Source organism: Acomys minous (assembly GCF_964271855.1).
Source record: "Acomys minous genome assembly, chromosome: 19".
NCBI lineage: Eukaryota > Metazoa > Chordata > Mammalia > Rodentia > Muridae > Acomys > Acomys minous.
Genome location: NC_140499.1, coordinates 60,466,369 through 60,595,337, shown reverse-complemented (window position 1 = coordinate 60,595,337; position 128,969 = coordinate 60,466,369). Strand labels below are relative to the sequence as shown.

The following is a 128,969-nucleotide window of genomic DNA, read 5'->3' as shown; positions in this document are numbered from 1 at the left end:
CAGTGCTTGACAGTGAGGAAGATAATGTTGCATACAAACTTATCTGGCTGGGGAAAAAAAAAAGTGGAGCTGGGCATTGTGGTACTGATTTCCCACCACTCAGGAGGCGGAGACAGGAAGGTTGCATAGAGGTTTTTTTGTTGTTTTGTTTGTTTGTCTGTCTTAGTTGTTTTGAGACAGGGTCTCTCTATGTAGTACTGGCTGTCCTAGAGCTTGCTGTGTAGACTACACTGGTGTTGAAATTACACCTGGCCCTTAAAGGTTTATTTTATGTATGTGCGCATGTGTGGCTGCACGTGCATGTGTATGCGTGCATGTATGCGTGCATATGTGTTTGTGTGTGTACACTGTATGCCAGTCAGAAGAGGGTATCTAATCCCCTGGAGCTGGAGTTACAATCAGGGAAGGCACTGGCCTGGGCGACAGAGTGAGATTGTGTCTCAAACCGAAACAAACAAACAAACAAAATGGGAAAAGAAGGTGATGAAATAGTCATTAAGAGAGTACAGGCCATGGAGCTAGAGAGGTGGCTCACCAGGTAAGAGCACTGGCTGCTCTTCCAGAGGACCAGGGTTCAATTCCCAGCACCTACATGGCAGCTCACAACTGTCAGTAACTCCAGTTAGGAGGGATATAACACCATCTCTTCCTCCCCCACACACATGTGTTAAGTTTAGGGAGAGGCTGGCCTTGGAGAGGGAGAAAAGGATGCCAGGTACAAAAGACCCTTGCAGAGGAGCAGGGTAAAACGGACCGTGGCTCCTCTCATGTTCAGAGTAAGGAGGGTTTGGTTGGTGTGGTGGTGACTGAAAGGACTGGGGAACCTTGCCTGCTGTTGATATTTGAAACCACTAAACTAAGCTGGACTCAGCCTGTGTTCCAAAACCGTAGAGTTTTTAAGATTTAAGTAAATATTTAGGAAGGTTCTCCGCACCTCTTCCCTACCCTTAAAAAAGACAAAACAGCCGGGCGTGGTGGCGCACGCCTTTAATCTCAGCACTTGGGGAGAGGCAGAGGCAGGTGGACCTCTGCAAGATTAAGGCCAGCCTGGTCTACAAAGCGAGTCTGATTTATTTCTTCATTTCTTTCTTCACCGAATACGCGCCATCCGAGTCACCGCTGTATGTAAGATGATGTTCTCCACACTCAGCATCACTAAACACAACACGCGTTGATTGACAAGAGTCAATCAAGCTTCCGCGGTCCAATGGTGGACCCGATTCAGTGGTTTAAACGACAACAAAGGGCCACTGAGACGGCTCAGCAGGTAACAGCATTTGCCCTCAAGCCTGATGGATGACCCGAGTTCAATCTCTTGCACTGACTCCCACAAGCTGTCCCCTGATCTCCACAAATCCGCCGCACATACAATAAGTAAATACATGTAATTTTTCCCCATAATTTAAAAAAGAATAGCCCCCACCTAACCTAAAACCTAAAGACATGTTAAACATAAAAGCTTTGTGTTCCTGCTGGGGTGGGGTATGGTTGAGGCCCAGGCAGGTGAAAGGCAGAGGCTGCAGAAGGCAGCAACATGGCCTGAAATGAGAAGGACAAGAGACAGAGTCCTACCTGAGAAAAACTTCAGACACTTTACCGCTTTACTTAATATGGTTTGAGCCTTGAGTTGGGCTTGGTGGCACACCTGTGTGAGTGCCGGCATGCATGTAGAGGTCAGGGGACAGCTTTTGAGGGTCTTCTGTCACCTTCTACTTAGCTGGGGCCAGTTGTTGTTTCAGTGTGGTCCAGGTCCACTGGCCTGTGAGCTTCCAGATGCTTTTCCTGTCTCCATTACCCACATGCTATAGATTGCTGGCATTACAGATGTACACCCCCACATCTGGCTTTTCCCCAGGACCCAAGGCAAGCGCTTTTACAGGCTAAGCCATCTCCCTAAAGCCCCGTAACAAACCAGAGGCTAACAGGGTGCTCCTTAGAGACAAATGGCTGTTTAATTTTTGTCCTGCCTTGTTTTGGCATATAATGTGAGCCACCATGTGGTTGCTGGGAATTGAACTCAGGACCTCTGGAAGAACAGACAGTGCCCTTAATCTCTGAGCCATCTTTCCAGCCCGACACATAATGTGTATGTGTGGCAGCATTCTGTTTGGACAGTGGCATAGTGGCTGCTGGCTTGGATGAGATTAAAGTCTGGGGGTTCAGCTGGTTGGTGGTGGTACCTTTAATCCCAGCACTCAGGAGGCAGAGGTAGGTGGATCTCTGAGTTCCAGGCCAGGCTGGTCTACAGAGCTAGTTCCAAGATAGCCAAAGCTGCACAGAGAAAACTTGTCTTGGAAAAACCTAAAAAACAAAAACAAAAAACCTGGGGGTTCATCCATCTGGGACATGGGAAGAGATGAGCTCTCTGGCATAGCCGGTTTGCTCTCTCAGGGGAGAGGGCGGGGGTAAAAAGGAACCGCCCTGCAGGTCTCAGCACAGGTATTGCTTCCTCGGGCCAGAGTCCGTGGTTAGGAGTGGCTCTCCATCGGAGCACTTTGCACTATGATGTGCCTGTTTGCATCCTCGGATAGACTCTGCCCTGGGCACCCCAAGGTCTAAGGCAGGGGCTGGCACATAGTAAGTACTTCACCGTGTGTTTGTTGAATGAACGGAAGTTCTTCCTTTGCTTAAATCTGCGTAAGAACTGTGTATAGCTAGCATGTTACTATGCACCGGTAACCCCAGCACCTGAGAAGCTGAGGCAGGAGACTTGCCTCCAGCTTGAGGCCAGCTTAGACTACCTGGTGACGCCCCGTCTCAAAACAAACAAACAAACATACATCCAGGTGTGATGTCACAGGCATGCAAGCGTACAGCTGGAGGAGTAGAGGTAAGAGGATACTAAATGTAAGGCCACCCTTCATGAAATAGCAAGTTTGAAGCCAGCTGGAGCTACATAAGACCTTGTCTCAAAAACAAACAAACAAAAACAAAACAAAACAAAAAAAAAGAGTAGAAACAGGGAAGCACGTTTCCTGAAAATACCTTTCCGAGGCCTCCAAGGCTCCCAGCCCTAGTGTCAGCACAGGGACGGAATCTACCCTGCACCTATTTCTTTCCTTGAGCCTCAGAGTGCTGAAACTGGTAACCCATTTACCGTCCTTGCTTAGCCAATCAGATTTAAAATAATCACCAAAATGCCAGCCATCTGTGTGAATTATTTGGAGTCCTTGTAGGAGATGTTACTATTCTCACCAACTAGGAAACGGGAGCTCGGAGAGCACTTGATCATCTTGCCTGAGGTCATTCGGTATAGAAACAAAAAAGGACGGAAGAGAAGGAGGGAGGGAGGTGGGGAGAGGCAGGAGGCGGGAGGCAGGGTGCCTGTAGGATTGCAGCTTTACTGAGGGTTTTGTTTTTTTGGTCCCCTAAGCACACTAGAGATGCTCTATGACACTAACGGGGACAACAGCTCCTAGGACCGTGAACCAAGGCAGCAGGGAGAGGAAGGAGGTGCCCCCTGACTCCCCCACAGCCCACCTCCATCCCCTGTGGAGAGCACCCTGGAGCAACACTGAGTTACTCAGTGACCTCAGACACTTGGTTCTCCAGGGACAACCTGCACAGGCCGGGCCAGGGCAGGCAGGAGACAGCAACTCTTGTTGGTCCTTTAAATGCTTGGCTGGTCAAGACTGGAAGCCAGAGATGGAAAATCAAAGATTAGGCAGACCTCAAGAGGAGAGAGAAAGGAGACTGGAGGTACAGATGTCCTTCAGAGGCCTGCAGCTGAGAAAGGAGTGAGGGTCGAAGCCCATCACTTGACAGGATCATGGGGGGGGTGGGGCAGGGAAGGGACGACTAAGGCCCAGACCTCAGCAGGTGATCTTCCTAGGAAGCAGACTGGCAGGGCAGTCACAGGGAAGGCCTTCGGGGTCTTGCTCTATTGGACTAGAAAGAATGCCAGCTGGTGCCTGTCACATGTGGTTAATACATTAAGGTCACACCTCACAAGAGAGTGAATGTCTCATGTGCTGACCATATGCTGGCCCGGCTCTCCTGCCCTTCCAAGGAACTTCTGAGGCCTTCTCCTGACTTAGCGACTGAAGAGCTAACATCTGCTAGGCCGGGGCCTCCAGGACCCAAGCCTGTTATATCCTTGTACTGGGAATGCCTGGTTACAAGCCCAGGATCTAGTCCAGCATAGACGCTACATGAATATTTATTGAATGAATGAATGAATGAATGAATGAGGAAGAGAAAAGGGGGAAGTCAGGCCCTGGAGGAATTTGAGATGAAGGGAGGCATCCTTAAGACAGAGGAGGTTGGCATCAGACCAGAGCTCTCTCTTCCCTGCTCTCTGCTTCTGAAGGCACAGAAGGACGTTCCCTCCTGCCCAGAGCCTCTCTAGACCTGCTGGAACAACCCAAGCAAGTGCTGACCCCAAGCAGAGCCCAGGAGGCACCCCCTGAGACAGGAGACAGCCTGGGAGAGGGTCCCAGAGATGCTGAGCCATTATGTAAAGGCTGTCTATCAGGTTATCTTGCTGGTCCCAGGAGGAACCTGAAATTAACCTTCCTGCTGGCTGAGGAGTGATGGAAAGTCTCTGGATGGGGCCCGTATTTACCACCTGGGAGCTGTGCCACCAGAGGCTGGACTGTGGTCCTTCGTGTGCCTGGCTGCACCCAGGTGGTAGAAACAGCGGTTTCTGAGAGCGGCCATCTGGTTTACCTCCACAGCCAGGCAAAGGGAGTTCTCAAGGAGAGTCTGATTCCTGTTAGCCAGGACCCAAGGGATTCCATCCTTCAGGGAAGGCGAATTGGGGCAGGACAGGCAGAGAGATTCTACCGTTGAGGCTCCAGAAGGCTGGTTGGTCTTCCCAGCCTGGAGAACCCTGTCTTACCTCCACTCTCCAGCTGTGCTTTTCAGTAGGGGAAAAGTCGAATAGCCCTTACTTTTTCAGTCTCTTATCCTAACTTTGGAGGGACCTAGTAGGGCCTTTAAGGGATATCAGTTTCCTGGGTGCCACTCTCTAACACCTGGTTTAAGAGGGCGAGTCGCTTTTCTCCTGTCACCACCCTTCTGGCAGCTGAGGCACGGATGGGGAAGCTTACACATCACCTAAGCCTCAGCAAGACCATGGGAAACAGGACCTGACCTGCGGGGCTGCCTAGTCCTTGCCAGCTTCGAGCAGCGGGGTGGGGCTGCCGTAGGAGTAGCACGGCCTCCGGGTGGGCGGGGCTTCACCTGTGCTGCTGCTGCTGCTGCTGGGGCTGCTGGAGTCATCTTAGCCAGCACAGCCCTGCTGGAGCCCAGGACAGCACAGCCACGTCCATGGCCCGTGCTCCCCGCCACCGGCGCCTGGTCCTGCCGCTGCTGTGCCTGCTCTTCCAGGGCGCCACCGCCCTCCTCTTTGCGGTCTTTGTCCGCTACAACGGCGAAACCGACGCTGCCCTGTGGCACTGGAGCAACCACAGTAATGTGGACAACGAGTTTTACTTTCGCTACCCAAGTGAGTGCGGGTGAGGGCGTGGGAAGCATGAGACTCCAAGTCCCCGGGTGTGTAGGGAAAAGGCGTTTGAATGACGTGGGTACTCCTCTCGTCGAGATGACGGCCAGGGCTTTAAAGTAGCCCCCTTTCTCTAGTGTCCCTCTGTTCCAGGCAGTGCTGGGGATGGCATGTGACTCACGCTGAGGAGAGGTAAGGCTCAGTCAGGGTCACACAGTAAGGGGAGCTGGGGTTCCAATGCAGTTTGTAAGTAGGCCCAGTGTCAGCCACTGTCTCACCTTCTATTGGGGGCTAATTTGGCTTTGTCTAGGCGTCCAGCTTGACCACAGGAAAAAGAATACTGCTAGGACTCCCAGCTAGGTTGCTAGGGAAGGTGATGGAGAAGTTAGGTGTGAAACTCCCCCATGTGCGGGCATCTAAGATTGGGTTCAGCCCTCGTGTTCAAGGGTCTGAGAGTCAAGGCCAGCATGAGGAGGGCTGGGGGCCTGGGGGAGTGCTTGGCAGGGCACAATTTAAGGTGGCTGTGGTGTGCCCATTACCATGCACGGATGGATGGATAGGACTTGCACACTACAGACTCCTTGACTATTGACCATTTACCTCCTGACAAGGCTCTGGATGGGGAGGCAAGCCCCAGATGAAAACCGCGCGTCTCCCTCAAGGTTGTAACTGAGGCACTGGACATCTGAGACCAAGCATACCGTCCCTCCCACTAATGCCCTGGTCAACCTCTTCTAATCCCAGTTCCCCACCCAAGGAACAGGAAGAAGCTAGGTGTGGTGGCTCATTCCTATAATCTCAGGTGCGTGAGGCAGGAGGATCTGGAGTTCAAAGCCAGCCTTGGCTACACAGTGAGTTCGAGACTATCTTGAGCTACACAAAACCCTGTCTCAAACCAACAAACAAATAAACAGAAACAGACTCCAAAAAGGAATAAGGGGAAAAAAAAAGTCTCAGTTTGAAGGACATACAAATAAAACAACAAGACGATTAGCACCCACTCTCTACAACTGAGCTGGTGGCACGCTGTCACCACCTCACCCTGTCCTGGTCCCAGCACTGGGGACATAGCGGGCTGAGGGAGATTTTGGACTGTGGCAGGAAACATCTGACCCCCAACCAACCACAGGACCCCCTTCCTTCGCCACAGCTATAGCAGAAGGCAGTGCTCAGGCCACGGAAGCTAGGGTCAAAACCAAAGCCCTAAAGCTGGCCATAGGCTACTGGCCATTAACAGTCCATAGAGGCTGGGAGCTGAGAGGAGCTGAGGCAGAGAAGTGAAGGCGGTGAGCTTCAGTTCCCTGTCTAAGTGGGTCAGGAACAGCCGCTCTTAGGGCTCCAACCTTGCCGGTTAGTTCCAAAGCCTGCAACCCTGCCTCTTACAGCTGGGGCAGTGCTGGGCTCTTCTTCCCAAGAGGGCAGGGTAGCAAGGACCAAGGCTGAAATACTGCCTCCCTACCCTGGTGTCCTATCTCTGTGGACTCTGACCCTGCTGTTTGGGGAAAGCTAGGCAGGAGGGAGACGTGAGGTTCCTAAAGTCTGGGGCTTTGATGAGCCGGGTCCTCTCACCTGTTCCTGTGTCCAGAGGAAAGGGTCAAGGCCAGAGGGCTGGTGAAAAAAAACCACCCTTTGATCCGGAAGATGAAAGAGGTTTATGGTGAGTAGTGACTGGCCAAGGCCGCAGGCACGGTTGCCGTAAGGGGGTTGTCTGTCGATGGTGACTATCTACCCCGGATAGATAAGACAGGATGGGCCCTCGGATTCTTGGTCCACCTCTCTAGATCAGGCGTAGGGCGAGAGCCAGGAAGGTCACTCACCTACCCAGGGTCACATGGCAGGTTACAAAAAAACAAAACAAAACAAAAGTGGGGCTAGAACCAGGCCTCCTGGCTCCCCTTCTAGAAGCTTCCTCACATTATCCAGGCTTTCTCACAGTGTAACCCAGGTTAGTCTCACACCTACCATCTTCCTGCCTCAGTTTCCCAAGTACTGGGCAACACAGGTGTGAACCACCGTGCCCGCCCACAAAGCCTCTTATTTTACAAAGCAAGTGATGTAAAGTAGAAGAGGGGAAAGAGCCACAGAGCAGCACAATGAGAGAAAGGGTTCTGGAAAAAATAAATAAATAAAGGAGTCCTCTGCAGAGGCCTGACTCGGAGTGGGGACTTGTCCTACAGAGAACCAGAGAGGAGGCTGGACTGAGGCCTGCCATGGGAGGGTTCGGCCTGTCCCCCGGAAGCTGGGGTGGGTGGCAGCTCTCACTCCCCTCCTCCCCATGACTTATATCCTCCCTTTCAGAGGAAGTACCTGAGGTTTAGAGAAGTCTCAGGTCATGTGTCCCAGGTCACAGGGTCAGCCACATTGGATGCCAAAATGGCAGCCCTAACCATGGGCTTGCCCAAATCGTGCCCTGTCAGGGGGAAGCTGGAGAGGGAAGGAAGGCAGTGGTGGCCCCCAGAGGCCTTTGTTTGTTCGTTTGTCCTGTCCTTTGTTTTTTTCCCTGAGACAGGGTGTCATATAGTTCAGGGTGGCCTCAAACTCATTATGTAGTCAAGTCTGGCCTTGACCTTCTCATCCTCCTGCCTCTACCTCTTGCATGGCGGAATTACAAGTGTGTGCCGCCATGCCTGGCTGGGATTGAGTTTTCAGTGCAAACAGGAGCATTTCAAACAAGCTCAGAGCAGTTGGGAGACGTTGCTGCATGAGTGGCCTTTGAGGCGCGCCCCCCGGCCCTCGCTGGTTTCTTGCTGACCTTGAACAAGAACGGAAAGAGTGCCTCTTCCTTGTTCGAACGAGGCAGAAAGGCAGCCGGAGATGCCTGAAGGACCGTAGGCTATCCCCATGCGGCATTGCCCTCCTTTAATCCCAGCACTTGGGAGGCAGAGGCAGAGCTCAGCCTGGTCTGCAGTGCGAGTTCCAGGACAGCCCCAACTACATAGTGAGACCCTGTCTCAAAACAAACAACAAAGCAAAACTGCAGGGTCCACCTGAGTTCTAAGTGCGCCTCTCCTCTCTGTTGTGCATATGGGGATGGAAGCCAGAGGCCTCTCCTGACCCCAACTTGTGGAGCCCCCAAAGAACGAAAACTTTTTAGCTTCTCCCTGGGCTCCTATTTGTACCCCAAAGTTCAGTAGTAGCTTTCAGCTTGCTGTGCCTCTAGAGGGAGCTCAAACAACACAAAACATGGGCTAGAATCTGCCTCTTCCTATGAGAAAGTCAAAGTCAGCCACGGTAAAAATGTCTGCAAGTTGAATATCGTTATGGAAATCCTTAGAGCCAGAAGTGTTTTGGTTTGGGGCGTATTTACGTACATGTAACGAAATATCTTCAGGATGGAACTCATGTCTAGACAAGCAACCCACAGGTCTCCCACGCGCCGTTATGACTACAAACAGCCTGAAGGTGATTGCGTGCAGCGCGTTGAAGTGAGCCTGTGTTTTGAGTAAAGCCCATCAGATGAGGCCCTGGGTGGGTATAGAATTGTCCACTCCGGTATCACACTGATGCTTGAAAACTTTCTGCTTCTGGAGCAAGCTGAGGTTGCCAGTGTGGATAGGGAACTTGCAGAAGGAAAGACAAGCAGAGAAACCAAGTGCGACATCTGAAGTGAGAGTCTCGGGAGTGTAGATGCTGAACACCTGAAACTTTACGACAGCTCTGAGCTCCCAAGTGGCCAAGGAAAAAGGTCCGTATGAAAGAGTTCGGCAGTAGCTTCCCCCGGGCAGGCTCTGATTCTCCACCCATCTGACTCCACCCGTGAGAGCAGGAACTGACTTCCTGGGTGGCAGCTGTACTCCAGGAGCCCTGTCCGCAGATGTTTGGCACATCTGTTGCTTGCAGGTGGGAGACAGACATCTCAAGGGAAGTGACATTCCTCAGGCCTAGAGAAGAGAAAGTTCTCATGTGGAACATGAAAGGAGAATGAAAGTGTGGTGCTCCAATGAAAATGTGGTGCTCCAATGAAAGTGTGGTGCTCCAATGAAAATGTGGTGCTCCAATGAAAGTGTGGTGCTCCAATGAAAGTGTGGTGCTCCAATGAAAGTGTGGTACTCCAATGAAAGTGTGCTGCTCCAATGAAAGTGTGCTGCTCCTATGAAAGTGTGGTACTCCTTGTCCCCAGATATTTACAGGGAAGGGCAGTCTTACAAGCTTTCTACTGGTGGATTTTGTGTTTGGTTGTTCATATTTGTTTTGTTTTGTCTGTCTGTTTGAGACAGTCTCATTATGTATCCATGGCTGTCCTGAAACAAACTATGTAGAACAGGCTGAGCCTTGAACTCACAGAGATCTGCCTGCCTCTGCCTCCCTGAGTGCCGAGATTACAGGTGTGCTCCACCACCGCCCAGCTTATTCTTGAGTTTTTGGAGACAGGTTCTTACTCTCTTGGCTGGCCTTGAACTCAGGGCGCTCCTTCTTTGGTACCTCTCCAGTGCACAGGCACCGGGCATCAATGCAAACCATCCACCTTGTTTGAAGAAGGAACTCTCCTGTTTCTTTGGCTGTGCTGCTGCTGCAGGCCAGCTGGATTGAGCTTCTAAGCAATTCTCTCGTCTCCTCCTCCACCTCCCTGAGGAGTGCCGGCCTTATAGATTTAACTACCGTATCAGGCCTTTTACGTGGGTTCTGTGACCATCAGGCTGGCGTGTGTGGCTAACGCTTTTGCTTTCTATCCATCTCCCAATGGTCCTATATAACTAATTACTCAACAAATAATTTGCTTAAATCTTATTTTCAAAATAACTATATTATTCATACTGGCGTTTTATGCAGAAAGCAAACAGGAAAGGTCTCAGGTCTTCCAGTCTATAGGCCCCACTGCTACTCTCCATAGTTCAAGTAAAACTGTCCACACGTGGTCCCCACACTGTGAGCTCAGCACTTGAGCATTTGAGGCAGGAGGCCCAGCATCTGACTCTGTCTCAACAGAGCAAGTATGATGTTAACATAAAAAAATTCAGTGTGTAGGTGAGAGGCAAACGGAAAGGCAGTCCTTTCTGTTAGCATCTAGCAGCCCTGCTAGCCTGCCTATAGGTTGCTTAGCAACCTCTGATGTCATCACTTGCGGTGGCCAGATGTGCACTAGATATTTAAAAAAGACTCTCTCTCTCTCTCTCTCTCTCTCTCTCTCTCTCTCTCTCTCTCTCTCTCTCTCTCTCTCACACACACACAGTCTCTTTGGCTTTCTCTCTGTCCCCCTGGGGTACCCCTCCTTTTTTCTCTCCCCACACTTCTACAATAAACTTCTCCATATCAGATCTATTGTGCCTCTTTCTGTTATATTTTAATGATTACACCCTCTCCTGAAGGCACCAAATGACACGCAGGTCATTGCAGGGGGGGGCCACTGCACTGAGCTGTACAGCACCAGCAGTCTTGCCCCAGCCCTTCAGTTCCTTTGGAGGGGGTTGTTAATCCCTGTTAACAATTCAAAGCCATTTCCTTAATTATTTTTCTTTTAAAATCTCAAAACAGGTGGGTGTAGACTTTGAAAGAAGAGAGATGGAAGTCTGATGAGACATTCTGGGGCTGGGGGATGGCTCCGTAGGTAAAGTGCTTGCTGAGTTCAGGTCCTCAGCACCCGAGTGGAAGTCAGGCATAGCAAGGCTCATTCATGACCTCAGAACTGAGAGCGGAGAGGGACAGACCCAGGGCTAGCTGGCTGTCCCCTCTGGTCATGTTGGTGAGGTCCAGGTTCACCGAGGGAGCCTGTGTATAAGACGGAGCGTGGTGAAGGAAAACACACCTACCTCTATCTATACGCACACATGTACCCGTGTGCGCGCACACACAAACACACGAGAACGTGCACACAATGCATGGGAGGGAGAGAGGGAAGGTAGAAATCACCCAACGTCTACCTCTGCCCTCTTACACACATACACACCTGTGCACACACTGTACGCAGAGGGAGACCGGGGCGGGGTGGGGGTGGGGTGCGGAGGGGGGCGGGGTGGGACTTTCCAGAAGAAGGGCAGAGAACCTTGTGCGTAGAGGAGACAGGGGTGTGGCGGAAGAGAGAACTGGCTTAACTTCGTACTCAGGTGAGCAGATGTGTCAGGTAGAAGGTGAGCCGATGCAACAGCAAGAAACCCTAGTTCCTCTTTTGGGGGGGGGTGGGGGGTGGAGGGGGGGGAGAACACAGCAAGGTTGGCCTGGGCCTGCTGCACCACTCTGGGTGTTTTGTTCCATCCGCTCAGGGGTGGGAGGCCTGGGGAATTCTACAAGCAAGGTACTGCTTCAAGGCAGTCCTGGCTAGGGGGAGCCGGATGCTTGGTGGGCGTGACCAGATCACACCTCCCTCCTCTGCCTCCCCTGTCCCTGCCCTGCTCCCCTACAGGCTTCCAGGATGTGCACGCCATGATCTTCGTGGGCTTTGGCTTCCTCATGGTCTTCCTGCAGCGCTACGGCTACAGCAGCGTGGGCTTTACCTTCCTCGTGGCCGCCTTCACCCTGCAGTGGGCCACACTGGTCCAGGGCTTCCTCCACTCGTTCCATGGTGGCCACATCCACGTCGGTGTGGAGAGGTGGGCAGTAGTAAACTCCTGTCTCCCCCAAAGACCCTACTCTCCGAAGGGTACCAGCTCAAGCCCTGACCCCTGCTTTGCCCCATAACCACCTTCTCCAGGCCGCTGTCTGTCCTCACTGTCTGACCTGTGTGCCCGCCACACTCACATACTCTCCAATCAGGGCCTCTGAAGCCAGTGAACGGCTCCTCCTGCCTGCTGCATCTTCAACCTAGTGTGTTTAGCCATCACTTCACGGGGCTTCCTCCCTCTTCTCCAAGGGTGGGTGGCACTCATCTGATACCCAGGGAGAGGTACCCTAGGGCTAGCTCTCCTCACCTTACCCTGAGTGCCCCCCCACCGCACCCCTCTGCTTGATGGGGCCCCGGGAGCCATTTTGGAACCCCTTTCCTGTCCTTCCGCTCCTCCTACCCTGCAGCTTGATCAATGCTGACTTTTGTGCGGGCGCTGTGCTCATCTCCTTCGGGGCTGTTCTGGGCAAGATTGGGCCAGCCCAGCTGCTGCTAATGGCCTTATTGGAGGCAGTGCTGTTTAGTGTCAACGAGTTTATATTACTCAGTCTCCTGGAGGTAAGTCTGGCCAGGCTAGGAGTGAGGCCTGGGTGTCGGTCCAGCTCTGAGATGGGGGTGGGGTGGGGGTGGGGCAGGGCGGGGGCTGCCTCACCACCTCTATCCTTCTCCCCAGGTGAGAGATGCTGGAGGGTCCATGACCATACACACATTTGGGGCCTACTTCGGGCTGTTCCTTTCACGGGTCCTCTACAAGTCCCAGCTGGAGAAGAGCAAGCAACTCCAGAGCTCTGTCTACCACTCTGACCTCTTTGCCATGATTGGTAAGGCCTGCTGATGTGAAGTGGCACTGAGCTTTACCTTAGGAAGTTCTCCTGGCACTGCCAGCCATCCTTAGGGGCCTGAGGGGCCTGAGATCCACGCTCATCATGGCCCCTAACTTATGACTCAGTGTTGGGGTGCATATGCCCATACCAGGCCCTGGGGCCTTTCCAAATCCATCTCAGTCCTATTTGAAACCTTCCTGGGCTACGCAGTTCACGTGTGTGGAGCCAGGCCTCCTCGCCCTGCACAGTCCCTAATCATCTTCCTGTGCCCCGGCTAGCTCTGGCCACTATGCTTGAGTTGACTTCCTTAGCCTAAGGACCAACCCCCACCCCCTGCAACCAGCCCTCCCCCAAAAAAGTCCTGTCAGACAAAGAAGCCAGGGCCCTGGATCACCCCAGGCAACAGTAGGGCCTGTTTCCTCCAGGTTCCCACCTCTGCTGTCCTCTGTCCTCTCTACCCTCACGGCCTGCCATCTGGAGCCCCGTGCTTCTTACGGGGTGTTGAATAGGACCTTTAGTCCCCACTCTTGCCTAAGCAAGGCTGGATGGATGGCTTGATTTTTCTTACCTACTTTAGGCTCACTGCGAAACAACTGACCCCCTCCTTGGCCGTAGCAGCCCCTCCTGTATGACGTCTCTAGGTGGGGGGAGGGAGGGGGAAGCCTGAGAATGGGGCACAGCACACTGAGAAGGCCCTCGTCTTGAGGCAGCATTAGGACTTGAAACCAAAGCGAAGGGTACAGGTTACACACACAGGCTCTTGCCCACTCTACAAAGTCCTAGTCTCTCCTTTCCCCTCTGAGATTAGTTGGTAAGACTTAAAGCAAGGCCTGGTGGTGGTGGCGTGCGCCTTTAATTTCATCATTAGGGAGGCAGAGGCAGCTGGATCTCTGAGTTCAAGGCCAGCCGGGTCTACAGAGTGAGTTCCAGGACAGCCAGGGCTACACAGAAAAACCCTGTCTCAAAAAACCAAAAAAACAAAAACAAAAACAAAAACAAAACCAAAAAACAAAAAACAAAAAATGAACACACACACACACACACACACACACACACACACACACACACACACACACACACACTTGAAATAGGGATCTGCTTTTTGCCCTAGTGCCGAGCAGGTGCCCCGTCCCCAGCCCAGGTTTGGTGAACAGGCTCCTGAGGTCTATAGGGACACCTTCTCCAGGATGTAGTTGAATTGCTACAGCGCCCACCACCCCCACGGTATATCAGTGCCCACATCTGCTGTCCTATAACAGCCTCTCCCCTTCCCGCAACCCCCCTGCACCTCCTCGCACCCCTTCCCCGCACCCCCAGACAGGGTCTCTCTGGACTTGCTTTGTAGACCTGTCTGGCCTGGAACTCACAGCGATCCACCTGCCTCTGCCTCCCGAGTACTGGGATTAAAAGCGTGCGCCCCCGCCCCCTTCTTGAGCAGTCAGGCCGGGATTAAAGGCGTGCGCCCCCCGCCCCCTTCTTGAGCAGTCAGGCCTGCTGAGCCCTGACGCAAGCATTTATAGGCATCATAGACTCTCACCACAGGAAGACACTGTTTTATCAGTTCCAGGGACTGGTGAGGAAGCAGATCAGTAAGACCCCAATCTGCAGTGCAGCGCCCCCTGGTGACAGATGCTCACTTCGGCTACCCACTGTTTAGGGACCATCTTCCTGTGGATTTTCTGGCCCAGCTTCAACTCTGCGCCCACGGCGCTGGGGGACGGGCAGCATCGGACCGCACTCAACACGTACTACTCGCTCACTGCAAGCACCCTCAGCACCTTCGCCCTGTCAGCCCTTGTCAGTGGGGACGGACGGCTAGACATGGTATGGGGAGACGTCTAAGAGCCTACATGGGGGTCCCCAGGGGCAAGCTCTGAACCTCCATCTGCAATCAGGGGAGTGGTGTCAGAGCAGGGCGGGAGAGAAAATTAAAGCTGGAGAGTTGGTGGCGAGACGACTGAAGGAAAGAAACAATAGACGCCACGGTTGTGAGTGGGGCTAGGATGGGTGTGATGACCTAATAAGATACTTTGCCCTTTTTTTTTTTTTGTCCCCTTAGGTCCACGTCCAAAATGCAGCACTGGCTGGAGGTGTTGTGGTCGGGACATCAAGTGAAATGATGCTGACACCCTTCGGGGCTCTGGCAGCTGGCTTCCTGGCTGGGACTGTCTCCACGTTGGGGTATAAGTTCTTTACGGTATGGTTGCTTCTCAGGACCTGGGTAAAACGTGAGAGGGAAGGAGCCTGGACCGGGGACACAGGCTTCCCAGCCCTTCTGCGACTTCCCCACCAGGTCCTGGGTAGGGATAGGTGGATTCCCGAGCTTGTTATCTATCCTGTCTTCCAGCCTGTCCTTGAATCCAGATTCAAAATGCAAGACACGTGTGGTGTCCACAACCTCCACGGAATGCCAGGCATACTGGGGGGTATCCTGGGAGTCCTGGTGGCTGCGCTGGCCACCCATGAAGTTTACGGAGATGGGTGAGTCCTCCCTAAGCCACCCCCTTCTCCTCTGGGAGCCAAAGGGGAAAAAAAAGGTCCCTCATCTGTTCTCATCCATCCATCCATCCATCCATCCATCCATCCATCCATTTGGCCACTCACCCAACCATCTGGTGAGAGCGGAGGACCTGCCCAGGCCTGGCCTCTCGGTGGTCAGTGCCGCGGATGGTCACTAAGAAAACAATTTTAAGAGCGTCAAGCGTTCTTTCAGGACCAGTAAAAGATAGTGACCTTTGGGATCTATGGGTCACACTGTGAGCTAGGAGTAGAGCAGGCAAAAGGGACCTTGGATTGGGTTCTGAAAGGTACGTGCGTGGGGTTGGCTGGCTTAGGAGAGGAGGCTGCTTGAGGTGAAGTCTGGCTGAGCAAAGACTCAGCTGAGAGACACGGGGGATCCCTGGACAGCCTCTCTGACTGCCCATGGGCTGAGTGCCACAGTGACCAACCCTGGCTCTGGCCGTTCCTTACCCATCTTTCCCTGTCTGGTCTCCCGTCAGCCTGCAGAATGTATTTCCACTCATGGCCGAGGGCCAGCGCAGCGCCACGTCTCAGGCCATGTATCAGCTCTTCGGAATGTTTGTCACACTGGTGCTTGCCTCTGTGGGTGGCAGCCTTGGAGGTGAGTGGCTTTAGCTGGGCAGGGTGTCAGGTGAGAGCTCCGAGGAAGGGCCCAGGAGGAGGGGCAAAGGGTACCGTGTCTTTCATGCAGGCTCACTTCTGCCACGGTCCTTTCAGAACACCTGTCTGTGCCAGCGAGGTGGGCAGCACGACCTCTAAGTGGGGAGGTCTGGTGTGAGACTGCGCCCTCCCCATGGAAGGAAGGGTTATGTGCTGACTTTCTTGTGCTGCTCTCTTGTGCCACTAGAGGGCACTCCAACCCCAGCTGCCAGTTCAGCCACCACCTCTGGGCAGTAGCAAACTTAGATCATCCTGGACAGGACCACAAAGCCTTCTGCAGAAGCTATCTGCTTACCCGGCCCTTGGTGGGGCAGCCCCTCCTGATATCTGGCTTTAAGAACAAAACCTGATGCTGTAACACCGCCGTCCCCCCTCAACATTCTCCTGAAAATTTTATTCTCTACGGTTGGTCTAGTTCCCCAGGTCATGTTTTACGCAGTAAAGATCCCCTGGGTCCCTCCACTGTGGGAGTCCACAAAATGATCAGCAATTAGCCAGGCACACCTTTAATCGCTTTTAATCCCAGTATTCGGGAGACAGAGGCAGGCCAATCATTGTGAGTTCGAGGCCAGCCTGGTCTACAAAGTGAGTCTAGGACAGCCAAGGTTACACAGAGAAGCCCTGTCTCGGAAAAACAAACAAACAAACACGCAAACAAATAAACAAGACCAGGAACTATGCTTTGCGATAGAATCATAATAAGGCTTCAAACAGCTTTTGCCAGCTGGTTTCTTTGTGGGTCACTTGGGGTGGAGCCTCCTTGCAGGGCAGAAAGGTGACACTCCAACAGCCCTTGGCATAGGCTTGGGTCGGTGTTGGCCTCAAGCTTACCTAACCTGTGGTCCTAGGTAGCAACCTCCTGCCTGGGTAGGGACAGAGGAAACTTACACATTTTTCCCGATGGCCACCAGGGCTGCTGCTGAGGCTGCCCTTTCTGGACTCCCCTCCAGACTCCCAGTGCTTTGAGGACCGGATTTACTGGGAGGTATGGCTTCCTGACCCTCCCTCTCCGCTACCTTGCCTTACCTCTGGCCTACCACTTGCCTTCTCCCTTGTCTGTGGGCTCCTTCTCAGGCCTCCTGGAACTTTCCTTCTCCCCTCCCTGCCTTGCAGGTCCCCGGAGAAGAGGAGGCCGAGGTCCAGATGCCTCTGAGGGCCGAGGAGCCAGACACCCAGGCCTAACTACTGTCTGCGTGACCCTGTCTTCAAAAGAGATGAAGGCTCCCGCCAGGCGTGACACTGTCTTCTAGGAAGACATCGTCTTCTGCTAAGAGCTCTTCCTCTGCTCACTCTTGTTCCTGCTGAGCAAGGAAGTCCGGAGCCAGAAGGAGCCTGCCGCCCCTAGGCAGATCCCCATTAGCTTACACCTGTGGCTGCGAAATCCCAAAGCCAGCCCCAAGCCACTGATACCCGGTTCGGTTCCAGTAACACCTGGACCAGGCCCGCTCTGGGTGGTAAGCTGGGCGATAAATAGCACCATCACCTAGCCTGGTGGTGGTGGCGCACACCTTTAATCCCAGCACTCAGGAGGCAGAGGCAGGTGGGTGACTGTGAGTTCGAGGCCAGCCTGGTCTACAAAGTGAGTCCAGGACAGGCAAAGCTACACAGAGAAACCCTGTCTCGGAAAAAAAACAAAAAACAAAAAACAAAAAAACCACAAAAACAAAAACCACTTTCTGTTTGTGCCTCTTCCCTTTGACTCCTGAGGCCACAGTCTTGTGGCAATCAAAGGCCTTAGTGTTGACAAACCTTTCTCAGGTCCACAAAAGGCCAAAGCCCTGCATCCTATTGAGTATGCCCCAACTGGTTCCATCCTCTCCAGGGGAGGGCCATTATTATCCACAAAGTCGGTGTCTATTTTAGCCATCTGATGCTGCCCCCTTCCTGGTCCTTCCTTAACCGCTGCTGCCCTGACCCTCAGCTGGCGGCTCTCTACTGCTGAGCAGCGTACAAAGAGACTCAAGAAGGGCATGATAAGGAGTGGTCTGCCACTGAACCTTAGCCGCTGGAGGCAGTTGTCACCTGATGCCAGTTCACGGGAATGGTTCTGGGCCCGCGCATGAGAAAGGCAGCGGGGCTCCTGTTGCTCTGAATCGCTTGGCCACAAGAGGGCGCTCTAAAACCAGACAAAGATGCCAACTTCAAGCCTCACCCAGGTCCTTCTTGCTGCATCAACGTTGGTCCTCTGGCACTTGTGCTCTAAGCCGTCCAGAGCGCCACCACGTATACATGTTAGGTGATGCCAGCAACTTCATATCTAATCCTCCTCACAGAGACTTCATCCCTTCAGCAGGTGGGAGCCCCCTTCCCAACGAGGGAGGGACTGGGACCACCCCCTTCCTTCCCTCACTTGATCTGCCAGGGGGCTTCCTGGCCCTTCAGAGCTAGGAACCCAAAGAGGAAGTACACGTCTGGCCCCAGCTCTCAGAGAAAAGCAAAGCTGCCCAGTGTGTTCCGGGGCTCCCTGGTACAGCTGGAGGTGGCGGTGGGACAAGCTCTCTAGGGAGCTGTCCTATTGTTCCCCTCAGCCTTCTCCCCTCCGTAGTTCCTTGCCCATTGCTGCCTGGGTCAGGTGGCCTGGAGGATCCCAGGATGGAAGCAGAAGGCTCCCAGTCACTGGGGGGAAAAAAGGTGGCGCTGGGGGAGGGGGTCTTCCAAGACTGGGAGAAACCATCTCAATCCAGGAGGCTTCCTGGCCAAGGGACGTTTGAGCCGTTTTCCCCATACAGCAATTGCTCAGTCAGCTTCCAGTGGGCAAAAGACTGCTGGTCCCAGGATGGTCTGAGTTCTAAGCTCATCACTGCCACAAAACCCCTGTGTACACAATGACAAGGACTCCACCACCGGCCCAGCGCCCTGGTCCGATGCTTTAGCTTAAGCCTTTAAAACCACAACTTTGGGTTTTCTTCTGTCTCTCTCTCTCTCTCTCTCTCTCTCTCTCTCTCTCTCTCTCTCTCTCATTTTTTTTTTTTTTCAGACAGTTTCTCTGTGTAACAGCCCTGGCTGTGCTGGCCTCAAACTCACAGAGATCCACCTGCCTCTGCCTCCCGAGTGAGTGCTGGGGTTAAAAGCGTGCTCCACCGTGCCCTGCTACAACTTTGGTTTTTCACTGTGTATGTTTTCTTTCTCCTATTTGCTTTAAACACAGGGGCACATGGTGGGTCCTGCGCGAGTGTTCCTTCTCACCCGCTGTAGATTCATTCCAGTGAGGGTTTGAAAAGGCAGGAAAGTCCGGTCTCTCTGGAGCCCTTTCCTCTTGCCAGGAGCCCCAACCTCATCGTCACTGATCGACCTCGTGGTGGCCTATCTATTCAGGATGGGTCAACAGAGTGACAGTGAGGAAGTCAAGGGGGGGATGCCAAGGACAGGAGCATGTCATCCCTCAGGACAATGAGGCCTCTGCTTCTCAGGCCCAGCCCCTCTGATCAGTGTACTATCACTCTCAATGAAGGACAAGGGTACCCTCGCCTGCTCATGAACTCTGTCCAGCCCTAGTGCCTGAGCCTTGGGAACAAGGATGGATCCTCACCTCCTGCCTGCTTCTGGAAACTGGATTGAGGCGTTGCAGAGAGTCCCTCATTGAGGAACGCCCCTATTCTGGCTTGGCACACTCTGTGTGCACTCACAGCAAGGACATGTCCAAGGACACCAAGAAGGAGGCCTGGACCTTAGGGTGCTCTAGCAGCTGCCCTCTTTGGTGTCCGGTGGGAAGCTACCTGGCCCGCAGGGACCTGGGACAGGCCCGTCGAATTGGAATTCGCGTCACGGCGCGGGGCGCTCCTTGGAAGAATTAGACACGGCGCGGCATCCGAGGTGCGGCCCCGGTGGCCGCCGTCGCCCTCCCTCCCCCGGCGGCTTTGTCTGGCGCGCTGCGCCCACCGCCCGGCGCCCCCTTGCGCAGCCAACAAAGCGGGCTACTGTCCCCGGGCCGTATGCAAATGCTCCAGGCGGCCAGCGCCCCGCCGCCGGCTTCCAGCTTGAAAGGGTCGGCCGGGCAGGGGGCGGCCGCGTTCCCGGGATAGAGCACCATTGTCTGTGCGGTCCTTGGCGAGGGGACCTGCACCGGCTTCGGGAGCTTCGTCTTTGGGGGGTCAAATCGAATAGGCTCGCAATGCCCCTCCTCCCCGACCCCCCACGCAAGCCTCCGTGGGCAGCTCAGACGTCTGAGCCACAGTGGCTGGGGTTCAAACCAGCAGCCATCGGTTCTCATTGCTAGCCCCACTTAACCCACCTCTGCCCTCCTTTCCCACACATCACGTTGGTCCAAGGGGAGTCTGGGGCCAGTTCTCTTTCCGTACTCAAGGTGAGCTCAAAGCACAGCAAGTTACAAGGCTAGACGCCCCGTTGGAGCTTCTGTGATAGGGGAGCCCCCCCCCCCCCCGAAATGCTCAGGCCGAAATGCTCAGGCCCTTTAGCCGGCCTTTTTTTTTTTTTTTTTTTTTTTTTTTGCTGGAGGACCGATCAGCTAAGGCAAAATTTAGATAAACTCCAGTGACACTGGAGGTGGGAGAAGGGAGCCTGCAGCCCTCCACCCAAGGCCAAGAGGGATATTCAGCCCAGGGGACATCCTTAGTGAGCAGCTAGAACGCACCGCATTGGGCGGTATAGCCCCTACCTACCTCCCGGGCTGCAGACTCAGGCTCAAGATTGCTGATGCAGGCAGGGCCAGAGTCCACCTTTCTTTTAAAAAGCTCCTACCAAAGACTTACTCAGGTGAGAGCCACTGAGCTAAGGGGCAATTTGGAGAGAGTCCTCGGCTTCTCAAGTATAAACACTTCAAGATATGTTAATAGCATCAGGCAGAGTTAATCAGAATAACCCCAACGTGAAAAGTGTCCCAGGTGTGTCGGCTTGTACCTTTGATCCCAGCATTTGGGAGGTAGAGGCAGGTGGATCTCTGTGAGTTCGGGGACAGCCTGGTCTTCATAGTGAGTTTTGGGTAACACCCCACCCCAAAAAAAAGAGAGAAAGAAAGGAAAGAAGAAAGGAAGGAAGAAAAGTGTGTCAGGTGTGGTGGCAGATAACTGCAATCTCAGCACTTGAGGTGTTGAGGCTAGGCCAGTCTAGACAACAAAGCATGTTTCAGGGCAATGTGGGATTCTATCAAATGAAAAAGAGGAGCATCTGGGATTTCTACAGCACTGAGTAGACAAGCCCTGGTCCCTACTGAGGAGAGAGGGAGAAGGTGCTGGTCTCCCAGGAAATCTGGGGGTGGGGGTGGGGGAAGCATCCTCAGTTACTACTGGACTCAGACTGTTCCTTCCTACACTGCCTGTTTCTGGGGTAGCATTTCCGGCACTCCAGAATGGGTGGAAAGTTGGCCAGGGGACCAGGGGTAGAGGCTGTAGCATTTCCCGGTGTCAGTGAGTGGGGCAGGCAGAGAGCTGCACTCTAGTGCCTTGGAAAACCAGTCCCCCTGTACAGATCTCTGGCCAAACTCAACCTGCTCCAAAGTTAGCCCAGTGGAGGCTGCTCTGAGGCCCCTCAGCAGCTACCTCTGGAAGAAGCTCAAAAGCACAGAGGAAAAGGTCCCCCAGGGACCTGACAGACAGGTGCTTCCCAGAGGCCCCATGGTGCACACAGCCCCAGAGGAACTACCAGGTGGTTTCTAAGGCCCCTTGCCCTGCAGCCTCCCCCCCCCACCCCCCCAGTCTGCAGTTCCAGGGCTTTCTGGGCAGGACCCAAGGAGGCCCCTCTTGGCGCTGAGGCTGAGGGGAAACAGCCTTTGTTGTGCAGCTCCCCCTTGGACCCTGAAGTTTCACTTTCCCACCCAGCTTTGCCTAGAGAAGCGCACCCTCCCCAGCCCGGCCTCAGCACCCCCTCCTTCCCTGCTCAGCACCATCCATCTCCGTCTCCCCAGAGCAAGGAATGTGGCTCAGGACACTGCGGGATTTGTTCCCAATTCCCCTTCTAGTTCATTTCACCCGAGCTTTTTACAAACTGTGGCCTCCGTCCCGTGGCCGCCGCTGTCTGGGTTTTGGTTCTAAAGGAGCAGACAGAGGCCCCTCCTCCCCACAATTCCTCAAGCTTTGCTTTGCCCCCAACACCACAGAGGAGGCTGCATCAGGGCAGGTCAGGGAACCCTGGGGGTGGGGGCAGGGTGCCTCAGACCTCAGCCCTACGCAGACACCCAGCACTATGGTGATGTCTGCCTATGTTATGACCCAGGCTATGTCCTGTCCTTTCTGTTCACACTAACCCAAGCCCAGCGCTTCCTTCGGCAGCCACGGGCCTCAGCGGTGCTGAAGCAGCCCACTGCTAGTGTACCACCTGTTACCCTATTGGCCAGGGGCTGAGCACGGGGCACTGCCCACCTGGTGTCCTACGCCTGCTCTTTCCAGGATTGCCCAGGGCCTCCTTCAGGCCTTGCTAGCTGAAGGTTGGCAGGTACAGTCTTAGAAAGCATTTAAGCACTTTCCTTAGAAGTGGAAGGGACAAGCTGTATTTCCAGAAGCCTCTCCCAACCCTCATCCCAGGAAGGGGGTCCGCAGAGGTCAGTGTGTGGATCTTTCTTCCCTAGGATAGCCAGGGGGTGAGCGCGCTGTACATGGAGACTCTGATTTAGAGGGGCCTTGGGTGTGTATCCTAATGTCCCCCACTGATCTTGGCGACTCTAACGCTCTGTGCTACCTACTCTGGAGTCCTCATGCTGGCTTTCTTCCCTGGGAGACACATGTTTGTATTTCAACAGTGGATTTTCAGCCCCTGGCCTAGGAAACTATCTCAGATTGTAATGGACTTGGTGACACCCCGACAGCTGCCTGTTACCTGATGACCACCAAGCCCCCACGATGCGGCTGGAGGAGGTGTGTAGAAAGGAGACTTCCAAGGGGCCATCCTTCCTGTCCCCAAAATGCAGGAGGCCTGCCTGCTCTGCACTCCTCCTCCTGTGCATTTGCACATCCCCTTCACCTTCATGCGAAGTGGCTTGCACTGCTGCACTGCTGCACTGTGCTGGGCCAGGACTCACTGCCGACAGACAGTGGCTTTTCCTGCAGGGCCTTCCTTGACCTCCAGCCTCTGGCTAGCGCGGGAAAGAGTAGTGGAGCCCTCTGGCTTGAGTGATGGGGCAGAGAGGCTGCCTGCCCTCAGCTGGAACCCAAGGGCGTGGGAGAGGCCTGCTACACAGGGCTGAGCCCTTGCGGGGGGCGGGGGGGGGGCGGGGGTCTCTGGAAGCTCCCAGTGGGCCTGTCTGGGTTTCCCTGAGGGACCCCTAGGCCTCTGCACCTCTTTGCCCCGCCCCCCCCACCCCCACCCCCCACTTCCCTGAGGAGCTTCAGGGCAGTGCAGGGGAGCCTGCCCACACCTGCTCGCCCCAATCTTCTGGCCAACTGAACATAACTAGAGGATCTTGATTTCTTGCAGCTTTGAGGAGAGGATCCACCCGAGGGCCTCCGTCTCCTTCCAACCCAGGGAAAAAAAGTCCTGAAAACAAACTCCTGCAAGAATCTTCAAGGAGGAACGACCTGTTAGAAGGCCTTTAATCCTATAATCCCTGTCAAATGGGCCTTGAGACGCTAATGACTTTCGTAATTATTCCCTCCTATTTTCCCATAGCCATGAGGGCTTCTCTCTGAGGACTTTTGAGCAGAGAAAAAATTCTGAGTGGAGTGTGTGGAATGAATGGTTCCCCCCACCCCACCCCCTACCACATCAGCTCTGAGGCTCCAAGTGGCTGGAGAGTGGGGGGAAGGGCCAGGAATGCCCCAGCTGGGGTGTTAGGCTTCTCATGGCTGACAACCCGGGGTATAAGGCACAGTGGCGGTGGCGGGGGTTTAGGACAATGAGGCAGTTGGGGTCTGCTCAAGAGAGCCAGGTGTGGGACCGGGGTTCCCTCAACGTGAATGGCCCATTATCCTATCAGAGGACAGGAGTTGAGGGTCTTTTTGTGTCCTTCCTCCCTATAATCACCCTGGGAGGAGGTGATGGTGAGGAGTGTCTTTAATGCTTCCTTAGAGAACAGCCCGCTATTCAGGCCTTTGGCCTTTCTTGTTTCCAGCAACCTAGGATTCAGGGGTCTCTTTAAGTGGGGGCTGAAGAGCAGCAGACATGGCCAAGATCTTGGCTTAGCCACACCCCCCCCCCTTCAGTGTGGCCTTCTTTGGAAGACAGAACACTTTCCCAGCTACCTACCAACTTAACCTGGGCACCCAGGGGCCTCCTCTCACCTTTTCAGTCATAGTTCCTAATGGGGTGGCATGGGGTGGGGGTGGGGGTCAGCTCTACCTGGGAGCTGACGCTTGACTCTAGCCTTGGTCTGCTTTAAAGCAACACTCTCCTAACAACCTCCCTGTGGTGGGATAAGGCAGCAGCCCTGCCTTCTAGAGCAACAGGGTGGAGGGCCTGAGCCTCCAAACACCAAGGAAGGCATTTACATCGCCTTTGTCCTGTTCCTTCACCCCAAATCGCTGCCCAGTCCCCTTCCTGAGATCACTTGGGCTTTGTTGTAATCACACCTCCATGAAAGGAGAGAGACCTAGGGATGTGCTTGGAAAGCAGAGGCAGGAAGAGGGGTACAAAGGCGGCTGTGGGCGCTAGCCAGCCGATAAGTGGGTACATGGAGGTACCCGCACTATTCTGGTTTTCTTGTGACTCACCAAAAGTTTCCTCAAGAAAAAGCTAGATAAAATCCAACTTCCCTTAGGTATCTCGCTTTAAACTACAGCTCTCCAGCCGGCCCTCCCCGGCCCTGCCCTCCTCTCCCCTGCACTGTTTTCATCTGGTGTTCACTGCCTGTGTCATTTTGATCATAAGTCAGAGGTCACGGGGTCTGGTGGCACAATCCTGTACAAGCCACTACCCACCCACCCCCACACCTGCCACTCTGGGGGATTAGGGAGGCCTGGCTGACCTGCTGACTGAAGGCTCTTGCAGAATTGCTTCTGAGCAGGGAAGGGGCTGCGAGTCCTTCACATTCTTGGCCTGTGGGCTCCATAAGCACTTGCCTGCCCCTGCCCCCTGCAAGCTGGAGGGCCCTTCTCCATGATTCTGTCTGGGCTGGGCCCCTAAGTGTCCCATTTTGCATCACTTCTCACTCTGTCAGGCATCCACAGCCAGGGTGTGGGGTGGGGGCGCTGGGTGTGAGGGTTGATGCCACAAGGCTTCTTTATTCTCTGCAAGAGTGATGGAGGGCAGATCCTGGCCTGGGTCAGCACGCTGTGTAGGGTTGCTCCTGCTTAATACTAATCATAAGAGCCACCATTTGTGTGAGTCCTCAGTTCCCGCCCTGCACCGGATCAAATGATTCACAGACATTAGCTTAGTTTGTTCTAGGAGCGCTGAGAAAAATGTACCGTTTCTGCTCCCATTTTTCAGGTGAGAAAGGTAAGGCGACCTCCCAGGGCGACTCTTTGTCTTCAGCTCAGCTGCGTAGACAGAGGAAGGGAAGACTGCGGTGTGTCTTGAATGGAGGTTCAGAAGTGGGGGGGGGTGGCACAGCAGCTTACTGTCCCTGTCCCGGGGCAGCAAGCTTCCTTCTACAAGGCTTACTCCCCGCTCCCCAGGTAGGGGCTCACACACCCCTCTATCTGTTGTCTGCCCCTTAGGCTGGTACTGGGTGCTTCTTCAGAGACTCGCCTGCCTGGGGAGAATCTGGGTGCCCACCCACAGTGCCTACTAGAGAGGTTGGCGTGGGGGCCGGGCCTGAAAACTCACAGGAAGATGTGGGAAGGTCTGTCATCAGGGCTGAGGCCTAGGACGAGGCAGGCGCAAGGTGATGAAGGGGGGAGGGGCGGGAAGAGAAAGGCTAGAAACACTCAGGTTCCTGCCTCTCCGCCCCCCCCCCAAAGCCAGAACAATAATGAGGTGTATTCCTCTTCTCTTCCTCCTCCTTTTTTTTTTTTTTTTGTAGGAGAGCAAGTGTAAGTTTATTAAGGAAAAGCGAGAACTGAGCACGGGAGGGGCTCTGAAAGAAGAGGCCCTTACTGGACCTCACTGGTTCCTTTCAAATCTGAGGGGTCTCTGTCTGACGCCCTGACCTTCACAGCTAAACTCTAACTTTCCTTTCAAAAAAAAGTTTTTATTTTTTGTGTACTTATCTTGAGTCAGGGTCTCACTATGTAGCCTTGGGTGGCCTGGAAATTCCTAGATAAACCAGACTGGTGTCCGACTCACAGAGCTCTGCCTGCCTCTGCTTCCTGAGTGCTGGGATTAAAGGTGTGCACAACCAACCCCAGACCACTTTCCTTAATCTTAAAAAACAAAAACAAAATGTATTTTAAATTAAACTGAAGCTGGAGTGTAGCTCACTGTTAGAACACTGGACTGCCATGCTTAAGACACAGGGTTCCATCCCCGGGACAAAAGAACAACAACAACAACAACAACAACAACAAAAACCATATATATTCCCGATTGATCAACATTTCACGTGGAGCAGATGAGAACACTATGCTCCCGATTCTCACAGAGCCCCCAGAGCTCCTGCTCACAGCCTCTTAGTTATAAAAGTAAGCGGTCACCCCATGATCAAGCTACCCACGTGTGACCTGGACACGTGGGAAGTGGTCACTAGTGCTCAACTCTCAGGCAGAGACCCCAGCAGGCAGAGAGAAGACTCCAGATGAGTCACCGGAGCAGCGGCGTCACAAGCTTGTTAGTGGGCAGGAGATGACGGCCCCATCTCCACCTCTGTGTGTGCAGAGGTCTTCAGGACTCAAGTGTCCTTTTGGTGTGTGGAACAGAGGGGGCATGGAGACTGGCTGAGGCGGACTCCCACAGCCGCGCTCTGCTCTCTCGGCACCGAGAAGAGGATTTGACTAGCTGTCCCTTCCTAGGAAGAAGGAAGGCTCGGAAAGGGGCCAGCCCTGGTCAGAAAGACCCCTGGTATCTACTTGGCTAGCGGGTTGGGCTGGGTTTGGGGTAGGGGGTCCTCTCAGTCTTGAATATGTGTTTGGGAGACTTGGATAAACCGATAAGGCTTAGAGCAATGCTGACACCGAGCACGCGCCCAGTCAATGCTGCAGGTACAAAGAACTCTCCCCTGTCTCACTACATACTTGGTGGGGACCTAGACTCCCGCACAGCCTTGCCTCCCATTGGGCTCCCATAGGCACAAGGTGTGTGTGTGTGGGGGATGCTCGAGTCTCTTCAAGTGGGGAAACAGACCCTCCTGACTGGCCCCTCGCTTCTGCACCTTCTCACTCACCTCTCTTGAAACGCCCCCCCCCCCCCCACTCATTACAGCCGGGGCCCTAGCTTACACCCTGCTAAAGGCAGCAAGCAATTAGATCGTTAGCACGTTAGCACCAGGGCCCCCAGCCCACCTGCTCCAGTCCGGTCACTTTGTTTCGACTCTAATCCCTTAATCTCCACGGCAGGCTGGCTCTGGGTTTTTGCCCTGCCGAAGAACCCCTTCCCTCTTTCTCTTTCCCCAATTAGGGGCCCCTCTCCGCAGAAAGCCCTTCTCAGCTAAAGCCCTGCAAGAATTAAGGTGCTGTGCTGTCTCTGGTCCTGAAACGGATCCCAGTAACCATTTTAGTCCACCTAGAAGTCTTTCTACAGGAGAAGCGGCCAGCCTGTGACCTCCTGACTCCGGCACAATAGTTAGGATGTCTATCCTTTGTCCCTTCTTGTCCCAGTTTCTCTGAGTTCTCTGGAACTCTCTTTCCTTGGCCTTTTCCATAATGATTTCTATTTTCCTTTCACCTCACCCACACTGCCTGGGCCAGGAGCTATCAAGACCTGTCTGTCATAGTGGAACTTAGTCCAGAGTTCCGATTGCATAGATACCTCCTAATAGTGGCCCCATACTGACCCCTGTGGCCTTCAGCCACAGAAAAGTCAGCAGACGTTCCATGGCTTTTTTTTTTTTTTTTTTTTTTTTTTTGTCCCTGGAGTTGCAAGCAGAGCAGAGTTGGGTGGAGGGTCAAGGTGACCCAGTGTATATCCCTGTCAGAAGGTTTCCTGGGAAAGGCCCGTTACTAACCAGCTTACACATGCCTTGTTTGTCTCCAGATTCACAGTCAGTGCTGGAGGCTCCCAGTGCCCCGGGGCAGGAGTGCCTTCTCTAAGATGGGTGGGCTGAGGTTGGGCAGAGCCGGGCACCGATGCCCAGCTGCTGTCCGGCGTTCCCACAGCTCTGGTGCCAGTGTGTGAATGAGGAGGTACCGGGAGGGTGTAGGAGGTGGCACTCCCCACCATCTTTTGGCTGGGATTACAGCCAAAACCCTGAGGCTCCAGGAAGTGCTGGAACTGGGGGAGCAGCCACGAGGGTAGGTGGGGGGTTGGCTGGCACCTCCCAGGAAGGAGAGAGAGTCCAGAGGGTCTGGCATGGGCCAAGCCTCCTGCAGGCTGAATGGATCACAAGGGCCCTCTCTTCCCCAGGGCCTCTCCACAAAGGCCTTGGCTCCACTGTTGAATGGAAGGGGGTGGAAAAGGGAACTGGGGGGGGGGCGGGGGCACCAGAGGAAAAGCGAGGTTGTTCCCAAAGACCTCTGCACTCCTAGGAGAAGGGCCTTCAGCTCAAGCCCAGCTTGGCTTGGATCTGATGAATGAAGGGGCAACTTTCTTACCAGCCCCGGGTGTTCCCTCTCGGTGTCCCTGCCCCTACCCACTGACAGAAGTTTTCAGGACCACACAGGAGTGACCACTCCACTCTGGCCCCCGTGGCCGAGGAAGCTTCTATGTGGCTGCAAATCAGTGACAAGGGACCTACTACTTGTGAGCTGTGTAGCCTGCAGGAGCCCCTTGGCTTCTCCAGGCCTGTCTGCCAAGGGCCTGAGGCCATCATTGGGATCCAGTGACCTGTGGGAGACTAAGGTGAGACCTGGCCAGCATAGCTGCTGTCCAAGGTCTTTTTCCTCTGCAGGCCAGTGTGCCCCGCAGAGCTTTCTGCCAGTGTGTGAATTTTGAGCATGGGGTGTTCTCTCACAGTACCAAGGGAGGATGGCTTTTGTCTTACCTTTCCAGGAAGCTCTCTCTATTCTCTTTCACCTCTAATTCCTTCCCAAACTGACTGTTTTTCTTTGGTCAGTCCTTCCTGAAGTCTAACCTTTTTTTTTTTTTGGTACATTGCCCCTCCCCAGGGGCTGGCCTCTTTCCCAAGCTACCCTGCAGCTGGTACCCAAGGGGAAAGGGAGGGGGTGGCAGGCTCTATGGTAACCCTGAGAAGAGAATGCCTTCTCTTCTCATCTGCATATAGACAGACTCATCTGCATACAGACAGACTCATCTGCATATACTCAGTGGGACTCTGAGAGCGGATACTTAAGTGAGTGGCTGCCTGGCTCCTCCCACGTCAGTCAGTCGTGGTGGAATCCCTGTTCAGGGAGGAACTCCTCACTGTCCTCTCGCCCTCCTGACCCCAGTCTGGGTCTGGCTAGGTCTTTCAGTTACTAAAAGGCAGTTACTCTTTAGTTACCTCTTGTCTCTGCTTGCTGCCATCCCAACCCCTTTCCTGGTCTGTGCTGAGCCCAGCACACCCCACCCCACCCAATCCTCTACAGAGCTCATGAGCTCCCTAGGGAGCTGCTGGTGCAGGCACAGGATTGACTCAGCAGTGGCCACTTGTCGCCCCTAGGCCCCTGAAGACTAGTGCTCCAGCCTTCTGCTAAGGGGAGGGGACAGCTAGCTTAGCTTTCCCTTGCCCATACAGGGGCCACAGTGGGTCCCTCTCAAGGACGGCCTTGGACTGAGGCCCTGCAATGAAGGCTAGGACACTCACAAGCAATATTTAGGCCTGATGAACTCCTTAAACAGACCAGTAGCACCCATAGCCCTAGTCAGATCCCAGGCCCTAATCCTCACAGGGGACCCTAAGTGGGGCTTTCCTGACCCTGTGGCTGGTCCTCTCGCTCCACAGTCTCAGTTCCTTTGTAAACTGAGGGCACTCTTGGTTTTACTGAACCATGCATAGCCGGGGCATGCGAAACAGACTCTTTGCCCTCAGCTGGTTGAGGTTAAGATAACTCTGGCACATCATCTTCCGACAGCGTCAGGGGTGTGTGTGTGTGTGTGTGTGTGTGTGTGTGTGTGTGTGTGTGTCAGTGCAAGCCTGCTGGTGGAGGAGCGCTGCAGTGCTGGGTGCAGCGGTATGGAAGCACAGAGTGGGCACAGAGCTTAGCCTCCTGTGGATTGTCCCTGGGAGGGTGTGGGGCGAGCGGCAGCCTCTTGAGAGGGAAGGCAGATGGTTGGGGACACCCTTTATATTACTTGTGGTGTTAGAATCATGCCATGTGTAAGAGTATATATGTATTTTCCCTTTGTTTAGACAAATGCTGGGATTCAAACTGAAGTTTTAGGGAGGGATTGTGTTCAGACAGGAAGGACTCCAGGGGTCTTGAAGGGTAAAGTCTGGGCTCTTCTTGGGCTCCCAGCAACGCTTTCAGGAGCACACTAGCTGTGAGTGTTGTAAAAAGGGAAATGAGACACCGAGCACGGTCCCTTGCTGTGGCCCCGCACCTGCTGCCTTGAGCTCTGTGTCAGGTCCTGTGGCTGGGTAGTCTTGCCTACTGCCTGATGAGATAGCCCTATTTACTTCCTTCCGCGTCAGAGAGGATAGAGACAGAATGGGAGTGTGGAGCCTACAGGACAGGGCTGTTCCTCCTCTCTGGACTCTCAGGCTAGGACACCATTTCCGAGAAAGAGCTTTTGCTGAAGGAGGCAATAACCTCTGCCCCTTGACTAAAGAGCAGCCCCACTCTGCTTCTTGCCTGGTGCCCCCCCCCCCCCCCCCGGCTGGGAGAGGAACACATTGCTCTGGTGGTCTTGGAAACCCCCCCCAAATCAATGGAGTTCTCATGAAGCTGGAGGCTAGCAGAAAGGGTGGGGAGCAGCACACTGTCCTCACACCGTTCCAGGCCTGCAGGGCCTGGTGTGGCCATGTTGTTCTGCAGTGTTGCTGTGTTATGGAGAACCCAGCCCACCCCAGCCCCTGCCCAGCACAACCATAGACAACTACTGCTGTTCAATATGCAATACTCTTTATTGGTGATGGGGTGCGTCTCAGGGACCCAGCCGAGAGGCAACACCAGAAATAGATAGACCAGGCTGGACAGGTTGCTGGAAGTGACCAGGCAAGCAAGGCCTCACTCCATAGTTCTGGGAAGAAGCTGCCAGGCTGCACCTCTGCCTCTGTCCACTTCTGCTTGCGGGGGCCAGCCCATTGGCAATCCAGCGGGGGGGGGGGGATGCTCTGCCCGGCAGGAGAGCACAGGGTGAGGTCAGGTCTTCTCTTTGGTCTGCAAAGAGAAAGTGTCAAGAGTGGGGGGAAAGGCCTGTTATCCTTGGTTGTCCAGACCAAAGGCAGGGGCATTGCTCTGAGTTCTAGGTCAGCCTGAACTACACAACAGGATCCCATGTCAAGTCTCTCTCTCTCTCTCTCTCTCTCTCTGATATACAGTCAAACACATGAACATTTACACTCACAACACACACACACACACACACACACACACACACACACGAATAAAAGTGTTCTTTGAATGGAGACCTCAGTTAGGAGTGGACAGAGGAAAAGCGACCTGCGACCTGGAAAGTGTGTCAGCAGACAAGGAGGCAAGCCTCCGCATCTCCTGTAGGCCATCCCAGAGCATGGAGGCCAGGGAGCCCAGGATCTGTGGCCAGAGCCCAGGAGACTTTGCTATAAAGGCAGAAGTGCAGTGCGCTAGGGAGCATTTGGTTCTGCAGCTGGCTGGCCTCTCCTCCTGCCTTCCACCCCTGGCTTCCCTGGGAGACCCCCTGTGCCTCCCCTGTGGATCTGGGCCTCTGGGCTCTGGCCCTGAGGCGCTGTGCTGGGAACCTGAGCTGCAGGAAATCAGCTTTTGTGGGGAAGAGAGCTGTGTGGAGCACAGCACGCTTTGCAGCCTAGTACTCTGGGGCTCCAGGATAGGATCACTTGGGTTTCAGCCCAGGGCAAGTCAACTGAGATGAAAGCCATGCAGTAGCCAAGTCAAGGCCAGTGCTAAGAAGCACAGGTGGCCATGGCCTGCAGCTTGAGAAGCCTTCACAGAGTCTCTTGCCCACCTTCTCCTTAGCCTTAACTTCTAACAAGAGAACTCCCGAAAGAGGAGGGGATCGCAGGCACATCTAGGTGCCACCCAACTGTACTTACTGTCACCTTCTTATGCCTGGCCTCTCCTCAGCTTCTCTTGCCCCACTTTTGCCAGGCCTTAAACCTTGACCTTGACTGGAGAAGTCTGCATTTGCATCGCTCTGCTGAAAGGTCCCATCCCCCCCTAAGATTAAGGATTGCATTTATAAACATGGGGGTCCTCCTGTAGGCCCCAGTATTGCTTAGCTCCCTCCACATTCCCTTGTCCGTCTCCCAGTCTGTCAGGTAGCCCCACTCCCAGGCTGACTGACCCCGGACAGATCCACAGGAGAGACCAGTGGCGTGTAGCAGGGCCTGATGTGACTCGGGGGGCGTCTACCCTGGCTGGGGAGGAGCGCTCCATATGACAAGGCCAGTCAGGATCTCCTAGCAACAGTCAAGTGGCAGGGGGCTGGGAAGAGGGGTGGAAACAATGATACCATAAATTACCTGGCCCCTCCCACCCAGCCCCCTCATAAGCAGGGTCTTCCCCCTTCCACCTGCTTCTCAACCAGCTGGCTCTCCGCGCAGCACCATGCACCCACCCTTCCAACAAGGCAGCCATTCCTCACCTTCTGTTGCTTGATAGAAGAAACCGGAGCTCTCGGGGGACCAGTTGGAGCCTTCCCAGGAGTCCTAAGGCGCCACCAACCAGCCCGGGGAATGGCGCCTCTGTAGCAGACTCATTCTGCCTCCTCTGTGTCTATAGGGAGCAAGGAAAGGATGTGTGAAAACATTTGGGGACACTGAATGGAGGCCTCATGTCTTTACATTTTTTTTTTTAAATTGCATTGTGTGTGTGTGTGTGTGTGTGTGTGTGTGTGTGTGTGTGTGTGTGCAGACCGTGGTAGTGCCTGTGTGGAGGTCAGAGGATGACTTATGGAAATCAGTTCTCTCCTTCCACATATGGGTTGAGGATATCAGCTTAGGTTGCCAGGCTTAGTGGCCAGTGTCTCCACCCATTGAGCCATCTCACCATCCCAGAAGCCTGTTTTGTTTGTTTGTTTGTTTGTTGGTTGGTTGGTTGGTTGGTTGGTTTTGAGACAAGGTTTCTCTGTGTTAGCCCTATCCACCCTGGAACTCACTCTGTAGACCAGGCTGACCTAAAACTCACAGAGATTCTACTGCCTCTGTCTCCCAAGTGCTGGGATTAAAGGTGTGCACCCCAGCTGCCACCACCACGCAGCTCAAATCCCAAGTCTTTCAGGGGCATTTAAACAAGTTAACTGCATCTCAGTTTCCATTTCCCAACGTCTAGGGACAGGCCTTGCTTTAAACCAGTTAAAGCTCGGTGGTAGTTCCTGTCTCCCCTCTCACCTCATCCATGACAAGCTAAGAGCTGGTATGACAGCAACGGAGATCTTGACTAGGTGTCTGGGGAAGGCTCCGAAGACAAACTGTGGGACCTCCTGACTGGAGTGAGAAAAGGTCTGTTATAGAAGCAGGAAGCAGGGCCTGCTCCCCTCTCCTGCCCCCACCTTCACCCCAGTGGGGCTGGAGATTGATCCAACACATGTTAGGCAAGCGCCCTATCACTGAGCTACAGCCCCAACCCAGGAATAAGACTTCAACTTCTTGAATTTCACTAATTTTTTCTTAGACACACTGAGTTGGTCCAGCATAGGCCAGAGCTGGATCTAGTGGCCTATTTTGGCCATTGCCATTTTTGTTTGTTTGTTTGTTTTTCTTTCTTTTTTTTTTTGGTTTTTCAACACAGGGTTTCTCTGTGTAGCCTTGGCTGTCCTGGACTAACTTTGTAGACCAGGCTGGCCTTGAACTCACAGTGATCTGCCTGCCTCTGCCTCCTGAGTGCTGGGATTAAAGGTGTGCGCCACCACCGTCTGACTGTTTCTTTCTTTCTTTTTTTAATATTTATTTATTATGTATATAGTATTCTGCCTATGTGCCTGCACACTGGAAGAAGGTACCAGATCACATTACAGATGGTTGTGAGCCACCATGTGGTTGCTGGGAATTGAACTCAGGACCTTCAGAAGAACAGCCAGCGCTCTTGACCTCTGAGCCATCTCTCCAGCCCCATGTTTGTTTGTTTCTTTGAGATGAAGTCTTACATTATAGCCTAGGATGTTCTGGAACTCATAATATAGCCCAGGCAGGCCTCAAAATCATAGCAATTCTTCTGCCTCAGTATCCCGAGTGCTGAGATTACAAGCGTGTGCCACCACGTACAGTCTATGTGGTACTCGTGTGGAAGCCAGTGTCTTATGCGTGCTAGACCAGCACTCTACCAACTGAGCTACACCCTTAGTCCTGGTCGTGATCATTAATTCATTTGGTTTGGTTTGATTTGAGACTGGGTCTCACTATGGAGCCTTGGCTGGCCTGAAAGTTGCTATATGTAGACCAGGCTGGCCTCGAACTCACCATTCTTCTTGCGTAGCCTTGCAGGTTCTGAGGTTACAGGTGTAAGGCGCTGTGTCCGGCTCACCTGGCCACGTGCAAAAACCAGATACTGATATGAATTTTTTGTTGTCGTTTTCTAGACGGGGTTTTTCTGTGTAGCCCTGGCTCTCCTGGAACTCTCTCTCTCTGTAGACCAGGGTGGCCTGGAACTCACAGAGATCCTCCTGCCTCTGCCTCCCAAGTGCCAGGATTAAAAAGTGCGTATCACCACTGCCCAGCTCTGATATGAAAATTTAAGGATCTCCAGGAGCCCCACAGGAAAACTCAGAGAGAAGGTAGTGCCTGGAGTACAAAATGGCAGCCAATTGCCATAGCAACAGCAGAAGGAGTCTGGTTGGCTGTGGGGGCAGAGCTGGTATGCCAGCTGGTGCCAGATGGACAGCCCAGCAGAGACACCGTGCTGAGGCTCTCTTCCATATGCCCACTTCAGCCTGGGCCTGCCCTCCAGTCTTGGTGCCCTGAAGCTGCTGGTGGGGGGCTAATGCCAGTGTCATTCCTCCCCTGACCCTTGCTTGCTCAACAAGGGACAACTATGTCAAGACAAAAGATCCACCTCCCCCCTTCATTGCTGAAAGTCTCCCTGGACTATGGGCCCAGGGATTCCAATAGATCCAAAAAGCAGCTCACTGTTGACCATGCCAAGGGCCAGATAATCAGAGCCTGGACGGCTGTGAGGCAGGGGTTGTACACTTCAGGGAGATTCCACAGTGCCTGGCTTATGCTGCTCTGGAGAACAAGGAGAGGCCTGAAGGAAGGAATAGGGAAGGAAGCAATCTGGGAAAGAACCTTGTAGCAGACTAGAACACTAGCAGCAACATGATGTCACCCTTTAAGGACCTCAGACCCGAGACCCAGACAGCTCTGGTCACTAGTCAGGCATCTAGGGTAACTCTACTCTCCCCAGCTGGCATCCCAAGGCTCAGGCTTCCGGGAAACTGTCCTTGCAGTTCTACCCACTTCCACTTACTGCGTCCCCTCAGCGTTCAGCACGGAACACTGGACATTGATATACTACCCTGCGGGGCTGGAAAAGTTAGGACCCAAAAGCATTAATGACCTGCCTGCCCATTCCTCCAGCTAGCAAGTGAAGGGAGCCAGACTCTTATCCTGTGGTCTGTCCAAGCCTGACCCTGTCTCTTGTTGTCCTTCCTGCAGACTGAGCCTTGACCTTCAGTCATGCCACTGTTTGAAGTGTCCCAAACCCAAAGAGCGATTAGAAGGGCCAGGTTGGCAGCAAGGGCCTGAAGATGAGGGAGATGGTTTCTTTTCACTGCTGAAAAGCAGGGAGGGACCTGGAAGTGGGGCCAGGAAAGAACTTATGCCAAGGAAGACAAAATGATGGAGACAGTGAAAGTGCCTGAGACTCCTTTTTGCCTCTGGTCAGTGCTGTTTTTCCATCTTCCCAATACAGTCTTCACTGTAAGAAGTCCCTTGTGATAGTCCCTGTGGGGCCCAGTGGGACTAGGCCCAAAGCCTGGGAAGGCATGTGCGGGCTGGAAAGGCTCAGGAGGCACAGCTAGAAGAATGGGAGGGGGCGGGGGCAGGGCTAGCTTCTTGCTCCTGCTGCAGACCTGCTGGAAGCCTGAGGCCACCTCCAGCTCTATCCCGAGTGCCCTGAAGGCCCTAGGAGCTAAGTCCCCTCACCTGACAGCCACTGCCAAGGCCACTTACAATGCAGCCTTTGTGTAAAGACTGGCATCTTGCTGACACTGCAGCCTGGGGACCAGCAGCACTTTCTCTTTTCCCTACCCCATTTGCTCTCATGGAATCCCCTCAGACTAAGCCCTGGACCCCTCTCCCCACTCTCATTACCCCTTTACTTCCTCCAGGAAGTGCTGAGTAGAACTTCCTCCTTGTCTGCATGTCCCCGCGCTGGCACTTGTTGGCCTTGTAGTCCTTGACTTCCTAATTCTCTCTGTTTTTAATGTGAGACCTCTGAAAACAGCAGATTGTATGCATGTAAACCTCACAGGCATTATGCACCACCTCCCGGCCAGGTGCTATGACCTAGCATCTCTGAGCCCACGGATGACTTCCTTGAACCCCTACCATTAAGCCAGCTTCCCTGTTTCAGCATCTAAGGCTCCACTTCTTTGAGGGACAGGCAAGTACCCAAATATACGATGCTCTTTATTTCTACCTTGGTACTCCCCACCATCTACCTTCCCAAAGTCTTGACTACTTTGTCTTGCTGCTTTCCTCCAGGGAGCCCTTGGGCTTTGTTACAGGAAAACCGCTGGCCTGGGGTGGGTTGTGTCTGCTTTTCCACTAGACCGTCCCCTCTGCAGGGCCAGGGGAGTCTCCTCCAGCCATACCTGCCATGAACTAGGCATTTAAAGAGCCTGCAAGGAGTCAACGTGGAGGCGTAATGGAAAGAAAAGCTTGGACACAACAGCTGGCACAAGGAGGGAATGGCAGGGTTTGGTGAGACTGATCTGGATACAGGGAAAGCCCAGACAGTGCTCAAGATTTGAACCTGGGGCTGGAGAGGTGGCTCAGGGGTTAAGAGCATACGTTGCTCCTCCAGAGGACCCAGGTTCAGGTCTCAGCACCTACATGCCAGCTCACAACCACCTGTAACCCCCGTTTTGGGGGCTTCAGTGATTTCTTCGGACTCCCATGGGCACCAGGCATGCATGTGCTCCACATACAAAGATGAAATAAAATATTACATAAAATAAAATAAATCCAACAAACTAAGAATTAAAAATGGGAACCCAAGGGCCTACAAGCTTAGAGGAAAGAAAACAAGAGGGTGTCCCAACTCACACCAGTGAGCATCTCAGCTCCCTAGGAAGGACCTCCTCCTGAGCACTGCCACCCCAGAGGGTGGAAGGCTAGAAGAACAGGCCCCTTCCCAGTGTTCTCTGTAGCATGGCCTGGGGCATGTCACTACTCCAGGCTCCAGGCTCTGATCTGGGAGACAATGACAGGACATTGGGCAGTGGATAAGGTATAACTCTGTGGGTTTTTTTTTTTTCAAGACAGGGTTTCTCTGTGTAGCCTTGGCTGTCTTGGAACTCACTTTGTAGACCAGACTGGCCTCGAACTCACAGAGATCTTCCTGCCTCTGCCGCCCAAGTGCTGGGATTAAAGCCATGCCATCATTGCTTTGGAAGAGACTAGGTGCTGCTGGTGGTGGTGCAAGCCTTTAATCTCAGCACTTAAGAGGCAGAGGCAGAGGCAGGTGGATCTCTGAGTTCAAGGCCAGCCTGGTCTACAGAGTGTGTTACAGGACAGTCAGGGCTACACAGAGAAACCTGTTTTGAAACAAAATTATAAACAACAACAGAGAGAGAGAGAGAGAGAGAGAGAGAGAGAGAGAGAGAGAGAGAGAGAGAAGAAAACAAGTGAGTTCCGATCAGTGGATGGCTGAAGTAAAAAAGTGACTAGTGACTAAGAGGGAGACATCAAAAGGCTGACACTTCTGTGTGGAGCTCGCTGACCCATAGGCCCAACAAGTTACTTAAGCTAAAACACAAGAAGCAAGGCCAATGCAGAGGTTGGGAAGATTAAATTGGCATGACATTATCCACAAAGGGCAAGGAAAGCTGCTGGCCCAGTTGAGAGTTGAATGGTCTTAAAGAGGAGACAGTTTCACACAAGTTGTGAAGATACTGGCCAGCCGGGCTGAAAGCTATACTGCTAGTCTCCGGTGGCTTTCCACAGCCCAGAAGCCCTCCACCGGAAGGATGATCCTGCCCGCCACACCCCTCTCCTTCTGGTCCTTCCAACCTTGATTCTCCTGCACCTTTGGTGTTACCCATAGTCTTGAGTCCTCCGAGGTGTGTACCCAGGGATGAGGCTTCTCTACCACCCTGCTAGGATGCTGAAGCCCACAGCTCTTCTGGGAACAGCACTCCCCACCTCTCCTCCTCCTCTCTTTCTCCCTTTCTAATTTCGCTGATAGTGATATTCATGTCTGTTCTGGACCAGCCGGGAACCTGTGGTGTCGTTCTCCTTCATGTCCACCTCCCAGGCTGACTTGTGGCCCACAGTGCTCAGAGTCGGCCATTTTATACTCGCCAGCTACCTAAGATGGCGGCTTCCCTCTTCCTATGTTTCCATTCCCACAGCCTACCCGGCTTTCTTTCTGAAGCCCAATTCCAACAAGGTGCCCCCCCCCCAACGCCCCGACTGAGGAGCCAAGGCCGGAGGAAGCAAGACAAAAAAAAAAAAAAAAAAAAAAAAGACAGAAAAGGAAGTCCCTTGGCATCTCTCTTTGGCATTTGAGTCCAGCTCAGGGAGGGAGGGCAAAAGGGAAGAAAGAGAGGAGTATGAGTTTTTATTTCTACCCTCTTCCTGCCACTTCTCCCCCAGCTCTGCCCCCCTCACTTTGATGAAAACAAAATCTCTCCCTTTTTCTCTTCTCTAACCCCCCCCCACCTCTTTTTTTCCTGGCTTCTACCATGAGCCTCCTGCAATGCAAATGAACTGTATTATGCAAATATATGCAAATAAGGCTTAACGAGCGGAAGGAGGGGGCAGAATGCCTAATGAGTAATGGCGAGGGTACAGATGGAGGGTGTCAGGAATGGCTCCCTCCTCCTTTCGGTTCCCACAGCCTGGAGGTTTGCTAAAGGTAGCAGGTGTCCCTTATTTCTGGGAAAGTGCAGAAGGCCAAGGTCCCAACATAGCCCACTGCACAGGAGGGCTTGAGGGAAAAGGTTAAGTAGCCGGGGTGGGTGCCCACTGTTCATCTTTGCCTGAATACTGACTATGCCAGCCTCACTGCCCTATGGGCCTTTGGTTCTGGGTGCTGCATGCATAAAGGTGGCTGCGTGGCTGTCTGTTAGGGAGGAGGGTTCTCAGGGAAGATTCCCAGGCAGACCCAGGTTTCTCCTAGAGATGGGGGTGAGAGCTATCTTTTTGTGTGCTTTTGGGTTGGGGGTTGGGGTGGTTACCATGGCAACATAGCCTAGAACACCCACCTCCCCAACATTCAGCCCCAGAGGACTTAGGGGTTGGGGGAGGTGGATAATGGATTGACACCCCCTGATGCCCCTGCCACCTGGCACTGCCAGCCGGAGATGGCAGCATCAAATATGAGAGAATGGTCCCTTTGTTTCTAGGCTCACGGTGTTGGGGGAGCAAGCACGGGCACACAGAAGGGCCTTTCCCAGGCCCCGTTCCAGTTTGCATGACTCCTGCTGGCCTCCGGAGACTCCTGGGGCCATCCGCTGGCCTCTCTACCCTGGCAGATGGTGGCCCCCTTGCCTTTTCTGCTAGGTAAACCTTCCCATGCCTTCTGCAGGGCTTTCCCTCCAAAGCCTGGTCAGACAGAACACTCAGCTCCACCTCTTCCTGGTTCTCATGGATAACCTCTCATCCCCAGTTCTGCATCCTGTCCTCCTGTGTGTAACATCCCATAGGAAACTAACGGGGCAGGGAGATTCCTAAAAGGGGAATCAGATGCAAAAGAGGCCAGGCTGGATGCAGGCGCCTGCGCCTCCAGGCTTTACTCACCGGCTGGATAACCTGTGTCACGATTCTTTCCCTCCCTGGGTTATGCACAATGGCAGAAGCTTGTTTTAGCTTCATTTGGTCTGTGCGTTCTTTGTCTTGACTCACGGGGGATCCTTCCTGACCTCTGACCTTCTGCCTTTCTACCACAGCTCCCATCAGTGTCCTCATCAAGTTCCAGCCCAGTGTTCCCGAGGCAGCCATGCCGCATTCCCTCAGCCACCCTCAGATCCAGCAGGCAGCACTGGACGTCTGCCGGAAGCGCAGACAGAAGGACCTCCCTGCTCTGGAAGGGGTCAGCAGGCTCACTCACCGCTGGGAGCTGTCCGCGGTGCTGGATTCACTGGTCCTCTTGTGCTTGTCCACGGGGCAAAGAGAGGGCGGGAGGGTGGAGCACCCACCCGCCCAGGGGAGAAGCTGAAGGGAAGAGAAGCAGAAACATTTGGATACAGTAAGGAAAGATAAAAGGCAACTTTGAAAGAAGTCTCCCTGCTGTTGTGAGGGGAGCCCAGGAATCCTGAACTTCCTACCCCTTCATCCTAGATCTTCAAGAGCCCCAGATTAGCACAGCTCTCCTCTGGAAGAAGGTGAGCATGTGGCCTCAACACAGAGGTGAGACTGTATCTGTGGTGCAGACTCCAAGGCTCCACGCCCTCTCTCATTTTTCTGGCCTGGGCCAAGCCCAAACATCTGTATAGGGGCTGGGGGTTGGGGTTGGGGGTGGAGGATGGTTGTGATGTGTAATCAAGTCTAGAAGCACTGGCCCAGAAGGAGGCAGATAAGAAAAGGCACCCGCCTGAGCCACTGGAGGAAAAGAGGCCCAGTCAGGTGTCAGGCTCAGCTCTTCCGAGGAGCTCTGGAAACTCACACCACACAAGGCAATGGGGTGAGCAGTGTCTCCACGGGGTGCCCTTGTGTAGACACAGGGAATGGGTGTCACAACCTGAGGGCATGCTGCTCCCCTCAACCAGAAGGTCCCAGGGAGGCAGCTGTGGAAGGTAAACAGCCACAATGGTCCCTTTCAGTGTCCAGACTCCAGCCCTTCAGCCCAATTAGCAGACACAGCAAACAGCAATTCAGCCGCCTTCAGCCGCTGTCATAACAAGCTCAGAGCTGCCCTAATGGGGGATTAGGGCAGGAGTAGGGGGTGTCACTCTAGCTCTGGCAGAGCCTGGGTGGCAAGGAACCTCCCTTTTTTCTCACCTCTCTCCTCGATAAAAGCATACCCACCCACCCGTCCTCCCATAACTCTGTTCTCCATTCTCCTCAAAAGCCCAAGACGTTTTTTTCTCAATTTGTTTCCCCTCCTCCACAGTGATTTAAAAACCACGATGAGCCCAAACTCACTTATCTCCTGGGGGAGTTGCCCCATCTTGCCTACTGGTACAACAATCCCACCTCCTCTACTACGGGGTCTTTTAAAAATTATTTTCTTAGGCAAGGTCTCAGTGTGAACAAGCTGGCTTTGAATTCTGGACCCTCCTGCCTCAGCCTCCTGAGTATTGCGATTATAGACTTGACCCACTAAGCTCAGCGCCTGCTTTTAGAAACTAGATATCTAATGGCCAAGGGTTGTAAATATCACTTACACATTATGTGTAGGTCAGTGTTTCAGCTACATGTGTTTGTAGAAGAAAGAGCACAAAGCCGGGCACGCCTGTAATCCGGGCATTGGAAGGCTGAGGCAAGAGGATCACCATCAGTTAGAGGCCACCCCAGGGTATCTTGAGAGTTCTAGGCCAATCTGGGCTAAAAGTGAAAGTGTGCCCTAAAAAATTTGACAAAGATAGGTATAGGTGGGGGTGACTATGAATAGTGACATGTAGACCCCAACTCTTCCCCAGGGTATCTATCTTCCTTGCTCCCCCTTTTAAAGGTTTACAGTTCGTTAGTCACAAACATCTCAAAGAGATCTTTCCAAGCTACAGCCTTCCATCCTCTGCAGTGAAGGACTGCATCCCAGCGGGTCTCACCACATGGTGTGTGGAGGTCATCCTTTGCCACACAGAACAACCTGGGAAACTCAAATGCAGTGTGTATGTGGCATGCTTAAGGGAAAACCCCATTTCTTTATTATTATTATTATTACTATTATTATTATTATTATTATAATCATCATCATCATCATCATCATCATCATTATTACTATTATTGACAGGGTCTCACTATGTAGCTCTGGGTGTCCTGAAACTTACTATGTAGATCAGGTTGGCCTCAAACTCACAGAGATCCACCTGCCTCTGTCTCTTTGGATGTTGGGAGTAAAGGCATCTACCACCATGTCTGGCTCTACAAGACATTGTCGATGCCTGGAAGGCGTGGGACTGTTGGCTCGGGGTTGAATCTAGGTGATCATGTAAAACTGGAGTCAGGTATTTACAAGAAAGTTGTCTTCAGCTGCTTGGGCTTTGAGAGCTCCACAAAAGGACTTAAAGGAAAATGGGTCAAGAAACTAGCTGAAGGGGCACAAGAGATGATGCTCAGTGGTTAAGAGCACTGGCTCTACTTCCAGAGGACCCACAAGACAGCTCACAAACAGCTGTAGCCCCAGTTTCAGGGGATCCAGAACCCTCTTCTTGCCTTCAAGGGCATTACACATATGGTGCATAGACACATATACAGGGAAAACACTTACACACACACACACACACACACACACACACACATTTTCAAAAAAAAATTTTAAAGAAAAGAAACCAGATGTGAATTTGGTTTCCAGGAAATCTGGTGGATGTAGCAAACTGAAAAATACACATTGCAGTTCTTAAACTAAGGAGGTTTCTCAGTTGGGCAGCTGGTAAAATGTGAGTCCTGGGCTGGTGTGGTGGTGCACACCTTTAATCCCAGCACTAGGGAGGCATACGCAGGTGGATCCTTGTGAGTTCCAGGACAGCCTGGTCTACAAAGCAAGTCCAGGACAGCCAGGGCTACAGAAAAACCCTGTCTCAAAAAAAAAAAAAAGGGGGGGGGAGTCCCCATCAAAGCAGTTCTATACAGTTTAACTGGGTAAGGAGGGCTATGTGATATAAAGAGGGTGGTGAGCCAGGCACAGTGACTTATGCCTGTAATTAATTTCAGCATTTGGGAGGCTGAGGCAGGAGGATTGCCACAAGCTCCACATAAGCCTGGGCTACAATCTGTCTCAAAAACAAAATGAGAGAGAGAGAGAGAGAGAGAGAGAGAGAGAGAGAGAGAGAGAGAGAGTGTGAGCAGGTGGTCACCACCAACCCTGACGTTTGATTTCTATGCCCCCAGAACCCCATGGTTGAAGGCAAGAACCTGCCTCTCACAAATTGTCCACTGACCTACAGACGCATGACTACAGACACAAAACAAGTGAAAAAAAATTACAGCAATATTTTTTTTAAACAAAGGAGAGGAGGAGGAGGAGACTACTGATGTCTCTGTGATGGCTCCAGCCCTTTTCTGTGGTGCGAGCTCCCCACACCCTAGCATCCTCATAGTCCCAGCTCAGTTCCCTAGCTCACCAGAAAGCCTCATACCAAGACACACACTGCTGTTTTGCTGTTCTCATCATCAGACACACAAACAGCACCTGCTGCACTGCTGAGCACCCACCCACACAGCCACAGTGTGCACCTAAAGAAGACACAAGCCCGCAGCAGCCCAATGCCCCTAGTCTCTATTCCTCCTCTCCCTGAAAGTCTTCCATTCTCTTTGGAGAGCCTGTAGACCGGTGTGCTCTTGGGAGATGACAATAATAAGAGGATCTAAGTCTCCCGGAGATGAGCTGGCAGAGGTGGGGGGCTCCAGGCTGGCCTGGAACTTACTATGTAGACAAGGATGACCGTCTTCAATCAATTCCTGAGCCCCCACCCCTCCTCTGCTTCCCAAGTGCTGAGATTATAGACCTGTGCTGTGATGGAGTGTAGCCCTGGCTGTCCTGGAATTTACTATGTAGACTGGGCTACACGTTTCCAACACCATGCATGAAGCATTCACAAATGGTACCGATAAGGAAGGTTATTCTACCGATGCTCCTTCTCTGACCATGCAAATCCCTAATGACACCAAGGCTTCTCTTTTCTGCACTCCCCTGTCTTCCTTCAGCCCAGTTGGCTTCCTGTGGGGTGGGGGGGAGGGTGTCGTTTTCTCCAAGATGGAGTCGATGGAAAGGAGCTCCGGGTGTCAGGCCGTTGGGTAACATCAGCTGCTCCCTTAGGGCTCTGTGATGTGGGATAACAGACTTCCCTGGCAGTCTTAGGTGACCGGGAAAAGAAGAGAGGCCTGTGGACCTGGAGCCTAGACCTAGTTCCCCTTCTCTTCAATTCGGGCTCCATCCCCCCTCAACAAAACAAAACAAATTACAACCTCTCCCCCCACCCCCAGATCGCTGAAGGAGACACACAGGGAAATAGGTTTCTGATGCTCCAAATTTTGAATTTGGATTCTCGAATATTCCCCCCTCCCACACACACATAATACAAAATTGAACGATTATCTTCTAGCTATAAAATCATGTCCTGGGGGGGGGGAGTTTTAAATTTACAAAAGACACTGGGGTCTATACAATGACATTTTGCCCAGTTTTTATGCCCCTTATTAGTCCTTACAGCTCTTGTCTCCAAGTGCTAGGTAGTCAGGTCGGGACCAGAGCCATGTGAATGCAGAAGGGGATTCCTAACCCTGGCCATGTTTGGTAGGCCATCTTCTCAGCTGCAGAAACCCTCTTTTACTAAAATATTTAGGTCAGGCCAGATAAATAGATTCTTTTTTTTTTTTTTTTTTTCTTTAACAGGAGCCCCAATTAATCTCTCTAATTCTTTGCTTGCTCTGGGCAGCACGGCTACACATTCCTTTGTGTTTGAGCTCTTCAGAGCTCCTTGAGGCCATTTGTCCTTTGGGACGTGGGTTTTAAGCGTGAGGCTAGGACTAGTAGGTGGGCTGCCCGACAGACGCCCCCTCCCCACTCCACACCTGGGGCCATTAATGGCAGAGGAGCCTGAGAGTCTTGTTAGACTTCGCTGGGGTCCTGAAGGTACAAAGTGAAAGCAAAGAACGCGCACCCCAGGATCCCAGAAGGTCCTGTGGGACAAAAGGGTCTCTGGCCACCATAGCCCTTGCCCTTGTGTGTTTGGTTCTGCATCCCTCGCGCCGCTCTCCCTCAGACTTTCGTTGTGTGTGTTTATTTTTAAGCCTCCCCGACTCCTAGCCCTCTTCCCTCCTGGACAATCTTGCCTCCCAGTAAAGCTTAAAGTCTCCAGGGAACCCATCAAAGCAAAAGCCAGCTTCCTAGAGATAGCCTACGAACCTCGAACTCCATCAGTCGCTTCGCTTCGAAGGCCAGAGGAAGCAGTTCACACCACCAGCCACCCGCAGTTGCTCCTGGGAGGCGTCGAGGCGGGGGGTGGGGGGTGGGGTGGGGTGGCAGGGGGTGGCAGGGGGAAGGGGCTTGTAAGTCCCCCACAACCCTTCAACCAGATTCCAAGGGCTCCCAGGAGCAGCTTCCCGGGACTGAGGCCCGAGTGCTCGGTTCTGACTAGGCCTCCAGCGGCTTCTTGATTTCTTCCCAGCTCAGCGCGTCGCGGGTGGGGACTGAGAGGTGGCTCTGGCTAAGCAACCCTCGAAGGCGACGACCCCCTCTCACCCACCCCCAGCCTTCCAGCCTCGAGGGACCCCTGGAGTGACTCTCCCTCCTGCATCCCCACCGCCACCAGCGTTCCGGGCCCTCTGCGCAGTGTATGGGGTTATTTTTACTTTCGGTTATCTAGCTTTATGAAGACTCCACACCACTCATACAGCTAGATAACCAAAGATAACAACCAACCCCGCCTCCTGGCCGCCGCCTCCTCTTCCACGCAGCCTCCCGGCCGCCGCCACGACCTCCGCAGTCTCGAGTCGCTCGACGGCGGGTGGGGGACACGCGTGGTGTGGAGACGAAGAGATGGGGTTCTGGATCTCATGCACTGACATGATGAGGCCTCAGAAAAGCGAGGAAAGTGTACAACCGCCGACGTTCTGAGGTCGGGAATCCAGGCTGGCTCCAGGCAACCCCAAGCCTGAAAGCCCATTACCCTACTCCAATCCTCCTGGCGCAGAAGCGGGGTTCTGCCCGTGCAGGTGGAAAGGACTCAGGGTCTTTCGCGCCACCCGGGAAGACCGCAGGGGCCGAGGTAGTGGCCTCTCCAATTTCCCCTCGGTGTCCACACCCGGCTCTGGAAGGTCGAGTGTGAGCTCCGCGTGGGTGCGGCAGAGCCGAGCTCGCAGAGCTGGTCCGAGCTGCCGACTGCGGGATAGCGGGCAGCGAAGCTCCGGGACGGGAACCCCAGCACTGGGGAACTCCAAGCCCCAGAGGGAAGCCTGTGGCTGGCGGCCGGGTGGAGGGTGATCCCGAGACTCTCCAGCGACTCTACCAAGGGCAAAGACCCCACCCAGAGGCAGATGGGCGAGCAGTCAGGACTTGGGGCTTCGGGGGGGAAAGCAGGTGCACAGAGCCTTAGACCCACAGACCCGCGAGAGCCGGTTTTGAAAAAAAAAAAAAAAGCAGCCGAAATCACCCAGGGATGTGAAAATTGCCGTGGTGGGGGTGGAGGGGGGCGGGGAAAGGTCTAAGCGAGATATACCCGTAGTGGCTGACAACGGGCGATCTGGACTGAACCGACTGGAAGGAGGTCCAGAGACCGCGCAGTGGGTGTGGAGCTCCGTGGTCGCAGGTGGCGGACGCGCGCGCGCTGGACTCTGAGGCGCTTCCCCACCTCGTGCCCCACGCGGGTCACGCCACTTACATCAAGCCCAAGGTGCCCGGTGGTGCTGTCCTGCGCGGTCTTCCGGCTCGTTCCCACCCGGGCAGCGCCACGGAAGTGGGTCGAAGGTACCGGGGCTTACCAGGTGACGGGGCCGAGCCGGAGCCGGCAGAGTGGAGCAGGGTCTCGAGTCCCAGCTCCCTCCTCAGCCTTGGCCGCTGCTCTGGCGGGGGCGCTCTCAGGCTCCGGACTTTTCATTCATCCCTTCACACTCCTTCCTCAGGCCAGCCTCTGATTGGCTATACCTGGTCTGACGTCACTGCCTCGTTAGCCCCCCCCCCACCTCATGCCCGCCCCTTTCCCTCCCCAGGCCAGTCCAAGGCTCGCAATTGGGGTGCCCCTCCCCCAGAGAATGGGATAGGGTGGGAGAACCAATGTCTTCGTTCGGATCATCAGCCTTTTGCTGCCTCATCTACTACTCGCTTGCTACGGCTGTAACCCATTGCCATTTGCGGTTCTGATGGCCACCCTCACTCTTGTAGAGCCTACATTTTTCCATTTGGGTGCTACGGTACGGTATATTGCACCAGGACCAGTGAGCAAAGGAAAACGGATCAGGCAAAATTCCCTCAAAGAGCAGTGATCGCCTGTAATCTCAGCAACTGGTGAGGTTGAGGCAGGAGTACGGATTGGAGACTTTATCCGTCCCCGCCCTCTCCCATCAGGAGAGTTCTAATCCTTCCTAAATTGTGACCCTAATATTTCGGAGAGGCAAGGATCTCTTTTGTCCAGGGTTTTTTTCCGCTCTAAACATTGAAGGAAGGATTCTGCAGTTTGAGGTTCCCACTAGGAGACAATGGGCGAGCAAAGGCTGCCTTCTTTTCTGCATCCCGGGAGCCCAATTACAGCGTCAAATTTCTAGGTGAGGAAGGATAACCAGAGCTGAGAATTCATTCGGCCCCCCCCCCCCCCCCCGGCCCCAGAGGCCTGGAATTAGATCTCTCCCTCTACCCGTGTTCCTCCAGGCTCCACTGCACCCTCTAGACCTGGCTTCCAGCAGGAAGACGACTCAACTGCTCATTCCCATCCTCAACTTTCTCCACCCAGCACTCAATCTAGTCCAGCCAGAAGGTCCTTCTCTCTGCTGAAGGAGCAAAATCAGAAAAAGAGGTGGGGAGTAGCTGGTTACTGTTGGGCAAGATCTGGGTTCTAGCTAGGGCAAAGTTCTCAAAGCAAGCTCTGGGCCCCCAAGAGCTGCTGTGGGTGCCAGTGAGCCTGCCCCGTTCCTTCCTGCTCGCCCTCTGCGAGGTCCCTTCTATAAAACTGGCCCAGATACCTAAATCCTGCCTCTCACATTAAACCAGCCAGCTCCTGTAAACAGGGACCTTTAAACACTAATCACCAGCAGTCCAGTGTGTGTGTGTGTGTGTGTGTGTGTGTGTGTGTGTGTGTGTGATCATTTTGTCTATTGGGCCAGTCTGGATTTTTCTATCTGCAAGTCCCATGAACAGCCCAAAACAAAGCCAGACCTGTGTATTGTCTGCCTTGCTTATATGGAAGGCTGTGGCTAATAGGTTTAACTTAGTGCTTCTCCCCAAAACAGGAGAATGTCTGAATGTTCAGTTGCATTAATGCTGGCACGCATAGCTGGGGGTGGGGCCGGTCTGAGATGAGATAAACCCTACAAACTGTTCCCTGCCAGAATAGCGACAGCACACGGAAGCAAGTAGCCAGCAGATCTCTCCAAGTCTCAGGACCAGGGCTAGCCAGAATCTTTTGCCAAACTTCTACCGGGTGTCTTAAGGATAAGTAAATACTGGGAAGGTTAAGCTCAGGGGCTCCCATAGGCCAGGCAGCTCCTCAACCACTGAGCCTTTCCCCAAGCTGGAGTCTCACTAAGTTGCTCAGGGCAGCCTTGAGCTTACTTTAGCCCAGATCAGCACTGGACGGTTGGATCATCTTGCCTCAGCCTCCCAAGGGCTGAGATTACAAATTGGTACAACCCAGCAGAGGCGGGGGAGTGGGGGGGGGTGGGGGGGTGGGGGGGGAGGCAGGCAGTGGGGGTGTTTTAGAAGCTTTGACAGCCTGAATGCTTTGCCATGGCAGAACTAGGTGAGCTCTGGTGAGGTTGAAAGGACTGCAGCAGAGAAAAAAGCAACACCCTACACTGTCTCCTCCAGCCCCTCAGGTGACTTTACAGCTCAGAAGGGGTGCCTTGAGGGTTTAGGGGCTCCTGGAACTCCCTTAAACTTGCAGGAAAAAAAGAGGGGAGCTCTCCAAATACTCTCTAGGCAGCCCTCCTGAGCTTGTTAAATGAAGTCCCTAACCCATCCCCATAAGGCCCTCATGTTTCTCCATCATGCCCACAACCCCTTGAATATTTCTCTGCATGCCCCCTCACGCCCTTTCACAGGATAACACACACACACACACACACACACTGAATGCACACTTCACACAGGCTGGCCAAGCACCCAAGAACACTGGTTTGCTAGTCCCACAAAAGGGCTTAAAAGCCCCTGAAGTACCTTTCTGTCATCTCCTCCTGCCTTCCCAACACCTAGAAGTTTGGGGGTTGGGCCAGCTCCCTAGGAGAGAGAGCCTTGTCTGCTTAGCTAAACCGTCCCCTTTTCTTCTCACCAATTTTCGTCTTTTCCTGCCTTCTGCAGGGCGTAACCCGTGCCCTGGAGACCCGGTAAACCCCTTTCTCTCAGACACTGCTGTATTTTTGCTGTATGCAAAGGTTTCCTTGTCTGGTGTACACTCCCTCCCCATACTACTAATGGCTAAATTCAGACTCAACTGGACTCTCAAAATCAACCTTAAAGAAGAAATGAGCACATTTAGCTGGCTTCTCAAAGTGTTCTTTGCACCGCAGATACAGAATACAGACCTGCCGCCTCTTGTTATGGCTTTGAGCTTTTTAGGGGCAGAAGAACACGGAGCTAGTCTAGACTGTCCTTGTCCACTGCTCATAGGATGTCCACCTCTGCCCTCTTCCTGAGGAGGCTAGCATTCTGCTGCCTCTTTTCAGGGGTGCAGGTGAATAGCACCTTCAGGCTAGCGCAAAAAGGACCCATGCTTTATGCTTGGAAAGAAGTGTAGGGCTCCTCTGCTCCTTTTAACTGCCATCAGTTTGTGTATAAGCCCTGCTCTTTCAGGTTTAAACAAGAAACTCCTTCAAAAGTAGCCTCCAGAAGAAGGAAGGTTTTTTTAAAAAACCCACATATTCTTTGTTCACAAAGGAAAAAAGTAGGGGAAGTTCATACAGAATATTTAAGAAACATATTTGTGCCAGAGGATCCCATTGGCCCCAACTAGATGCAGCAAGTCTGCAGGGCTCCTGAGCTGGAGGGAGTCCGCTCTGTTTCCTCCAGCACAAAACAGTCTTAGTCTCTGGTGCCCCGTGGACCTTACTGTAAGTACTTCCTTGGGACAACATCTCAACTCCTTGTCGTTCTAATAAGAGTCTGTGAATGTCCCAGGAGCCTTCATTCTTTGAGGTCCCTGGGATCAAACCCAGGACTCATTATATACTAGGCAAACACCCAAGCAGTGAGCCACAGTCACAACTGAAGCCAATGTCCCCTCTCCATACAGCTGCCCACCTATTGTCTGTGTGTCTGGAGGGCCCACAGAAAGAGAAACACACGGGCTCAGCTATGCTATGCAGTCTGGGTGTTGTCTTTTGAGTCCCTGTGTATACTTTGGCAGTAAAGCACTCTTGAAATAGTCAGGTAGTGCAAAAGGGCCCTATGTTGGAAAGCATAATAAAATCACAATTTTTCCCCCTTGTTTGCAAGGTAGATTTGCTTTAAGGATACATATAAGAGCTTCATCTGAAGCTGTACTTATCTCTGTGACAAAGGCTTATTATTATTATTATTATTATTATTATTATTATTATTATTATTATTATTATTATTATGGCGACTATTAAACAGTATTCTGTTATCAAACATTTCCAATGTCTGTAGCCTTGTGACAAATAAAAGTAACAATTGGCAGTTTAAAACGGCAGTTGTTGTTGCTGTTGTTTTTTTTTAAGTCTGCCATATGTGTGCATGTGGATGGGATGCCTGGAGACCTGATCTAAAGGCGGTGTCCACAGAAGGCAAAGCCTTCCTCCTCATAAGAGTGGGAGCATTCCCAGCCTGTGGAAACGCTGCCTTCCCAGCTATTCCTGCTCCTCCCACAGACTCACTTACCTATTGCCCTAGTCCTACAGTGGCAGGGAGGTGAGACAAGGTGACAGAGATGACATAGGGTCAGCTTATTCAACCATATGGGGCTCTTTCCATAAGACCTTCTACTGTCATTAGCGTGAGCTGACCTGCATTCAAGCACAGGCATGCACACTCCTATCCGTAAACTCAGGCAGATTCAATGGTAAATCCATCGACAAGCCTAGCAGTATCACCTCCCAACGTTTAAAGGTGCAGGGCCCAGCACACCCACCTGCTCAGCTACTTAACAGCCTCAGGGCTCCATGCATTCCAATCAGGCACTCCTCTCCCAATTTACCTTTTGGTCACATAACTATCTCTGTCCCCTTCTCAAACCCGACACTTCCATCTCTTCCCCCCCCCAGGAAGCTGTGGAAGAAGAGAGAGTGCTTTCCTCTCTGCACAGAACCAGATACAAAGGTGGCCTTTTGTCCCAGGCTATGTGGTTGCATTGCTTCTTAGCTTTGACAATGCAGATCTTACTACAAAACAGATCAAAATCCAAGGACAACAAGTAAGGTGGGAAGCTGGGAGAGATCAGGACTAGCTTTCTTTTCTCCTCTCCAACCCCCCCCCCCCCCACAGCTCAACCAAAGCAAGGAAGGAAATAAATACCCCAAAGCCAAAGGTGCCGGCCAGTCTATGATGACTTCTGAATGACACGAACAAGAGGCCTGCCTGCTTCTGGATAACTGCTCCTGTTGAGGGAAGAACACAGGGGTCAGAGTTCAGCCCTCTTTCCCTGCCATCAGTAGGCTCCCCAGTTTTTCTGCCTTTGCTCCCCAATTCAATCTTCAGGGCTCAGGGCTACCCAGCTAGATCAACAAAAGAGTGGGCAGATACCCTGCCATTCTGCAGGGTGACTCTGATCTCACTGCCTTGACTTCACCACCACCCTTCACATCTCCACCCCAAACCTTCAAGCCCAGTGCCTGAGGAAAGGCCACCCGGAGGGGCCCACCCATGCTCTCCTCACAGATTTCCTGGGCTACCTCAGTGCATAGGTGGATTGAAAGGCCTGGGATAGGTCTATATTTGTCTGCCCTACAAACTGTTAAGTGCGGTGTGCATTAAAGATATTCTCAATCATAGCTAGGCATGGTGGTACACACCTGTAATCCCAGCATTCAATAAAGTGAGGCAAGAGGTTTAAAAAAAAGTTCAGTACCTTATCTTTAAAAAATAATAATGAAATAAGAGCTTGGCAATCACATTAGCTCCATTACTTTCCCTGCCCATCTCTGCCTTCAAATCCTTGTATCTCTCAGGATCCAAAAAGACATGCCACGAATGTCAGTTTTCTTCTTTTTGTGTACACAAGGGCACGGATACAAAGCAATGCTTATTATTTAATGTTTGGTGTGGAGGCTCCAAACATATTTCACAGTATTTTTCTAGTTATTCACATTAAGATTAAATTAGGGTTTGGAGAACAGCGTAGGTAACTCCTAAAAACACGCAGATGCAATTCCATACTAATCCTTTTTATTTCTTTTTTAAGCCAGGAAGGAACCAATATGCAGAAGAATTTGGGAGGGAAAACAGGGACCTGGTGAGTAGGAAATAGCTTTATTCCCAGGCTGGTTTTCCTGGAGTGTTCTGTGGACCTCTTCCCCACTTCCCACACTCAGGAGTGCTCAAGTGACGGGCTCAGTGGCTCACACTTGCAAGGAGGAAGGTCTCAGTCTGAAACTGTTTTCAAAGAAAACCCTCCTCATCCCCTATCTACTGACCTTCCAGAAGGCAGGTGCTCTGAAGGAAGCCTCCTACTCCTTTGGCCCAATTCAAAGAGAGCTCAGGGGTTCCTCTGGTTATTCATTGCTGCCCAGACACCCCAGGCTCACAGTGCCCAGGGCAGCCATAAGAAGCCACCCCAGTGTACACAGAACATGTGTGTGCACATGTAGGGCAGCTCACAGCCTCAGCCTATCCTGGGAACCTAGCCTCTGGTCTTTACTGTTTCAGTCTTTACTGTTCCACATTAATTCCAGACTCTGTAGGTGGGGACCTAGGGCAGGCAGTGAGTGCATCCTGGTCCTCTTTTTAAAAATTTAAAAAATCCAACCAACCAACCAACCAACCAACCAAACAAACAAACAAAAAACCAAAACAAAACAGAAGCCACCCCAAGATGGAACAACCCTGTGCGGGTACATGTGAAGAGGGCAGGATCAGCGCTCCCCCCAACCCCAGATCTGGCCCTCACTAATGAACTTAATATATATATATATATATTCTGCAAAACGGTTTGGGGTTCCCCCTCCCCCAATTCTGGCTTCCCATCTTCCTAGAAACATGGCACCTTTTCTCTCACCCTGAAGTCTCCTGAGACTTGTTCTACCCTAAAACCCAGTCTCTGGGACAGAGAAGAATAAGGCAGAACAGGGGAGAGGTCCGGGAGGGGAGTGCAGACACAGAGCCATTCCCCCTTCCCTGCGTCCCTTCCCCACTGTCCTTCCAGCCTCCCTCTGCATTAAGACGTCGGCTATGTCTAGGGGAGTGAAGGGAGGGGCAGATTAATAGGATCAGTAGCACTGTGACCCTCCCCACCCTCCCACCTCCAGTCTCATTGACTAATTTACTGCGCTCTGGGCTGGCAGGGGCTGGGTAGGGAGCGCGGGATCAGGGGCCTCTGGCCTGGGGCAGAGCCCTTGCTCCGGGACAGACGGATACCCTGGATTCCCGGGGAAAGGAGTGAAACCTTGTGGGCAAGAGGCCAATTCCACACACGCCTCCTTGCCGCCTCCCTCCTTTTTATGGAGCACCCCTCTCCGCCTCCCCCGAAATCTTTACCAGCTTTCCTTCTGTGGTACCAGCCTCCATTAGCCAGGAGGAAGGCTAGGTTCGGTTGCCTTGACTCTAGGGCACCACTCCGCAAACCCAGCCCGGATGACTGCCGGGGCTAGGTCTTTCCCTGGACCCCAGTACCTACTTACCTTCTTCTGGGCAAAGGGGAGAGGCCACTCGCCCCGCAGCCGCTACACCGCTGGTCTCTCTTCGCTCTTCTCTTCTTGTGGAGTGGTGGATGCAGGCTCCAGTACCGCTGACGTAGCATCTCCTATCCATTCAGGAATTTTGTTTGCTTCTTTCTTTCTCTTGCTGCTCTCCCTGGAAAGCCAGGAAAAAGAGGGGATGCTGCCCCAATCTGGGACCATCACCAAAAAAAAAAAAAAAAAAAAAAAACCCCACAAAAAAACAAACAATAACAAAAACAAAAAACAAAAACAAAAAAACCCAGCCTGCCCTGCCAGAGCCTCCTTCCCTTTCCTTCTCAAGCCTCAAGCCTGTGTGTGTGTGTGTGTGTGTGTGTGTGTGTGTGTGTGTGTGTGTGTGTGTGTCTTTGTCATCTCTACTGCTTTCTGTTGCCTTTTCTAGCCTAACGCAGGAAGAAGGGGCCAGGGGGACACTATTGTTCCTCCAGGCCACCCTTGTCTCCAAGGAAGCAAGGGAAGAGAATGAATGGCAGAAGTACCCTTGTCGCTGTCTCCAGGCTTCTTTGAGTTTTAATTCACTTTTGAACTTGAGGCTGTGACTGAATGTGGGGCGTGTGGAGAGTGGAACTGACAGCAACTCAGGGAGAAGAAGACACCCTTTTGCCACTTGAGGTTAGGTCGGTCAGTCCCTCCCTCCCTCCCCAAAAACAACCCTGGCCACCTAGCCCCACCGACTGGATTAATCATACGGTTAGACCTTGGTTGTGAAGGAGTAAGTAGCCATTGGAAGATAAAGGCTGAGATCTGACTGGGGGGGCAGGAGGCACCAGCTCTTGGCTGTCTAGACGGGAGGGGTGGAACCACAGGCTCAAAGTGGAGATAAATTATCTTGTTCTTAGAGGACAAGAACGGTTTGGAGGTTGGTTTCCAGGGGATAGGGCTTAATATTTGGTGGAAGGTGAGGCCCCAATGATACAATGGCCGGGGGTTGGGACTCTTTTCTTTCACCCCGACTCTCAGGCCCTCCCCCCTTTCTCCCTCCCACTCTTCCTGGCCTGCATGGGAACTCAGTCTGAGCTCAGAGTGACAGACAGCAGGCCTGCATGCTAATGAAGTTTGTCTCAAGTTCATTGTCAAAGCCCCCCCCTCCCCACGGCCCCCCCTTCCCTTCTCTCTCACACACAAATCTCCCTCCAACTTTTGTCCCGCAGATCTGGAGGCCACTTGAGTCTCTTGCTGGCTGGTTCCCCTCTCTCACCCTCCCCCCACGGCTTTCAGTCTCCCTTCCCCTCACTACTTTCCTCAAATGGGGAGCCTGTGAGAGGGCTTTCTTCTCCTGAGCCAGTCCCAGCCACCTTCTGGCCCAGGCATCCCTAAGCCCCAAGGAGGGATTCTGAGGGTTGAAGTGTCCAGAATCTTCTAACAGTAGCCTTTACCCATTCCATAGTAGAGAGCCAGCCCCCCCCTTCCAAGTCGCCCTATCCCCCAACTCCCAGCCCTGTCTGGACCCAGTCTCCCCACCCCAGTCCAGCGGCCCATCCCCCCTCCTTCCCATTATGACTATTTCACTCTCCCTTGATTACATCTGCTTCACTAGCTCAGAAATAAAGATCCTTTGAGACTAATTTTGCACCCCCACCCCTACCCTCCCTTTCCTCTAGCCCAGGCTCCCGTTAGCTCCTTTCTCACCGGCTGGAAGACATTGGGTTCCTTGTCTAGGGAGCTGGGGGGTTGATAGGAGGGGGTGCCAATGGAATGGGGGGGGGTCTCTCCAACTCCAGGAGGACGTGTCCAGCAATCCAAACCTGTCTCTCTTTTGTTCCTACAATCTCTTCATACTGTCGCCACCCTCTGGAGCTTGCCTCTCCCCCAGTAACCAGGGACAGGGAAGGAAGGGGAGGAGGACCCTGAACCCACCCCACCCTCCTTTCCAGGGAAAGAAGAAGAGAAAGGGGGAAAAATTTAAATCCCCCCTCATTAGCCAGAAAGGAAGCAAAAGGGATAATTATAATTAAAAGCAGACAGCTGTGGATCCGTCTTTTATGTCGCTCCAAGCCTCCGCCCCATTTCTCCCATCACCCAGAAATCTGCCCCCTGTGCATCCTGGCCCCAGTTCCTGCTGCAGTGGGGCTCCTGCTGGGAGAGACATAGGCATAGGGGTGGGCCACTCCACTTCCTCTCCCCGGATGGCACTTCCTGGAAAAATCTTATTAGGCCCAGGAAATATTGTCTTCCTCTTCCTAGCTCATAACCTGTACCTCAAAAGGTGGGTCCATGGGAGGTGGGGGGCATTCAGAGGAGACTCACTAACAGTGTAAGGGTAAACCTTTGCTTTCCCTAAAACTAGACATCATGTTAATAACGGCATTAATACTAAGGATGAAACTATAACTCGGAATATTTTCTCCTTCCTCCTTGCTTGGAATTGCCTTAAAGCGTAGGAAGGGACCACTGAAAGCCAGAAGGGAGCATGTGATAACAAAGAAGGCTAGTGGGCTAGAGTACAGGCTCACGATACATATGTATGCCTGATCATTTTGGGGGTGGAGTTGTAAGGCCTATCCCTGCTAACATATATATTTATAGAACTTGAGCTTAGGCCAGAACAGCAGGGTAATTGTAGCATCATTAGCATATATGCAAATCAGGCAACCTATATACACTGAATGGAGGCAAATTATTATTTATTCTCTTTCTTTTCTCCTCTGCTGGTATAAGCTCTGGTTCCTCTTGTAGCTGCACACCAGCAATTGTCTGATGTTGTGAGAGGAGGGGGCTGAGGTGGGGAAGACAGGGAAAAAGCAAAATTGATGAAAGCCAGCAAGAAGGGTTTACTCGCTTTTTCCAGGAGGAGTAGGGGGAGCATCAGTGTGGAGACCGAATGAACAAAGGGGGTGAGGTGCCAGGAGGGAGAGACAGAGGGAGAGGCAGGGTCTCAAGAAGGGCGGTGGTTCACAGGGAGCGAGGAGCCAGGCACAGAGAGTCTTGATTTGGGAAGAACACAAAGATGGGTGTATCTGGACTGAGCTGGGGGTACCTCTACCTTGACAGCCATTGCAGGCCTAGAGACTATTTCCAGAGCCATCCCTTCCTAAGTCTTCTCCCCTTCTACACCTGGCAAGCAGCCATGACCCCCCAAGCAGCAATTTCTGATGGACTTATTCATTGTCACCAAGGCATCATACAAACGAGGACCCAAGGCTGACCTTAGAGGCTTTCTTATGAGCACTGGGGTGGAGAGCTCTCTTTGCTTCAGTTGGAGCTCCAGCCTGGACTCTCTGTGTTCTTCAGTCCCCGAGGAGGAGGTGCTCACTAACCCCCCAACCTTCATATTCTATCCCCCTGTCTTCCCACCACCCGGTTTTATTGATTTCTCTCTGTGTCTTCCTCTGCGTTGTAGGTCGGCTGCTGCTGGCCCTGGATGGCTGTGGAGGCTCCAGAGAGGCACAGTCCAGCTTCCACCCTGCTCAGAAGGAACCTCTAACTCCCAAGGGAGTGTTTCTCTTTGACTGATCCCAAAGCTCTTTATTTTTTTTCTATTACATTAATTTTTTTTATAGTGGGGGTTGCCACTGCATGCACATGCATAGGGGAGTAAGACTATCTGTTCCTGTCCCACGAATCCCAGGATTGAACTCAGGTCACCAGGCTTGCACGGCAAGTGTTTTACCCACTAAGGCCTCTCCACTCTTTTCTTTGGACATCCCTAGAGGTATCTCTGTCAAGTCCCCCTTCCTTCTCCTCTTCCCCCTCCATCCATCTGGCACCTACAAAGTCTTTGCCAATGAAGTCATACTGTGCAAAGGCAGCACTGGCGGGGAGGGGGTAGTGGTCACTGAAGTCATACTGTACAAAGGGGTAAGGGGGGCAGTTCACTGAAATTAGAGTATGGTTTAAAATGTGCCTGAGAGAAATCCATATAGATATTCAAAGAGCCAGGAGACAAAATAAAATAAAAGGAAAGGACAGGAAATAATCTCAGGGCTTTACTCAGATGTCCATGGGGAAAAAAAAAAAAAAAGAACCTGTGTTTTCTACAGGGTTTGTCACTCAAGACTTCATGGCCACCTTGGGCATCTTTATTGGCCTTCACTCCCGAGTCCAGCCAGATTCTCTGCGACCATGTTGAGTGGAAAGGCTGAAGAAGCAGAACCAGGAAGATGGAATGGGGACTGGACTGCGTCCTGTGGGAGGAGGGGAAGATGCTGGGGGAGGCACCGGGGAGCCCAGCTAAGGACTCAGCAGCGGGGAGACTGTCAGGCAGCCCCAGGGGCTGAGCCTTCCCACCCGACAGGAAAGAGCTGGGATGGGGCCTTTTCTTCTGCTTTGTTCTGCCTTCTCACCCAGCATAGTCTGTACTTTACTAACCTGTAGTAGCTTGGACGGTGGAAGGATGCCATTGTACACTGACTCCACACTGGGGGTGTGTGTGTGTGTGTGTGTGTGTGTGTGTGTGTGTGTGTGTGTGTATGTGTGACAGCTAGCTTAGGGTTTATATACTTCCTATCTCTGGAGTTCTTCCGTGTGATAATTAAACTCCCAAACTCCCAGGGCTGTGTACACAAGCAAATATCTTGCGCCCTCAACATCTCTCCCTCTGCTCTTCCCAGCAATTAGATTGGACACTGGTAACTGCACATGGCTGATCTTCTGCAGGGCTGACCCCAGGGGACAGGTGCTCCTGTACCTGTGGCCACATTTGTATTTTATTCAATGTAGTCTGTAAACATCAGACAGACATGCTACCACTTTCACTGACCTTTGGAAGCTGAGATCTGGAGGTATGGTTCAGACAGCCCTTCATCCTAGCATCTCTCTCTAAAGCAGCCCAAATGCCCTCGGTGGGTGTTATCTCTACAAGAATCAATGATAAACCATCACAACCAACCACACACCCAAAGCACCAGCCATCTCCATCCTGCATTGAGAGAAGCAAAGCCAGCACGCCAGCTCGTTATCAGTGCTCGGAAGCTAGAGAGGAATGTCCTGCTGTCCAGTCCCCCGCCTGTGTGTCAGGACAATACCTCTGTACATGTTATTCCTGGAACTATATGCAACCCCACGTGGGGATCCTGGTTAAACACTAGCTCTGTCTTTGATACAGGTAGGATGGCGTCCCTCTTGGCAGGCAAATGGAATGGCTGTCTGTTGACTTGGTGCAGAACTGGTGGGCGGAATTTTCTAGGTCTGATATTCACTTCTGAGAGTTAGGCAGTCTTCTGGGCTTTGGCTGCCCCCCTCTCCCTCCCTCCAGCCCCCTCCCAAGCAGCTCCTCCAAGTTTGGCAGAGGAAATGAATCTGGGTGGGTACATGCGAGTACTCTGTCCCTTTCCCCTACCAAGTTCTGCTCCCACTGTCATCATGACCACTGACACTGAAACATGCCCCCTTCCTGGGTGTGAGCAAGTAGGTTTACCTGTCTGTGCCTGGCTCATCCTCTCAGTGTGCAGGCTGTGTGTACCGACTGGTATATATGCAGCATGATTAAGTGTACAGCTGGGTTCTGCGTGTGCAGTTTGGGGCTTCAAGTAGCATTCTGATCCTCTGTGTGCGTGTGTGTGCGTGTGCGTGTATGTGTGTGTGTGTGTGTGTGCGTGTGTGTGTTGGATAAACCACCAGCCCACCCTGAGGAGCCCCAGTCTGGGCTGCCTCTGTTCTAAGCCAGAGCAGGCAGGACTAGCCTGCAGGCCCCTCTGCGTGACCCCTTCCTGGTCCTCCCCCTCCTCCCCAGCTGTGGTTCAGTCTTGCAAATTCAGCAAAGTCCACGTAATGGACCAGTGTGCAGTGTGTGGTGTGGTCCAGCCAGGATGTACTCAGAGGCTCTGGGTGGAAGGGTGGAGTGTGGGAGCGTGGAACACAAGCACAGGGGTAGGAGGGTGTCCCTCGTTGACGTCTCTCCCTTGCCACTCACAGAGGATGCTACAGTGTGTGGTTTGTGGGTCTCCACAAAAGAGTCCTGTCCCTGAAGTGGGGAGGAGAGAAAAATCAAAGAAAAGAGCCCCTGCGAGGGAGCAAGGGAATGAAAGGGACGAGAGAGAGATTTGGGGGAGGTGGAAGACGCTCGGAAACAGAATTTTGAAATCTACCTGGAAAGAAATAAAACATAATAGACAGTGATGCTAAATGAAGCAAGAAGAAGGAAGACGGCCAAAGCCACGCTCGGGTTAGAACTCCACGCAGGAAGCCCAGCTGGGAGGGGCAGGGGCTGGGTGGGCGACACACCCGCCCTGGAAGGGCCTCGACGGGGCAGCAGCGGAGCGGGAGCCTGGCTGCTCGCTCACTGCACCCCGGACCTCGCTCGGACGAATAGCGCCCTGCCCGTTGCCGCCCAGGCCATCGGGCTGTGGGCCGCAGAGGAACAGCTAAAGGCTTGAACCCTTAAGCCGTCTAAGTGGCGCCCCGGGGGTCCCAGTTCTGACTGAGTGCCTCGGCCGGCGTCTAGGTAGGGGATAAGGGAAGGACGTGGAGCTCGGACTGCGGCTGCTCCCACGCTTTGGTCCTCAGCAGCCCAATTCTCCGGGATGCAGCGCCTCCCCCCCCCCCCCCCCACCTCGCAGTGGGTCCTAGGCCGCATCCCAAGGCAAAGGCTGAGGGAGAGGATGCCGGGAGGTGGCTCTGTGAGCTTGTACCCGGGTCGGGAACAGCTGACGGATCTCCTGAGGCGCTCAGGGATCCCGAAGGGTACAGGCTCCCGTACCCGAGCAACCGGGACTCCGGTGTTGGGTGGGTCATTTCATTTTCTTCGAAATCTGTGCAATGTCTGTGGGCCCTCTGGGTCTTTCCTGTTGGGTGGGAGTCCGCAGCGGGCTGGTGGCCACTCTCCCGGGGTCTGGTTCCCGCTGCCTTTTCTGTAGGAAAGGAATGAATAAATGTGACTTCTGCGGGCCTGTTCATGTAAGAGTAACCCTGAGCTGGTGGGTCAGTGCACCTGGTCCCAGAAAGTTCTGCGCCTTATCAATATAAACGATAGGTGTTACAGTGAGTGGGTGTGGACCACCCCCTTGCTTCTGCTGGGGGCCCAAGGGAACCCACAGGGGGGCCGGGCCCGGTGATTTGCAGCTTAGCCCGCCCCCCCCCACCCCTTTCCTAAATGAACAAAATGGAGGGAGAAAGCGGCTTCCAGGGGCGGCAGGAGAAACCTCCGGCCGCCGCCTGCTGCCTGGGCTCTTCTCATTAGCTCAGGAATGTAGCGTGGATTTTCCGTTTGATGTGTTGGAGTGAGTGGACGACTGTCCCTTGCCACTCCTCCTCTCTGTCTGTACCCCATTTCTGAATCCTGCCAACTTCTCTCTCAGATAAATAGATACACGACATACTGTCGCTCTTTTTTTTTTTTTTTAAATGACATAAAGGAGAACAATTCACACCACATTGAAGTAGCCTGAAATGCGGTAGAGGTTAGATTCGTCTCAGGGTCTCTTAGAAATGATACTCTCTAAAAAGTTGGGGATTTTGTTTGTTTTTCTTTATGGCCAGTGCTAGGGCAAGCCTGCTGGGCCAGCACTCTGCACTTGAGCCACATGCCCAATCTCCACAAGATGCACCTTCTACTTGGAATTGAATTTGTACTGCCTTTCTATGTTTACCACCACCACTAACAGCAGCAGCATTATTACTTTGACACAGAATTTTGCTTGTTGCCCTGGCTAGCCTTGAACTCACAGCCGTCATCCTGGCTTAATAGTTTATATTTCTTAATAATGTGTACTTTTTTCCTTCCTTCCTTCCTTCCTTCCTTCCTTCCTTCCTTCCTTTCTCTCTCTCTCTCTCTCTCTCTCTCTCTCTCTCTCTCTCTCTCTCTGTGTGTGTGTGTGTTTGGGGGGGGGCTTTAGGTATTGCCCCTATGGCAAGCACTCTACCACTGGGCTGTACTCCTAGTCCCTACCTTCCTTTGTTTCCTTAGTTGTGATTTTATTTTCAGAGAATTATGAAGATGGTACATATTTTGATTATGCTTTGGTTTTTCTTTTCATGGTTTTTACTTGCTTTTGATAATGCCCATATAGCCCAGGCTGGCCTGAAACTCGTATAGTCATGGATAGCCTTGAATTCCTCATCCCCCTGCCTCTACTTTCAAGTGATGGGATTATAAGCACAGGGCATAATGTTTAGCTCTATGCTTTAGTTTTTAATAGTGAAAGTAAAATCTATAAGTGTAATTAAATTCACTCAGATTCCTGTCCAGGATTAGAGCCACTGGGAAGTATAAACCAGCTATGGTGGTGTGAGCCTGTAATTCTAGCATTGGGGAAACACACACAGGAAGACAGCTCATAAATTTGTGCACAGTCTGGTCTATATAGCAAGTTCCAGGCTAGACGTATACAGGGAAACCTTGTCTTAAGCAAACAAAATAAATAAAGCTTGGGAAATAACATGCTGAAATAAATAAACAAGATGTAAAGGGGAAGTTTAGACTTGTTTATCAACATGAGTAGATTTTACAGCATAGTAATTGGATGAAAGGGTTAAAACTGAATGAGATAAATGACACTATCTGTACAAGTGTAAAACTTGACATGTAAGGAAACTGAGAGCACGCAAGAGAAGCAAGGTGTGGGAAGAGGGCAGGGTGGAGAAGCAGGGGGCCCGTGCATGCATGGGGAGGGTATTTCAGTCCTCTCTCTAACCGGGGTGACCTCAGCAAAGTCACTTCAGTGTCCCCTCACTCACTCAGCGCCAGCGCTGAATGGAACTCTAATCCAACTCTTTGTATAGACTGCAAGAAATCAGTTGAAATGGGGCCCCACAAATAACCTGTGAGTCAGCCTTCGTTAGCACCCACAGTCCCGCCATGCCTGGTGCCGTTTAGAGGGGAGCCCTTCTTGTCTCTCTCTCCCAGTTTCTCAATCCCAGGCCCCAGTAGCCAGTGCTCTCCCCTGGGGTCTGCTGCTCACTGTGAAAGAGGCTGAGATAGGCTTGCGCTAAAGCTACGTGCTGGGGAGGTCGTGGATGGAAAGTTTGAGGCAGAGAGAATTCTAAAAGTTGTCTTCCCCCCACCCCACCCCAGGCAAGAGATTCAGGGACATTATCTTCCCCACCCTGCCTGCCTGCTACCCCGAGCCGCCCCGCACCCCAATATGAGGCTAGCTATGAGGACTGCCCAGCACACGCAGAAGAAGAAAAGCGAGGCTAGGGGCCCCTCGGTCCTTATTGCTGTCTCCAAGGAATAGAGTTTAAAGAACTTCCCCCAAGTTCTTCAGTGCAGGATTCCACCGCTCCCAGAGGGGTCCGTTCTAACAAGGTGCCCCTCGGCCTGCCCCTCCCTCCCCAGGAGCTGAAGCCGCCAAAGGTTCTGGAATATAATGGATCATTTTCCAATTTACCAGGGTCTTAGAGATTACGCCGCTAATCCCATCAAAGACCATCTGCTTACATTGTCCCTCCTGAGCCAAAATAAATAGATCCTTTACTCCCTCCACTTGGGCTCCTCTGGGGTATTTGTACCAAGAGAATGGAAAAGCCCGCCCCATCCTCCCCACCCCCCATCTGAGCCCGGGACAGAAAGGCAGAAAACAAACTTAGCTTGTCTGAGGTGTGAAAGGTCACTTAGGCTCCTGACCTGCCTTCTTCCCCGATGGGAATGGGGAGAGGGGCGGGCCACGGCTCTAGGGGTCTCTCAGGATCAGCTCCCGCCCCCACCCCCGTGGAGGTGTGGGACAGGCTATTCAGTACCCTACCGCCCTGCTGTCTTTGCCTTGAGGCCTAGCCCGGGCCAATTCTGGTCTCTTTCTAGGCATTTTTACATTTTTCCCACCTGAGACTACTGGGACGTAATTACTGAAGTCTGGCTTTCATCGCCCCTTGGCAAAATTATGGGGAAAGGGGCATGGAAATCCAATAAGCACTAATTTGTTTTTATCTCCAAGCGTTTAATTCTGTGGGATGTTCCCACTTGCGCTCTCACTGGTCAACACTCTTTCTAGAAGGATTTGGTAAGCCACAGGGAAGGTTAGGGGACAATTTTTCAGTCAGTCTCTTGGGGAGTGGACTAGGAGAATTAGGAGAGTGGGTGTGCAACTGGGCTTTGGAAATGAGTAGCAATGTACACAGGCAGAGAGAGTGGGGCTGGGGAGCTGGGTAAAGCAGGTGTGCCGGGCAGGTTTAATGCCAACTTGACAAAGCAAGCCTCCATTGAGGAAATGTCGCTCTATCAGACTGGGCTGCAGGCAAACCTGTAGGGCATTTTCTTAATTAGTGATTAAGTGGGGACGGCCCAGCCTATGGTGGGTGCTGCCACCCCTGCCCGGTGGCTCTGGGTTCTCTAAGAACGCAAGCTGAGCCTTGAGGAGCAAGCCAGCAAGTCTTCCATGGCCTCTGCATTAGCTCTAGCCTCCAGGTTCCTGCCCTGCCTTCTGTCAATGACTGACTGTGATATGGAAGTGTAAGCCAAACAAACCTTTCCTCCCCAACTTGCTTCTGTCATGGTGTCCCCCCACAGCATTAGAAACCCTGACTGAGACAGTAGGGACAGTGCTTGCTACAGGAGCCTGAGGAACTAAGCTTGGATTCCCAACAGCATGTAAAAGCTAAGAGAACTGGTGGCATGCGACTGCGCTCACAACACTGAGGCCAGTTGAGCCTAAATGGATGGCCAGGTGGCTCGAGGTTCACAGAGAAACCTTATTTCAAACACAAAAGGAGGAAAGCCAATTGAGAAAGACACCACCATCATCCTGTGACCTCCACCTGCATGCATACGCAACACACACACACACACACCACACACACACACCACACACACATACATACACACACTACCATCACCATGCATATAGATTCACACAGTGCTAGAAAGATTAAAAAGAAATAATAAAAAGATAGTGACTGCCGTGGAAAAGAAATATAAAACAGCACTAGATGGAGAGGGTGGGGCCTTACTAAGGAGGTGACTCACAGCTAGAGGAGGTCAGAGATGCTGAGTCAAGCCAGCAGAGTGCCCATCCCAGGAGCAGCCTACCTCTCCACTTTCGCCCTTCAGTTAAGGCTGTTTTCTATCATTCAGTTATTATTTTTTTTCTTGTTGTTTTTTGTTTATTTATACAGTGGTACATGTACATCTGCAGGCCAGAAGAGGGCATCAGATTACATTATAGATGGCTGTGAGCCACCATGTGGGTGCTGGGAATTGAACTCAGGACCTTTGGAAGAGCAGTCAGTGCTCTTAACCTCTGAGCCATCTCTGCAGCCCCATTTGGCTATTATTGCTAGCTGCTTTCTTCCTTGTTCCAGGACCTGAAGGGGACAATCTACAGAAGCCAATCTTCCCAGCTCTGCCAAACAACTGCTGGTTTTGGGTGATGCCCACGAATGACTGATCCCCCCCCATTTAGAAAAACAGCTGAGGATGGGGGACAGAGAAAAAAGCAAATGCCCTGCTCCTTCCAGCTGTGGGATCTTGGGCCTGGAGCCCTGTGCCTTCTGACCCACAGAGATTGCGTTGCCTGAGACCTCACACTATTCCTGCAGAGACGGGGCAGGGAACAAGCCCACGCAGGGCATCCATCCACTGAAGAGACTTAATGGGAATTTTTGAGGCTTTGCCTTCAGAGGCAAAAGATGAACACCTGCCCCCCCTTCCTAAGTTGATTCATTTGAAGAATACTTCCTGGGTACCTCCATGTATAAGGCACTAAGGGACAAAAAGTGGGTTAGGGAAGTGTAGTAACTAACGAGTGAAAACAGGGCCATCAATTATAGGTAGAAATTCTGTGGAGAAATTCTAGCACACGCCCGTAATTCCAATGCCTGGGAGGCTACGGCAGGAAGATGAAGAGTTTAAGGCCAGCCTGGGCTACAAGCTAGGAGGGAGAGGGAGAAGGAGAGGGAGAGAGAGGGAGGGAGGGAGAGGGAGGGAGAGGGAGGGAGAGGCGGGGAGGGGGGTTAATTGGAGCAAAGTAGAATCAGGATGGTTTTGTCACAGGTGTATGAGCTGGGTTGTCTCTGAAGGAGAGTGACAGAGCACACAGGGTGTGGGAGAAAGCAGGTACTATGAGAGACCGTGTTTAACGATGCAGTTATCTGGGTACCCATTAGCCCACTATGAGCCACCCTCATCGTGTGACCGCTTAATGCTAAGGCTCGGTGAACGACCTTATCCAGACCAAAGAAGGCGGCCAGTGCTGCTGAGACTCCATCTGAAGCAGAAGGCTGACTGAAGAGACAAGCAGGGCCCGGCTCCATGTCAGGGATGTGGGGCCAGCGCTACTTCCCCTCACGCACCCCACAGCACAGGCTTTCAGGTGAATGTGAAACTGTGAAACGAGATGACATGACTTTGTAAAGTGCCTGGTGTATGGGAGGAATACTTTAAAATACTCTTGAAAAAGAAGGTGTCTTCTGAGGTGAAGATTTGTGGGGAAGAAATGACTCACAGGGATCAAGTGTCTGTCTTTAGCTGTTAGGTGGCTGCCCAGGCAGAAAGAGGGTATGCAGAACAACACGCAAGCACTGTGGCGGTGTATTTCTGGGATCCAGCATTGGAGAGTGGAGGCAAGAAGAACAAGTTCAAGGTCATCCTCCATGCTGGTTAGGATTTTTTTCTCTTTCTTTTTTTCTTTGTCAATCAGGTTGTCTGGGAAGAGGGCACCTCAATTGATTGGCCTACTGTAGGAAAGGCTGTGGAGCATTATCTTGATTGGTGACTGATGTGGGCCCTGCCAGCCCAGGCAGGTGGTCCTGGGATGGATAAGGAGGCCGACTGAGCAAGCCACGGGGAGCAAGCCAGTGAGCAGCATTTCCCCATGATCTCTGCTTCAGTTCCTGCCTCCAGGTTCCTGCCTTGAGTTCCTGCCCTGATTTCTTTCAGTGAGGGTTGTGGTGGGGATGTGTAAGCCAAATAAACTCTTTTCTCCCCAGGTTGCTTTGGGGTATGGTGTTTAGCAAAGCAATGGAAAGCAAATTAGGATATTGTGGTGGTTTGAATAAGAACGGCCTCCATAGGCTGGAGAGATGGCTCAGAGGTTAAGAGCACTGGCTGTTCTTCCAGAGGTCCTGAGTTCAATTCCCAGCAATTACCTGGTGGCTCACAACTATCCATAATGAGATCTGGTGTCTTCTTCTGGCGTGCAGGCATACATGCAGACAGAACAGTGTATGCATAATAAATAAATAAATCTTTAAAAAAAAAACGGTCCCCATATGTTCATAAAGGTGTGGCGTTGTTGGAGGATGTATGTCACTGGGGGGTGGGCTTTGAGGTCTCAAAAGCTCATCCCAGGTCCAGCCTTAATGTCTCTGCTTGTGAATCGGGATGTAGCTCTCAGCTCCTTCTCCAGCACCATGCCTGCCTTTCTGCCACCATGCTCCCTGCCATCATGAGAATAGAGTAAGCTTCAGAAACTGTAAGCAAGCCCCCAGTTAAATGCTTTCTTTTATTTAAAAAAAATTCCTTGATCATGGTGTCTCTTCACAGCAATAGATAGTGACTAAGACAGACATCCTCAAAGGCTAGCCTAGGGCTATGTGGGACTCTACCTCAAAAAAATACAAACAAACAAAAACCATGAAAACCACCAGAAAAAGACCATAAATGGCCAATTAGGGGATGAAGAAGGAATTTCTGTGTGGGGCCGGTGACTGGAACATGGTTCTTTAGCTGTGGTGTGCAGGCGGCACCTGCGCCCTTGGCTCATTCTTTTACCAAGTGGCTGACGAGGGCTGAGCACACAGTGGGTGTCTTAGAAAGGCCTGACTAGGGCTGGCTGACGGGGGCAGGAAGGGGATCACTCACCTTAGTGTCCCAGAGCCCATAGGCAGTGCAGCCAGTCTAGGAGTGGTGGCAGTGCTGTGTTGTGACACACAAGGCAGAGGTGGCTGGATCAACTTCCTGTAGCTGCCTATAGCCAAGGGCTTTTCGGAGTCTCCTGACTATGACAGAATTACTCAGTGGCCTCTGGCTTCTCTCCTATAGCAAAGATCCACTAGAGGAGAGGCTGGCTCTAAGGTGTCTGGCCGAGGCAGGGCTGGCAAGGAAACACTTCCCCAGGGAGCCACTGTTTGATTTTTACAAACTCCTGTTCCTCACTCTGCCCCATCAGCATAGACTGCGGGCTCTAGGCAAATGCCTTCAGATTCCTATTTCTCATGCAAGGTCTGAATTTCCCTTTTAAGACCTGGAGAAGGAGGCCGGGCATGGTGGCACACGCCTTTAATCCCAGCACTTGGGAGGCAGAGGCGGGCGGATCGCTGTGAGTTCGAGGCCAGCCTGGTCTACAAAGTGAGTCCAGGACAGCCAAGGCTAACACAGAGAGACCCTGTCTCGAAAAACAAAAACAAAAACAAAAACAAAACAAAACAAAAAAGAACTGGAGAAGGCTTGGCATGGAGGCGCACGCCTGTAATCCCAGCACGCTGGAGGCAGAGGCAGGCTGTGAGTTCAAGGCCAGCCTGGTCTACAAAACGAGTCCAGGACAGTCAAGGCTACACAAAGAAACCCTGTCTCGGAAAACCCAAAAAAACAAAAAACAAAACAAAAAACAAAAACAAAAAAACAAGAGAAAAGAAAGAAAGAAAGAAAGAAAGGAAGAAAGAAAGAAAGAAAGAAAGAAAGAAAGAAAAAGAGCTGGAGAACTTTAATTTCTGGGATTCTGAGGAGAACCTCTGGGCATCTGGCTCTGCTAGGCTTCTTTCCCCTGCTGGTCAAGGTGTCTGTCCCACCTCTAGGCTAGCCTTTAAGGATGTCTGTCTTAGTCACTATCTATTGCTGTGAAGAGACACCATGATCAAGGAATTTTTTTAAATAAAAGAAAGCATTTAACTGGGGGCTTGCTTACAGTGGTTTTAGTAAAAGGCCCCGTGGGAAGGGAGGCCTGGTGGAGGCCTTGGTTTCCTCTTCTGCTGCTTTGTGCTGCCACCTAGTGTGCCAAGACTGACATAGTGTCCCCTGGGGAGGGGCCACATTCCAGCTCATTCGCACTTAGCGTATTAATTTTTGAGAGGGATCTCAAGCAGCTTGGGCTTTCCTACTTTTTAGTTAATGATGACCTTGAACTTCCCCTGACTCTGCCTCCACCTGCTAAGTATTGGTGTTATAGGCATATGCTGCCATTCTCAACTTTATTATTTTATTTACCAATTCACTCAACCTTTCAGCAAAAAGAGAAAAAAAGACTTTTTGGTCAGGAGGGGCATCTCATGGCTCCAGATGTTTCTGTAAATGCCCGCTGTCCTGCAGTTCTGATAGCTCTGTGTAGAAAGGGTCCTGATCCCTTCTCATTTCCTCTTGTTTGCAGAAGCAGAGATAGGGTTCTCTGAGATCCTTTCACAAGGCTCAGGCGTCTGGGCACGAGTGTCCACTGAGGAGACAGCAGGTAGAGGGAGGACACGGCTGAGGCCACAGGGTGAGTCTAACCTACTTGGTACTTCCTAGTTGACAAAGTGGTTTTGTTTGACTTTGTATCCATCCGTGTGTTTGTTGTTGTTTGCTTGCTTGTCTGCCTAAGCCAGGAGCTCACTCTGCAGTCCAGGCTGACCTGGAGCTAGTGACGTGGCCCAGCCTGGCCGTAAACCCTTGGCGATCCTGCCTTAGCTTCCTAAGTGCTGCAGTAGAGGGGTGCACCGGAACACCAGGCTTAGGCCAAGGTTCTTCATTTTTACACTGCCTAACTAAGGCCCCCATGGAGGAAACCTTTCATAGGCAAAGCAGGGGAGTCACCATCCTTGGCCCAGTGGGCTAAACCTAGAACTAGAGAGTTCCATCCTGGTGGGACCATAGTGGGGGGCAGAATAGAACATCACAAGCTGTTCTCTCCAGAGGCACAAGAGGTGTCCCGAAAACTGAGGCTGGCTTCTTGTCGCGGGACAGTTGAATTGCCTTCTGTGGCACATATGCTCCTCCTGGTGGCCAAGACTGTAACAGTGTCCTCTGGCAAAAGGCTGTGTGAGGCCAGTGGGGCGAAGACAGGGCAGCGTCCCTGAGTCTGCACCAACCTGGGCTCCCAGCAAGGCAGACACACTGGGACTGAGGGGCTGGGACTGAGTGGGAGTAAACAGAGCTCGCTCCCGTTGCTGCTGCGCCTCCTCAGAGTTCTCAGACTCCTGCCTCCCTGGGCTTGCCTGCTCTAACAGCTTTATTGGTTTCATGCTTCATCCTTTGCACTCTGTGACATCCTTGTAGACTCTGAGAGGCCGAGCACCCTGTGGAGTGCTACAGGAAGCCACGGGGAGCTAGAGATTTTGTCCAGGGACTCAGAGCAGAGATGACTGGGTTAAGATAGTCAAGAATTAGAGACTGGGGCTGGAGAGATGGCTCAGCGTTTAAGAGCACTGGCTGCTCTTCAAAAGGTCCTGAGTTCAATTCCCAGCAACCACATGGTGGCTCACAACCATCTGTAATGAGATCTGGTGCCCTCTTCTGGTGTACGTGCAGGCAAAACACTGTGTATATATAATAAATAAATCATTATTTAAAAAAAGAATTAGGGACTGGAGTGATGGCTCAGTGGTTAAGAATGTTGGGTGCTCTCAGGAGAGGACTCAGGATTAATTTCCCAGCACCCACATGGTAGCACCCACAACTGCCTCTAACTCCAATTCCAGGGGATCTGACACCGTCTTCAGGTCTCCATAAACACCAGGCATTCAAGTGTTGCACAGACATATGTGCAGGTAAAACATGCATACAATTTTAACACATAAAATAGTAGTAAAAAATTAGTAAATTTTAGCCGGGCGGTGGTGGCGCACGCCTTTAATCCCAGCACTCGGGAGGCAGAGGCAGGCGGATCGCTGTGAGTTCGAGGCCAGCCTGGTCTACAAAGCGAGTCCAGGACAGTCAAGGCTACACAGAGAAACCCTGTCTCGAAAAACCAAAAAAAAAAAAAAAAATTAGTAAATTTTATGTAGTAAAATTAAAATTAAAAAGCACAGGCAAGGAATAAATTATAATAAATTACAATTTAAAAAGAATAAATTGTAACTAAAAAAACACACACACACACAGGAAAGAGTTACTGAAGGAAAATTACCCTCTTTTTAAAGGAGTATCTCTGACATATTCCAGCACCTCAGGAATAACCAACTCCAACAAAGCAATTTAGTTCGGAAACATATCACCACATCTCACCTTACAGAGCCCGAATGCAGGTGCTAACAGTAATGAGAACTGGCAAATCTTTCTATGACTAACTACAATCTGTCATGCTAAGAGGGAGACATTACACATGGCTACATTTTATCTGTGTTCTGCTGGACCCTTTGTGCATAAACCACTGGGCTGTGCCCCAGAGCCCTGCCAGCAAGCTGTGGGTCCTGAGTAGCTGGGGAGAGGATATTCTTGGTTCAAATGTGGCTAAGAAGTAGTCCCTGTAGCTGGGCGTGGTGGTGCAGGCCTGTAATCCCAGCACTCGGGAGGCAGAGGCAGGTGGATCACTGTGAGTTCGAGGCCAGCCTGGTCTACAATGTGAGTCCTGCACAACCAAGACTACACAGAGAAACCCTGTCTCAAACAAACAAAAAAAAAAAAAAAAGAGGAGGAGGAAGAGAGGGAGGAGGAGGACTCCCTGTCCTCTGAGAAGGTAGGAGACCACGGAGAAAGACAAACATGTACAAAATAGCCCAGAAATTAAGAAAAAAATATGATAAAGGAAGGTGGGAGCACTAAGGGGCTTAGACAGGCAGTTTATGAAGAGAGGCATCTGAACTGCGCTCTGTGTGCAGATAGGATTTCTATCTTTAACCTTTATTTGCTTATTTGTATGTTTTAAATAACAGGGCTGGTGAGGCAGCTCATCAGTTAAGAGCACTGCTTGCTCTTGCAGAGGACCTGGGTTTGGTACCCAGCACCCACATGTAGCTAATAACCATCTGTAACTCCAGTTCCAGGGGACAAGACACCCTCTTCTTGATTTTGTGGGCACTGCATATATGCGGCACAGGCATGCATGCAGGCAGACAGCCATATACATAAGAGTAAATACATCTTTTGAAAAAAAATTATAGCCGGGCGGTGGTGGTGCATGCCTTTAATCCCAGTACTTGGGAGGCAGAGGCAGGTGGATCACTATGAGTTCGAGGCCATCCTGAACTACAAAGCAAGCCCAGGACAGCCAAGGCTACACAGAGAAACCCTGTCTTGAAAAACAAAACAAAACAAAAAAATATATATATATAATGTTTTACATATATAACATTAGGGGCCATGTGTGGTGGTATTGCTTTTAATTCTGCTTTTAATCCCAGAACTCAGGAGGCAGAGGTTCAAGGCCATCCTGGTCAACATAGTTCCAGATTAGCCACAGCTTTATAGGGAGACCCTGTCTCAAAAACAAAATGAAAACATTTACTTATTTCCTTACTGTGTTGTGTACATCCATATGCCACTTCATGCATATAGTGATCAGAGGACAACTCGAGGCAGCCAGTTCTCCCCTTTCGCCATGTGGGTTCTAGGGACAGAACTTAGGCTGTCAGGCTTGGCGGTGCCTTCGCCACCTGAACCTTCTTCTCACCTGTCTTTGCCGGTAGGATTTCAACAGATTTGTCTGGCAGTGGGAGATGAGTAGAGGAAGATGAGCCTTAAAGAAGGAAGCAGCGTCAAGAAAGAGAAGGACAGGGCTTGCTAAAGACACACATTTTCAGCTAAATGGACTTAAGATTCATGAAACACTGTAGGATGGAGGGATGAGTGGGTTTTTTGGTGGGGGGCGACTGGAGCTGACCTCAGGGCTTTGGGCATGCCAGGCAGCCACTCACCACTGACCACTGAACTACACCAAAGCCAGAGGCTGACATTAGGAGATGCTAATCACTGTGAGGAGGTAAGCCTGGAGCATTCTGGCTGTCAGACTAAAAGGTCTAACCTCATTTCTCAACAAGAGCCATTTAGGACTGTGATGCTTTGAATGAGCATGGTTCTCATTGGCGCTCATTGGCTCCCAGTGTGTGGAACTCCTTAGGAAGGATTAGGAGGTGTGGCCTTGTTGGAGGAGGTGTGTCCCTGAGGTTTCAAACGCTCATGATAGCTTTAGTCTGTCTGTCTGTCTGTCTGTCTCTTTATGCCTCTCTTTTCTGCCTCCTGCATGTGGATCAGATGTAAGCTCTCAGCTGCTGCCCCAGCGCCATGCCTGCCTGTTGCCATGATGCCCATGGACTCACCCTCTGGAGTGGTAAGCCAGCCCTCAATTAAATGCTTTCTTTTTTTATTGCTTATTTTTAGTTTACATGTATGTGTTTTGCCTGCATGTATGTCTGTATGAGAGTGTCAGTTCTTAAAGTTTCAGACAGTTGTGAGCTGCCATGTCAGGGCTGGGAATGGAGCCCAGGACCTCTGGAAGAGCAGTCAGTGCTCTTAACCACTGAGCCATCTCTCCATCCCCCTAAATGCTTCCTTTTATGAGCTGCCTTGGTCATGGTGACTCTTCACAGCCATAGAACAGTAACTAAGATAGACTTATACTACCAAAGAGTGATGTTCATTTAGTGTTCTTTTTTTCTCGTGTGTGTGTGTGTGTGTGTGTGTGTGTGTGTGTGAGAGAGAGAGAGAGAGAGAGAGAGAGAGAGAGAGTGAGAGTTCAGGCCTATAGAGGCGAGAAAAGGATGTCAGCTCTCCCAGAGCTAGAGTTACAGGAGGGAGTGAACCATCCAACATGGATGCTGGGAACTGAACCTGGGTCCTCTGCAAGAACAGTAAGCACTCTCAACCATCAAGTCATCTCTCCAACCCTCTGTTTTCAGAGATTGTCTCACTCTTTAGCCCAGGCTTGCCTCAAACTCACAACAAGCCTGTGCTGGGATTGTAGACATGGCCCACCACATGAGGGAAGAATGGTGCTTAAAGCCATGCTTTAAGGCTTTCCGCTCCACAGTGAGGAGTGCTGTGCATGGCGCCTGAGTAGCAGCCGCTCATTGCTTTTATCAGAAAAGTCCCTTGGACCCTGTAGCAAGGGATGTGAGAGGAACACTGTTCACTGTGGCACATATGAACATGAACTGTGCCTTTTGACAGAGACTGGCTTGCACAGAGGCATGGGTGGGCTCTGTTTTCTTCACAAGAACTTCAAAATACACTCCAACAGAAAAATCACATTATTAAGGGAGTGCAGCTCAATGCTCAAGCTTAGAGGCCAAGGGTTTTATAAGGGGATCAAATGTCTGATGAAGAGAAAGCTGTCTGGGTGAGGAGAGTACTGTCTATTAGCTAATATCTATTATATAACTAGCATATTAATATATCATATATAGTACATGTGACATATGTAACATACATATAATAAATATAACTGAACACACTCCTTTAGTCCCAGCACTTAAGAGGCAGAGACAGAGGTGAACTCTCTGATTCTCATCTACACAGCAAGGGCTACATAGAGAGACCATATCTCAAAGAAGACAAAAAAAAAAAATTCACATAACTGAAGACAAAAGAAACCCAACTATGCTTTAAATGGAAATCTTATTGATAATTAAGAAAGTTTAGTAATTTTCATGCCAAACAAAAGTGAAGCTGCCCTAAGAAGTTACAGGAGATAGGTAAGGGAGGGACAGATTTCTAGGGAACATTCCAAAGGAAAAGGGGGCCTGGGGAGATGGTTCAGAGGGTAACCACTGCTGCTCATGCAGAGGACCTGGGTTCAATTCCTAGCACTCACGTGGATAACTTGAGTCTAGGGGAATCCAATGCTCTCTGGCTTCTGTGGCATAAGATACTTATGTGGTATACAAGCACTGTGCAGACAAAACGCTCATACCTATAAAGTTTTAATGTTTTGTAAGGAAGATGTAGAAAAGTACTTACTGTGACAAAATAAATATGACATTAGGAAGTGACAAAGAACGCACAAAAGATGTTTGTTGTTCCTCTTTTAAACCTACTGTCACTTGTGCCTGGTTGTCCGTGTGTGCAGACACGCAGACTGCTGGAGGAGGCCAGAAGACGGCACTGGATTCCATGGAACTGAGCTGGTGTCAGAGGTGGCTGTCAGCTGCCTGATGTGGTTGCTGGGGACCACACCTTGATCCTGGGTCCTCTGCAAGAGCAGCAGGTGTTCTTAATCACAGAGGTATCTGCTATTCTCTGTGTGTCTGTTTGCTTGTGTGAACTGGCGTGTGTGTAGGTCTAAGGATGATTCTGGACTGAGTTCTCTCCTTTCAGCCTTTACATGGGCTCCAGGAGTCAGCCCTGGGCCATCAGGCTTTCACAGCAAAATTTTTTTTTTCCCTGCTGGGCCATCTCACTGCTCCTGTTGCTGGTCTTTAAATACGTGCCTACTTACGTGCACACTTTTGTGCACACTCACATTTGGACAGAGAGATAGGCAGACATTACTTGAGCATCTAAGAAAGAAGTGTGACCATTAGCTATAGCAAAGAATTTAGTAGGCATCGATGTCTTCAATGCTAAAGCTACTGTGTTCCTGTTTACATAACACGTGAAACAGCTCGGGCACAACCCCACAGTGGCTGAATACACAGGTGTGAAGCTCTAAAGGAACATTCAGGTTATAGACAACAGACCACGAGCCACTGGGATTTAAGGATTGTTTTAATTTGAGGAGCTGATGCTGCTACCCTGAAAAGGAGTAAAGAGAAGGCAGCCAAAAACCAGACCTGTCTCCAAAAGAGCAGTACATCCTGCAGGCCAGTGTGCACCAGGTAGAGAAGACACTTGCTGGACAGCAACAATTTTGTTCCCTCACCCATTATGGCAAACAGGGCTTTTGGTACACCAGCCTCTCTGGTGCCACCTTCCCCAGCATTTTTCTGTCCTGGAACCCGCTCTGTAGACTACATTGGCCTCGAATTCAGAGATCCACCTGCCTCTGCCTCCTGAGTGCTGGGATTAAACGTGTACACCTCCATGCCCCATTAAATTCAGGTTACTTTAAAACTCTGTGCCAAACACGCCACAGCTCTCAGTCAGGGCCCACCCTCTCGGGCATGGAAGGCAAAGCAGCAGGTACCGGGAAATGAGTGTAGTGGACAGCTTACTCTGCGATCACCAGTATTCAGTACTGATCCCAGACTTTTACATCCTGCCAGCAATCTGTAGCCACCTCTCTCTGTGTAGCCTTGGCTGTCCTGGACTCACTTTGTAGACCAGGCTGGCCTCGAACTCACAGCAATCTGCCTGCCTCTACCTCCCAAGTGCTGGGATTAAAGGCATATGCCACCACACCCAGCTTGTTATCAACTTCTTGTGCATGTGCCTTCTCTTCAGTCAAGAACTTACTAAGCAGCAGAGCATGATGGTGAATGCCTGTAATCCCAGTACATGGGAGGCAGGAGCAGTAGGATTTCTGTAGATTCAAGGCCATCTTGGCCTACATGGTAAATTCCAGAACAGCCAGGACTACATAGAGGGACCTGTCTCAAAACACAAATGAGAGCCAGGTGTGGTGGCACACGCCTTTAATCCCAGCAGGAAGGAGGCAGAGGCAGGTGGACCACTGTGAGTTCGAGGCCAGCATGGTCTACAAAATAAGTCTAGGACAGCCATGGAGAAACCGTCTCAAAAAACAAACAACAAAAAAACACAAATGAAAAAGAACTCATTATGCTATTCTACTTCCTAAAACCACTGCTTCATTGTTTTATATACCCTGGAGGCACATTCTAGAAAGTTCTTTTTACATTTTTCTCCTACAAAAATATGGTAATATAGTGAATTGTATTTGCCATCTTCTTTCTCTCTTTTCCCATTATTAATTGCCACCACTTGTCAACTCAGTGCCATGTAGGGTCAACTTCCATCTCTAAAAGGGAAAAGGGTTTTTGCCAGCCAAGTTCATGGATAGTGTCCCAAGAACCTCTTTACCTTGGAGACCAATACTGTGGCTTCCATATTTTAGCATGAACTGGAAGATGGGGCAGAATGGGGTGGATGGGATGAGCCACTGGTCCTCACAGGCTACTCTGAAGATCCCTTCAATGATGCATTTCAGCCTGACTTCCTGACGTCTGTGAAGATGGTGGTCTTATGCCCTGTCATGAGCAACACATCCTGGGAGGGCTGTGGTCTATGTCAGTGCCTACTTGCCCCCCCAGCTGGTGCCAGTCCATAGATCCCCTCTTTTGTCTTTTTAAAGATTTGTGTATGGAAGGAAGAGAAGGCTCAGTTTAGAGTGCTTGTTGCTGTTACAGAGAACTGGGTTCCAACCCCAGCAACCACACAGTGGCTCACAACCATCGCAACTCGATTTCCAGGGTATCCAATACTGTTTCTCACCTCCATGGACACCAGGCACACACATGGTGCACATACATACATTCAGGAAAAACATTCATATACATAAAGTTAAATAAATCTAATAAAAGATTTGGTCGGGCAGTGGTGGCACACGCCTTTAATCCCAGCACTTGGGAGGCAGAGGCAGGAGGATCTCTGTGAGTTTGAAGCCAGTCTGGTCTACGAAGTGAGTCCAGGACAGCCAAGGCTACACAGAGAAACCCTGTCTCGAAAAACCAAAAAAAAAAAAAAAAGAAAGAAAAGAAAAAGAAAAAGAAAAAAGATTTGTATGTGTGAGGACCTCCTGACAGTTTGTAGAAATGCTTTAGAAGCCAAGTGCAGCGCATGCAAGGCTCTTCTTGCCTCTGATTAAACACTTGTGTGCTGCTGCCACTGCCTCCTTTCTCCCTCTTCCTGGAGAGGAGCCCCAGAACACCACGCGTGCTTGACAAGCGCTCTACCATTTGGCTACACCAACAGAGTCCTGAGAACTTTTGCAAACATCACATGGTATGAGTTTTCAAGGGTGGAGAGGACAGAACATTGGATCAACACCTGACTTTACAGTGAACACCTTGCATTATTTGTTTTATCATTTATTTACTTAACATTTTCTCTGGATCCTAATTTGTTCGATTTTGAAGTACTGGGGATTGAACACGGGGCTGACTTGTCTTTGCAAGCATTCTACTCTCTCTTCTAAGTTCTGTGTAGGATGTGTGGCCTGCAGAATGTCTGCACGCTATGTGCACGCCCAGGCCCTCAGAGGCCGCAAGAAGGTGTCAACGTCTCTGGGACTAGAGTTACAGATGGCTGTGAGCCACCAGGTGGGTGCTGGGAACTGAACTTGATACCTCAGAAGAACAGCCAGTGCTCTGGACCTCTAATACACCGCTCCAGCAATCTTCTTCCTAAACAAATGCTTGCTGTGTAGCCCTGGCTGGCCTTGGACTGTTTCCCGCCGAGATTACAGGTGTGTGCCACCTTGTCTAGCTCACTGTAATCCTCTGAGTCAGGGTCTTGATAAACATCTCAGACGGGCTGTGATCTTGGTTGTCAACTCCACACACCTGGGAAGAGGGATCTTCCATTGAAGAGTTGACTCCATCAGGCTGGCCTCCATCAGGCTGGCCTCCGTCAGGGTGGCATCTGTCAGGCTGGCCTCCGTCAGGCTGGCCTCCATCAGGCTGGCCTGTGGGCATATGGGGTATTTTCTTCTTTGCTAATTGATACAGGAGGGTCCAGGCCACTGCAGGCAACATCATCACTAGGCAGGTTGGCCTGAGCTGTATAAGACAAGGCAGTTCGGGGCTGGGGATATAGCTGAATAGCAAAATGCTTATCTATCATGGATGAGGCTGTGAGTTCTATTCCCAGCACCAAATAAACAGACACATTAACAAGGTAAGTTAAATTTTAAAAAAAGAAAAAGAAAAAAGAGGGGCTGGAGAGCTGGCTCAGAGGTTGAGCACCGACTGATCTTCCAGAGGTCCTGAGTTCAATTCCTAGCAACCATATGGTGGCTCACAGCCATCTATAATGTGATCTGATGCTCTCTTATGGCCTACAGGTGTACATGCAGACAGAGCACTGTATACAAAATAATAAATAAATAAATCTTTTTTGTTTTGTTTTGGTTTTTGAGACAGGGTCTCTCTGTGTTAGCCTTGGCTGTCCTGGACTCGCTTTGTAGACCAGGCTGGCCTTGAACTCACAGCGATCTGCCTGCCTCTGCCTCCCAAGTGCTGGGATTAAAGGTGTGCGCCACCACTGCCCGGCACCTTTTAAATAATATTCCATACATACAAAATGAATAACAGAAAGCCAGCATTTAACCCAGTATATAGGACATGGCCAGTAGCATCCACTCAGGGTGTGTTCTTTTCCATCCCACCTTCCTTTTCTCTCTAGGTTAAGTACCAGCACATGCCGCTTTTGTTATTTTATTATCTTAGAACTTCAAGGGATGGTTTCCGGTGTTTGCAGTGCTCACAACCTGTGCATTTCTTTCTGTGTCCTCAGTTCCTTCAAGCATGCTTCTGAGACTCCATGCACAGTCACCTTTCCAGTGTCTTGACTAGAACTGTAACTATGTTCTTAAAGAGTCACCAACCCAAGGAAACGCGAGGTCTTTGTGAGTAGGAAGGCAGTTCCTCACAGTTAAGTCAGGAACTCCTAACTTTACTCCTGGGTGGGGAGGTGGGGTGGGGGTGGGGCTCAAGGCTGCTTCACCTGGACAGTGTTTTGGGGACTCCTAATCCTAATCCTAAACGTGTGACCTGGTTACCCACCTGTCTACAGGGTTTTGCTGGTCATTGTAATCTGGGAATGGAACTTCCAGTAGGCAAGAGCTCTGCCACTAAGCTAAGTTACCCCTCCAGCTCCACCCCACAGAAGAGGGGAGGACGTCCTCAGAGAAAGCATGGAAAACCAGCCGTGAAACGTCCTCTCCAGATCAACAGTCTTACTACTGTAACAGAGCAGTAGCTCTCAGGCTATCTTACCGCCAGAAGACCGGAAAATACAGTCAGGCGTGTCCAACTTGTGGCCCATTAAGGCGGACGGTATCTGGGGATACAGATCATTTATGGCCTTTTTTTTTTTTAAATATATATAAAGACAAGAGTCTCATACATTCCGGAATAGCCTCAAACTCGCGATGTCGTCTGGTCTTGAATTCCTAATACTCCTCACTCTACATCCCAAGTGCCGGGATTACAGGCATGCACCACTACCTGGTTTATGCGATACCAGATCGAACTCCAGGCTCGAGGCCAGCAGCCTACCAAAACAGTTACACCCCCAGCCTCACGACTTTTCTCTCTTCCCCGTCTCCCCTCTCTTCTCTCTCTTAAAACTCAACTGGTCTGTTCTTCAGCGTGAACTTTGTAGGTAACAACCGTTTTGACAGTGACAAACTGCTGCGTTCGCCTGTCCGACGCTCCTTCTGGACCGGCCCGGACGATGACAGATTTTACGCAGCGCTGTCAATCTCAGTAAAACCGCCGAGAGGACTGGGGGCGCTAATTCTCTCAATTTGAGCAAGAAGTTGACTGAGGCGATTTACGTACGGTACGCGTACCTTCTGGAAGCCCTGGGGGAGCCGGCCTAAAGCAGTTGCCAAATCTGGAGCGCGCACGCGTCTTACGCAGGCAGCGGTTGGCCGGTGCTTCCATCACTCACCGGGAGGACCAATGGGAGTGAGCCTTGCTACCTACTTCCCACTGAGCAGCAGGCGGCGCCGGGCGTGGCTTAGGGGGCCTTTGTTCCACGCGCGGCGGAACTTTGCGAGCGGCCGGGGAGCGTGTTCTGCTGCCCGTGAAGCCCGGGAGCGGAAGCCAAGAGCTCAGCGACGTGTCTGGGGACCAAACATGCGGAAGTGGCTGTCAAGCGATGCTACGGCTTGCCTCGTACACCTCCCCGCTTTCTCCTTGGAATCGGGGGGGGGGGGGGGGGGCTGTGTGTGTGTGCTTTGATACCCGGAAGCACTTCGTCGGCCGCCGGAACACACTGCGGGTCACACAGGAGGGCGGTGCCAGGCGGGCGCGTGACCTGGCGTCCTGCGGGTCTTCCCCCCTCCCTAGGGGCACCCAGCATGCTTTGGGCACGTGGCAGCTGATGTCCTAAATAGGAGTGGTCGTAGGCTCCTTTCCTGTGAGGGTGGAGACGTTTCCCGAAACCCAACAGGCACTGAGAGGTTGAGTTGAGCTAATACGGGCCTAAGGGGTAAATCTGACCCAACCGAGAAGCCGGAACTGACCTGCACACGTACCAAGGAACTGCGCTAGGCTGGGGGTGCAGGGGGTACGCTGCAGGGCTGTCTCTTCCTTTTGAGACCCAAGACTGTGAAATGGGGCAGGAGAATGGATTTGCTCTTTGCCCAGGCAGAGATTGATTTCAGGCTGCAAACAAATTAAGTCCGGACGGAGCCTAAGGTGGGATCGCCTGAGTCCCTTGCACATCTGCTGTTCCTTAAACAAGTTCTCACACAGTCACAAGGCTGGGAAAGCTGGCCCATGGGACTTAAGGGTGAGTCAGAACATAATAGCTTCCGTGGCATGAACAATAAGATGTCAAGCGATTGCACCCCGTTTCCTAAGAATCACTGACCTTGATAGCTGAATCCAAGAACTCCAGACCCCAGTCCCAGTTTATAAGGCAGTGTTTAGGGAGCTTGTCCTTCAGCTAAAAAGGAGAGAAGTGGCAAAAACTTGAGAGTCTTAAATTTTTATTTTTAAAAACTTTCTCTCTTTCTGTGTGTATGTGTACACGTGGTTTGAGGAGGCCAGAAACAGGTGTCGGTCGGATTGAGAATGTTTGCTGCAGTCAGACGTGGTGGCGCACGCCTTGAATCTCAACACTCGGGAGGCAGAGGCAGGCGGATCTCTGTGAATTTGAGGCCAGCCTGGTCTACAAATCGAGTCCAGGACAGCTAAGGCTACACAGAGAAATCCTATCTTGAGGAGGCGGGAGAAGGTTGCTGCGCTTCCTGAGGACCTGAATTCAGTTTCCAGCACCTATGTCAGACAGTTTACAGTGGCCTGTAACATTAGTTCCAATAGATTAGATGCCCTGTTCTGGTCTCCAAGGACACCCACGCACATGTAATACATAGGGACACACATAAAAGTAAATCACATAAGAAAATAAAAACACTGCATATACACTGTCTCATTTGTCATGTAGACACTGCCAGCTCATGTCATTCCCTAACCTGTTCCTAATTACTACTTTAAGTTCCGTGGGACCATATTGTTAGAATGTTTTGATTTTGTTTCCTTTTTTTGTTTTGTTTTTTGAGACAGGGTTTCTCTGTGTAGCCTTGGCTGTCCTAGACTCGCTTTGTAGACCAGGCTGGCCTCAAACTCACAACGATCCACCTGCCTCTGCTGGGATTAAAGGCGTGCGACACCACGCCCAGCAATTTTGTTTCATTTTATTTACTTCTTTTTTGGACAGAGTCTCATGCATTCCGTGTTGTCCCAAACTCACGATATAGCAGAGGATGATCTCAAAGAGATGACTTCACCTCTTACTGGGACTGCAGCTGGGTGGCACTACCCCGGAAATATTTGGTGCTGAGGTTTGAGCCCAGGACTTCCTGCGTGCTGGGCAATATCTCTGAGCTACATTCCTGTCCCCAAACATCTGATATAGAGAGCTGCTGCTTGACCTGCCAACTTGAGTTCCATTTTGAAAGGTTAAGTGAACTTTGGCTTGCTCCTTACTACTATCAACCCAGCGGGGCCTGGATGACTGAGGAGCCTCTGGCAACGCCTGGCACGAGGTTCTCTTGCTCAGGCTCACTGAGGTGGGGCCCAGGGTTACAAAAAGGAGAACGTTATCTGAACACAAGCACCCATCTCTCTTTTTTTTAAAGATTTATTTATTTATTCTGTATACTGTGCTCTGCCTGCACGTACCCCTGCAGGCCAGAAGAGGGCACCAGATTACATTATTGATGGTTGTAAGCCACCATGTGGTTGCTGGGAATTGAACTCAGGACCTTTGGAAGAGCAATTAGTGCTCTTAACCACTGAGCCATCTCTCCAGCCCCCATCTCTCTACTTTTTAAGTTTTTTGATTGTGCAAGGTGAGCAGCTGCCTCAAGAGCCTGCCAACATAACAGGCTATAGCCAGAGACTTGGAGCCAAAATAACCCCTCCCTTCCTCAAGATTTTTTTGTTAACTATTCTGTCACAGTAACAGACTAATACTACTGGTTAGGACAAAATGTCCAGCCGTTTCTGAAACAGCCCTCACCCAGTCGCTGTGGCAAACACAACTAAGAGCCTCTTAGTAAGCAAAGGGTTTTATTTGGTTTCCACCTCTGGATCACAATCCCTGTAGGAAGGCAGAGCAGGAAGTGCTGCAGAAGCCAGGGAGGGACGCTGCTTACTGACTCTGTCCCCTGCTTAAGCTCAGCTTATAAAGCCCAGGAGTGCCAGCCTGTACTAGCATTAAGACACTGATCCCATAGCCATGGCCACAGGCCAATCTGATAGAAGCGATTATGTTTTTGGTATTTTATTATTTTTTTAAAAAGATTTATTATGAATGCAGTGCTCTGTCTGTGTATACACGTGCACGCCAGAAAGAGGGCATCATATCACATTATAGATGGTTGTGAGCCACCATGTGGTTGCTGGGAATTGAACTCAGGACCTCTGGAAGAACAGTTAGTGCTCTTAACCTCTAAGCCATCTCTCCAGCCCTGGTATTTTATTTTTATGTGTATGTTTGTTTGTCTGAATGTATATGTGTACCATATGTGTGCAGTCCCCAGAGGCCAGAAGAGGGCGTTGGGTCCTCTGGGACTGGAATTACAACTGTGAGCTACCACGTGGGTGCTGGGAATCAAAGCCAGCTTCTGTGGAAGAGCAGCCAGTGCTGTTAACCACTGAGCCATCTCTGTAGCCCTGGAGGGTGGTCTGCAACTGAGGTTGCCTCTTCTAGGTGATTCTAGGTTGTTCAAATTGACTAAGTAGGCTACATCTGCCATTTTGTACTAAATATTTAGGTGAAGCAAATGTTAATTCTGAAAAATACTGTAGAAGTTCTACATTGTAGACTATCAAATATTCAGCCAACCCCCCCACACCCCACTCCCTCTACTGGGTTTCTCTGTGTAACCCTAGCTGTCCCAGTACTCACAGGGATCCACCTGCTTCTGTCTTGAAAATGCTGGGAGTAAAAGTGTGCACCACCATTGCCCAGCCTTTAGCCAAGATTTATATAAAAATACATCCATCTTATTAGTATGAAATTTTGCTTCAAATTTTTTTGAGACATAGTCTCATGTAGTCTTAACTGGATGCTTTCATCTTTAATAACCTAAAATTATAACTATATCAAATAATTTGTGTATTAAAGAATTTTATTTAAAGTCACTTTTGTGGGCTGTGGAGACAACACTGCATGTATTCAGGACCCCTGCACTGTAACTGGGCACAGTTGTGAGTGCCTATAGTCCCACACTGGGGCAGCAGAGACAGGAGGATCAGTGATTGGTACTTGCTGGCAAACTCCAAAAGTAGTGGCCAGCAGGAGGAAGATTCCACCCCCCACCCCCGTCAACCTCGCCTTCACATGCACCTGCACGCACATGCACATGCAAATATAAACCTGTGATTTCCAGTAAATGTCTGATTTGCATATTTCATGTTCTGTACATCCAAGACATGAATTCACCTCAAGAATGTTCGTGAGCAGGAAAGTTTAAGCTATGTGAGTTGGTCATGGTAGCACATGCTTTTAATCGCAGTAGAGACAGGTCAGCCTGTAAATTCAAGGCCATCCTGGTCTACATAGTGACTTCCAGGACAGCCGGGGCTATGCAGAGAGATCCTGTCTCAAACAGAAGGAAAAAAAAAACCTGTGACAAGACTCCTGACTGGCCTCTTGTCTTATCTCTTACTCGGTAATCCTTCCAAAATGCATTACTGTCAGTTTTCTGCTCGCAAAAGTGTTCTTTTATCGTAGTTTTTGGAAATAGTCTTATGTAAACCAGTTCAGCCTGTAGTCCAGGCTGTCCTTGAACTCCTGTCCTCCTGCCACTACTCCTCCATGCTAGGATTGTAGGCTGCATCTCTGCCCTGCTTTAGTTTTGTTTGCTCATTTCCAGACATGCTCCTACCGTGAAACCCAGGCTGTCCTTGAACTCCTGTCCTCCTGTCTGTCACTCCTGCGCCTAGCTGACCTGAGTCATTTCTAAAACTCTTCTGACAACCTAAAGTGTGCAGCGCAAAGCCTACCTTAGCAAGGAAGGCCCTCACGGTCTCTGCCTATCCCTTCATTCTTTTTGGCTTTTGCCAGTGTCTGATTTCCATAAGGCCCCATAGGCCAGGGAATCTCTACATGTCTTCAAAAGTTCAGTTTGAATTCTTCCTCTAAGATGCCTCCCAGACCGCTAGTTTGGAGTGGATGTGCCTGGTCTCTCATCTCAAAAGCCTGGTTTCTGCTGGTTCTTTTGTTTCCAGTTCTTAATACAATTAAGAATCAACTGATTGCTTTCTGTTCTAGTGTACAAAACACCTAGCGCCCCAGGAATGGCATGGACTGAGCCTGGAAGGGGGCTTGAAATAGCCCTTTGGAGACCTTATGAACCAGCAAAGCCTCTGTACTTTATATGGTGAGCTGTGGCGAAGCATGAAGGGGTCAGATTATCAGCAGGGCCAAAGTAGGGGATACTTCAGAGAACGGCAGCTGAAAGTTAAAGGAAATGGGCAGCTATTAGTGCTGTTGTATAGGGACATACGGCAAGAGTCAGATGTAGGCCACACTCTGGACTATGCCGAGCCCAGAGACCTCTGTGTCATACTATAGGGGTTTTGTGACTGAGAAAGGCACCACACTGGCCAGTATAGGATAGTTATAGTGCAGGTCTCATTTCTATTCACATAATGTTCCCCTGGTGCTAACACCACCCTGAGGTGGTTTAGCAATCCTGGCTGCTTTAAATACTTATGTGCATGCAGTGCTTGCGGAAGCCAGAAGAGGGCGTCAGACACACAACCCAGGCTGCTTTGATCCATGGCGCTGCACACTGTCTTGCTCTTCCATACCACTCAAGACCGGGAACCAGCACTTGGAGAGGCAGGGACTACCTGTATTTCAGAAGGGACACATATTACAGCTCATTAGTCCATTGGCCAGCCCCAGCCCCAAGACCCCACGGAACTACATAGGGACTGGGAAAACACCAGAGAGAAGGGGAGCAGGAAGCCTTTGTGAGCACCCCAGAGGGCTATACCTGCTAGGAAGAGGTGGCAAGAAAGTTGGAGGTAGATGGGAGGTCACCTTGGAGAAGAGTCCTTCCCATGGGCACGGATGAGCTGCATGGTACTTCTTCCCTGTAGGTGCTCCCTTGGAGCACGTCTGGGGAAGTTAGGGACTATACTGCTGGAGGAGATGACCTCATTCAAATGGCAGCTGGCAGGGGCCACCAGTCCTTGGCACGTGGGCCTTCCACAGGGTTGGTGTACAGCACAGCATTAGGGCAGATAACAAGCAGATGCCACCCTTCCCATTTAAAAGCACGTCATTAGCTGCTTTTTTTTTTTTTTTTAGACAGGGTTTCTCTGTGTAGCCTTGGCTATCCTAGACTCGCTTTGTAGACCAGGCTGTCCTAGAACTCACAAAGATCCCCCTGCCTCTGCCTCCCAAGTGCTGGGATTAAAGGTGTGCGCCACCATGACCGGCTCTACTTGCCCTTTTCTATTGGTCACTCACTTGTGGGAACAAGGCAGATAATGGAAGGCCATCATGGAGGGACAGTGGTATCTTTTTCTTTTAGACAGGGTCTCTATGTAGCTGAGTTTGACCTTGAACCTCTGATCCTCCTACCCATATCTAGAATCACTAGTGTGGGCTACCATGCCTGCTTTTATGTGGTGCTAGAAACTGAACTAGGCAAGCACTCTGTCAACTGAGGTACAGCACCAGCAGCACCAGCGTAGAGAACAGTAAGTATCCTATTAACCCTTTCTTGATCAAATGTCTTCTCTTTGCCACTGTTGAGAAGTGAGGTAAAATCAGCAGTGACCTTGTTAGAAAGGCAGGGCCAACACAGGTGCTAAGTATTTTGCAATATGGAAATCTGAGGCTCGAGGACATCCTGTGCTTTGCCCGCCTTGACTCCTGTCCACTCACAATAGCCCTATCAAGAGACCAAGTCAACTTCAGCATTTGTAGGGCAGCTTTTTTCTGGGGGGGGGGGGTGTTTTGAGACAAGGTTTCTCTGTGTAGCCTTGGCTGTCCTAGACTCACTTTGTAGACCACGCTGGCCTCGAACTCACAGCGATCTGCCTGCCTCTGCCTCCTGAGTGCTGGGATTAAAGGCGTGCGCCACCATGCCCGGTGTGTAGGGCAGCCTTTGCCACTGAGCAAAGACCCCTCACCCATTCTGCTGCGTCCACACATGACAGACCAGGTGCTGAGCAGTGTTCCGGGCTCCCATCGTTGCCAAATCTGCCAACAGCCTGGCTGTGCTGGGAAGAGGAAGGAGTGCAGTACTATGCCGGAGGCACACTGGTGGATCATGAAGGTGGGCTCCATCTGTGTAACTGTGCCGAGGGAAGTCTGCAGGAAAGGCTGGACCTGACCTAGGAACATTTGTTTCTCCTGTGTTGCAGGATCTCCCTCAAGGCTTCTACTGTCCTCAGTGCTGGGGCTGCCCCTGCCTTAAGAGTGCCTGAGAAACCTGGCATCACAGTGAGTCCTCCAGACCCTCACCCACTCTGCCAGGGACACCAGGTCTGTCTTCCCGTACTTGCCGCCGCACCAAAGAAATCAAAACCCAAGCTGAGGTATCAGAAACGTGTTTTTTTTTCCTTTTAATAGTAAACCTCTTTACAACAAATATAGTGAAAGAGTTTTCAAACCAAACTCGTAAGAATCTTGAGGACTTTGTCTCTTCTTAATGTGCAGAATACTAGGAAGCATCACCGTACAGCACGGAAAGAAATAATGAAAACAAATCAACAGCCACACACTGGGACTCACCCTGCCCCAGAACCCAGGAGCCAGGAGTGTGGGTGATTGTCAAGTCTGGGGATGGGTCACCTCTTGGCAGACCCACCCCTCCCTTCTTCCCTCTTGGGGCTGAATGGGGCAGAGACTTCAGACTCTCCTTGGGAGTCACAGCCCTCCCGCCCCATTAAGCCCCATCTCTTCTGCGTATTCAGGAGGCAGAAGCGGGTAGAACCAGGAGCTCCCAGCCTCCAGGAGAGCCTACATTCCCCCCCACAGGGGGTTCCAGAGTCAGTTAAAAATATATAGAGATAGATTTTTAGATACTTTTACATCATTTCTGTCTCCCCAAACAAATAAATAATCAGTAGAGAAGGTGCATTTCTTTCTTCCTTCCTGTCTGAGTTGGGAGGGATGGGGGAGTGCATTGCCGTGGGGTGGGGGGAGTGGGAGGGACTGTGTTCCACTGAGGCATGTGGGGGTGGCCCTCAGCCCCACCATCCCTGAAAACTGAGGGAAACCTGGGTGGGAAGGGCACTGGATGACGCCAGAGGCTACTTTGGCAAATACCCAGTTTTGCAGAGCGAGTAGATAGGAGGCAAATTTGGCTTGTGAGAGAAAGAAGTCCCCATGTGAGGTCTAGGTTCCCAGGGATCCACTGACCTGGCCAGCCAGAAGCCCGACATAGCCCCAGGAGAAACCTGGAGATACTGAACTGCAGAAATGTCACACATTCATTCACAGACTGCCCCTACTGTCAGGGACAGATGGGCGCGGGCGCGCGCGCGCGCACGCACACACACACACACACACACACACACACACACACACACACACACACACACACCATGCATGCACACACTCGTACATGGCAATCGGATGGCAAACTTGAGTAGCACGCTGTGAACTATAGGGGCCTCTCCCCCAGCTGTGTGTAATGGTGGCCAAGAGCAGCCTAGAAGAATGGGCCTGAGAGGCCTGTGACTCCACATTTATTGAGCACCTGTCATTCACCCATTCAGCATTTACTGAGGGCCTACGATGTGCCAGCTACTTCGAGGGGAGCTGACGTGCCCTGGCTTCTTTCAAGGCCTTAAGCAAGTCTCAAAACTCCCTCTAGGAACTGAGGGGGGGGTGGGAAGGTAGGGCATGTTGGTGATACCCCTGCCTGATCAGCAACTAGGGTAAAGCTCTGGGTGAGGGAGGGTCCCTGCCTTATGGAAGTCAAAGTTCCCAGGAGGAAGAGGGACTTGAGTTTGCTCCTCAAACAAGCAGGGATGGAACTGTGACTGCGTGGGACTAGTGGACAGCCATATGAAGGCAGAGCTCTGAAAGCCAAGCTCTGGCAGAGGTAGGCTGTGGGGAGAAGCAGGAAGGCCAACTAGCAACCCCCCATAACTTTAGTACAAACATTTGGGGGCTGAGAGCAGCCCAGGGAAGAAGGGAGTGAGGCCAGAGCTGGAAGCCGCCTATCCCTTGTAAACACACCCAGCCGCAGAAACAGAGGCCCTTGGAGCTTGAGTCACTCAAAGGTACATCCACGCAGCTGCACACCAACACATAAATACAGGCTGCACCCACACACGCCCTCACGAGCATGCCCACACCCCTCGGCTTCTGGCTCCTTCCCTGCATCAAGTGTCAAAATACTATAAGAGGCTGGCCACAGGTGGGCAAAGACCGTCTCACTACAACACTGAGCCTTGTCTAACTCTACCCTCCAGCTGGGAGGAAGCCCCAAGTGAGCGTGTGCTGTCCCCCGACCGCCTCCCCTGGGTGGGAAGGCAGAGGAATGAGGAGGGGTGGTGACAGAGAGCAGGCTGGGGGGGGGGGGCCATCTAGTCCCTCCAGTCTGATCTCAGATCCAGCAAGAGGTCCAAGGACCCAGTGCTTCCACTGCCCTTGTGTGCTTGCTGCAGCCCCACAGAGGAGGCAACAGAGCCCGAGCCTGGGAGAGGAAGGCAAGAGCACAGCAGAAGAATCTCATCTGTACAGCACGGGCCATTTGAGTCATTATTATTACAATAGACTTTGACAAAAATAGAATCTCATTTCATATCAATACAACAACAACAAACACAACAGTTTCCTGGACTGTTACACCACTAACATTTTGAAAGGTCTCTATTTACAATTACAGTAGCAAGAGGGCAGGTTTGGGATGTGGCCTGGAGGCGGAGGGACAGGAGGTAGCGAGACAAGGAGCACGCAAAGAGCTGGGAGATGGGTCAGGAGCAGGGACTGCAGGCCTGGGGGGGCCTCGTGGGTCTCATCTACAGGAACCCCTAGCTGCGCAGACCATGCGGTATGCCCAGGGTGCACAAAGCAGAGGGGCGCCCTCCCACGCCTGCCCCTGACAGGCCTCCTGCCCTCAGCACCCCAGGGAAGCAAAGGCTGACCCTGGCCCACCCTGGAGCCACGCCTCTCCCCCAACTCTCCCAGCTTTCTAGGGTTGGGTTGGCTAAAGGACGGGAGCTATTGCACTGTACATCTTAAAGGAAAAGCTGGGGATGGGGTCCCCGTTCACCACACCCAGTCCTGCCCTCATCAGCCCCTTCCACAGCTGTCTCTCTGCCACGTTACTTCCAGAGGTCCTGGCTTCAAGCCCCTACCCTGGCCCACGTTCGCGGGCAGCCTTCCTCGAACTCAGATCTTGGGGGGTGACACACAGGATCAATGAGTGTGGAGTGTATGCAGGAAGCTGGAGGGACCAGGGTGGGTGTTAGCTGTGAACAGCTCAGAAGCAGACACTCTGCCTCCTCCTATCCCCTGAGACACAAGCCCACCATCAAGCCAGCTTTTGGGTTTCAGTCCACTGTCTGGGGTCTGTTGTTGGGTAGTTTTTGGTTCTTTACGTCTATCTGGGAATGGGATGGGAGGGCTCCACATGCAGGGCTCGGCACCTGTCCTTCTCCAAGGCCTACCGTGCCCCCCCTTCCTGCAGCATATGTGTACAACGTGCAAAGTGTCCCCCCCTTTTCCCGCAATAAAGAGAGTCCCCCACCAGTGAAAATGGTGGGGACAAAAAAGGGGCAAGAGCATCCCTCTCTCTAAAGCGAGAATTCAAATTTAAAAATATAATAATAATAATAATAATTAATAATAATAATAATATAATTATACACAAATGTAACCATCAACAAGACATGGAGCAGAAGAAAGGAAGTGGGGGTCGAGCGGGAAGAGCCCGGGACAAGGAGGGGTGGGCGGTGAGATTGTCAACTCTTCATCAGGGAGGCTGAGAGGAGGGAGTGGGACCCGTCACTTTAATGTCTGTGAAGAGAGGAGATGGAGAAGATGGTGTGAGGGCAGCTTGGACTATAGGCCGCACCCCAACCCTCTCCCAAGGGGTAAAACTCTAGGGCCAGGCAGATGGAGATCAATGAGCCGGGCACAATGCCGCCAGGAGGGGGTCCAGGGCTGTGAGCACTAACCCAGAGAAAAGCCGGCCACAAGGCCTCTCAGGTGGGAAAGAAAACAGGCTGAGTGCGTGTGGGGCATCCCTGGGTGACGCAGACACCAGCAGACAGAAGGGCCATGTTACAGTACCCAAGTATCCAGCCGCATCCTCTTCACAGCTGAGGCCTCAGCCTCAGGCTCTGGGGCTGGGCGCAGCAGGCCTAGTGTGGGCCCAAAGTCCCCCCGTCCGTCGTCCCGGTCCCCGGTCTCATAGGGTCCTCCAGCCGGGCTGCTGAGACCTTCTCCAGGCTCAGGGCGGGCAGCTGGGAACACAGCTGGTGGAGGAGGTGCAGGGCTGCGTTCACGGCTTGGGGACACTGGTTCTGACTTGATGCTGATGTGGGGGTGGGTGGTGACAGTGAGAGCAGCACCCACATGGGGCAAGGGGCTGCCTGGGCTGGAGTTCAGGGACACAAGAGGCAGTAACAGAACAGATGAGAGCCAGGAGTTGGGAGAAGAGGGAGGCATGTGTCAAAGGGAAAAAAGAGAAACCAGTGTTAGCTCCAGTCTGTCCACACCATCTTCCAAAGCCCACACCCTCAGCCCTGCTGGCTGGGAGGGAAGGCTCGTGACTGCCACTTACTGAATACGCACACAGCTCCACGGAGACCTTCTGTCCCCCACTCCCCACCAACCCCATGGAAAGCCTCCCAAAGACTCACATGAGGTTGCTGAGAGATACGGGGACCAAGTGGGGCTGTTGCTGAGGTGGCTGCTGTGGTTGTGGCTGTGGCTGTGGTGGCTGTGACTGTGGCGGTTGTGGCGGTTGTGGCTGTTGTGGCTGCTGGGGCTGCTGCCAGGCGGTGACGTTGCCTAGTGCCAGCCCTGCAGGTGAGCTGAAGGCTGGTAAAGAGGCTAGCTCTGCACTGGGCAGCTGGTAATCTGCAGTAAGAGAAAGTGAGGGGAACCTGGGTGGGGAGCACCTCACCCACACCTTTGGGGAGGACAGGCAGTGTCTAACCACAAATGTGAAGAATGAAGAAATTCCTGAAAATGACACTCAGAGAAATATAAGCCTAAAAACCACAAGGCACTGTTTTCTCTAACAGGGCGAAAGGACAAGTGATTTTGAAAATAGCGTCAGTTTTAAAAATCAATTGTGTATAAGCATTGCTTCTGTAAGGACAGTTACAAAAAAGCAGCGAGGAAGGAAATTGGAGATGGTCCAGATGGATCTGAGCGCAGTCTCGTCACCTGGCCAGCTTCAGGCAGTGGAGAGGCAGCAGGGAGCTCTGGGAACTCCAGGCTAACGGGAAGCCATACTCTATCTTCTGCCCAGGCTCCGCGTGTCTAGACTCTCCCTAATCAGGGCTCCCGCTCCTGCTCCCATAGACACATAGAAATGGGTCTGACATCCAGTCTTCATGTCCCTGAAGCAGAAAGGGGCTTCAGGGCCTAAGCTAGGGTGCCAGTGGGGGACTGCATTATGGGGGTACTTGCTCTGTCTATGTGCTAATCTTAAGGAAGATACTGTGAACAAGTGACCCATAAGCACCAGCATGCCTCATGTTGTCCCCTGTTTGAGGTATTTAGAAATGCCTTCCACCAGAGCCACAGAGATGTGTACACAGTGGGAGGACATACTAGAAAGAGATGTTCTGTCCAGTCAGCCAACCTATGCTCAACAGCGGATCCAAGGTCACTTGTTCTAGCCCTGTTTGTATATGAAGAATCGTTTGACCTCTGTAACATTTGTGGCGGGAGCCATGAAGACAGATTCTTGGCAACCTCTGCCCACAGACTGTGAGGTCCTGGGCAAGTACTGTCTGTCGACAGCAGGGACAGCAATCCTTCCTATAGCACGGTCACCAAAGACAAGCAGGTGTGCAAAGGCGTGCATGACAGCAATAGCATCAGACCCCCGGTGAACACTGCAAGACTTACCAAGCACCACTGCTCACACGAGACAGATGCAGCCTCAGGGTTGAGGACCTGCCTGCTCACGGGAAAAGCTAGCCCTGGACACGTCATGACTTTTATTTACTGTTTTTCTGCAGTGCTGGGAATACAAGGCAGGTCTTACACATGCTGGGCAAGCACTCACCACTCATCTTACCTGCTGCACCCAGCCCTCTCCACTATTTTTTTTGGGGGGGGGGGCAGGGTCTCACTATGTAACCCTGGCTGACCTGGAATGAGATATGTAGGCCAGGATGGCCTTAAACTTATATAGGGATCTGCCTGCCTCTGCCTCCTAAGTGCTGGGATTAAAGTTGTGCCCCACAATGCCCAGCTTTTCTCACTACCTTTAAACTTCACCCTAGCCAGGTCAATGCCAGTTACTAGCTTGCTTCATTTATGTTTACATTTGTTTTTACTTATTTTTTAAATGCCTTTTCCCCCCTAGAATTTTTTTGGGGGTGGTTTACAAGACAGGGTTTCTCTGTGTAGCCTTGGCTGTCCTAGACTCACTTTGTAGACCAGGCTGGCCTCAAACTCACAGAGATCTGCTTGTCTCTGCCTCCTGAGTGCTGGGATTAAAGACAAGAGCCACTACACCCAGCTTCCCCTACAATTTTTAAGAATCTTTTTTTCTTCTTTATCTTATATGCTTTGGTGTTGTGCCTGCATGTGTGTCTGTGTGAGGGTGTTGGGTCCCCTGGAACTGGAGTTATAGACAGTTGTGAGCCACCATGTGGGTGCTGGGAATTGGACCTAGGTCCTCTGGAAGATAACCCAATGCTCTTAACTGCTGAGCCATCTCTCCAGGCCCCTGGTTACTGGTTTTAATAAACAGTACAAGAGCAGAATGTGGGCTCTAGGACTGACTGTATCCAATGCTTATTTTACAAGGCATAAAATAAGTGATGCACACCTTTAATCCCAGCACTTGGGAGGCAGAGGCAGGAGGATCGCTGTGAGTTCAAGGCCAGCCTGGTCTACAGAGAAACCCTGTCTTGAAAAACCGGGGGGGGGGGGGGGGGGAAGTAAAGTAAAAGAAGAAGAAAACCAGGCTCAGAACAAGGCAGTGCTTTGCCCAACAAACTCTGGGAGCGATCAGAAGAACCCAGCTCTTAGTCCCGCCCCATCCCAACACACTAGCTCTACAGTGGGAGGCCAATTTCCTAAGGGCCAAGAGGTCAATCCCCAGGCCACCTCCTCAAGTCACTCTTGTAGTCACCACAGGCAGATTTCTGGAGCTCTCTCCACAAGCGCCAGGCCCATCTCTTAAGCAGGATATTACCATAGTAGGCCACCCACAAATGCCTACTGCTGACATAAGTCTGCTTAGTTATTTGTGTGGCAATAGGAATTGGAGCCCTGCTTTCATCCCCTAGTGACACAAGGAGTCTATGGCCAGCTGTGCTGATAGCCTGTTTCAGGTTTACTGACATAAACAAACTTCATTCCTGCTCACAAGACTAAGTGGGAAGAGCACAGAGAGCCACCATGGTAGGATTCCCAAGCAAGCAAAGCTGCCGGGGACAGCAGAGCTATGTGCAGCCCATTCTCCCGCTAGACCCAGGACTTTGGTTTTTCTCCTTGGCCTTGGGAGTGGGGGCAGGCTGCAGGAGCTCTCTGTTCCCTGACACGGGCCCACAGGCTGCCATTTCTAAGCAGTCCTTTCCCAGCCTCATAATGCAATCACTTGGGAGTGGGTATGCATGTGAAACACCCAAGGAACAGGGATCAGACACTTGAGCAGGAAAATCTGCCCAGACTTATCACCCCTGTAGAAGCATGAAGTAGGCTGTTGCCTGCCACTCAGGGCAGAGATGGCGTTTGTAGAGATACGCTCCTGCTCAGAGGACTTAGGGAGGAGCCTGGGGGGTCTTCTGGTCTAGTCTAGTTCACCCGCACTCAAGTATGAGGGAACTGGATGACAAAGGGTGGGGAAGAGCTTACTGACACACACAAGTGCTGAACGTCTCCTCTAGGAAGCCCTTCCTGACAGCCACAGCCACCTGAGTGCAGGCAAGGATGGCTGAGAGCCTCACACACTGTTCTGGGGAAGGTGTGAGAGGCGGACATGGCCATGTCAGCTTGTACCGTATGGCCTACCACAGTCCCTATCCCAGAGGGCCTTCCCACGTCCCCAGGAGCATGTTCACCTTGAGATCCACCCAGCCTTCGCCAGGCTTCTCCTGCCTCCCACTTCCTGCTGCACTGAGCCATCTCTACTCAGAACGAGCAGGTCCACTGCACTGCGGCCTCTTCCCTCCCCTCCAGGGAGCTCTGCCTCACTAACCATGCTCCCCTCCCCGGTACCCAAACAGCAAGTCTGTCAGGCTGGTGCTCAGGTCACCTCTGTCCTGCCTTCCTCACACTGGGCAGCGTTACTCTTCCACAAGGACCTATATTAAAAACATTTGTTTTCAAATAAACAATGCATTAAAAAAATCTAAGTATGCTTTTGGGATATACTTTAGCACAAAGAATGCCTTTGGGATATAGTTAAGACTAAAAGAGTACTTGTTTTATCTGAAGTTCAAATTTTTCCAAGAATTTTATTTCTATTTATAAAGTTTTTATTAAAATTTTTCATTATTTGTATGTATGTGTGCTGTATGTATGCCACATGTGTGCAGGTGCATTTAAGAGGCCAGAAGACGGTGTTGGATTCCCTGGAGCTGGAATTACAAGTAGTTGTGAGTAACCCAGTGTGGGTGCTAGGAACTGAACTTGGGCTTTCTGGAGGAGCAGCAGGTATTCCTAATTACTGAGCACTCTCTTTGGCCCTTGCTTTGTTTTTTTGAGACAAGGTCTCATGTAACTGAGCTAGACTTTAACTCCCGGTAGTTGAGGGTCACACTGAGCTGCTGATTCCCTGGTCTCCATCTCCTGAGTGCTCAGGTCACAGGCAAGTGCTACCACATCTGGCTTAGTACAGTGCCCAGGGCTTCATGCCTGCAAGGTAAACCCTTTGCCAACCGGGCCACACCCGAGCCTCTCTGTTTTTATTTGTTTGATCTACTAACTACAACACTAATTAGGGAAGGACTTTCCTCAGGTTGTGACCTATCTAGCATTTTAATTCTCCCTCTGGTCACCCATCTGCTCTAAGCGCAACCCTGCCCCCCCCTTTTTTTTTACAATGTACCAAGTTACAGGAACACTCACCTGTGTTGTAGGCAGTGGGCATGGAGGAGAAGGGGAGGCCCTGGCTGAGTAAACTTGGTGTTGCCACAGAAACCACTGGGGTGGTGAGCGAGTGGGTAGACTGGGAGACCCCAAGGCGCTGGGCATTGTTCTGTAAGAGAAAACTGTGTGTCAAGAGATGGCAAATGGGTGGGCGGCCTCAAGGTAGTCAACCATACAACATCTGAGCTGGGTCCCTGAATTCCCAGGGACAGCACCTTAGCATGGAGGCCCACAGACACAAGTTGGTACGTTTAAAGGCCTGAAGACTCACGGAGAAAAAACATGCACAGATTCACTTGCATCTACACCCATGCAGACGGGAAGGCATGGAGGCAGCCTGGAGCCCTGACACCTAGGAGGAGGGACAGAGGAAGATTTGCAGTCTCTCTTGGGCTAAGACCACCGGAGTCTCCTCTACACCCATTACAGTAGCAGGTGCCCCAGGAGATGCATACTGGCATCTGGGAATGAAGTGTGGGATCTGGGTGGCACGTGATTGCATGTATGCACACACGTGTGTAGGGCTGTCAGCTCCATCTGCTGCTGAGTCACTTGTTTATTCCAACTCCACGCTGGGGCCGAAACTGCCGGTGTGTTGGCCGCCAAAGCCTGCTTGCCTTTCCCAGCCTTTCTGGCCTCCTGTCAGCAAGCTGGGGAGGAAGCACCTCCTCTTCCTGGCTGATGGTGAGTGTGCAGCCATAGGGAGGGGCTGGGCATAAAATGCCTGTGAGGTGGGCTGCGGTAGGGTTAGTGAGCAGGCAGGCAGGGAAGGGCTTGCTAAGGACAACTTCAGTCCCACCTCAGGCCTCAGCTTCCCCTGGAAAACTGACTTTTCTAGATTCTCGTAAGTTTTAGGTTCATGTCTTGGGTTCCAATGTTGTGTGGGCCTATGTGGAGTCAGGAAGCCAGAGGAACCAAGGGCTTAATCCAGGCATCTGGCGGGGGCCTCAAAGGCCTAGGGATAGCCTCATGCTCTTTTCCAGATGCACATGCGTGCGCGCACGCACACACACACACACACACATCTGAATAAATGCACATGCAGTTACACATGCACACAGTTACACATGCATGCCTTGTCCAGCGCTTCCCGCCACCCCATTCACCTTAGTACCCACTTAGCTCTAAGCACAGCTCCTAACAAACCACCAGTAACTGAACTCCACACACTAAACGCACACGGAGAAGACTGTACACATACTCATGCTGCAGGCTAACAGCATGGGGCAACACTGGAACTCAAAGGCACTGCTCACATCTCAGCCACACTTACCAGATCTAAATGGTCCTCAGTCTGGGAGCAGAAATAAAACCAAGAGGATGGTTCAGGCTATGGTTTCTGCCCTTCCCCCATGGCCACCCCATCCACCACTCTGCTGAAGTACTCTTTCTGGCCCAAAAGGATATCCAGATACTCTAGCCATATGATATCCAGAAAATGCTGTGTCCTGGCCTCTGTCAGCCAGACACCGTCAGCCAGTCCTTATTCCTCATGGAACCGTCTCTCCTATCTCCTGCTCATTTCTACTGCTGCGGCCCAAAGGCCTTTAGGGCTACTGATCTTCACTTCTCCTGCTAGAGGTCATTCTTTTCTTCCCACCCCCACCCCTGGCCACCACGGCCCAGAAACCCACTCACCAAATGATGCATTAACCCTTTGCCTCCCTGGGAAGTGATGACCCGCAGATCAGGCTTGCGGCTGGGGGCTCCAAGCTGGGTGTTGTGGGTGGGTGGGGGTGGAGACTTGGCAGGGATGACTTTGTTTAGGCTGTTGCCATTGGCCACAGGGAGGAGGCCAGGGGAAGCTCGGGCACTGACATAGCCGTTCCCTGGAGAAGTGAGATGAGAAAGGAAAAATGCTGGCCTGTCCTCTAGTCCTACCAACTGCCCCATATCTGTCACCTGGAGGCTTCCAGAAGCATGCCAAGGTTCCACATGGATGCTGAGCTGCCTGATAGTGTCTAAAGCCTTGGTCCCCAATCTTTGGCCCAAAGTCAGCCTCTAAGTCCCAGAAATGGGGACAGGGGAAGAACTGAAAAGCAACCACTGCCACTGCCAGACCTGGGCACATAAGAGAGCCCTACAGACATGCTTTTCCCCGTGCCTGGCACCCAGATCCCTCACACAGGACGCACAATAACCAGAGTGGGGAAAAGCTGCAGGCTGTGTAACCTGGTCCTCCTTAAGGAGCCAGCCTGATCACCAGGGCCAGCCAAGCATTTAGACTGCTTCCTTGCCAGGAGCTGGAACGCTGTGCTTTTGGTCAGCACAAGACAAGCTGTCTGCCACCATGGGGGAGACAGGCCACTGAGTGCTAGTAATGGCGTTGCTGGCACCAGGGCTGTCGATATGGTGACTACCATAACTAGACTGGGGATAAAAGCATCGCAACCGTCTTCTGCATTTGCTCTGTGCTCAGCAACGTATAGGTCTTCCACACTGTGTCTCCTACATGTTTCTATCACACTGTGAGGTACATGGGATGGGCACACAGGTCAGAGCACAGAGGAGGAAGCATGGCAGTAGCTGAGAGAGGTGATGACTTCCCACAGCCACCCAGGGCATCTCACTGAGTTCCCAATGCTAGGCTTGAGGGCCCACGAGTAAAGTCTGGAAAGAAGGGGTATACCTCTAGTCTACAATTTCATGATTCTAGTGCACAATTATCGCTAAGGCACCTTCACACCCACCACCTTACACAGGACAGAGAGAAAACAAGACAGAAAGGGGCAGCACATTGGCTGAGGCTGAGCTGGAAGAGACCGAGGTCCAGGAATGTGTGTGATGACTCCAGTGAGAAAGCTCACCATTCTGTCTCCTAACAGCATATGGTTACCCTCAAAGCATGTTGCTGTCTCTATCCCAACTCCAAGATCACTCTGTGAGTGGCAAGAATGACAGGGTGACATCAATGGTGACATTGGAAGGTCACCAGCCAGACACCAGCACAGAGTAAAAGTGGCTGAGCACAGGTGCAGTGGTAGTTTCTTTCTATGACTCCAGTATGTATGCCTATAGGTACATCTGTATGGTGACTCCGTGGGAGCACGGGGGCCTATGTGCATGGGTGCTGTCTAAATGCCTACCCTTTTCTAGTTAAGTCCACACAGCCAGGTGTGGTGGCACACGCCTTTAATCCCAGCACTCAGAAGGCAAAGGCAGGTGGATTCTGAGGCTTCTCGGTCTACATAACAAGTTGCAGGCCAGCCAGGGCTACATAGTGAGATCTGCCTCAAAAAGAGAAAGAAAGAAAGAAAGGAAGGAAGGAAAGAACGAGCAAGCGAGCAGTGAGCCAGACCTTCCACTTCAGCAGCACAGCCTCAGTTTGTGTAATAATCTTCAGAGGTAAACTTCTGCTAACCAGTCACTGCTATAGCACCAAAGTCCAGGAGCTAACAATCCTCTGGTGCGTCCTGCTTTGGCCCTGCCATTTTCCTTTCCTTCCCTTCAGGTCCCTTGCCTAGGCCACCCTGTGGAAGGCAGTGACACTCACCAACGGGGCTGGGGCAGGCTCCATTAGCACTGTTGAGGTCTCCACCCAGCATGGCTCCTGGGAGAAAAGCAGAGCTACCATGAACTTTGTCTTGGGGACTGGACAAGAAGAGGAGGCTCTGAGGAGCCCCAGGCCTTTTCCCCTCAAGAGTCACACACATGCAGGATTGCTGCAGAGGGAAGACCCACCATTCAAAGTGGAAGCCCGGGGGCCCTTCCACACCTCGCTTCCACCTTAGCCACTCACCCTCTAGTCACTTACCTGCACTAGCAGGCCGCTGGGGCAGGCCTGGAGAAACACTGTTTCTCTGTAGTGCTGGCTGCTGAGGGGACAGGAGCCGTGGGTCCGTAAGGGATGACGTCACCAGGGAAGGGGTGACCAGAGAGCCACTGGGATTGCTGAACTGCATGGAGCTCTGATTGGACACGGGCACTGTGACGGGCATGGCAAAGTTGGGGGCCGGAACAGATGACTAGACAGAAAGACGGAGAGTAGCGTCACAACAGGTGGCCCTCTCCCCGCAGACCCATTTTGCCTGAGAGGGTAGGCACAAAGGTTCTCTGGTTCCTGGACTGGATCTCCAAAGGCTTGGGCGCCCTGCCTTCAGCCCTTTTGCAGCCCTGCCTACCTCCCACCACAAAGGTGAGAGCACCTTGCAGTACAGCTCTGATCCAAAGCAGGAAGGCAAGGCTCTGCCCACTGCAGATGGGACTGGATTCCCCCAGGAGGCGGGTTAGTCCTCAGCCAGGCAGGACACACTGGGAGCAAGTTAGTGCCCTGGCTACAGACCCAGACTCCCAGCTGCTGAGGATAGGGCTTCGCTAAGTGGCCGCGCAGCGGGCCTGCTTCAGCAGTGGCTCATGCCCACCTCTCTCTGTCATCCCCTTAGCAGTTCTGCTTCCCTTACACAAAGCTGAGTGCCTGAGGCAGGGGCGCCAAAGCAGCCCAAGGGGCCTCCTCCCAAAACAAGGGGACAAAACACAGCCCTCTCCCTTGCTGTCTGGAGACTCACGGCATTTGCATGTTCTGCTGGTGAGGGGACACTGTGGGTCTCTCTAGCTTAGGCAGGGACTTTACAAGAGGCTTTCAAGACCAAGGTCAGGAGTTCCTAAGCGGTCAGGACCAGCTCAAGGACGGCTCAGCATAGTACATCCATCAGAGGCAGCCGAGGGCCGGCAAGGCTGGGTGAAGCCACACCATGCAGCACAGGAGGCTGTCCTCCATGAGACTACTCACGGCCAGTCTATAACTCTGCATCATCTTATCAAACTCCTCGTCTATCTTTTTATACTTCTCCTCCGTCTGGGGGGTCAGGGCAAACGCCTCGTCCACCTCGGGGCTCTCACACTCCCTGTGCTTCTTGTGCAGCGCCTGGGGGAGGGGCCGGAAGGGGGCCAGAGAAAAGGTGAGGAGGGCTCACCCCATAGCGCCTGAAGAGCCCATCCAGCTCCTCGCTGGCCCGCCGGTACTTGTCCTCCAGCAGGGGGCTCTGCTCCAGTGAGTCCTCCCCATCCGGCTCTGGGCTGTCACAGCCGTTGAAACCCTTCTTCCTCAGGGTCTGCAACCGCATCACTCAGTCAGCCAGCCAGCAAGGGTCCTCTGGCCTCCTCCAAGCTCCCCCCAAGGATCCCCAGCATTTCTCCAACGGTGGTTCCCAGAACCTCCAGTCCCTCCCCCAGAGCCGTCCTCCCTCCCTCCGTCCACCCCTCCCTCGTGTGCTCCCTGTGGCCGAGTGGAGCGGAACCCAAGTTAACCAGCATGGAGCAGGTATGCTCCACAGCTCAATCTAGGGAGAGGCCAGCCCCAGTCTGCTCCCTACAAGGGTGTGCTTGGGGCTGGAGGCTCTTCCTGTCCAAATCCTAGCTCCTACTCAAGTGAGAGAAACTGAATGAGACAGGAAGAGGACAGTACAGGAAAGGCACAAAGGGCCTGCATTTGCTGAGCTTTCAAAGCCTTAAAGTGCCTGCGGCAGACCCAAGCTACAAGTGGTCACTCAAAATTTTAAAGGTGCAGCTGGGCGTGGTGGCGCATGCCTGTAATCCCAGCACTCGGGAGGCAGAGGCAGGTGGATCTCTGTGAGTTCGAGGCCAGCCTGGTCTACAAAGTGAGTCCAGGACAGCCAAGGCTACACAGAGAAACCCTGTCTCGAAAAACAAAACAAAAACAAAAACAAAAAAACAAACAAACAAACAATTTTAAAGATGCTTGCTTTGTGGTTTTTCCCCTCCTCTGAGGCAGGGTTTCTCTGTGTAGCCTTGGCTGGCCTAGACCAAGCTGGCCTCGAACTCACAGAGATCTGCCTGCCTCTACCTCCAGAGTGCTGGGATTAAAGGCATGAGCTACCACGCCCAGTTGCTTCATGTTTTTAGTCAAATCACATTTATTTATGTGTGTCTGCGTGTGTTGAGTGCACATCAGAGGACAACCTGCAGGGGTTGGTTCTCTTCCTTCCACAAGGAGGATCCTGGGAATTAAAACTCGGGTTGTCAGACTTGACAGTAAGTGCGTTTACCTAATAAGCCATTTCGCCAGCCCTTGCTTTGTTTTTATTTACTTATTTATTTTGTTTGGTTTTTGCCCCCTAGTCAGGGTTTTACTACATAGCCCTGGCTATCCTGGAACTAATTCTGTAGACCATGTTGGCCTTGAACTCTGCTGGGATTAAAGGATCGGCTTTTTTTTTTTTTAAAGCTTTATCTTATGTGTATGTATGTTTTATCTGCATGCATGTGTACCACACGAGTGCTTGGTGCCCATGGGAAGAGCGTATACCCCTGGAACTGGCAGCCATGAGCTGCCATGTAGGTGCTGGGAACCGAACCCAGTGTTCTTAACCTCTGTACCCTAAGTCGGCATCCTGGAGTGAGAAGCAGGAGCCTGGCTGTCCTGTTTGCTCAGGGAGCACTCGCTCCATGTGTGGAGCAACCACAGCTCCGAGAAGATAGACCAGACCTAGGGCCACATGGCCGGAAAAGGCCAGAGACGGCCTGTCCTTCAGCCGTTCACACTTTGACTCTGAAACAGAAGACAAGACCCACAGACTCACAAAGGAGGAGGGCAGAAATGAGAGATGGGAAGACAGGGAGACACAAAAAAGAATATTATCTCAGAGAATGAAAGGAGGAGGAACGAAAAGAGAGAACAGAAGACAGCAGAGCGCTCCTCAGGCCCAGCAGGTGACAGACTGCCTGCGTGCTCCCGGCCTTTGTTGCCATGGCCCTCCTTCCTCGGGGCCTGGGCTCAGAAGAGATGGGTTTACACATGGGCGGAGGTGGGCACAGAGCAGGCGCACCTCAATGATGTCAGCATTGGTGCGGCTCTCGTGGGGCTCGTTGTACTCCGTGTACTTGAGCAGCACCTTGTCCATGTCGGTGCTGGCGTACTGAAACAGCTTGTTGGAGTGGTTGAAGATGATGAGTGCGATCTCGCAGTCGCACAGCACACTCAGCTCGTAAGCCTTCTTCATCAGCCCGAACTTCCGCTTGGTGAAGGTCACCTGCAGGGGAGCAGTGGGAGGCCAGGTGTGACTGAGTCCCCCTTCACAGACATCTGGACATGGGCCCTACCCTAGAGCTCGACTCTCAGGGCGACTCAGCCACTGCCTATGGAAATCCATGGTTTGGAAAGGAACAAAAGCACCCCTTGGGCAGACAAACAGTCAAGATACGCCGGAGCCAGCCTCAGAGGGGAAAGGCTCTAGACAGCCAGGAGGCCACATCTCTGTAAATGGGCTGAAAAGAGCAGTTAACTCCCAGCTAAGGAGAATGCCTGCCAGATGAGGGAGCTGTGGGTGTGGCAATGACGTGGGGCCCTGGCCCATCTCAGGCCAGTAGAACTAAAGAGGCACACGAACTGCTCTCTGTCTGCTCAGACCCAGCCTCTGTGCAACCTCCAGTGACTCCCTGGGCGGCCAAGAAAGCCCTCTATGGGTGACAGGGGCTGGAGAGATGGCTCAATGGTTAAAAGCACTGCCTGCTCTTCCAGAGGTCCTCAGTTCAGTTCCCAGCAACCACATGCTGTCTCACAACCATCTGTAATGTGATCTGATGCCCTCTTCTGGCCTGCAGGTGTACATGCAGGCAGAGCACTGTATACATAATAATAAATAAATCTTTAGAACTGGTCATGGGTGACAGGAGCTGGTTTCCTGTCCTTGCTCACCTACCATGTGGGCCTCGGGGACCTCCTCACCTGGCGGTTCCGCTCATCGGTGATTCGCTGGATCTGAATCTTTTTCCTCCCCATCTTCTCCGGGGGGTCGTTAGTGCCAGAGGAAGGGGCTGCTGGGTGGTCAGGAGCCTCACACTGTGCTCATGAATGTCTGGGACTAGTGCTCAGTTCATGGTCTGCAGAACACCTGTGCACAGCCTCCTGGGAAGGGAGGGTCAGAGAGGACTGTTAGACTCGCAGGCCAGCCTTGTTGCTTGGGATGGTGGTAAGGCTCATTACAGCCTGTGAGAGACTGGTGGCGTCTCTGCCCTAGCTCCAAATTGCAGCAATATTGGTTATAGAGGAAATGGCCATCCTGCCATACCAGGTGCAAGTTGGGCTCCCACTAGGACCAGCACTTGGGTCTAGGCTGTCCTTGGGCTTTAGGTCACACAGAAGATATAGGGTGCTTGGCTTCTGAGGGTCTGCTTCTTGGAGACCATCCACACCCTATTTCAGTAGAGCTTGTGCCTACTCTATGTGGAACTCCCCCACCAGCCCCATCCACCAGCAGCAGCTAGACCAGTAGAGGGTCCTAGGTGGAGACACAGTGAGGCCATGTTGGACTGACACCTGCCTAGGCTGCAGGAGGCAGGCAGAGAAAGGATGTGTGATGCTATGAAGGGTGGCTGGTGCCCAGTTCAGGTTGACTGCAGGTCCTTACACAAAGTCTGGGCGCAGCGGAGCCTGGAGCTAGAGAGTGCCCACCCCTAACCACAGCCTGTTTACATCCGCATGCTTCATTCCTTCAGCCCAAGTACAGTCTTGTTTGAAGGGTTTTCTGCTGCTTAGACACAAACAAGCTACTTTAGGCCAGTGGACAGCAAATATACTTTCCCAAACCCCTCACCTCACACTGGGGTCTGAACACGTGCTCTGAAGGTGTTGCACCCTCAACCCTCATTTTTATTTCTTGAGCTAAGGTCTTATTAGGTTTCCCAGGCTGGCCTTGAACTTGAGGTCGCCCTGCTTCAACTCCCCGAGAGCCGTGAAGGCAGGTCTACACCACAAAGGCTGGCTTTTTCTCTGGTAACTGTGATGCCGAGTATGGGACCTGGAGTTTCACAGCCCCTGGTAAACCCTCCATTATAGAATTTACCCTGATCCAGGCCAGTATCTCTGTAAATCGCCAAAGAGTCAGCATTGCAGACTGTAAATTGTGTAGCGCTGTTTAGCTCTGCTGTGGCAGGCAGCCTAGCTGAAGAAGACACTATGGGCCAGCAGGTGGATGGGGTAGCTCACACCTTTAATCCTAGTGCTTGGGAGGCAGAGGCAGGCACCAGTAAGTTGAGCCTGGTCTACGTAGTGAGACCCCTGCCTTGAAAAAACAATAGATTAGAGCCTGGCGGTGGTGGCACATGCCTTTAATCCCAGCACTCAGGGAGGCAGAGGCAGGCAGATCACTGTGAGTTCAAGGCCAGCCTGGTCTACAAAGTGAGTCCAGGACAGCCAAGGCTACACAGAGAGACCCTGTCTCGAAAAAGCAAAGAAAAAAAAAAAAAGAAAGAAAAAGAAAAAAGGATGGATGGATGGATGGACGGATGGATGGAGTGGAAGATATGCAAAGAGGGTGCACTGGGAGACTAAAGAGATGGCTTAGCATTTAATTAAGAGCCCTTGCTGGGCCACACAGAGAAACCCTATTTCGAAAAGCAAAAATACAAAAAACAAAACAAAACAAAACAAAACAAAACAAAAAGCCCTTGCTGGTCTTGTAGAGGACCTGACTTCAGTTCCCAGCAACCATTTGGAAGGTTTTAAGTGTCTGATGTCATCTTCTGGTTTCCACAGGCCCTGCACATACATGGCAAACAGACACGAGTCAAGGAGGTATGAGGTGAAGTAGTTCATGGGGTGCCTGACCATGATAGGGTAGAGGGAAGGTCTGGACCTGCTTAGCACCATCACAGATGACAGGACTGTCCGGGGCTTCACTGTCTAGCTCCCACTCAACCTATGTATCTACAGAGAACATCCCAGCTCCCCTAGGAGGGTGCTGTGTCTGTCTGCGTGTACATTAGGTCACCAAACGGGGGAACCAGCACTGTCTTCCCTTACCCTGATACTTGAGGAGTCCCATGGTCCCTGGCCTTCACTGCTCACAGCACAAATCCCACACCAGCAGCAGCCTAGAGAGCCCTGTGTGGCCTAACATGCATCTTTGCAAACCAGCACCAGTCACCTCTCCTGGTCTGTGACCCTAACCCTGACTCTACTTTCACCCTGCCTCCCTCCTGATCTGGGAGATGGAGGCGCACTGTTGCAAGGGCTATGGTAAACTGGCTTTGGGGGTGGGTTTCTCTGGCTCAGCCTCAGGAACGCCAATCTAGACCCACAGTGCAGAGTCTCCTAGCCCTACCCCCACTGGCCAGGTGGCTGTTTTCTTTTTTGTCCCCTTTCGTGTTTCCTGCTCCCCACATGCTGCAGATTCGTTTTAATTAGTTTGAGACAGGGTTTCTCTGTGTAGCCTTGGCTGTCCTGGACTCACTCTGTAGACCAGGCTGGCCTTGAACTCACAGAGATCCACTTGCCTCTGCTGGGATCAAAGGTGTGCACTCCCACAGTGAACACATTCTTGATGACAGAACCTCTCGCCTGCATATCATGGCCAGTACTGTCTCCTCAGGCAGGTTAGAATGAATTGGCTCAGTGTTTTTAGTTTTCCAAAAAGCTAAACCAACAATCTTTTTAGCACTACCATCTCTAAAGAATTGTGCTTCATTTCTGTGCCTGGTCCTCCCAAGGTTGGAGCTTCCTGAAGGCAGGGACCAGATCTGTCTTTTTACTATGCTATTACCCATAGGAAAGAGGCCAGGAAATATCTATGCGAAAAAAATATTATGAGCCTATGAGAAGTCCTTCCTGCAGTCTAATCTCTGCCTGTCCTGCTGTTCTCGCTGTCCTCTGTGGAGCTAGAACCTTCTACTAACTGTCCTCCAAACCTATCAGTTCAGATACCAGCAACCCTCCAGTCAACCCTACCACCCTCCCCCTCAGCCCTCGATACACTCAGCTCGCCTGGTGCAGAGGGTGAGACTCCAAGTCTTCTAAGGAGCAGACCTGAGCACATGGAGATGGAGAGGATGGGGTTGCTTAGGCAACTGTCGCCTGGCAACCAGCTCCCTGGCTGATCTCCTACACTGCCCCCCCATCCCTGCCGCATGCTGGGGGATCTAGGATATGAGAGAGATCATGGCTGAGAAGGCAGGGAAGCCAGAGAGAGCCAGTGAGTATCCTTTAGCAGAGGAACCCTGTCTAAGAGGCCAGACCCCAGCAGCCCTGACTTCCTCTATACTAGCTCAGCCATTTATAAGCCCATGCTTCCCAGGGTCTTGCTCACTGCTGCTCTTCCTCTGCCTGAGGACAGATCCTGCCTTGGGCAGTCCTTCCTCCTAGCTAACCACAAGTTCTCTCACAAAGCAGGCTCTGACCCCTCTCCAGTCCATCCCACAGAGCTTCAGATTCTTTGGAAGCCCTGGGGCAGAACATGAACTCAGCCATGCGTGGTGGTGCACACCTTTAATCCCAGCACTTGGGAGGCAGAGGCAGCTGGATCTCTGTGAGTTCGAGACCAGCTTGGTCTACAAAGTGAGCCCAGAATAGCCAAAGCTACACAGAAAAATCCTGTCTTGGAAAAAAACAACAAACAAACAAACAAACAAAACCCCCAAAGACTATGAACTTAATCTTGGTTCTGGAAGGACGGTGTCTGGGCAGGGATAGTCAAAGGACCCCAAACCGACCCCATTCAACTTGGGGGGCCTGTCTCGACCAAACTACTCTATCAAGAGGTTTTGTTTGTTTGTTTGGTTGGTTGGTTTTTCGAGACAGGGTTTCTCTGTGTTAGCCTTGGCTGTCTTGGACTCACTTTGTAGACCAGGCTGGCCTCGAACTCACAGTGATCCACCTGCCTCTGCAGCCCAAGTGCTGGGATTAAAGGTGTGCGCTGCCACGCCCAGCTCTCTATCAAGAGGTTTTAATGAACACTGAATCTACTTTATTAGTCCTCTGTTCAACAACCTAACTGCCAGGAGCCGGAGGCCTGGGCTCTGCTCCTGCCTGACCCGGCCAGCCCCTCTTCTCATGCCCTGGCCTCTGGACTGCTGCTCTTCTTTTTTGGTTTGTTTGTTTTGTTTTTTCGAGACAGGGTTTCTCTGTGTGACCCTGGCAGTCCTGGAGCTCACTCTGTAGAGCAGGCTGGCCTGGAACACAGATCCACCTGCTTCTGCCTCCCAGCTACCATGATTAACAACAATGGGCACCAGCTGGGCTACTGCTCTTCTAAGCCTAGTCTGCAGCCCTGGGCAGTCATGCTGAGGCCAGGCCCCAGGGGCCTTCCCATCCAGACCTCATGCCACATCTGTATCACAGCGGTGCCCCTCAGTAGGTTTTAGCTAGGCAGGGTGGTGTTCCCAGCAGGCTGTGACAGCAGCAGCAGAAAGAAGAAAACACTGGCTGGTGGTATCTTTAGGGAGGCCAACAGCAGGGGGGTGGGGGTGGGGTGGGGGAAGCCTGGGATCCAGGATCCCATGGCAACTGTGCACTGTTTATACGGAAAAAGAAGGACAAGTGAAAAGCGAAGGGGTGCTGGTTTGGAGGATCATGGGAGAGTAAGCTCTTGTGTCCCTAATGTCACACCTCTCCATACCTGAGCAATAGTCAAACCACTCTGGGGTTTCAGAATGAGGCATCACAGTTCCTGTGTGAAGGGCTTGGGTGGAGATAGGAGTGAGGTCAAGACAGGTTCCTGTAGCCACTGCTGAGGGGCCGGGCAGGAATATTCACACACACACCCCACCCCACACGGCAGTCTCCACTGCCCCCCCTTTAGCAATGCACCCTCATTTTCAGCTCCCTGGGTGATATGTCCTGAAGCTCTAAAACGCTACGTGCACCTGACTCTGGAGCGCTCTACCAGCGGGTTCCAGCAGGGCAGAGGCCAGAAAGGCCAAGCCTGGGCTCTTCCTGAAGGGAGTGGGGGACAGGAGGGAACTGCTCTCATTAGGCGCTCCCCCTCCCCTGCAGGCCGCTGGGGGGCCTCAGGCTGGGACTCGGAAAGCAGGCGGCACTGAAGACAGCTGTCACCCTCCTCCACCCTCTCCCTGGTAGGGCTGCAGGGCATGAAATAAGCAGCAGGCACTGGGGGAGGGGGGCGACAATCCAATCCACCTGTCACCCCCACAGTCGGGCAGCCTGCTTGCTAGTGGGAGGAGGCGGCGTGGGCAAGGTGGGGACAGATGCACAGACGCAGGAAGGAGACAGAAAGGGGCCAGTGAGAAGAAGGTACAAGGCTGGGAAAGCAGCTGGGCTTGCTAGCCGAGGGGGCGCCCCAACAGCCTGCCCTCGGGGCACCCTCCAGGCCCTCTCCTCTCCTCCCTGCCCCAAGCTGCCTCTCTTCTCCAGAGTTTCCATCAGCATCTGAAAGTGCAGGCCCAAGCCTTCTAAGTTCTGTCAGTCTGACTACCTAAAATCCTGGTTCCCACCACGTCCCACCATCCCCTCCCCCAGCCAGCAGCCTGGGGCTGGGCAGGGGCTATTTTTAGCCTGGGCAGTGAGCTAATTTTAACTCACCAACAGGGGACCTAAGGGCGGGCTAGGGGGCAGTCCAGGAAAGCAGGCTAGGGCGGGGTGGTCCCAGGCATGGCGGCCTGTAGAAAACTGAAACTGACTTGAGGGGTACCAGGGGGGCTGGAAGCCCTCCCTTAGCTTCACCTGGGCAATTCTCCCACACCCCACTCTCAGCTTCCCACCTCTACTGTCTAGCAAACCTCCTGGGGGAAGTGTCACCCCATTTTCTCCATGAGGGGCTGTCACCTGTGTCCCACCCCCTGTCCTTCCTGCTCTCACTCCTAGTGTAGCAGCTGAGCCCTGTGGATCCCCAGGCCTCCGCCCGCCCACCTGCCCCCACCCACCAGAAAGTCACTAGAGCCACCCGCTGGGCCTCGGGAACTATCAGGGGCTACATGAGACTGCATCCAGGTGGAGAAGCGGTGAGTGAGGTCAGGCAGGGAAGGGAAGAACTTGCAGGGCTGGGCTGGGCTTCGTAGCCTGTACTGAGCTCATGCTGTGTGCCCAAGTCAAGGGACTGGCCCTCTGGCTTTACCCATGGCGGATGGAATAACAGAGGGTAGAGTGATGAGGTCCCCTGCTCCCAGGGCCCTTCTACCCCACTATTCTGCTCCTGGACTCCCAGCTATGTAGTTCCAAAGACAAGTGCCAGTCTCGCCCCCCTGCAGCTGCTGAGAAGAGGTGCTGCGGAAGCCAGAGGAGAGCAGACCCGCCCTGGATGTGTTTTTCTGAACTGTCACTCGTAGCAGACAGAGGGAGAGTTGGCTCTGGGCTGCTCTGCTGGGGTGCCCCAGCAGAGCGAGGTAGAACACAGGAGGGTCATAGTATGACGGCTGCAGATATCAGGGTCCCCTCAAGCACCAATGGGACCCACAGTTTGGGGCCTCCAAGGGCCCAGCCTCAGTTAGGCCCAAGGTCACTGTCTCTGGTGTGGCCCAATTTTGAAGCCCAAGCTTTTGCTTTGCTTCAGCTCTGCCTAAAAGGCCAAGTAGTTATGACTCACCGCTGCTCATTTGCATGGTGATTTGCATAGTGTCTCCACCCTTATTCCTCCAAATTCAACTTCCCACTCCAAAGCACAGGCCACCCCTATCCAGCACCCTGAAGCATTCAAGACCTCAAAACTGGTCCATCTTCTCTGCCAGAAAGCAACCCTTGGATGCACAAAGAACCCAGGGATGTAGCCAGCACCTCCCATCTTCGCTCCTGTCCAGGGAAAGGCACAGAGAGGCACGGTGCAGCCAGTAAGCTCAGAGTGGAACAGCAGCACAGGCCGCTCCTGTCTTGCCTGTGTAGAGAGTGCAGTGGACGTGAGCTACAAGTTACGGACAGGACTTTAAAGACTGAGTCCTAAACCCAGAGCAGACTTTGGGGCAGGAGCTCAACTTGTCAGAAGCTAAGCAACCAAGATGGGCAGCTGGGGGCTCGGAGGAGTCATGAAGGCGCTTGCTCATATCATGCTGGCAGACCACTTGCTCATATCATGCTGGCAGACCACCAGGCCTCAGCCCCCGCCCCCCCTGCATACCAGGAGGCTTAACCTCCACCTGTCCAGTTACTGTACCTACACAGTAGTCACACCCTATTAACTGAGGCCCAGCAGAGTCTGCCTACTCTGGGAGGTCCTTTCTGGTGTCTAGCTACAATCTTTCTCTCATAGCTAATCCTGCCATGGCAATCTAAGCCCACTCCAGGCACCTAAACAAGAATAGTGTATGGGGGACCTTGGCCATTAGAAGCCTTAGTTGAGAAGAGGTGAGGACAGTTGGGACCGTTAGTGTGTCACCTTCCACCTCCCTACCCTACTTCCCTTGGGGTCTCAAGAGACAGAAGTGAAAGTTGCAGCTGGGGCCTTGAGCACAGATCATCTTGACAGGCGTTGCTGGAAGATGCCGCTGTGCTGGTTTAGGGCTGCCTGCTCTTGCAACACGTGGATGCTGGTTAATGAGTGGACGGGCTTCCATGGAAATGGGAACAGGAGGGGATTCTGAGCAAGACCTGGGCCACAGAGCAGGCTGGAGGATCTCAGAAAGGCTCTCTCCTGGGGCACCACTTTTTGTTCAAGCATCTAGGAACAGACCAAAAATTGAGCTCTAAATGCTGGGCTTCTGGCATGGGGGTAATGGGAGGCAGTGCACACAGACCCAAGGGCCACCCACACACAGACAGGCCAGGCCAGAAAGAGGCCAATCCAATCAGGGAAGGCAAATCCTCCTGGTATTGTGACCTCAAGGAGCACCATGGGTTTAAAGGGGCCTTGGGCGGTGGCTGGGTCCCTAAGCCATAGGCAGAAGGTGACAAGGTGGCTCTTACAGGGATTAGCCTAACTGCTTTCAGCCTAGCCTGATGGGTCCTGAGCACCCTTGGGCAAACACACACTCTCATCAAAACACACCATCAAACAGGGTTCACTGTTTTCATCAGAACACAGCAGAGACTCCTCTGACTTAGTCAGCAATGACTGCTGTTTGTCCTTCCTCTGAGGGGAAGCTCTCAGGGGCTTTTTACAAGCAAGGGCCACCCCTGGGAACAGGTGAAGACTTCCTTTCGCCTTAGCTCCCCACCCCCAACTGCAGGCTGACAGGTGGGGGAGAAGAGTAGTAACAGCTGGGCCAGGACACCTGTTCCCACCCCATGCCTGGCCAAGGGCCTGTCATGGGGACCATACAAGGGAAGTCTGCCAAGAGGCAGGCAGGTGTGGGGGCAAAAAGAGAGGGGTCCAGATGTCAAGGGGGGGAGACAAGAGCAAGAAGCACCCTCTTCAGGATGCTCCACCCTCAACCACAGTACAGGCCAAGGAAGGAAAACCCACCAGACCCAAGGTCAGCCTCTAGCCCCTTGCTCACAGCCCCTGCTTCCCATTTCACCTACTGGAACAGGAAGAACCCCGAAAAGAGGCTGTTCCCCCTGTCATCTGCCCCACCTCCACCCCACTGAACCTCTTGTCTCTCTTCTCCCAGCCTTCAAACCCAGTGGAGGGGAGGGTACCCTAGGAATGGCAAAGGATGGGCTTTTGAGGCCAGGAGGCAACTTACTGGGCATGGGAGGGCGGTCACCTCTTTTCCCATGCCACCCCAGGGTCTGCTGGTCCCCTCAAAGCCTCAAGTCTGCATCCCCACACCCTGGGTCTTGGCTGAAAGTCCAGACTGCAGCTTCCCACTAACCCACTTCCTCTAGGAAAGGCAGGGGCCAGGGAGGAAGATAAGGCTGCCCTGCCCCTGTGCTGCCTTCAAGTCCTTTCCTGTAGGCCTCAAGCAGCAGTTCCAGGGGCCTTTGTGTGTTGCTGACTCCTGCTCTAGATCTTTGCTTTGGAGCCTCTTCCATTGATGGGGAAATCTGATGTAATTACTGTCTCAGAAGTCGGAAAACAATGCACCTTCAAATTGTCACCAAACCCTCTTGAGACCTGAGTGCCGCATCAAGGTAGTGCCATGGTCAAGTGTGGCTTAGAGCCTCCTTCCTGCTCCTGCAAACAGATGCCTCCCCCCCCCCCGCCCCCACACTCCCACCTCACATCTGTGTAGCCCTGACTATCCTGGAACTCTGTAGACTTCACTAAATAAATCCTTAGTCTTTCAGCCTGTTTCCCCAATACCAAAGACCAGTAGCAGACAGAACACTGCTCAGCTTAGAATTTTCACAGAGACAACAAATGGTCCCCTGCTCCCTTCACCCAGTTCTGAGATCTCAAAAATCCTAATTTTTGTCTTTGAACCATGTACCTTGTTAAACAGGGTATACATGGGTGATGCCAGAGGGGAGAGCTAGGGACAGGCAGGACACGCCTTCGCTGTGGCATGCTGTCTGCCCAAAGCTGCGGGAGTGGCCCCAGAACAGCCAGGGGCATCACGCCAAGGTCAGTGACCAAGCCTAGAGCTCAGGGCCTCCTGGGAGGGTAAGTTTAAATGAGTAAATATGGTCCCGCCTGGGTGTGGCTTACCACAGGCCTGAGCCTGAGGCAGGTCACTCCCTCCAGCACCCTACACAGAATGGGCTGTCAGGCACAGTCAGCCCCCTCAATCCATGTCACTAGCAGTCCTGCCTAACTCTGTCACTGGCAACTGGGGTAGGGGTGGGTGGTGTGTGTGTGTGTGTGTCCTTGGCCTGGACGAAGGAAAAAGGCGCGAAATGTTTTGGGGACCTCCTAAACCAAGGATTTGCCTCCAAACAGTAGCGTGGCCTCACTCATGGAAGACGGCAAGAGAGATGAGTGGGGCCATCAGACACAGAGATGCCTATGCCCCCAAAAGGGAGGCTCCTGCACACCTAGAAAGCTGAGGCTGAGGTGGGAGAAGGGGCAACTTACCCAAGGACTCAGTCCAGGGTGGGGAGCAGTGGCTAGCCAGGGAACAGAACAGCAAGGGAGGGTGGAAGTCAGCCAGTGCTCCCTGACTCACAAAGCCTGCTCTCCGCAGACAGGCCCTGCCTGCCCATCTGTGCTCTGACCTCAGTCCCTGCACAGCACAGGCTCTCCGGGTTCTGTGCGCCTTTCGCCTTCCTGCCTCTAGTCCCTTACCACCCCCCACTCTCCAATCCTTTAATCATCTTTGCCGCTGCTGCCCCCACCCCCCGCAGTGCAACAGCTGCTCTGTGGGTGTCACACCCCCAAGGGTGCGCTGCACACCTTCCCCGCATGTGTCCCGTGACCTGCTGCAGCCCGCCAAGTGTAGCTGGGCCTGTGGGAGACCCTCAAACTGCTTTCTGGGAGGAAAGAGGGCTCAGAGGTCAGCCTTCCCACAGCCCAGGACAACTCCTCAGAATATGTTTTGTCCTAGGCAGGGAGAGATGAGAAAATATCCAGGAGCCAAACAGCACTGGCTCCACTAGGCCAAAGGTCAGAGCCTTTTGAGCAGAGTCTCTGGAGAATGCCTGAGATTCCCCCCTTTTTCCTGGCCGGGTTAAGAGCTATCTTTCCCCTAACCTAGCTTCAACGGGAAGTTGTGCTATCCATCCCACACGCCATCCAACCTTCTCAGAACTGTGTGGAGGACAACGTCAGCCGGCTATCCCCCTCTAGAACGAACACAGCTCCTAGCAGCTAATGCCACCCTCTCCCCAATGAGTAAGTCACCAAACTGGGACAGAAGGACAGAGAGGGTAGGCTGGACTCTGGCCCCATGACTACCTCATAAAAGCCACTGGTGATTACACCGATGCGGAGGCTGCACGGCGTACGACCATTCCTCCTTCCTGCTTCCCTGGAGAGGGAGATAATTTTCTCAGGCCAATTGGCTTCAGAGAACCTACAAAGCCCAGCCATGGTCCCAAGGGATGGGCTAGAGAACCCACCGTCACAGACAGACCCGCAGCCCCAGATCTGACCCTCGCCAATGGGCTCTGGGCCTGCCTCACATCATCAACCCTCTTAGAGAACCTGGACAGCGTCAACTGTACTTGTGACCCACAGTGTCCCCTTTGCCTGCAGCTCTTCTCCTGTGGGCCACACTCTCTAGGCAGTGCGCAGAGGCAACAGGAAAAAGCCAGCCTACCCACTCAATTCCAATGTGGGAGGTAAAGTGTCCCATAAGGACCTGTGCCAGGCCAGGGCCAATCATGAAAGATGGGGGGGGGGGGGGAGCAGGGGGGGGCGGCCTCAGTTGGAATGGAAGCTGAAGGCAGGAAGATGGACAGAGGTCCAGGCCAAGGACATAAAGGCCAAGGATGCCGCAGCAGGGGCCCCTTTCCAGAGTAGGGTCAGAGTGGGGCCTCTCTGAACCTAACCCCATCCCCTGGTCCAGTTCCTAACCTGGAGAGTCTGTCTCTACCTTTCTCATCACACCAGAAGAAAGAAAGGAAGGGGGGGGGGAAAACCTGCGGGAGAGAGATTATATAACGGCAGCCAGCCAGCCTGTCACACAGCCCAGCCTATGAGGAGCACTAGAAGCCAGAGGGCCAGAAGCTGGGAGTTGGGGCTCTCCAGCCCGGTATCACCACACAGAGGGGGATGGGCAACCCACACCTGCCTCCAGCCCAAGTCCCCCAAGTCCCCCAAGTCCCCCAAGTCCCCCGGTTCCAGGCACCGAGCTTAGCAGAGGCAGCACAAGCCCTGTGCCCATCCCCCAACAAAAGACTTCCCATACTTTCTGGCTGGGTCCTGTTTCTTCCCTAGGCCCAAGCCTGCAAGAAGAGCAAAGCTTGTATATCTTCGCTCTTAATCTTAAGAGTCTCTCCCTGCGTGAAATCTGTGGCGGAAAGAGGGGAGCTCCGACACAAACTTGCTGTGTGATCTCAGGTAAAATGCTCTACCACTCTGGTAGGTATGGGAATGAATGAAAGCTCCTGCCTCCCCAGTGAACCTCCTCACAAAAGTCCACGCAGCAAGCACAGGCACACACAGGGTATGTGTGAAGGGCACAGGAGTCACAACAAAGAACACGACCACTGACATGCCAAACCCCCAGTGTCCATTTCTGGGATAAATGGGAAAAGTGCTCTACAGGAGCTCCAGAATCCCCCCCCCCAACCACCCCACATAACAAGGTTCTCAGCCACTCCCACAATCATCCCACCCCACCCCCCATCCTGGAAGACGCAGGAAGGAAATTCATTCACAGGCAAGGCCATGGGAGCTGGGATAGCCAAGCTGAGAACCGGGGCTTGGTGGCCAGAGGCCAGAAGCTAGGTGTCTGGGAACACTGACAGGTACCTCACCAATGCTCCCCTCCGTGGGTAGCTCCGCTAGGACTGAGGGGAACAGAAGGTGGACAGCTCCCAAGGCCAAGTGCACTCAGTAGGCTCCCCTCCGAGATCCGGCCAGAGCAGCCCAAGGTCACCGTCCCAGACGGCAAACTTCCACCGTCAAGCAGCTCAGTCTGACCCACTGAGGGCTAGGGGCGGGGGAAGATCCGCCACTCACACAGCCAAGCAGCTAGGCCTCAGAGGGAAACTCACACGCGGAGGGCAGGGTACCGGATCCACCCACTGTACTACCCCTAGCCTGGCCCCAATGCGCGGGTCAGTCACAGGCAGAGCTGGCACTTGGGACAAGCTGGGTAGCCCAGGGGCACTGGGAACGCGGAGAGCTCGGGTGGAATCTCTAGGAGGCCTCCCTGGCCCATCTATGCGGTGGGAGGCCGGGAGGACCGTAGTCCCCTGAGCCAGCCTCTCATTGGAACCCCACTGGCACCGGCTCGGCCCGCACCAACCAAGGGAGGCCCGGAGAGGTCCTGCCAGATGTTAACAGCTGCAAACTCCTGGCCAGGGGTTCTCCAGCTGGCGTCGCTGACACACCCGACCCGGGGGCCCCCCACGGGCGCGAGATCGCGGCCGGAGCCACGTGCGTTGCGCTCGCCAAGAAGCGAGGCGGCGGGGTCTCGAGTGCCAGGAGCGGCTGTCACAGCAGACGCCCCAGCACCACCGCTGCCGCCGCCGCCGCCCCGCCCGGCCCGGGACGCTGGTGCCAGGGCGCCCGTGCACCCCTCGCGCTCCAGACCACCCTGCGCCCAGCCGCGCGGCGTGGGGGAGGGGCTCTTAAAGGGGCCGGCGCGCGTCGCGACTCACCAGCCCGCGGGGGAAACGGGGTGTCACGGCGCCGGGAGCCTCAGCCCGGCCCGCGGGATCCTCAGTTGCGCGAAGCCGCAGCTCCGGCGGCGAACAGCGAAGGCGCCGCGTCCACGCGGCCTGGGCGGCGCCGCAGGGCCCGGACCCCCTGGTGCGCGTGGGGGCGGCGGCGGCGGCGGGCGGCGGGGACGCGGCCGAGCGCCCAAGCCGCCTGGACGGTTGTTGATATTTTGCTTCCTTCCTCCTTTCGGGCTCCAAAGGCAACTCCTCCAGCCCTAGACTCGAGGCCGACGTAGGCACCGCGCAGCCTAGCTTGCGGGATGGGAGGAGGGGTAGACGAGGGTGACGGACAAACCGGGGGCCAATGGGAGGGCCCCGCAGGGCGGGGGCGGGGTCTGGCAGGGCGGCCTGGGACGCAGCCCCGCCCCCTGCCCTCGGCCTGCGCCCCACCCCGCCGGGGCGCGCGACCGCGGCGCGTGGAGCCCAGATCCCTCCGCCTGCGGGACGGAGCGAGGCCGCGGGGACCCCAGCACCCCGGCGCCAGAGTTGGCAGGGGTCTAAGTAGATAAGTTCTGGGAAGATGAGAGTGTTGAGAGGCCCCAGCTCCCACACTTACTGTGTGACAAAGCTCCGACGCCGGATCGCCTTCCCTCCTCGGGGTTACCTGGGGAGCTCCGCTGCTCCCTCTACCTGTGACAGGTCCCCTCCTTTCCCTTGACCCGGCTCGGTTGACGCCCAGACATTTAAAGCGACAGCGCATAATTCTCGGGTGACCTAATCTTCAGTGCCTGCGGGGCCGCAGCGTACTTAACTACCGAGGGGGGTAATTTAAAGGGGCGGGACCCCATCCGCCACCTCCTTTGCTTCTCCGGAAACATACAGAAGCCTGGTCTTGAAGAAATAGTAACTCTCCTTTAAAAAAAAAAACTGTTTCGAAAAACAAAACAAACAAACAAAAAACTTTTTAAAAAAAAAATCCCTGGTAGCCTCTGGGCGTGGTGAATTTTTAAGTGCTTCACAACAAGATTGTAAGTACCATTGCTTCTGGACACTGACCCGTCAGACTTCCTGTCCAGCTTCCTGTCACTTCCAAGTCCTCCTCCACTGGCTCTACCTGGAGCTTGAGGAAATGACAGAGTCTGGCGTGCACTTCAAAGCCTTGCAGGACAGAAGCATGAGGTTCTTCACACATTAGGGTCTGGTTTACTGAACAAAGTCTCTGTTCCGACTTCGTGTGGGAGAGACTAGGAGACGCGACAAGTGGTGGGTTAAATTCAATCTCCAGAGTCAGACTGTTTTGGTTCCAATCCTTCCAGAGCACAGTTCTTAACTCGCCATCCTCTTGGTAAGATGAAGGTGGTGAGGGCAGAACCTAACTTGTGAATTTGGTGAGGTGAGTTCCCAGTGGACTAGAACAGTGTCTCGTGTTACACTGTATGACCCTTGGGCTGCTCAGATGAAAATGAGCCCTTTTGGGCCCCAGGTGAGTCCAAACAAGGCTCGTAATAAGGCACAAGTTCAAAAAGGCTGTTCTGCAGAGCTTGGAGGCAGACATGTACCTCCTTAAACAGGAAGCTAGCAGGCTCCTATTCCCTTGGCCTCCCTTTTCAGCACTTTTTCTTGGCCCCTCCTTCCAGAAGCCTGATTTATACAGTATCACACATGGTCCCCAAATGTTTCAGCTTAGTTTCCCTAGTAGTATGGGGGGGGGGAGGTGTGCTCCCAGCACAGAGATGCCAGTACTCCTAAAGGAGGATGGTTTGCCCCCCCCCCAAAGACTTGAGGGAGCGCATCTGTCCTCCCCCAAGCACTTGGAGATCACAGCCTTGTTCAGGCTGGAGGCTATGGTGGGAGCGGGATGAGAAAGTGCCCTCCCAGCGAGGAACCTCCCCTCACTGTGGCCTCTATTTTTAGTGCTTCCCCAGGCTCTAGTTGGAGAAACCGTTTAGTCATCAGGGTGTTTATTTTCCGGCTGTTTCCGACGTCGGGAAAAAGCAGAATGTTGAGACTGGAGAGATCCCGGGCTGCTTGCTGTAAAGACTTCTTAGGAACAGGCCTGGGAACACAGCTTTCAGACCATTGGGTCCCAGCTCGTAGGAAAACAAAACAGGATGGGCCCAGCACAGCTAAACCCTCAGGAGTTTTCAACCTGCCTCTCAACCTTGGAGGCCATCCAAGCTAGAGAGCCCTCTGGCCCAACTCTATTTGAAGGTTGTTTCTCAAAACAAAACCAAACCCCAAAGAAATTCTTTCCCAGAATCCCCCTCCCCAACCTCCCCTAGAGCAGCCTAGTGTACCTCCCGCCAACCATAATCCCAGCCAATCTCAAACCTGAGGCAGGCCTTCCAGAGCTATGATTGGCTGGCTGGTCCTCCAAGACCTGGAATGTTGAGTCCTTAACAAAGGAATGAGGAAGGAAGGTGAGTCACCTGGGGAAGGTTTTAAAGAACTAGCTAGAAGGAAAAAGAAGAGCTCCGGGGAGGTGAGGGCCCTGGACGCCTACGTGCTGACTTGACAACTCACACAAGACCAGAGCAGGGGACAGTGACACTACATGTGGGATAGAATTCAGACTCTGAAAATCGTCTTGGGAGAGGAGAGAAAAGGGAACAGTCGTGAGGTGTTGATTCCCACGGACGACTGAAAAGGGCCAAGGTAATGTTGGAGGCTGGATGAAAACTGGACTTCTGAAAGGGACTCTGAGTTCCTTTCTTCCGGCCCCTGGGCTTCCCATCCCAGAATCCACTGGCGTGGCAAATGACTGAGTCTCCCAGCTCCTCTCCTACCTCTCTGGCTGTGCACTCACACCCTATCAGCCAGCTCACTGTGTTTGTTAGAGTATCACGGTGCATATTTAGACAATTCTGTGGAGCCGATCTTCCACCTTTCAGTGGGTTTTGGGCTCAAACTCAGGTTTCCAGGCTTGCGCTTTACTGGCTGAGCCATCTCGCCGGCTCCTACCCATCTGTTCTAAAGAAGCCACCTTTCCAGCCTTGCTGTAAGATCCTCCGTGGGCGTCGGAAACACTTAGATGCCCACCGACGTCCTAAAAAGAATACCATGTAAACTCACCTGCCGCGTCACCTAAGCGAGATTCAGCTGGCAAAACCTTAACCCACCTTTACCCGCCCCTTCTTAGGTTTCACCTGTGCTTGGAAAGGTCTTTCCCGCAGGTCCCCAACCCTCTCAGCACCCCTCTTCTACCTGGCAACCCCTAGGAAAAGTGCTCCTGCAGTCTCCTCTGGTCTGGTGAGCTGCTCGGCTGGCCCTCCCCCTCTCACCTTCCCTCCCCCTGCGCCATCTGGACAGTTCTCAATCCCCACCTCCACCCGCAACTCAGCAGCCGAGCTCGTCCTTCTTCCTCCAGTTTTTGGATGATCACAGCAAAGACCACCCCCCCCTCTCCTTCCCGTCCCTCCCCGCATCTGCCACCACGCTGGCGAACCGGACCCCCAGAAAGCGGGCGTGTATATCCTCGGCGTGAGAGTGGGACCCTCCACTCTGCCCCTGTCCCTCTCTTCTGGATGCTCTAGCTTGCTTGTTTTGGTACCTAAAGTACCAGCTGCTGAGTTCTTGCGGGGATGCAGAGCTGACTGGCGTGGAGCGCGCTTAGCAAAATGTACTCGCGCAGCCGTGTGAGTTAGAATTGTGCTAACTCTACTGTACACCTCATTTCTGCATCGATAACCATGGTAGCCAAGGACAGGGGTCGAATCTGGGGGCGAGGGGTCCTACAACTCCACTTCGGGCCAAAGTTGAGGTGAGGAATAGCAGAGTCGGCTAGAAACCTGTCAAGGTCCGTGTGGCACCGTAGTATCCTATGCTGAGAACCAGGGTGCCTGGGACCAGACCTGGGGAAGAGAGCAGAGGCCCCTGGAGCTGAGGGATAGGAAGAGGTGGCAGAGCGGGTCCCGGGTCCGTGTACCCCCACAAGGGCTCCCTGCCCCCGGCTGGGCAGGATGTGGTGGCAGCTGCAGTTGGGTGGGCAGGATGTGGGGGTGGGGGCAGACGAACGCAACCCGACAGTAGTCTCTCCCACCCCCTCCTGCCTCCACCCCCTCCGGGTCACGTGCTTGGGCACCGACGGACTATTTCCCATTTTCCGCGGAAGGACATCTCAAACCCCGTCGCCATGGACTTAAGTTGTACCACGCCATTTTCTTGTCCCCATCTCCAGCCTAGGACAGAAAGTTTGCCCAGGACACATTTCTGTAAAGTGCGAATTAACATGGGAGAGGCCCCTTTAAATGCAAATGATCGTCTTCTTGCTCCGCTCACCCCCCCACCCCCACCCCCATTCCAACTTCTCTCCTCGTGCCCAAACTCCACCAGCTGCTATTGACGTCAAGCGTGCGTCAGCATCGCCAGCCCAACCAGACAGCACGTGGGGGGAAGAAGGCAGTCTTAAAGGGCCAGTAGCTCAGGGCCTGTGAGGTTGCCAGGGTGGAAAAGCGAAGTGGGATGTTGGAAACTACTGGAACGGGAAGAGTTGCAGGAAAGACATTCGGAAGGACTGCCCAAGGCCAGCGAAGTGGCTCGGCGGGTAAAGTTGCTTCTGTGCAAGACCAAAAATCAACCTCTCAAAGTTATCCTCTGGCCTTCACACACATTAATTTTCCCCCAAACACCTCCAATACTAATAAATATTTTTCAGAAGCGCTTTGCAGAGTAGGAGAGTGTATTCTTTTTTGTTTGTTCATTTGTTTTTGTTTTTCAAGACAGGGTTTCTCTGCTTAGCCCTGGCTTTCCTAGAACTCCGTGGGTCAGCCTGGGATTAAAATCGTGCACCATGACCACCCTGCACTTTTTGTTATTTTTTTTATTTTACTTTCTATTATGTGTGGGGAGATCAAGGCCAACTTTCAGTAGCTGGTTCTCTCCACCTCGTGTGTTCTAGGGTTCGAACTCAGATTGTTGGGCGGTTTGGTTCTACAAGGCTCTTTACAGCTGAGCATGAAGCCCCTCCCCCCCCTCCCCATTTAATCTTTCTCCTCCCTCTTCCCCTCTAGGGCTTGAACCTAAAGCCTCACACATGCTAAGCACACATTCTGCCGCTGAGCTACATGCCCCAGCTCAAAAGAGCGAACCCTAAACCAGATTCTTCCTTTAGATTCCCCAGACTTTTGGTTTTGTTGTTTATCTGGGAAGGAAACCCCGGAGTTGGAGAAGCAGTCTGGGGTCTAAGGGCATGAGTTCTAGCCAGCGCAAGCATCAGGCAAGGGCCAGGCTGACCTCTGCGAGTCCCAGCTAGGTCCGCATAGTGAGTTCCAGGACAAACCAGTAAACAAGCAGAAGGGTCCACTGAAAATGCCCTATTCAATCAATACTTGTTTATTTGATAGGGTCTCACTGTGTGGCCCTGACTGGCCTGGGGACTCATGGAAATCCCTCTGCCTCTGCCTTCAGAGTGCTGGGTTTAAAGTGTAAGCCACCATGCTAAGCGCTCTCTCTCTCTCTCTCTCTCTCTCTCTCTCTCTCTCTCTCTCTCTCTCTCTCTCTAAATTACTTTGCGTGAGTGTGTGTACATAGATGTCATGCTTGCTGTAGAGGTCAGAGGACACAACCTGCGGGGGTTCAAATCCAGGCCATAGGCTTGATTGCAAGCACCTTTCACACAGAAAGCTATATCGCACAGCTCCCTTTGAAAAGTTTTATTTATAGGCCAGGTGTTGTAGCACACACCTTTTAATCCCAGCACTCAGGAGGCAGAGGCAGGCAGATTGCTGTGAGTTTGAGGCCTACCTGGTCTACAAAGCAAGTCCAGGAGAGCCAAGGCTACACAGAAAAACCCTGTGTGGGGGGTGTGTGTGGGGGGGGGTGGGAAGAAGTGTGTGTGTGTGTGTGTGTGTGTGTGTGTGTGTGTGTGCACATATGCTACAGCGAAGGTGTGAAAATCAGAGTGCAGATCACCAAGCTTGCCAGCCTTCTGTGAAGTTTTTGCGTGGCACTTAGCTCGGGGCAGACAGAAGTGGTGCAGCAAGCTGTGAGGTTGTCCGTCTTTCTTAGGACAAAATCTCACTGGGCAGCACAGCCTGGCCTTAACTGTTGATCCCCTCTGTGTCTCCAGAGTCCTGAGATTGAAGCCTGGCCGGGGATGGGTTCTAAAATGACTACCCCTCCCCCAAAACTGCAAGCCATATAACTTATTTCCAGCATCAAATGCAACCATGGGGTTTATGGCTTTAAGAAAACATTTGTTGGGAGTGAAGAAGTCATCTCATTGGGTACAGGTGCTTCCTGTTAAGCCTGCATAGAACCCACGGTCCATCCCCAGGCCTCACACGTGGAAGGAAAGAATAGTTCTCTGAAAGCTGCCCTCTGACCTCTACAAGAGAGCTGCCTTGTGTGTGCATGTGAGTGTGTGTGGTGTGTGTAATAGAAAGTTATTTGAATGTTTGCTGTGAACTGGAGAGATGGCTCAGTGGTAAGAGGGCTCAGTGCACTCTTGACGAAGACTCAAGTTCAGCTCCTAGCAACCCATAACTATAGCCCTAAGGGATCTAATGCCCACTCCTCAGGCACCCATGCACATGTGGCATACAGCTCACACAAATACACATACAGATGTAAAAATAAAAGGTAAATCATAGGGCTAGAGAGATGTTAAAAGACACTTGCTGGAGTGCTGGGATTGAAGAAGGTGCACACCATTAATACCACCAGTAGCAGCAGCAGCACAGGGCTCTGTTACAGAGAGAAACACTGTCTATAGAAACTGAAAAAGGAAACAGAAAAAGGAAACACTTGCTGTGCCAGGTGGTGGTGGTGCTCGCCTTTAATCCCAGCATTTGGGAGGTAGAGGCAGGCAGATCTCCATGAGTTGGAGGCCAGCCTGGACTACAGAGTGAGTTCCAGGTTAGCCAAGGCTACATAGAAAAACTCTGTATCGAAAAAAACAAAAAAGAGCCGGGCGTGGTGGCTCACGCCTTTAATCCCAGCCCTTGGGAGGCAGAGGCAGGTGGATCCCTGTGAGTTCGAGGCCAGCCTGGTCTACAAAGGGAGTCCAGAACAGCCATGGCTATACAGAGAAACCCTGTTTCCAAAAAAAAAAAAAAAAAAAAAAAAAAAAAAAGAAAGAAAAGAAAACACTTGCTGTCTGTTTTATTTTCTTTTTGTTTTTTGAGACAGGGTTGGTAGTCCTGGACTTGCTTTGTAGACCAGGCTGACATCAAACTCACAGCAATCCACCTGCCTCTGCCTCCCAAGGGCTGGGATTAAAGGTGTGCGCCACCACGCCAGGCCAACACTTGCTGTCTTGCAGAGGGCCTGAGTTCATTTTCCAGCACCCATATCAGGTGATTCACATACATACTGTTCACACACAGACACATAGATCCACATAACTAAAATTCATTTCTTAAAAACTTAGTCTAAGCCAGGCACAGTGGTGCAGCCAGTGATCCCAGAACTCAGGGAAGCAGAGGCAGGTGGATCTTTGTGAGTTCGAGGCCAGCCTGGTCTACAAAGCAAGTCCAGGACAGCCAAGGCTACACAGAGAGAAACCCTGTCTGAAAAAACAAAACAAAACAAAAAACCAACCAATGTAGGTGTACCAGTGCTTACCTGTAATACTAGCACCCAGGAGGACCAAACATCCAGGCACTGTGCTGGTTTGCAGGAGAACGGCCCTCAGGTTGACAGGTTTAAATGCCTGGTCTTCGGTTAGTGGAAGTATTGCTGTTAATCCTTGCCTCCAGGTTATCCTTGATTGGCTGAATAAATGCCTACACACCTGGGCAGGGCAGGGTGAGGAGGTGTGGCCAAAGTTCGCAGGATGGGGTGGGGGTGGGGGGAGATCTTGGGTAGGAGACTGGCACTGGAGAAGGAAGGAAGAGCAGATCCGCCATGGGAGAGGAAAGCGCCGGGAGGGCCAGGAGGAGGAACTCTGAAGTTCCACATGGAAAGAAGCGGCCCAGATGACCACGGTAAGCAGGGGTTTTGGGGGTGGGGGGTTGAAAGATAATGAGAGGTAGTTTAGGGGGTTAATATCTGCCCGGCCCTGGGTAAAATAAGGGTTATTCTAAAATACAACAGGTGTCTGTGTCTTTTATTGATGATGTTGGTTAGATGATAATAATATAGGCTAATTTTATAATAAACAATATTAGGGTTGTTTTGCTTTGTTTTGTTTTTTGTTTTGGTTTGGTTTTGGTTTTTCGAGACAGGGTCTCTCTGTGTAACAGTCCTGGCTGTCCTGGACTTGCTTTGTAGACCAGGCTGGCCTCTAACTCACAGCGATCCACCTGCCTCTGCCTCCCAAGTGCTGGGATTAAAGGTGTGCGCCACCACGCCCAGCTAATATTAGGGTTTTTTTTGGGGGGGGGGATTATTTGTTTGTTTTGATTTTTTGAGACAAGGTCTCTCTATGTAGCCTTGGCTGTCTGGACTTACTTTGTAGATCAGGCTGGCCTCGAACTCACAGCGTTCTGACTGCCTCTGCCTCCGAGTGCTGGGATTAAAGCCGTGCGCCACCATGCACAATATTAGATATTTTAATTTTCACTACAACAGGGTATGGCCTTCTTGAAGTAGATGTTGCCTTGCTGGAGGAAGTGTGTCATGGGGGTGAGCTTTGAGGTTTCAGAAGCCCACACCAGGCCCAGACTCACACATGCTCTCTCTCCCTCTTTCTTTCTATGGATCTGGATTAAGCTGTCGCCTACTTTTCCTGCATCATGGCTGCCTGCTGCCACACTCAGCACCCTGATGACTATGAACTCACCCTCTGAAGCTGTAAGCGAGTCCCCAATTAAATGCTTTCTCCTATAAGTTGCCTTGGTCATGGTATTATAGCACAGCAACAGAACAGTGACTGAGACAGTCATCCTTGGACTGCATAGAGAGTTCCAAGCCTGCCTGAGCTACATGAAACACCATCTAAAACAAAACAATACACACATCATACACACCTTGTTAGATGAATAAAAATTTAAAAGTTAATGATTTTAGTAGCTCCCGAATCTGAAATTATCCCGAGGGAGAGAATGACATGATCTTGCCTCTCCCATGCTTCCGTTTTAACCCTCGAGAGCCGGGACCCAGCTCTGTAGCTAAAAAGTGCCTCAACTAGCCAACTGCTCTTGAAACACAGGAGGTTGCACCTGCTTCCTGCCAGGGGGGACTCCCAGCCCTTGGTCTCATTGCGTGCCCAGGATGACCTGACTCTGCCCTCTGACTTCAGCATAGAGTGTAATTACAGATGTGTAACGCAATGTTTAAAGCAGGAACTTCTTGGCCAGACACAAACTCAACTTGGGTGCTCTCTTCTTCGTGGCCTCACCTCTACCCTCCCCCTCCCCCACTCAACCCCCCAACCGCTTGCCCCCATCCCCCACCCACCCACCCCTGCCATTTCTTCTCTCCCTTTTGCTGCCTCTACTCCTTACTCTAACCTCCCACACACACCCCTGTGAAGGAACAGGGCTTCCTGTCACCTGATTCTGGATTCTTGTGGTCCGAGACCACTTAGTCCTTGTTCAGCCTGTCTTGCAGCTGCTTGTCAATTTCTGTCACCTTCTCTGAGGGTTGAAGGTCTGACAGACACCAGAGGGCACTTTCTCCCCGGGAATAACAGAGAGCAACTGGCAGTGGCACCAACTCATCCTTGCAGAATGGGCCCGCCATTGAAGAGCTGAGAGTCTCCTCCGGCTCAGAGCAGCCCTAGCAACCCATGGAGGCCAAAGAGAGTGAGGTGGGTTTCCCCACAGGAATCTCCCAGTAGCCTTGGCGCTGGCTCCACCCTCTATAGAGGTTGGGTGACATCAGGAGCACTGTGTTCCAGAAAACCCCGAAATAACCCATCTTCACTGTCCGGCTGCTATTTCTGTCCACTCTGTTTAATTATTCAAACCCAAGTTGGGGAGTGAGCTATATAAAGCCCTTCGACTTGGGGACCCAGGAGAGCTGGGAGACTTGCCAGGTTGCAACAGCATCAGGCAATGGGGTTTGGTGAGATCACTTGGCCCAGGACTGAAAATACCTTCTGCTGTCTACGGTCTATTGGCCTCCTCATCTAGAAAGCAGCTTGCAGGCTACCCACTCCAGTGCACCCCGCCAGCCTGCTGGGAGCTAGCTGCCCCCATTTCCTGCCTGTCCCTTCAGCCTGCCAGTGTCTTGTCTCAGCTGGCTCTGTGCTAACCTCTGTCCAGCTACTGCTGCTTTCTTCTTCTTCTTCTTCTTCTTCCTCTTCTTCTTCTTCTTCCTCTTCTTCTTCTTCTTCTTCTTCTTCTTCTTCTTCTTCTTCTTCTTCTCTCCTCCTCTTCCTTCTCATTTTTTCCTCCTCCTCCTCCTTCTTTTTTCTAGACAGGGTTTCTCTGTGTATCCCTGGCTGTCTACAGACCAGACTGGCCTCAAACTCAGAGATCCGCCTGCCTCTGCCACCACCACCCTGAGAGGTCCCCACTTTCAACAGGCAAATGCTCACCCTGAGCTACATAGCAGCCCGGGCAGTCATCAACAAGGCTACTACAGGCATTGTGCCGATCCTTATAGTTCCTGTCCCCAGTCTGCACTGTCCAGGCTCTCAGACAGTCAGTCCCGTGCGTGTCTGAGGCTCACACCTATCATCACTAAGCTAGAGAGGGCTCACATATTTCTTCCTCAATGCTTGCTGAACTGTGATCGTCTTTGCTCTGTAGCTAGTGCTCACGAGGAAGCAGGAGAGAGCTATAAACTTGGCCCACCCAGCTCTTTCCAGGCTCCTCACCCACCTGTCATCAGGGCCAGATCCCTCCTTATATGCCTTTTGTTGCTTGGTAACAATGCCTCCTCCCCATCCTGCAGTAGCACCCTGGAAACTCTAGGGGTGACGCTGTAGGAAGAGCCTTGCTGGACCCTGAAGGACCTGCCGAGCCACTAGTAGTACGTGTGTGTGGGAACATGATCCAAAGAGGCCTAGGTGTGAACAGGGCTGAGTCACACTCAGGCCCCATACCAACTCTGGCTGTTTAGCCTATGCTTGTATGTCACCTCTGGTGTTCTCATGTCTGCCCATCTCGTCCTGCATGTCTGGGTCTGTGCTTGGGAACTCTTCTTCGCTTGCTCAAGCTGTACTTCTGTCATTTTTGCTGGCTATCGTCAATCCACAACATTCCCATGGCCTCTCTGTCAAGCGTGTAGTAGTCAGTCCTTATACCACTTACCACCAAGGACCAATCACTGTAGCCATCCCATGATGCCTTGAAATGAGGGCTACGACTCCTGGGCCGTCTTCCCACATAGCCCATGTTGGCAGGGTCACAGGAGGCAGTCTCAGGAGCATTGTTTCTCTCTGTCTATCCTGTGTTCCCAGAGAAACCACACTGGCCTTAGGGCCAGGCTGGCAAGGGCTGGGCCCAAAATAGAAAAACTTGTACCCTCACTTCCCTTCCTTTATGTGAGCAGAGTTCCCAAGAGGCAGTTCTGGGAGGCTCAGTGTCTGTGCCAGCCAAAACCACTCCACCCAGGCCACCATGCCAACAGCCAACAGCAAGTACCCTCCAAGGGCAAGGTGCCTGTCTGGACCCACCTGACTGGCCTTTGCTACCCAGCCTCCCTGGGTTACGGATGCTCAGTTTGACAATGTTTTGTGTGTGTGAGGGGGTGTGGAGGTTAAGAAACTGGAAAGAGCCAGGCGTGGTGGCGCACGCCTTTCATCCCAGCACTCGGAAGGCAGAGGCAGGTGGATCTCTGAGTTTGAGGCCAGCCTGGTCTACAGAGCAAGTTCCAGGACAGCCAAGGCTACACAGAGAATCCCTGTGTTGAAAACCAAACCAAACCACTGGGGACCTCTGTTTAAAGGCCTAAGGGTGACTCCTAAAGAAAAGGGGGGGGCGTGTGGAAGCTGGTGAGAGCTGAATGTGTCCCCTTAGTAGTACAGCATAGCCTGTTTCTCAAACCTAGCTTCTCTACCAGACCGCTACTTTTCCTGATTTATTTGTTATTTTATTTGCTTACTTACTCACTTCAGTCTCTTGTAGTCCAGGCTGGCGCTGAACTCAATATGTAGTTGAGGATGACCTTGAACTTCTGTTTCTCCTCCTCCCCAAGGGTGCTGGGGCTACAGCACAAGGCTAGCCCTCATCTCAGTTGTGAGGGTTTGGTTTTTTGTTTTTGTTTTTGGTGGGGAGGGGGGAGGATATATCTTGAGGTAGAGTCTCACCCTGTAGTCAGACTTGCCTTGAACTCCTAGTCATCCTCCTGCCTCAGGCTTTTGAGTGCTGGGATCACAGATGTGCATCACTACGGCCAGCTTTGTTGTTCTAGGGGACAGGATTCTTAC

At 52.3% G+C, this 128,969-nt stretch overlaps 3 protein-coding genes and 1 long non-coding RNA gene across 25 annotated transcripts; 2 read left to right on the top strand and 2 right to left on the bottom strand.

Moving 5' to 3' along the window:
• The first annotated feature begins 5,201 nt into the window (after positions 1-5,201).
• Positions 5,202-19,070, top strand: RHBG (Rh family B glycoprotein). The gene is made up of 10 exons (XM_084769821.1): positions 5,202-5,449; positions 11,784-11,970; positions 12,389-12,539; positions 12,655-12,802; positions 14,463-14,629; positions 14,865-15,002; positions 15,153-15,286; positions 15,805-15,926; positions 16,897-16,970; positions 17,099-19,070. Exons 1-10 carry the CDS (start codon positions 5,272-5,274, stop codon positions 17,165-17,167), a joined length of 1,368 nt encoding a protein of 455 aa, XP_084625947.1. The 5' UTR covers positions 5,202-5,271; the 3' UTR covers positions 17,168-19,070.
• An 11,819-nt stretch (positions 19,071-30,889) lies between these two features.
• On the bottom strand, positions 30,890-80,332 carry LOC311590450 (uncharacterized protein). 9 transcript variants are annotated; one of them, XM_084769437.1, is made up of 11 exons: positions 80,012-80,332; positions 60,463-60,613; positions 53,769-53,940; positions 51,448-51,530; positions 40,216-40,319; positions 36,252-36,374; positions 35,067-35,184; positions 34,401-34,464; positions 33,333-33,428; positions 32,588-32,718; positions 30,890-31,164 (listed from the first exon to the last, which is right to left on the bottom strand). In XM_084769437.1, the coding sequence occupies exons 3-9, from the start codon at positions 53,896-53,898 to the stop codon at positions 33,382-33,384; spliced, it is 669 nt and encodes a 222-aa protein (XP_084625563.1). In that variant the 5' UTR covers positions 53,899-53,940; positions 60,463-60,613; positions 80,012-80,332; the 3' UTR covers positions 30,890-31,164; positions 32,588-32,718; positions 33,333-33,381. The 9 variants fall into 9 exon arrangements, with proteins under 9 accessions (XP_084625563.1, XP_084625566.1, XP_084625564.1 ...); XM_084769440.1 differs by lacking the exons at positions 60,463-60,613; positions 80,012-80,332 and adding an exon at positions 55,455-55,471; XM_084769438.1 differs by lacking the exons at positions 60,463-60,613; positions 80,012-80,332 and adding an exon at positions 54,523-54,728.
• Positions 80,333-80,354: 22 nt separating this feature from the next.
• LOC311590452 lies at positions 80,355-87,774 on the top strand. Of its 4 annotated transcripts, XR_014776886.1 has the most exons (4): positions 80,355-80,958; positions 86,856-86,974; positions 87,063-87,236; positions 87,358-87,774. It is a non-coding gene; the product is annotated as an uncharacterized lncRNA (long non-coding RNA). The 4 variants fall into 4 exon arrangements; XR_014776885.1 differs by lacking the exon at positions 86,856-86,974; XR_014776887.1 differs by lacking the exons at positions 80,355-80,958; positions 86,856-86,974 and adding an exon at positions 81,059-85,060.
• Positions 87,775-89,398: 1,624 nt separating this feature from the next.
• Positions 89,399-124,376, bottom strand: MEF2D (myocyte enhancer factor 2D). Of its 11 annotated transcripts, XM_084769425.1 has the most exons (13): positions 117,327-117,460; positions 116,711-117,018; positions 103,625-103,804; positions 102,726-102,929; positions 100,854-100,991; positions 99,695-99,905; positions 99,434-99,490; positions 97,579-97,769; positions 97,214-97,234; positions 95,920-96,049; positions 91,521-91,740; positions 90,949-91,255; positions 89,399-90,672 (listed from the first exon to the last, which is right to left on the bottom strand). In XM_084769425.1, the coding sequence occupies exons 3-13, from the start codon at positions 103,676-103,678 to the stop codon at positions 90,661-90,663; spliced, it is 1,545 nt and encodes a 514-aa protein (XP_084625551.1). In that variant the 5' UTR covers positions 103,679-103,804; positions 116,711-117,018; positions 117,327-117,460; the 3' UTR covers positions 89,399-90,660. The 11 variants fall into 11 exon arrangements, with proteins under 11 accessions (XP_084625551.1, XP_084625555.1, XP_084625554.1 ...); XM_084769429.1 differs by lacking the exons at positions 116,711-117,018; positions 117,327-117,460 and adding an exon at positions 124,274-124,376; XM_084769428.1 differs by lacking the exon at positions 116,711-117,018 and having other exon boundaries at positions 117,327-117,461.
• Between the last annotated feature and the right edge of the window lie 4,593 nt (positions 124,377-128,969).

Excerpts from the sequence above, each read along its gene's own strand:
- RHBG (XM_084769821.1), top strand. The coding sequence starts at position 5,272 with ATGGCCCGTGCTCCCCGCCACCGGCGCCTGGTCCTGCCGCTGCTGTGC. Across the intron at positions 5,450-11,783 it reads GTTTTACTTTCGCTACCCAA|GCTTCCAGGATGTGCACGCC; the intron begins GTGAGTGCGGGT and ends GCTCCCCTACAG. Across the intron at positions 15,287-15,804 it reads CATGAAGTTTACGGAGATGG|CCTGCAGAATGTATTTCCAC; the intron begins GTGAGTCCTCCC and ends GTCTCCCGTCAG.
- LOC311590450 (XM_084769437.1), bottom strand. The coding sequence starts at position 53,898 with ATGGATAGGAGATGCTACGTCAGCGGTACTGGAGCCTGCATCCACCAC. Across the intron at positions 36,375-40,215 it reads ACCGCGGACAGCTCCCAGCG|AGGTCTCACATTAAAAACAG; the intron begins GTGAGTGAGCCT and ends TGCTGTTTTCAG. Across the intron at positions 34,465-35,066 it reads GGCCCTTGGCATGGTCAACA|GTGAGCCGGACACAGCGCCT; the intron begins GTGAGCTGCTTT and ends GCACGTGGCCAG.
- MEF2D (XM_084769429.1), bottom strand. The coding sequence starts at position 103,678 with ATGGGGAGGAAAAAGATTCAGATCCAGCGAATCACCGATGAGCGGAAC. Across the intron at positions 99,491-99,694 it reads CCAGCGGCCTGCTAGTGCAG|GAGCCATGCTGGGTGGAGAC; the intron begins GTAAGTGACTAG and ends CTTTTCTCCCAG. Across the intron at positions 91,741-95,919 it reads GCCCACTGCCTACAACACAG|ATTACCAGCTGCCCAGTGCA; the intron begins GTGAGTGTTCCT and ends CTCTTACTGCAG.